Source organism: Struthio camelus, chromosome 11, assembly GCF_040807025.1.
Source record: "Struthio camelus isolate bStrCam1 chromosome 11, bStrCam1.hap1, whole genome shotgun sequence".
NCBI classification, from domain to species: Eukaryota; Metazoa; Chordata; class Aves; order Struthioniformes; family Struthionidae; genus Struthio; species Struthio camelus.
In genome coordinates this window covers 24,461,913-24,588,189 of record NC_090952.1, presented here as the reverse complement: position 1 = coordinate 24,588,189, position 126,277 = coordinate 24,461,913, and the positions used below count along the sequence as shown (strand labels likewise).

Genomic DNA, 126,277 nt, shown 5'->3' with positions numbered 1-126,277 from the left:
AGAATGAAAGCTCAAATTTATTTTGGAACTCAATACGTAGGATGAGAGAGGTGCTTTTACAGTTGCTTAGATGTAGTAAACATCACCTAGTGCAGAGTGCTGCCATCTCCGGGAGAATACCTAATGCCCACGTAGCTACAGTCAAGCCAAAAGCTTAAGCAGGTATGAATCACTGAGGTCTGGTCCCCCTGAGCCAGCTACAAGGTATTAAAAACAGCTCTAGACAGCGTGAGAGCACTCAATGTCCAAAAGAGCCTCTGAATCATAGCATATCATGCCATGAAAATCTAATAACAATAATAATAATAATAAAAATTTTTTTTAAAAAGATTTTCTCTGCTCAGGATTTGAATTTCTCTCTGCAAACTGAACTGCAGCATAGTTGCTTGCTTTGTGTGTTTCCAGTCCCAAACATATTTTCATCGGAGGGTTTTTTCATGTTTTAAACTGACCTTTCCCAAACGCTTCGGAAGCAGAGCCCTGGAGAACAAACTTGTAAAGAATACGCGGATGCTCCGACAGCACGTCATTCAAAAAGAAGCAGCTTAACCTTTTGCTCCCACTACAAATTCAAAGAGATATTACTCATTTTCTGGACAAACAGTGAAAAATCCAAACAGGGGCAATAAACTTAATACTCACAAAGATGAGAAAAAACAGCACCCCAGATTCAAAATAATACACAGAGGCAGCAGCAATCCCCAGTCGAGACCATCCCCTCCGGAGTCTATCTGGGCTTGTGCCTTCTACAAATCATCTGGTCATGAAGTAACGCTGGAGGACTCCCGTGTATCACTGATGCTGTAATTCCTGACAATAACTAGCCCAGTATTGCTAGTTTGTCTTCCTTGGTAAAATAACTAGCTGGTTATGACTATGGGTAAAATACATCATGGAAGACAAAGCCCACAGCATTTTCACCGGAGTAGGTAACTGGCAAGTCTGGAGAGGACACATCAAAGGATGCAACCTATAGCCTGAGAAAAGAAGTTCCCTCCAGAGGGAAGGCATGAAGCCCCCAACACCTAAGGAGGTAACCTGTAGCGCAGGGCACAGTGCTGCAAGGCAGCTGATATTATTCCTAATTCACATGCAAGACCAAGTACAGTAGAAGACTGGCAACAAGCATCTGTGAAGCGCCACCACTCAGCAAAGTCATCCAAATTCCCTGGCTCGTTTCCAAAACTACAATCACCTTTTCTCCGTTGAACCAGTCCTGCAATGCTCTCAGAACCAGAGAAATAACCTCCTTTATCATTAAGTATATATAACTTTGCCTTTTAACAGACATGTTCTGACCGTATTTGGTCTTAAGAACAATTATTTGCATTTTTACTTCAACTAAAATACAGAAGAGAAAAATCTGAGCAGCTATATCTGCTGCACAAGGAAAAATCACTAACACAGAGCTTGGAAAGCATAAAGTGCTACCTATGAGATCTTTACCCAACCTCCAGATCACAGGGTAAGCTATCCCCACGCATGGCCTAAACCGCTGCATAAGGTGCAAGCCAGTAGGAATTAGGACAAGTATTACTCCTGCAACAAGCACGCACTTTTTACTAGGAGAAAATTGCTTACATAACTGTTCTCCAAGTATGCACAAGCTGAATTATGATTACATTAATCAAAAAAAATGTTACATACCAGCAATGCGCTATTTTCTGCCTTGACGTGAGGATCGTGTCACTAGAAAAGTGTCAGCTTTATCAGTTCTGCTTAGGAGCAGAGGAAGTAGCAAATGTGTCAGCTACAAAAAGGGAAGAAGTAAAAAAAATGGCAACCAGAGTAGTCAGATATCATTGCAAAGCCATGGTAATCACTAGCCAGATGGCAAGTTGAGAAGAAACAAGTCTAGTAGATAAAGAGCAAACTTTGCAAAGAGACTGCTCTGTAGACTTTCCAGATCAGATAATTCCCAAATCTTTGACTACCAGCTCCAGAAACATCTCCAGATATTTGTATTGCACTTATTGCTGTGGCGTCATACCACTTTTTAACATCCAACCAGCCCATCCTACAGTAAGGCTGGAAGCCTTGGGAGAGAATGCTATTTGTCTGTATGCGAACTGTCCTAATCCAGGATTTCTGGTATCCTGACAAAGAATCAGGCAACTCTTGGTTCTGCTTCTCTTGATTGTTACTACAATGCTGCTCCTTAGAGACTCCTCCCTCTGAAACAGAACAGGATAATTATTATTAGGGAAAGCCACCACATTTTTGTCATGGGAACAAGCAAAGTTTTATCGTCATTTTATCACCAAAGGAACTCTAGAGTTGCACGCCAGGCAGTTTAGCAGCTGTCATCTGCTGCCAGAGCTCTCACCCCTTCACCGACAGCTCCCTCATCCCAGGAACACCAGGGCTGCAAGCTCCCCAAGACGGGGTGGGTTCCTCCCATGAATTCCTTTTCTTGAGCCAAAATCTCAGACTTTATGCAGCTTTCTAAGGGAAAGGGAATCATGGAAAAATTGGACTTCTGCAGATGATCGGCTCTGTGATGTGAACTGAGTAAAGAAACAATAAATGTCTTTGGTTTTCCCCGATGTTCTTTTCCATTTCAAAACGCAGCACGAGGGAAAAGTCATCCTGGATATACCGAGTAGTTCAGAGCACTGTGTTTCTTTGCCGGGATATCAAACAGGCCTTCCGGCCAGCTTTATATGGAAGAGAACCCTTCTGGCATTTGCTGCTAATTGGGAACCAAAAAAAGGAAAGCCCCGATGAGTTGAGATTGCGGCGTGGGCCTGCCATGATCAATAGATGGCAGACAGCCCCAGCAGCTCTTCCACCTAGCACACTAATGCAGTCTTAATCTCACTCCTGTCAAGCATCAACTAACTGCTTTTTATCCAGGTGTTTTTCTCACTTACGGACAACTGCAAAATGAAAGCATTCAAGATTTATGAGAAGGAAGAGGCTGATTATCTTCATGCTGTTGGCACTAGACACTATGAGGGGCTTTCTTTTCATAAAAGCAGCCTTACTGAAAATGGAGATTGAATATTTGCTACGTCTGTACGTACAACTACAGCTCTGCGTTCAGAGAGAGACGGGGTTTGCTATGCTATGGTCAAAAAAGACATAAGGAGCGTCAAGTCATTTCACACTGCATCACAAAAGAAAACAGCTTGAAGTCTTTGGCAAATCTTTGATGTTTGCTTTTCAGTCCTGGTGAGTAGATATTAACTATTGTCATTATGAACCCTTTAATCCACAGGGAGATAAAAGAAAAAATCTCTAAGATTAATTTTATTGAAATGCTACATTTAATCCACTATGCTGTGTCCAATACCGAAGCCAAAACGTTCAAAAAGAATTCTTCCACTTTAAACAGAATAATATGTCACTGAAATAAAATCTCTAAGTTGTGGCCAGTTCCTGGACTATTCTCAGGGCTCAGATGCCAGACAGACATCCTAACTTGTAACCGTGATGATGGTTAGAACCCACCCTAAGCTTCCTCCGAAAGGAGGACACCAGTGCAGATACCTACTTCTAAACAGCACTTCTTCCTGACCCCCAGCATGTCGGCAGCAGGATGTATTTACAAATATCCAAAAGGAGTTGCAACTACTTCCTACTTTTCAGATTAATTAATAAAATACGAAGGAAACATGGATTTCAGGGGATTTAACCTCAAGCAGTTTCCAAAAGGTTGGTATCTAACCAGGAAAAAAAATAAAAGTCTGTATCATATGACACACTTAAATGGCAGAGCAACCTTTTCCTGTCTCGTGCTCTCCATAACTTTAGAAGAGTATTCTTAAGGTGATGGCTCAGAACACCTCAAGTGGCTACTCTCCAAGAACATCCACGGTGCTACTCTCCCACCAGAGAGATGATGTCTTGCATAGCTACACAGATGTGATGTAAGACTTTTTTTCTTGTTTAAAGGGGAAGAATTGCTTTTGATTTGAACCAAAACAACTACAAAAAACAACTACGAAATGAAAAGCTTTTTTTTATATACACATTTTGGTAGTGATCATAACTGGCAAACTGCATAAAGAATAAATATCAGTATATCAAAAATTGACACCGTAACAATACTGCTGTTTGATGCAGCAAGCAGGGACAAAATACAAATAGCATACTACCAGCAAGTCTATTAAGCTTTACACTGCTATTGGTAACAGGTAGCACGATAAACTAAGCAAACCGATTTAAACTCGGTTTTCCCCAGATGATGCCCCCACAACTGTGTTCATGAGCACAAACACTTGCAATATATGATGGGAAACTCGGAGCAATTGCGATGGCAATAGCCTTATACAAGCACTCAAAGCCACAATTTGTCAGCAGTGCACTGTATTTTGGAGCAAATAAAGATTTCTGTACATTTGCACTGCTGAGCAGTTAAGCAGTAGTTCTCCAAGAAAAGACAATTAGACAGTTTTTGTATTTTCAGTTCTTAACAATAAAAGAGATAAGTCTGGCCAAAATAGTTTCCTAAAAGTAGGTCAAAATACCCATTCAAGATCACTTCTGCATTGGTTTCCTAGCAAATTAATCTACCCACACAGATATACGTAATGCATATCCTGGCGACAGTGAGGCAGAGGAAGAAAACCAAATACATTAATGAGGTAGCTTAGACTGAATAACTGCAGTTAAAAGTTTTATTGAACAAAAGAAGGTAAAACATGGTAGTCCAAGTTCACTGAGCAAAAGCAGCTCTCCTGCTGAAGCTGCGCTTTGTGCTAAATAACCTTATTTACTGAGACTATACAGAGGACACATAATATGCAAGTTATCTCAACAGCAAAGGAGAAAAGGTAGATTAAATTTGATCTGGTGGAACGATTTGGTCAAATTCAGTGGCTTAAGTTAATGTTTCTAGCCCTTATCTACCTATATTCAGTACAGGCATACAGCAGGACATACAACTGCACTGAATTCCCATTTGTTAACAGTGTGTGCTCCCATGCAAGCGGAAGCCAATTCCTGAAAAAACCCAAATTTAAAAAACCCAAACATTTTAAATCTTTTGTTTGAAGCATCACTCAACTGACTCAGGAAAAACACTCAATATGTTATAAAAAACACCCGGCCTTTACAAGGTCCGCTTCCTGTAGTATTAATATTTTAAAATTATTTTTATTTCTCCTATCTGCCTAAGAAACTCCATATGCTCTGAAAGCACCCACAAAGTCAGGTGGGTAAACAGATATGTCAAAAATACTCTGAAAAGAGGGAGGTAGCTCAGGCCCGTTGGCAACCTTTTGTCAAGAGTTCACATTGATGTAGTCTACCTCCCTTTGTAATCTGCAGTCCAAAATTAAAGAAAAAAGGATTCCATTAGGAAATTTAGTGAAAGAACGTGTTCAATACAAACTCTTCCAATTCAACTCATTGGGCTTCCAGATGTAAGTTATAAGATACCTCACACCCAATACACAACATGAAAAACATACCCTAATTCATACATTTTATAGACAATATTTTGTTTCTCATTTGTTAAACATTTGGCTCTGGTGAGTACATCTCTCTTTTTATTACCACTTGATAAACATTCTAGGCCAAACAAACAGCACAAGTAACGTTAAAGTCTTTTTTTTTTTTTTTTCCAGTAATTGTACCAACTGCTGTAGGCTAAGCCTAACAGAAACTACTGAAGAAAAACAATAGACTCCATGATGCAGTGCAAAGGTATTACTACAACATCGTAAGTCAAAGGATGTTTCTAAGGTGCTGAAAGAGGAGATTCTCTAGAAGGTGACCCTGTATTGTCCTCCGGGGGGAAAACAGTAAGAGTGCAGGCTCGAATGCCACCAAGCGATTCGGGAAGGTCAAACACTTTATGCCACTCATCTTTTTCTGGATCGTATTTCTGAACTATTTCCACCATACACCGATTATTCCACGAGTATCCTCCAACAACATAGATTTTATTTTCAAAGACAGCAACCCCAACATCACTTTGCCCACGTAACATGGCGGCAATTGGAGTCCACTGGTCTAGAGTTGGTGAGTAATATTCACAGCTTAGAACATCATCATAATCACTTGTTCCTCTAAAGTGATTTCCACCAATAACATAAAGCTTGTCTCCTACAGTACACATGCAATGCAGACCTCTGACTGTCGTCATCGGAGCTTTCTGAGTCCATTTGTCTGTGTCAGGGTCAAAACACATAAGTTCCTTTTGGAAAGTATCGTGGGTAATTCCCCCTAAAGAAAGAAAACACATGTTAAAGTAGCACTTACTCTAGTAAGCAATAAAGAGCAAAAACATACATGTTAGCGAATTAATTCAGTCTGCCTTAAAACTTCTTCACATGAACTTACAAGAGTCTCACATATATATACAACATTTCAAATTACATTGTTCACGTAACTTTGTTCTTTCAAATCGGAATGTGCAAAGGAGCCATGTCTCAGAGTACTCATATATATAAGAAGATACTGCCAGATTAAAAGCACAGAAATTGCTATCTATGCTTCATTCGGCCAAAATTATTATTTCTTCATTTATATTTGTTCAGTTTGCTTGTTTTGTTTACTCACCGTCATGAAACTAGGAGTAAATTTCCCTTTCAAAATTTAATAGACAAGTATCATGTTCTAGGTAGTCCTACTACACAGCAGAATTTCTTCAGAAACCTTTTCTCATCAACTTGAATGGAAGCGACAGAGAGAGAGGATACAGATTTCAAATATTTTATGTTAACAGATGCTTATGGCTCTAATGGATGCTTATGGTTCTGGCTATCTTTACCTTCTCGAGGGCTCCCTGCAAAAGCAGATGGAGCGGCTTCAGGGGAAATCACAGGGCGATTTCCCATCAGTGGGTGAAACGTCCCTCCTTTCTGCAAGGCCACTAGGCAGGTCAGAAAGCAGCCACACCGATTTCAGACACTGTGGGCTTATTAGCTATGGTTTGCTTCAGCCCATACTGCAACTATACTTGAGGTGCTACAAAACACAGCAAGAACACGCCACCACTGAACAACCTCCCGCTGGCCTAACTGCTCAACGCGAAACTCTCGCACTTGGATTAACTGACTGAGCAGTTGCCTGGTGTCTACAGACGTTACATGAGAAAGTACTTAACTGCTCATCTGGACAGGAAAAACTGAACATAGGAAAAACAGAGGGGACCATGCAGTCCTGACATTTATTGACAGCCATGGTAACGACAGTGCTTGGTAGCCTGCAAACGAGCAGATGCCTTAATGACAAAGAGCCTGTCATCCCACGTTTAGAGGAACAAGTGCTTATACCCATGGGGATATTTACAGGGACAGGAGGAGGAAAAGAAAAATCTGTGGGAAATATACAGCAACTAGATGAGCAGCTACAGCAGACAGCATATACCTGTGTTGCCTGCAGTGAAACAAGAAAAAACAGGCAAAAAATACAAACAGCAGATCAGTGATTGGAAGCTAACTTAGACTTAGATCCAGAAAAATAAATAAGAAGCCGGACCTTATGTTAAATTTTAAAACAAACCTCTATTCTACCTGCACAAGCCCCCAGTTAAAATACCGCGATGATCAATCTGATCCAATGGATCTCCCTGTCGGTTACGCTGACAGCTAAATTTCCCACCACCTTGTCCCCCAGGATTTCAACTTGGTCCTTGGAGGAGTTGCCTGAGAGCTGTGGCAGAAGAACATAAACCAGGCTGTGTTCTCTTTTCCCCTTTGCCGTTATCATGGAAAGCACAACGCCTGTCAGATGCTAAAACCTAGCAGCAGATATTCAGAACCAAACACGATGCAGCAATGTGGGTGCAAAGTCTAATCTTTCCCCTCAGTGGCGAAACTGGAATAGCTCTAGCAGAGATCACTGACAGACTGAGATTGAAGCCTCTTTAAAAACAAAGCAGATACCAGATTTTCAGAAAGCCCAATTAAAAAAAAAAAAAGATATTAAACTATAACCTTGGCGACATATAGGACTAAGCGCATTACCATTAAAGAGTAGTGAAACTAAGGACACGATTTGTCTCCTGTGATTAACATTAAAACTTTTGCCTTCACATTAGCTCAGTAAAGGTTGATGATGTTCTTTACAGCACTAGGATCCTGTGCTTTCCAAAATGCATCAAAATGCATGTGTTTAATACTTACCGTTATATGAGTGTTCAAGTGCTGTTGCCAGAAAAATGTATTCTGACAGTTAAAGCACATAACTCTGCTTTGCAATTCAGAGCTGCTGTTTAAATATGTATGTAAACACACATATTATCTAAAATTGTTGTCTTAGATTCTGCAGGACGTATGTTACTTGGCTGGCTTCATATGAATTGGAGTCATTGCTTATACAATGGCAGACCTCCTGTGACCACAGACTAATTCTTATTGTGTCCCACTGAAATAGGAAAAGTTAGGTGAGTAATTTTTTCAAGTGAAATGATATGCTCATATGAATTATTTACCTGAAATATACATTAATCCCCCATACACGGTTCCAGCATGGCCGTAGTGGGGTTCATTCATTTTTGCGACATAGCTCCACTCATTCATTCTGGGATTGTAACACTCCACAGTAGCTGTTTAAAACAAACAAGCGAGAATATAAAAATGTTGAATCTAGCAGTGATTTGATTTTGAACACAGTAGCAGTGACATTAATATATTCATAAACAGAGGAAGCATCAATGAGAAAACATTGTTTAGTTGAGAAAATGTCAAGGGAAATTATTGAATATTATGTCTAGAGACAATGCAGAAAATCCTCAAGCTTTGTCCCAGAGGAACAAAAAGGAAGAAAAAAAACCTTCTTGCGCTCTTGCCTTGCATTTGTCTCCTTCCCACTCCTACCTGACAACCAACCTGCCCCAGCTCATGTCAGAAACACCTTTGCCAGAGATACGGTGGTAGGATACTAGAAGAAAAAGGTGACAAAGTTGGGTGCATTCAGCTTTTCTACCCCTTTCTCTTCTCCAACCCTCTCCAATGTTTGCTGTAGATAGGTAAGGAATACACCTAAAATCTGTCACAAAAAGCACCAATAAAACTGGCAATGAGAACTTTTTTTTAGGACCCATATCTTCAGCAAGGTCCCACACATGCAGAAAACAGGCTAGGTTTTCTTCTTAGTATTTTGTATTAAAATAGTACAACGTCCTCAAAAGGAGGCAGCAGCTGTTGACTAAGAACTTTCTACCACCTTAGCTCTTGTTAAATACTTGCATGTGCTGTGCTGTATGTTGCTGTACAAGTCATTAATTCAAATAGTTTACAAAAGCCGAGCTTTGAAAAAATACAAGATGAAACATCACTGAATTCAAAACGGAGAGAAAAGGTCCCTGTACTGATATGCCGCTCCATTTGTGCCATTTTCTTTGTAGGGTTAAAACGTTAAAATAATCAAGGGGATTTATCAAAGCAGAAATGGCAGAGATTAGTGCTAAGTGAAAAGGAAGTCCAGATCCTAGCTGGCCTTGCAGAAGGCAGTTCTGGGAAGGATTCCTCTCCTGGACATGGGAAGTGATGCAAAGGCCCAGGAGAAGGGCTATGCAATAAACACAGAAGTAGATTTAAATAACGGTTCAGAGCAAGTTATGGAGATCGGCAATTTGAATAGTACAATATTATCAGAGTCAAAGATCCTAAAACACCCTGTAATATAGAGACCTTGCCATGTACAAGGCAATTATCAATAATTGGGCTACCTTAAAGGCAAATTTAAATGTCATGTTTAATAATGTAAATTAAGAATCAGATTCTAATGCTTATTATACACTGCTTAATCTCTGAAGAGAGATGTTTATGGACTATGCATAGAAAATGTAATTCATCTTTGAACGTAGCATTCTACTTGTGCTAGAACAAGCTTTTATTAAGTCAAGCGTAGAAAACCGGAGCTGAGCTCTAAGGAATCAGTGATAGTGACCTGCAGTCCAGTATTTCATGTCAACGGAATGAGAGAAATGAAGAATACAGAAGGCCAAGGTTCTCTGCTTCCAAAAGGCTGGTTACAGAGTTAGTGCAAGCCAGTGGCATTAGCACTACCTCTGGTCAATGACACTGTACAGTGACTATAAAGTAGCACACCACAACTTCAAATCTGTATTCATTTCAAAAATAATCCTGTGGAGCACTTTAGAAGAGTACGCTATAGCTATGGCTGAATGCTGAAGCTTCAGACAACCTCCAAAAGATCCCCAGTCAAGGAAAATTTAGGATAAAGTGCATTAAACAGCAACTCTCTGAATCATGTTTTAACTGCTACACCACATATAATCTCCTTATTGCTGCTAAACAGGGCGATGTTTCATAATTCCATGCAAGTAGGATCTCGAGTAGATACCTGCTCAAAACAGAAGCTAGTCCCAGTGTCAAGAATACTGTTTGACATCTGGTTCAGCATCACCTAAGGTTTAAAAAAAAAAAAAAGACACTATACAAAAATTGCCAAATTGTTTCAGCACTTTGGATTTCTTTCTCTTCAGCTCTCCTCCACCTAAGGGCTGAAATTTAAATATAAGAAATACAGCAAAATGCTAGTCCAGAAAGTAAAGTTTGTGGTATAAGGCAAAACATTTCTTTTGAAACAAATTGTACACTTTGATTTACAGTTATAAACTGAATAACTGTCTTCTTTAAAGTGACTAGGAAAAAAGGTAATGACAACCAAAATGCTTTTTCTTTTCTAAGAATACCTTGAACACATACTCCCAGATTTAGAAAAGTCTGCCTCAAATGGACAAGTTTCCAAACAAATTTACTCTAGGAGATCAGTAAACACTAAGCACTTCTTACATTCTTTCTTGTTACTGCAATTTCCAAATTCAGTCACTTGAAATGAGCCCTGGGCTGTCTTTAATATTACACACATGTACAGAGAGATAGATAGAAATATGCTACGCAAAAGGTATGAAGAGGCATTCAAGCAAGTTTCATGACATCCACAGAAAGTTTTTTGAATTTGGGTTTGATTTTTTTTTTTTTTTTAAGTCCAAAATCTCTTTTTAAAAAAATTCTGTAGTTTTGCCTTTGTGTCCTGCAGCCTTTGTACACCACCCAACAAGGACTCGCACTGTCATAACTGGCCACTACTGCCAGTGAATGCAGGAGATGGCATTTTGCCCAACTAAAAGATACAGGCAAATCAAAGATTTGACTCCACGAACCACATCTATGCTTAAATGCAACGTGCAGATTGAAGCTTATCGGCATCGTGGGCATCATGCCCAATATCTGCCCAACACCTAAATCAGTGCTTTTTCTTGTATGAACGCTTTTGTCCATTCCCATGTTCTTTTCTAAAAAGGAATCCTCATTTCTGCTCTGCTCTACTTAGCAATCAGAAGAGCAAAGATGTGCAGAAACTTCAAGCACAGAGGAAAAACAGATTTGACGTGCAAGTAATTACAGCTGTCCCAGTTCTACCTTGCCGGTAGACCCTTCTAACCTGCCGTTAACTGCTATAATGCACCAAAAGTCCCATCCTACTTGCTTTCATAACCAAAGGCATCCTCTTTCCCATGGTACTTCCACGTCATACTGAGGTGAGGAACTTCGAAAAATAAAACATCCCATTTCACACTAGGCAACTGTTTATCCCATTCTGCACTAGATTGCATTTGAGAGAGAATCCAGACAACCCATAGCCAAAAGAACATCTCTCTTAAAGATGAGAGGATATAACATGGAGAAACCAGTATGCATTACCCTACTGAAAACTTTCTGTCACCATTTTAGAGAGACATTAGTTACCGGAGAGAGGTCATTATCAAGTCCGAGATCCTTCACTTTCTAATGTGGCCCCAGAATTCCTTCAAACATCACCCGTGAGGCTACAGCACTGTGTGAGAGTACTTCAGACAAACCAACTCAATTCATATCTTGCTTCTACTGTGCTCTAAAACAAAGCTAATGCATTTCCAAGCTGGAAAACCCCCACTGCTCTGTTTGTTCTCTGTGTGTAGTTGTTCTCCCTCTTTCCCTACAAGGTCATTAATTTTCTCTTGTAACAAGATCTCCCTCCACACTGAAAAGGAAAAAACTTTCAAAATTCGAGATGTTATTTTAAAGTATCTGTCCAATCAAAAATTAATTAAAAAAAGCAGGGATATCTTTTATAGCACTTTATAGTGAGCACAGTCCACAAAACACTGAAAAGAACCCCCACCTTATTGTACCAAAGTATATGTTTTAATACATACTTATATACACACACGTAGACTGTAAGACGGATGGATTCATCATCCCACAAGCATGACTGATTCCATCAGCCTGACCTCTGCTTTAACAGTGGAACTTCTCATTTGTTTGTACCAATAATCCAGGGAGGACATGCCTCATTTTAATAAAATTAAGCAATCTCCACAAGACAGAGCTTGGACAGTCCCAGGGGATGCTCAGTCTGCACTCATTTTATAATGCCATCTGTGATGCTATTTAAGAAGCATACAGGTATTTACCATTCCTCTGTCAGGGGCTTCTAGTGTGCCTTGAGGTTTATTACAGCAGCACTTAGCAACTGTACACCAGTTATATCTCAAAACCTGGGATTTTTTTTTTTTTGGTATGATTTCTGTAACACAGCATGCTTTTGTAGCACTCAAAGCTTACTCTGTTCAATTAAATAGAGCTCTGTACAATGACACATCTTTGTCCACAGCACAGCAAGGAGTTACCTCAAAATAAACTTCTATGCAAGGGTCCTCGAGTCCAGACCTTGCTCTGATGTTCACAGTACCAAACAGGCAGCAAGCAGATAGCCCAATTGAGTAATGATGTAATTTTTTCATCTTAATCCAGCAACATTTTATATTTTATATATATATCCACAAGAAGAGCTTTTACATAAAAGAGGAGTTGCTTGAATTGAGTTAAGCATCATGCAGGGCACCTGGAAAAAAAACGCCTTCTCATTTCTTGGTCAAGGGTTCAGCTGAACACAACTGACTTGCCCTGAACTAGAAGAGTCTCTCTTGCTGCCTTCGTTGCAGCATGATGAACAAGGAATCAGTGAATTTGTGGTTTAATCACCACCCAACGTTTCCAGAAGTGTTTAGCAAAATCACACACAAACAAAATCTCAAATTTATACAAGTTTAGCAACAGCAGAGCCTGAAGTATGTGGGAAGTACCTATCTGCAGGTACTAAATTTTGTAATACTTAAAGGCAGAGCTTATGCCATCAAGCACAACTGTGCTCTCTGAAAAACAAAACCAAAAATCTACTTGCCTAAGAGGAGAAGCAGCATCCTGTGCTCTCCCAAACAGCCTAACTGGAAAACCTCTATTACTGCTGATCCATGAGTATCTGTGAATGACTTTTTTTTTTTTTTTTTAAAAAAAAACTTTGTTTCCGTTTCCAAAAAGTCTTGTCTTTTCTTTTGCACACCTGGCTCCTCCAGGCTGACCCCTTCTTCGTCTCACAGCACCGTTCCCCCTGCCTTCTGCTAATGCCTTCGGCAGGGGCCCACTTTCACATTTAAGAACCACCAACCAATCCCTACGTGGGGTTGCACACAGTTTTAGGAGCGGTGTAAATTTTTGCACAGCCCTCTGCTCTCAGGGATAGAAAATCGAGTACTTTCCTAACAGGATAAGTTTCAAAGATGTGTACCGCACTCTGACGTAGGCACCATCTAGCTGCAAATTTACCCTTCCTTACTGAAGAAAGAAATTTTTCTTAAAAAGTGCGATGCATCGCTAATAAAGTAGCTGTTTACGATTGCTAAAGCACATCCTGCTGAGCTAGGAAGTGATACAATGCTCTGAGAAGTCTAAACATTTGGAGAGCGTTTTGGGCAGGCTCAATAAAGAGCCCTACGAAAATGTTTAATTTTTATTCCTGCAGTTTGACAGGAGGACAAACAAAAAACACAAATTCATTTTAGTAACTTTAATCCTTTGGGCCTTTTCCATATAGAGCTGATCTTCTGGAAAGCTGAATTCAGGTTTTTCCCTCTATGACAAACAAGAGATTGAAATTAGTTTGAACCCAAGGGCAAGTTCTTTAATACCTGTCCAACACATCTGACCTTCTCTTGTAGGAAAAGCTTGGAGGTTTTTCTCATCTGAAGAGAAATGGACGTTTAAGCTGAATTTCATTTTTCAGCTGTCAAGGTTTATGAAAGAAGCATGAAAAGGCAAAGTGACTTGCCTCACAATTAGCAGGAAAGGAAACTGAACCCCCAAATCAAAGCACTAGACAGCTAGACTACTTAGCATTTACGGAGCGCTTTTCCCACAGAATGATCCAATGACATTTTTCAGGTCTGTGTGGAAATCACCGCAGCATTTTAATGATAACTTTACAGCAGAGTTTTAGACAAGTGATAAAAAGTTTGTTTTAATTAAAGCTGCAGAAGAGTCGAGGTCAGCAGAATGACATCGGCTGACCCAATTTCAGAAAAAACACTGCATTGAAGGCCTACTTTATACGCACCTTGCACTGGCTTAGTGGAAGTATTATTTCGTACTGATTTTGTTAAACTGTTGCGGCTTCTTCATCCACTTTCTTACCACCCTGTTCTGTTCAACTCACACAGTACACAAAAATAGCAAGTTTTACTAATTCACAGCATTAGAAAATTTCTTGGTGAAGGTCAGGTTTTCTGATACTCTTTAGATAGCTATCAGCGCACATTAACTTGTACATCAGGTCTTTTAAAGGGCATTACACTTACTTTTAGAATGTATTTTCATGTAGATGAAGTGACATGTAAGAAAATGAGCATTTTAACTAGAAACGAACAATCCTCCCCTCTGACTACTAGACATTTAATCTAGAAAATATCTAGATTTAAATTAGAAAATGGCTGGAAGGGGAAAATAAGTTACTACAAAACTGTTTCCAAAGTTTTTTTGGAAGCAGAAGGCATTTTGAAATGTCTCATTTCATCATCCCTCAGATTGATTCTATACTCAAAACTGGGTTATTTTTGCTAAAAATTTAAAATCTGTACGTTTCTTAACGTTTGCAATATGACCATGAAACACAGAGCAGATTGTCTGAATAGCTGAGAAGCATTAAGAAAAAAAATTGCAGATGCTGTAGCCCATGTTAGCTTTTGTTCTCCTCGGTAAACTTAAAAGATACCACAGCGCATTTGCAAAAGCCAAATCTTTTTTTGTAGTGGTATCTCTCGCTGTTAAGACTTGACAACAAGACAAGGCGGAGTAGTGGGAAGAAAGGAGCAAGCCTGTACAAAGTAAGGAAGGAAAAACCTTTCACTCACAGTAGGTATAATATTGTACTAATAGGTGAAGCATAACTACTGCAGCATTTCAATTTTAGAGCACTAAGACAAACCTATAATTGAGTGCATATTCCCAGGTTTGAGTATAAATGCCAAACACTACACCTCTTTTGGAAAAATGCAGCTGCTCAGTAGGGGCCATCCATTATAAACTTTTGTTAAATTAAAAGTTACCATGTATTTATTCTTTGTTTCCAACCATTTCCCTGAAGTTGGATTTTTTGGTCAAGTAAAATGGATCACTGGCAAGGAGGGGAAAAAAGGAGGCAGCAAGATAGAGTCATTCATATAAGTGGTAAGTTAACTATGTAGTCACAAGATATAATTGGATCACATGCCAAATATAAATAACTGCTAACAATATCCACAGCAATTTCTCTACACATTTCCAGTACATCTAGAAAGCAGCAGCGTGACAACCTCAGGTTTTTTTGTTTCCTCTCCATCTGTTCACAGGGCAGCATTGTATTTCAAGGCCTTAGAAGAAAGGCAGGAAGTCGTACTTCAGGAGGAGCACTTACCTAGCTCACCGGCTGCGTTTCGACCACCAACGGCGTACAAATGTCCTTTGAGGGCACTTAGGTGGAAGAAGGTACGCTTCTCGTTTAAAGATGCAACTTGCATCCACTTGTTATAGCGGGGATCAAATCTGAAGACCGTGTCAACCGCGGTTTTTCCTTTTGTGTCGTAATTGCTCTGGCCGCCAACTACGTAGAGAAAGTTTCCAATCACAGCAATGCCATGCTGGTACCTTGGTGCATCCATGGGAGCAAGCGATTTCCACTCGTGGGCCTTCTCGTCATACATCCGTAATTCTTTACTGACAACCAGCTGCTGCCTCAGCACTCCCCCCAATGTCACCAAGTGAGTACTGTCCGACCGGATGGCAGTCCTCTCCGACTGCATGACTGGTTGCATGTACGGCATCATTTGGTAATTGCTAGCTTCCAAAAGCAAGTTTACGCAGGTGTTGTCAGTTCTCATGAAGTCCACTGTCTGAACATAGTTAATAAGATCCTGGGGTGTCATCAGCGGGAATCTGATGTTCTTCATTAGCTTTGCAGCATACTCCATCCGAGGCTCCTCATACCGCAGCCAGCGACAAGCCGCCTTGAAGAGTTCGAGCTCAGTGCAGTGCTTAAGGCTGTTACTTGAAAGCACAAAGGCAAGACGTTCAAAGGGGAGTTTCACAAATTCACCAGTACTTAATAATGCAGGGAAGTTCTTCAGGATGAAGTTATTAACATATTTATCCACTTCTGTGAGATTGTATGTGTTGGCAATTCGCCCAACCTCAACACAGTTTTCTAAAGAAACCTACCAAGTAAATAGAAAGAGGAATTAAAACACTTTCTTAATTTGGTGTCTAAATGATAATGTACACTTTAATGAATACTACAGAAGCAGCAATATCTTCATCATTTTGCAATGCTCAAGGTGATTTACACGTGAGCAAATAAATATTCAATGCGATGTACACATTCATGACTGCAAAGGGAGACCCAATACCTTCCATATTTTGAAGAAAGAAATGAGAAAAGTAGCAAGCGGATGGCATATATTAATTACACGTCAGATGTGTTATACAACGATGATACATAGCAATTATACAGCACTTCATCTTTGAATGCTCTGCAAACATCATTGTAAGTTAGAAATGTGGAAAACAGTCAAAGGAGAGATGATCAGCCCAAGGTCACAGAGAATGATGCAAGAGTAGGGCTTGCCACTGGACTTCTTTAACACATTACGGAACTTGTACTGTCCTAATGCAGCCAAAGAAAATGAAGTAGCTACCTCTCTCTCTCTCCAATGCTGTGTTTCTGACAACTTATTTACAGTGCTCAATCCCACAAATATACTATTTACAAATGAACAGAAGTGCATCTTCAGTAAACCAAGTTGGTGTATGTCCAGAATTAAATACATAGCACAGTCAAAAATAACACATCATCAAAGCTACCAGATTATTTATTATAGTGAACCTAGGAGGACTCACTCTAGAAATATTCAGTAAGTGCAATGCTTCACCAGTGCGGCTCATACCCTAATTTCATTCAATGTAAGGCAATACATTTTGGCTTTTCCTTATTGCTTACTACATTTCTTGTCGTCTGTTTTTCTGGAGATGCAGCAATTTGCTCATGACTGAAGATGGCATTTGTAAGAACAGTTTATCCGGTGACCATGTCTTTTCGGTGCTGCTGCATCTATCTTTCTTACATCACAGGCTCCTTAAATTCTCTAATCTGAGGTCCCTGGAGATTCAGGGCAGGAGGACAGAGGGGCATGGAAGGGATGGGACACAACTTAAAATGGGACTCCGGGGACCTCAGCCACTTCAGCTAGCTCTGTGATACAGACACATGGCAAGTCAATTTTCAGAGGCGTCTTGAATGCAAGAGAGCTCCAATTTTCAACAGTGCTGAGATTTATGCTAACCCAAACTTCGTATATACACGCTTTCCAGTCACCTTGGCCAACAGCATATAAGCAACACAACATCGACAATTTCCATAACTTTCTCATGATTCTCACTGTATTTGTAATGCCAGAAGAATTTAAGCTTCTAAATCTCATGGTTAATTAAAAAAAGATTCTAAAGATTGAGAACAGCTACCTGGCTGTAGCCTCAGCATTCAAAAACCTGAGGGTCATGACAGAGATTACAAGATTTTTCTACTGCATAACCTGTATCTGATCACTGCCCTTTAATATCAGACAATTCTAAAAATACAGTGAGTTTGTGAATAGTAGATATTCTTTTTATTCACTAGAAACAGATCTAACTTGTCCTAGAGTGAATATCCGCAGTCATCAGAAGTCTTTGTTCACATGCCCTGAAACGCCTTCAGAGAGTCATAGGCTCCATAGCTTAGTCTTCATCTCAGTAAACACTAATCCTGTAATCAGGATTAATCTGAGATTAATGTCTGGCAAACTAACAGGATTTCTATTATAATGTATCTGTGCAATACATAAATAACTAGGTTACATCATAAACCTTTGTGATTGAATATATTCCTGCAATGCTTATGCTGGAGAAACCGACTTATTAATTTTACAGTGTTAATGACAGATGAACATCACATCAGCAGCATCCCATCACCCCTACTCCTCTCGGACAATTTACCTCATACTGCCTTAATTAATCTACCGGTCTGGTACTGCACTCGGGTCTTTTTCAGTGTTATGACTACAACTAGTCCCCGTTACGCTCACGACATTGTGCACTTTGTTTGGCTTAGTAACAATTCCATTACTTATCTCAAATTAGGGTACCACATTATTTTCTTAAAAGTTACTTTCCTTGCCAAACGTGTTATTATTACGGATTTTACTGTTCTTTGAGATAATCATCAACGAATCGGGCTAAAATTTTTTGCCAAGAATTATTCCATGGTCATAAAATGTATCTACAGACTCTTAAGTTCTGAGCCAGAAATCTAATCCTTTAACAGAATGAAATGTAATACTCACTTCCACCTAAGTATTTAAAATTGGACAGGGTTAAAGTACAATAACGCTAGTTAAATACTTAACAAGTTACTGAAGTGTTGATTTTCCAAAAAAAAGGCTTGACTTATGCTCTAGTAGTTATGAGAGGTGCGGAAACTGCCTGCTCTCTACAGAAGCCAGTAGATCAGGAGCTCAAAAGGAAGGAAGAAATCGCTAGTTCTGGAAATCCCAAAGTGAACTGCAGGAATGGAAGTGTCAGACAAAAATAAAAGACTGGTTGTACAAAGGATCCAGTGACTAGTAAAGAAGTTGAGATTTTTTGATAAATCCTCTCACTTGGGCTACTGGTACTCCACTTGGACTACAGGACAGAGCTGCTCTTTCACAACGTCTGCTCACTACAAAGCAGAAGCAACACCTCCAGAAAATACTGAAAAGCTTTTTTTTTTAAAAAAAGTGTCAAGCGCACCTTGAAAAATCAAATGCATAAGCAAAAATGCTGTCTAGAGAAAGCAGTTGACTTAATTTTTCGAAATTTTGAAACAAGTGCTTCCCAAGCTCTATTTAAAAAGAAAAACAACCTTAATTGACTATACCATACTGTAAAAGCAGACGCTGAGCAATATAACGGCAAGCAATCCGAGAATCCCTGAATAAATTTCAACTTTCTGTGCAAGTTATTTTTACTAGTTCCTCAAGGCCAATATCACAGAACATTCAGTGTTATATTTCAAAGAACTATTAGACATCGAAGCACTTAACGTGTGGACCCCTTTTCTACGTTTCAAAGAGCTTATATTCCCCGAAATCCCAAATTTTTCATGGGCTCTCATACACAAGAGTCCAGAAATAACAATACAGAAATCCCAGCCAGCTCAGAAACTGGCGTTAACCACATTCACACTCCTCTCCATGCAGGACTGCGAGCTGGCAGGCTTCACTACACACGTAAGAAAAGGTAAATCCCTTGAGCAGCCCAAACGCCCAGTAGTCAGCTTCTTAGATCCCACTTGCTCCCAAAACTGAGACCACCTCGCTCCCAAAACTGAGACCACCTCGCTCCCAAAACTGAGACCACCTCGCTCCCAGTTAGGAATGCTTGTCGCGGACTTCCAACAATTAAGACCACTTTTAACAATTTGCCAGCCGTTATAAAAATGTAAAATGGAATTATAAAAGCAACAAGATCTACCTAAGCAACTATACCAAAGGTAAAGCTGAGATATTTACTTTCAGCCTTTTGAAATATTTTAATTACAGTATAATATTCCATTTCCCGTTACACTGCTGTTTTCCCCTGAATGTTGTAATTTATTTGGATAGGTTTCTAATCTTCCTCCGTTTTATATGTTGCTATTACTCTTACCAAAACAGCACTGTGCATTCCCTAGCACTCTACTCCGAAAACATTTCCCTGCCTTTTTTATTAATTTTCATTACATTATGGCTCCTTTAGGTATGGAACACGGGAGCAATCCTAGCCTGTTGTAGCATTCTGCAAAGCTATAAATATTTAAAACCAATACTAAAAATAAGGCAGACAACAGCTCCGGAGATTTCCAGCGTTGTCGCTGGGAGTCCATTCAGCTGCAGAGCAGGTCTGCAAAGTTTGTCAGAACTACTGAGCTCGGGCTCTTTGTCAGGAAGGGTGTAAACGCACAACAGAAAACCATCTGCAAGCCAGCCACAACATGCATCCTTCTGTGAGGGTCTCCCTGTTTTGACATAAATTAAGCTGCTACTTTGAGCTTATACTTTGCTTTGTAAATATTTCCAATATCCTCTTATAAAGGAACACCGTTACGTTATGCTTTACATAAAGTGGCTCCTATGATTTCTTTAGCAATGAACTCCCCAGACAATTCAAAGACAATTAAGTATTGTGTGGGAATAGTTACCTCAGCTCCCAGATGCTGCTGCTCAATCAGCTAACTTCAGGAGGAATAAATAAATAAATAAATAAACCTCACACCCTAAGACCTGCTCAAAGAACTCATTTAGATTAGAAATGTTAATTCAAGAACGGAGTGAAACTATTATAACGTTACAATCTCTGCAAAACTAAGATACGGTAATTAAAAAAGCAAAACGAAAAAAACCCCACCAAACCTGGAGTTTGCTCACCAACTCTTGTTCCTGTTCGAACAAACTTCTGAGTAAGTTCATTCAAAAATTCAAAAACTATTCTTTATACAAGACTGCAGAGAATATCACTAGGCTAAATGTACAAACTCAGTTTTGTCCTCTTTACGGTTTTACAATGAATGAGATTTCTACATGTTAATCTTTTTGACTGTTTTCCTCCATTCCAAATGTTCTTGTTCTGCTTACAAACATATTTAGGTATCCCTATATGCAAAGAATGATGCACACTGGTGCAAGAAAGGCCAAATATTTTTGACACTTTTAACCTCTAAACACATTCTGTAATGTATATAGACCTCAAAGTTACAGGCACTCTGTACGCAAGTATTCTCAAATCTGGAAGGATGTCAGAAGCCCCACAGTATTGAGGTGTTTCAAAAAAAAAAAAAAAAAAACCCACACTTTAAAATAATAGGCTTTTAAGACATTTTGAAGTAGAGAGTGATATAGATTTACACTGATTTGAAAGAACTCCAGTCCCCTTAAACATCAGTATAAATCAAAATATGCAATAAAAGAGCATCAATCACATTAAGAGAACGAATAAAGTCTTCTGGCCTCTGAGGTTCACCCCTTTCAAAAGGGGATCTCAAATAAGACGTTACTTATTTGAACCAAAACGACAACTGAGTCAACACTGTAGGTGGAAAACCTTCAGAAAATCAGAACATCACAAATGATGGAAAAAAAAAATCCTTCCAAATAACATGATTTAAGATGAAAGAAGCTCTTTCCTTAAGAAAGCACAAAAAAACAAGTCGCTGTTCTACCTAAAAAAGGGAACCGTCACAGAACAAAGGGAACCTGGGGCAGATCAGAGACCAGAGAGCCAGAAACCATCGTCAGGGCGTGCATTGTCCCCCCTGGCCCAACTCCCACCCAAGGGAGCCGCTCCAACTATTCCATCTTGGTGTTTATAACAATGCAAAATAGATGGTGCAGGATTAAGATTAACACAACATTATCTCAACTCTCGCAGAGAGCTGGCCAATAAGAAAATACGCCATAGAAAATAGAGAGCCTAGTTGCATCCAACACTTCCCTTACGGAGCAGATTTCTGTCATTTGCATCTTTTGAGTCCTCTTGTTTGCACAAGTCCTGGTCACGTTTCCGTACCCTGTGAAACTATGAGATCACCTGCTTCTTTATTTGTCATTACTGACATATAGAACATCGAATGCCAAACAATGTTATAATTCAGGTAGAACCCACCCGTTTCCCTCCTAAAGGTTTTGAGCTAGATTTCTAGTAAGGTATAGAAGCAACTAACAGCAGAAAAGCTTAAGGAAATATTAGGAATAACGCCAAAGCACATCCCTCTGAACGCCTTTCAGAGCAGAGCTCTGCAGCTCTCTCGTTCTGCATCCCCACAAAGTAGGTGCCCTTTACTTGCTGGCAGGACAAAGTTACATTTACACAGGACTGCAGAGCATCAGCCAGGCGAGGTACTGAAACATCCTGTACTGGCATTGCTTACATCCTGTGTGCGAGATAAAATACAGACAGCTGCACCTGTATTATGAAATTGCACTGTTTAACTATATATATCTTAAGTAAATATAATTGAAGCATACAAAATTTATGGACTGAGTCCACTGAACAGAATGCTAGAAGGAGCACCATCATACAGCGAGACCCTGAAGCCGCTGATACCTGAGATTTAAAAAGGAAAAGATGTTTGAAACATAAAACCTCTGAAAGACAACCTAAGCTGACAAAATCTGTATGTGAGCTGATGTTTAGACTACAGCAATATTAAACAGTGGAGTACTAAACAGTGCTCTTAACAAGAGGCTGCAGCTCAATGAAAAAAGGAAATATTTCTCATCAGGTTTCTTTCCTCACATGCCTTTTTCTACCCATGAAGACAGAACCCAGGAGAAAGTCTACACAAGTAGAAGCTGAGTTACTTAAGCTAAGTCTTTAAAATCTGTCGTGCTGCTGCAGAAGAAATTATCTCGTTTGTCTTTTAATACAGAGAAGATTGCAAAACTGTTTAGACATTCAGCTTGAAGGGAACGCGGCACTTCTCCAAAGCACCACCTCAGAATAGCACAGGACATTGGCTCTGAAGAAGGAAGAAAAGCGCATTACTAAAGTGTCCCCCATGGAGTGGGTTGATGACCTGAGATTTTAATCTCAATTATAAATAAGAATCAGCAGGCCAACTCTAAACTGTAAATAGACTGCACTGTATTGCAACTACACTCTACTTGTTTGCAAGGCAAGCTTCGCTACTGCATAAAAGCAACCCTGATTCAAGTTGCATATGCGTTCACTTTTTAAATACACAGTACTAACGGAAGAGGAGAAGGTCGCTACTCTGTAAGCAAGTCCCCTGCTTACGAAACTAAGTTTTGTTCATTGTGAAAAAATATTTTCCAGCAGGCATTCGAGGCCATTTTTTGTCCTAGTATACTACAGTAATCAATATAAAATTCTGGTAGCTACTTTTCTCATATAACTGACACTTCTGTAACATCCTATTAGTAATCCCTTTAGAAGGTGTATTATACTAAAGGACCGTGACCAAGTTCACCAATTCACAAAGACGATGTAAAAGTTTCTGTGAAGATCACTACAATCATGCACTTCACTCCTCAAAACAAAAAGGTTTACAAAAAGTATTATTACTTTGACAACAACAATGACAGCTTGCTCTTTTATTTTTTCAGTTGAATACAAGAAGTAGCTTTCTTATGGAAGGATGGAGAACGTGAGAGCATGAAGAAAGAAATCCAGTAAGGCATCTGTGAACTATAATTACTGTTGCTGTTACCATCGCTGAAATGCACTTAGGAACTAAAAGAATTGTAATATGGTATAATATTCACATAAAACACACCCTATACATAATACTCAAAAGACTTTCATAATTTCCTTGAAATTCTCCTTCTAGATCTTACTGCGTGAACATAAATCATGAATAATGGCAAGTTTTAGGCCTTAACTTTGCCTATTGTTTAGCCACTGTTGTTTTAAAAAAAAAAAAAAAAAAAAAAAAAAACGACCTTTATCATTCTGAACACGAAGCATGAGTAGCATTAAATCAACATGTCTTACCCCGGAGATAAGAAACACTTTACAGAAGTCCAAAACAGGTAGAATCTGCAAAAAGCTGGCAGCTTCCAGAGTGTCCTGAAGGTTGTCCATGTTAAGGGAAAGTTTTGCAGTATAAATGAAATCAATGATCTTCTTTAGGCCTATTTTGTTCACACCATGAAGCTTAATGCACATTAAATCCTGCTCCTTCATTCCTCCTGAGAAAGACACGGAGGTAAACTTATATGATCATTTTGATTAGGACTGATTCACACTCAATACTGAGCACGTGTTTGAGTGTCCAAGTGACAGTGATTTAGAGATAGCTACACGACTTTAACAAAAACACCACCTGTGAACATAGCCTTGAAGTAATCACTTGCAGAGGCCATCATTGCTCTGTGAACAGGAAACACTTCATCACCGTCGCCGGGAACTAACGTCACATCACAGAGCAAACCTTCAACTCGCAGCTGGTCAAAACCCTGCAAGAAGACCATAAGGTGAAACATCTGCTCCATCTACGAGGGGAGCAGGAGTCTCTTGCTTCCCTTAAGCGAAAAGTGAAATTTATTGACTTTTATTCACATACACACTGTAGTTCCAAAAAGTCACTGAGGAATAAGCTGTCATCTTACATACCATAGTATCTAATATATGGTAATTATCTAATAAACAGTAACTATTCACTGGAAAACTTACTTTCCATAAATCACTGAAGAATGCAAAGCATATCGTAGCCTTACTCATCCCATACTTTCTTTTCAGTAAGAAGTTAGTTCCAACAGCTTATACTCCAGAAGCTGTTTCAGGTAGGGACACATATCATCACTTTGACACCTACCCATTCGGGAGGCACATTCATTCTAGATATAGTTCTGTTCCACACCATTCAAGAGGCTGCAAAATGCTGGGGCTTGCAAGGAAAGTGGTCATCTGGTTACGTAATTATCAAATTTATACCAAAGTGAACAAGACAAACTCCAAAATCTGCTCTTATGTTGGTGTATCTGCTCTGCTTCCTTTTCTGAAGTACTCATAATGGCCAACTGTAATAAAAGAAATAGTCATCCGCAACAGTAAAGAAAGATCTTCTTCCAAATGTATGCCTGGCTGGGGATACTGCAGATGAGTACAATATTAGCGTCCTTCATGCACTGCAGAACAGAAGCTCAAACATAAAACAGTTTCCTTCGGTCAGGCACATCATATGATTTTTTTCCAGTACTAGCAAACATGCAAATATTGCCTTTATAGATTTAACACTTGAGGAAGTCTTGGCCTCAGCTCCTAGGGTTTACAATTTAAGATACCTTAAAGAAAGGCTGTATTTTTTCAAAACTACAAAGGTAAGTAGAAAAGGGCATTCAAATCTGTCCAACAGAAAAGAACAGAGTACAAATGAAGAGGTGAATTATTAGCTCTAATAAATACCAGAAGCCAACGCAGGATTACGCTTTTCAGCGCCTTTTGTGATATTTATTGCCAAGCTTTCACACCAATGTCAAATCAGCAGCATAACTCATGACAGTGCTGCACTGACGCCAGAACTCTCTCTACAGGTCATAAGTAAATGGACTGTAATTATGGTATCAGGCTTGTAAGACAATGGCAATAAATAGAGGAAGCAGGACTCCTTTATCAGGAGCAGTCTTCAACTGCAAAGAAATATGGAGACTTCCCACATTCCTGGTAGTCCCTTCCTCCTCATCCAGAACAGTTCATTTCTGATGCACAAGAGGATCAAATGTTTTGCAGTTCACACACTCAGGCATTCAGACAAGCAAACCCCTTATTTTCAGCTCTTGCAAAACTGATGCATCTCAAGGACTCGAGTTTTTACAAACACAGCTTTACAACTACCAGCTCTCCATTGGCTTAAATCGTGAAGAAAAGACTAGGAAGACGTGAAGAAAGAATCGTGAAGAAAAGACTAGGAAAAGACGAGGAAGAAACAAGGTCTCAACACTTTGCCTAGGCTTCCCAATATCCTTTTTCGCTGTTACGTCCTTACCCATATTAAAAAGCTAATATCTTTGCTGCTAGAATGCAGAGGATAGAATCTCTTTCTAATAACATACAAATTGAGCACAGCATAACCCTGCAGCTGGTGTTTTATGGTTTTCTCCTCCCCACTTCTCTCCTTCGCTGATGGCAGTTCTCCTAGGAATTATGCCATACATAATGCATACATAAGTCTGCACTCCTGAGAAAGCTTGCGCGGGAGAGTAGCAAGAACTGTCCAAGTTTTTAAGCTTGGTTCTGCATAAAACCTCCATCAGAAATGAGAAGATAAAATGCTTTTATATTTAGAGTCTTACAGTTTGAGAGGATAATGTTTTTATCTGTTAGAAGAAAGCACTACCACATGGTAGTCCTGTCTAATTCCATAGTTTGATTGTGTCTAAGCAGATAAAAGTAGAAGAGGGAATCAGGATACCAGTTTTAAGATGTCAAGATAACGACACAGATAACAACCTTCCAATCAGAATGGTACTTCAGGGAGAAGGGAGCATGGTTTCAGTGATCTGTACAGGTTTCATGTCCAGTGCAAACTTGTAATATCTTCCACATGGAAAGGCTCAGGGCTTTTTCCAAGTGTTGCTGGAGAAGTAGCTATATGGAACCACTGGACTTCCTAAAAGTCAGAGCTACAACCATCTTAACTTCTCTGGGTTCGTTTTTGGCAGCTACAATAGCAGCTAAAGATGGATTTACTCAGTCTTTGCAGGACGAAAGAGAAGAGAACTTCACCATAGTTCTAGCAACTCTTCTAACAGATTTCAGGATACCTCAGCCTTTACTGAAAGTACCCAACCTTAAAAAAAAAATTCATTAGCAAGTTTAACAGTAAGTATGCCAAACATTTTTATGCGATTACACATTTACAGTAAGATGATCTTACCATTTAAAGTTCATTTGTTTTTTTTAGCATAAGTACAGACAAGTAGAATCGCTAATCTACAGAACACAAGTTAGGAAAAATAAAGTTTCATGGAAATTAGCTGATACAGTTTTGAATATATGAATGTATTTTGGTCAGATTTTAGAGCACAGCCAATCACCTTTCATCTCCTTTTCTCCTCTTCTGTAGGCTCTCCAGCACCTTTGTTACATGGTCAAAAATTTTGTTTTTTTATTTTGTTTTGTTTTTTCAATACATAACTTTTGAATATTAAAGAAGAAATACAGACCTGTAAGACTGCTGGATTTATCAACAGGGAAGATTCTGTATTTTGAGAAAGAGGGATACTCATTTGCGACGGACAAAAATTAAAGTCACTTGCTATCTACAATGTAACAGCAATTCTTTTAATGTACACTAACTGCAAGAATTTGAAACTTGTTGATTTAATAGCTATTAATATTTATCTTGTTTGCCTAGCTAATTGCCATACTGCAGGCCATTTCACAGGTAGTTCTGTAGAATATACTTACAGTGACTAAAAAAATAATAATGAAGTAAACGCATATTAATACAATTCAGAAAACAGAGCATCTTTCTATCTGCAGACAAAACAGGCTTCCCAGCAAGGCTCCTTTGCTGCCGCGTAAAATTCACAGGCACTTGCCGTGACAAGGAAAATTCAGGGGATACTGGCAGACCCGTTGCAGGGGCATTGCATCAAACCAGGGCATGGCTTTAGGGACACGGGAAAGGAATAAGGAACTCTCCTCATAGCATTTCTAAGGCAACTCTGAGACACAGAGATGCTACGAGTGCTTGCCTAAAATAATTACATGACTAATGCCAAGTGAGTTGCTCTGATACTGCCGTTATTTGGTATTTTAAACCATATTACCTCTCTGAATCTAACAGCCATATAATTACAGGAAAAAGTCATTTTTTTTTCCTCCAAGCTGTTGCTGAAAGTTGAACCTTTAACTTTCAGGAAAAGAAACGACAAGCCATGCTGCTTTGGGGCACTGTCAGCGCGGCACACGAACACACGCTTCCTAAGGCTTTTCAGGAACAGCTAGTCTGAAAAGCTTGGAGAGTGGAGGCATTGCTTATAGAGCCTTCAGAATTCTCCGTACAGGTCACTACTGACACAAGAGTATTCAATTACCTGTAATACCACAGAACTGTGAGTATTGCTGGTGAAAAATCTCGTGGTTCCTGTCTTCGAAGACTGTAGATGGGCAGAGACGCCCATATCGCTGCTACCCAGAGATACTTTCATATGAGGATCCTCCTCTTCCACCAGAGATCTAAGAAGATTAGAACAAAGAAACTTTGAGACCGAATTCACGTTCAGACAGTGTCCTTGTGTATTAAAACCGCAGTTGTCTCGAGTAAAAAGTTACAGCGTAGAGGCTACGGGTCAAAATCAGCAGGCAACACAACCGGTCCTTATTGGTCTCCATCGTTTAACCTAAGAAAGGAAAATGTTAGAGTACCTAAGCAGTCTAACTTAAAATTGTAATTTTTAGCTTTTTTTTTTTAAATCATTACTTTTTCCCCCAAGATTCAGAAACTTGGGCATCATTTTTTTTCTATTTGCGCTTCTCATCTTTAGCATGTTTTCAAGCGTTCAGTGTCCAAAAATCAAGTGTCTCACCACACCGGATTGCCATGGAAAGCTAAAAGATTAGCACATTAAAGGTATTTTAAAGTTTAGTAATTTCATTTTATGGGCTGTATCATCTTGCTCAAGTATGAAAACCACAAAAAACATATCTAGTGTGGTAATTTTAAGCTACTTTTAGAAATACACAACTAGAAGAACTCTTCTACAATACGAGATTCACTACTTCACTATTGCAGGCAACCGCTTCATACAATTTTCACTTAATATTCATTAGTGTGAAGAGTCAGTAGCATGATTTTGATTCTGAATAATTACTGTCCGATCTAGAGAGGAAGGGCTGTTTTTAGGTAGCACTATTTAAAAAATTACCACACTGCTACTGACCTATCATTTTAATCTGGAGATGCAAAGTAGATTTACATAAAGAAACGTGCATATACAATTCAACCTACCCTAACCTGTAATTATTGCAAAATCTAAATAAATCTAATCTCTAGAAAGTTTAGTAACTAGTTCTCATAATTTCCATGACTGCATATACCACCTATTGGCACGCACACCAACATAATGCATGCTCTCTCTATAGATGTGCATATATACAATATTAATTAGCAAACATATGCTGTTAACTCACAGGTGAGGATATTTTCATTATTAAGAAAGACCCCATATTTCCAGAAATAATCATAGCAGTCTGACATAAATGCTGTGAATCTCAGATACAAAAAGCCCTCCAGAGGTTTACATGCAGGTAAAAACATTGGCCTCCAAACTAGTTTCAGAAATTACTTTAAATAAGTGACAAGAATATGTTTAAATTAGTCTCCGCTCCCCCCTCAAGGTTTGACTGGGATCACTATGTAAGGACAAAATGGGAATTTGCAGATGAAAAATGGTTTACTTTTCCTCCCTTTTTTGGTATGTTAACTACTCAGAGCAGTTTCTGAAACTTAGAAATTCTTCTGACAGCACTGACGTGCCTTGTTCAAACCCATGGTTACTTAAGGTCAGCTATGAAAACATAGTCAAAACAAATTCACCATTCAACAGTTTACATGGGTTTGAAACACTGAGATCTTATGCACACAGACGTAACAGACTGTAGGAACAAGGGTACATCTAAATAGCTTTGACTCCTAATGTAGCAATCCAATATTCATACATCCAAAAAAATGTCATTAAATGTGGATGTACCGTAGGATGCAAGAGTTCAGTCATTTTAAAAACAGAGTGATTTCCAATTTATAACACAAATCCAGAGTATGATTTAAATACAATTTTTTTGACCAGTATATCGCACTGAGAAGAGCGTTCTCCAAGCTACCCTTGCCGTACAATAAATGCATCATTCAACGTAACACAGCAGCAAAGCAGCTGCTAGCTTGCGACCCGAAAGATTTTCTGTTCATTTTGTTCCAGTTCTTCGTTAATCCAAAATATAATCACATCAAGGAGAGAGTCTACTGTGATTTCAAAGGACATTCAGTCTTTAAATTTGTTTACGTGTCTTCCTAAGAGAAGAAACACAAAATAACATTGGGAGGCTTCTGGGTGTGGGCGGGAAAGAGCTGCAGATTCGACTAGCATTAATTTGACAGCATATGCTCTTGAAAGAGCTTCCAGAAATGTCAGATCAGATAGTCATTACACGAAGGGGCTTTTAAAATTTTTTTTTTTTTTCAACTTGGAAAAAAGCAGAAGATGTGCACCTCACTTGGGGGGGGGGGTGGGAACACCCCCCACGCACACAAACAAGCAAACCAACTTGCTTGCCAGTTTGGAGGGGGCTTTTCACCATGGCTGCCACCACACGCTATTTCCACTTCTCAACAGCTAGCATATTTTATAACGTTTGCAAAGGAAGGCAAAGGCCTTGACCATGATGCATTTATTCCAACAACGGCAGTAATAACGAGACCTACTTCTCCGGAGAGGCCGCGAGGAAGGGGCAGCATTTTAGTCACGGTTACACAGCTCCCTTGTAGGAGGTTCAGCAGCCCAGCGGCCACCATCACCACGAGCGCTTCCCCATCCAGACCGGACCAAACACTATACTGTTACCACAAAGTGAGCTGAAATACTGGAAAAAACGAGGAAAAGCAACCTACCCAGAATACATTTCATTGACATGTTTACCGACTTGCCTCTGAAGCCCTACCAGGAGATCAGTCAACTCTGGAAAGAGCACGCACTTTGCCACTTGCATATGTGGGCAAAACGCAGTACACAACCGTCTGCGTGGCACTTCCCTGGTAGCGGATTTGGCACTCTCCCTGCTAGTGTTTGCCAGTACAGAGCGCACAGCATATTTTATACACATCTCTGCACATAAATTACATAAAATTTTCCAAGCTTTGTCCTAAAAGGGCCTCTAACACGCGATACCTTGTTTCTATAGCATACACAATAGAGAGAAAGTATATTTTAAAACGCTTATAATACTTACAAAAGCCACACGTTTAACAGAGCCGAGGTGTGGCTACAAGCAGTTATTTCCCTTATCTGATTTTCGAAACGTAATAGGCAGTTGCCCAATATCTAGACCACGCACGTAAGCTCGGCAGCTCACAAGCCCCTCTGCACAGAATTGCCTTGTTCTACAGAAGACGCTTTCATTATTCCTCTTCTGCAATTGCTGTCAGGTATGTACAGGAATACAGTGTAGCTTGTGTTCGCTAATTAGACATTAAAAATGCAAACCTGAATGCTATAAAAATCCACCAGGCATATAAATGTTACAGTTCTAATCTCAAATGCTAACTTGGCTGCATTTGACTCAGAATAATTTTAAAGATAACCAGACAAAATTGGTCTTATAGTACTAGTCTTTGGTGTATATTTAAGATAGCCATTATGAGGCCTTTGACGTGTGTAATACACAAACGCTCCTAACAGCCTGCTGCCACCACCGAGACCTAGTCCGTATTAAAGAGACGAAATCGAGTCACTGTAAAGGTGCTTTGTACTAATCAAACAAATCAACTGTTCCGCCTCAACTGCTTCCCATTCAAGACGGTGGGATTTTCGTCTCTTTGAAATCAAGACCCTGTTTTCCTTTCTGGAAGGTTACCGTACGTTTCAATAAAATCCACAAACACAATTTTTTAATCCCCTCTCATTCCCATCCAAAGAAAGGTGGTTTTATATGCACAGCATCTTTCACCTGCAGCTTGCTCAACGGTTCAGGAAGGACCGGCACACACTGCCATTCTGCGGCAAGTGACATTGCGGAGTTTCTTTTGGCAAAGTTACAGCGCGAGCCAGCACTGGGACCAGGGACCGGCACGCTGGTCTGCTGAACCCCCGTGCTGTGACACACGGACACACGGAAACAGCCCTCCCAACGTGACCAGATGTTCCGAATTTGCCACCGGCATCGTACCAGTTCTGACATTTACCTTCACATAACAGCCGAAAGTACTCATCTCTGCAAGACAGTGGGAATGCAACAGCGCTGACATATTGCACTGATACCAGTAGACAAGGAAATGAAAAAAAAAAAACCACAAGTACTATATCATGTACAACAAAATTCATCTAAAAACAGCCCTCTAAGGAGATTTCAAATTATTACAACGCACAACTTCCATTTTGGGGGCTGTAAAACGAATATTCGAAAATAGCTCTGCCACGTACAGCCAGGCCACAAGGGTTCACGCGAGTTCACAGCCAGCTGAATTCCCAGGGAACGCACAGTCGGTGCATCTGCCTTGTTTAGGCACTGTCACCAACTGCATTATTTATATTCATTAACATAGGTTTGCCAAGCACTATAACTAATTAGATAGTAATGAATGTAAATATATTGATTTGTACTGTATTGTAAGTACAGTATATCACGATTAAGCAAACTACTGAAGAAGAAAGCTAATTCATTTTCTAATTAATTCTATTGTTCTGATCAATAGAAGTCATTAAACAAGAGGTGCAGCAGTAGCATTTTTAATTGGAGTAAAAAAAAAAGTTGGTGGAGACGACTACAATAGCATGCAGTGATAATTCACAAGAAGTTGCTATAAACGTGGCTATTAACACCACTTTCAACATACACGCTTGGTCTGCACAGTTTTCCATAACAATTATAGGAACAACTAGATTCTCTTCATTTATCTTCTGTTTACACGTATCCTTTTTAATCTCGCTTATCTACTACAAGTTACCTGAACCCCCCTCTTGGACAGTTTGTGCGATTATCTTTAGAAACAGAAAGAAGATAAGTCAAATGTTGAGATATAAAAAAAAAATTAAAACCGTTTAAGAGTCTTACCAAGGTAACGTCAAATCACACTGACTCGTTTTGTTTTTGTAGCTCAGGCAGAGGAAAACCATACTGCAGTTGCCATGGCTAAGTACCACCTTCGTGGAGAAGATGAAGTTTAAACTGGAACAATTCAGTAATATCCAGGGACAGGAAGGAAATAAAACAATAATTCTCTGATGTTTTCTTAAGAAGAAATTGAAGTTACTCTGATGTGACAAACACGGCAACTATGGAAATTATTATCGTGAATCTGTTCATTTAGGTCAGCAGATTATTGATCTGGTTGAAATGGTCAAAGTACAGCACAGTCTTGGCACGCAAAAGAAGGGCATCGGCCTACATCTACAGATACTTCAGAGCACATGATCCCTGCTTTATCCTAAAAACCCCTACTCTCTGCATAACTCAGTAAAAGCCTACCAAAGCAATATTGCCCAGTCAGAGCGTTCTTAATTCAGTGAAGCTCAATAGCTTGCTTCTGAAAGGATTATAACCTTATTTTCTTTGTCAAATTACTATCCAATGAACCATGACTGCAAGTGTTCTGGTCACTGGTAAATGGCATCTTCAGAAATCACTCTTGGCATGAGCCAGTACTCTGGTATTTATCAGCAAACAAAGAACCGCATTTCAATTTCATATTATGATGTTCTTATCCCAGGCCAAATCGTTACTATTTTATGATCTATCAAAAAATCTGGTATATTATGGGGCTATAGTGCATGCAGCTGAGTATATTTTTTGCTGACAAAACTAGTAATGAAAAGGCCAACTGAAATACAATGAAACTTTCAACTATTACTAGAATATATAGTAATTCCTTCCTTTGCATGCTTAGTCTGCCAAAATATATCCTCAGTATGCTTAGTCTGCCAAAACATAATTTAAGTATTGACTATCTTACTGTCTTCTCATTATGAACAGATGCTCCAGCTCCCTGAGTGATGAATTTAGGAATTCCCCAATAAATTACGTGATCATCTAAGAGTATCTCAGTAAGTGTAACTAATATGGCAGTGTTGTATAAAAGAACATCTCATCATGCTGATATTAAGACAGAAAATATTATTACAATGCAGATGAACAAGTTACATAATCCTGGCATTTCACATTGCTTCCATTCTGTATCTTCTACCTACACGTTTTTGGGAAATTTTTTATTCCAGCAGAGTTGCTCTTACTCTTGTCCTCCCCTAAAATAACTTCTCATCACTTTTCAACAGGAGTTTCTTTAAACTCCATTCTTCTGCGGCATCTGTAAATTAATCACTTCTATCATTTGTTCACAAATACTTATTATAAAAATACAGTAGAAGTTTACACAGGAAACGTAAGTTTACACTTTCCAAATACATGCATGACTTCAGCCAGAAGAGAAAACAAAGGAAAAAAGGTAATTTTTGTTCTCACAGGTTGATCTCTCTACCAGATCAACCAAAACGTTTAGGAAACAGGCTCCTGAAGGTCCGTTGTCGTTCTGAGGGCGTACAGGTACTGGCACAGTGCACTCGGGGTCACGCTCTGCGTCTGTTGCTGCTGAAGATCTGAAATTAGGATGGACAAAACAGCAGCACTGGGAGGCACTACTGAATGACCTGCTGTACTTAACACACACTCCGGTTCCCACTCATAAGGCTTCTACGATGAGCACTGGTCGCGTACGTTCTGCTTCGGATGTCACTGTTTTTACTGAACAACTTAAAGGATGCTTTTAACAGATGAACTACAGAGACGTGACAATTTACCTAGATTTGCATCGCTCAGGTTACCGATATGCATTTCTTACCTTTTCTCTCTCTCACCTAGAAGAGCAAGTAACCTGCGTTTTCATGCTGTTTACGTGAAAGGGGTCACCACCACCCGAAGTTAACAAATCGTTACCTCCAACAGATTAACGCTGCCATTAACTACTGCGGCTGGGATTTAAGAGTCCCTCCAGCAGCCAGCGCAGGGCTCTCCTGGCCTTGGGGAACATGCTCATGCTTGTATTTGAATATCTCACTTTTTACATCTGAACTTGTTCATATATCAGAATACAATAGCAGGATATTTAAACTTTTGTTCTGTAACCCGATACCGAGCCCCTCTAAATCTGAATTCAAGGAGAAACCCTGTAACCACAATCGCTGAAGGTATCAAAGCCACCACGGGAACAAGGACATGCTCAGACACGGGCTTCAACGACTCGGACACAGAGTCAGGGTCAGGCTCAAGGCAAGTTATTCTAGAGACCGAGTTTGGGAGACTAGTGCAGAAACGTCTGGCTATTCTGAATTTATATTTTTTTCCTTCAGGTTATAGTGAAGTTTCTTTGAACTGCCACACAAAACCACGAGTCTTGGCATAAAGTCGCTACCCAAGCGCGCCAGCCCAGGAGACACGCAGAAATGAGAAAAGCTAGTAGAAACACTCAGGTGCCTAAATAGGCGATGGCTGTTTGAAACGCCCGTGGGTCCGGGTGGAAGGGGGGAGCTAGAGAGAAATGAGAATATTCTCCACATCACTTAGCCCTTTTTAAGGCTACGATGCTCCCACAGCCACCGCAAAATTAGGTCCTACCAAGGCAGCAGAGGAGGACTGAGCAATACTACTGCCACCACCACCACCCTCCCACACGCACAGCACAGCCAGGCTGTTCAGGTACGATTTCCGAGGACATACGCACAGAAAAGATCCTCCTCAAAACTCCCTCTTATAAAACAATCCAACTATCAGAGCTTTCAAACTGTTTGCTGCATAATTATAGCCCCCTGGTTAAAGCAAATTTGTTTTCCACCAAAACAAAGCAATAGCTGGCTCAGTCACTGCCATAAAGCTTTTGTTCCGAACAGCATTTAGTCTCTCCAGGAGTCTTAGCACAACATCCACATTTATCTATTTGACAAAGGGTTTACATGCATTTAGCCATTTCTAGCACAAATTTGCAGACTCAAATTGTTTAATGACTCTAAATTAGAAATAGTTCTCTAATGACATTTTGCCAAAGTTGTCGTTAGGCTATTGATTGCTGTCGTTAAGGACAGGAAGAGCAGCGCAAGCACGCATGCTTTGCAGCTTTTCCACAGAAGCAGAACCACTTTATTTCCTTGAAGTTCAGAACAGTAAAATACAGCCATCACTGTATGGCTCCGCTTTCAGGATGTACTTCGCCAGCGCAGCCTAATCTTCTGCCCTTTATATATAGTCTTAAGTGTTCAAAACGCAAGTCACATTCGGAGCTAGGCAGCTGAGCGCTTCCCAGGCGTTACAAGACGCTTAAAAACATTTTGCGCTCACAGGGAGATTACAGATCTGACGTGTCTTTAAATTTAGTTTATATATCCACACAGAAACTGTTAGACTGGCAGAACGATTCCTTAGAATGAAAGCAAAATTAATGGACTAAACCCCACATTTGTCTACCTAAGGTGGTATCTGTGCGTTCAAGCTTTGGTCATACAACACGCGTTCCCTTGCATTGCTGTATCGGACCTAGGAGCTCCTTTCCACATCCTCTCCTTCTGTCCATGTGCTATCCAGGATAGTCGTGACAGCTTAAAGGGCAACAAAAAAGATAAAAACATTCTGACATTACAGTTTGTTATTTAACCCTTGCTCCTTCTGCTACTGAGGTCTGCTCTATCATTCCTTTTGCTTTATCATTTATCACGGTTGTTTTATCATGTAAAATATTTCTCCCTCAGATCATAAAGAGTTTAAATCTAAACATGTCAGATAACAGGCGTGGGCTATTTGTCACGCCATGAAAAACACATTTTTGCAACTTATATATTGCAAGGCTTTTTTTCCTGTTATTGCTAGACAAAACAGTACAGCGCCAACATGAACGTGCACCTCCACTTTAACGTCGTGTCTCCATAGTCTTACACTGCTGTTCTCGCTTTCGCCGTTTAGAACAAGGGACTTGCTTTCAAACCCCAATATTCACCAACTATTTTCTACAAAAATCCATGGGTACCCCCAAACTTCAGTGGGAACTACTGTACCACAAGACAAAGGCTGGCGAGCAGAAAGTGGGCAGCAGTCACTGCGCAACACTGGTTTTCCTCACTAACAAGGAAATAATGGCAAAAATGACAAACTGGCAGACCTGACGTTCTGGCAGAATGAGCTGAGCAACATATTCAACATAGTCCAATAAAGACACTTTAGCACGTCACAACATACTGTCAATACTGCGACATGATACTGCGTAAGGAGCAGAAAGCGATTTTGAGAACCTGTAAACTGTAGCATCACCCTCAAAGTCTGCCCAGAAAAAGCACTGGAACTGGGAACCATCATTACAACCAGCTTCTCTTTTGGTTTTGCCAATTTAATGCTACAACAAAGTTTCACATCTCCAACTTCCAATATTCTATTGAAATATCTGATATTTTAGAACAGCAGCGAAAGTAAGACTAACGAGCACAAATGAGAAGTCTATGAAGAAAATGGCTGGGATTAAAAGCTGCCTTCTATTTTCAGAAAATAACCCTCTTGTATTTCCCCCCCACCCCCAAATTCAGCTGTCTGCACGCATTTTCGGATTATTTTTAGAAACATTTTGGGAAAACTGCACGTTGACTTCCAGTGTGTCGAAATCTGAAATATCTAGGAAGCAACTGCTTAGAACGGAAACCCTGTCAAAGACAGGCGAGCCTTCGCTTCGGTGTGAATAAGGGGTAGTCTGTCAAACGCTCAGAAGTCCAGCAAAACGGTTTATTTACCGAACATGACCAACGAAAACGGTAGAGACATGTAGGGTGGTCTCAAGAAAGAAAACTGCCTGATACAGATGGTCTCTGATGGATTATTCGTTACTGCAGATACATCTTTTCCCTTTTAAGTACACAACATTATATAGCATAAATTTAAGTTCATTGTAGAGCAAATTGGAGATTTGGGAGAAGACACAAAAGCTTTAATCTACATAAGCAGCTAAAACTAACACTGGTTACTCCTGAGTATTACACATTTCTTCAACTTTTCTGCATAGTAACTGATTTCCATTACTGTACAGCATTTCCTATCAGACAAGTTTAAAAACACACAACTCAGGATAGACACACTTTGTTGCAAACGACTGATAGGTGATAATGCACGTGTATCATCATATTCGTTTATTCCACCTAACTTTAGTCAGTTATTTGTGAAAACACATTCAAAGTGTAGCTTCTATTTGAAGTATCAAAACATTGTTCAACATCAAAAGCTAGAAGGCACTACGTTTACAAGCCAGTTATTCTGCATCAAGGATTTTTTAAATTTTACTTATTTGTTCAAATATTGCCTTCTGAAGACTGAAAACATTTAACATCTAACTTTTCAGAAAACAGCTAGCAATAGTATTTTTGCATTAATGAATTCTTTTTTGGTGTGCATTGTAGGACTGATCTCGAGAGTTTTCACATACAGCTCTTCAATCATGTTGATGGGAAACCCACACAACTTTGGAAAACAGTATTAAGGACATACTGCTACTGTGAAGGAGAGAATTCTCCTTTAAGTTTGCAATGTATTAGATGACGTGACCTGTGATCATTCAATAATTTGGATGCCTGCTCTGAGACACTTTAAACTGTGTCTATATAATGCAAGTCTGTATTATTCCCTACCCTCTCTAAAGCAGCGTTTCAATTCTTAACTTCTAATTATGCCAGCCAGGGTGTTTTGCTTCTTTTTAACCTGTAGCCATCAACGCATGCCTACAGGTCCAAGGAATGCCACATTTCCAAGCCACTGCTACCCACTTTGTCCTTTCCTGCGATTCACTTGCTGAAACTGCTCACCTGACAACACTCAGTCACCCAGGTCTGCCCCAAAGAGTCCACGCGACAGCAGATATGAATATAAAATTTCACTGGCGGGGCATACACTTGCTTAATAGCTGTTGCACTCATTTCTACAAAAGGAACCTATATCCTCAACTTCAGCGACGTAAGTGTCACGAAAGACAACGTAAAACAACTTGATAAAGCCATGCATGTGCATACAGGCTTGCAAATCTATAGTTCAAGTGCTACAGTCAGGCTGCGTTATACCTGTGGCTGTTGTTCAAAGCCAACGCTCCCATTGCGATATCGCCTGCTCTTCCCCAGAAACCACCCCGGCACCTCTCACCCAGCCGGTGGAAAAGCTCAAGCTGTCTGGGGTCAGCTCCACCAGAAGTCAGGGGACGTCTGCATTTCCCTGCAGAGGGACACTTTGCCCTCTGTGTAACCTGAAGAGCTACTGCTTGCAGCAGTTACAGATATCCTGAAAATATCCGTGAATTGTAACTGTAACTGGCGGGGAACAACAGCACCAACCGAGAAGCAGCGAGTCACTGCTTCTCCTTTCCATTGCCAGGAAAGTCGTAGCAGAACCAGTGAAAACAGCAGACTTCTCACTAACAGAGTATGTGTTCGTCTACAAACTCCCCAGCTCAGCTTAAACAGGCGCTTTCTTTCATGTGCTACCTGGGTCCGAACCTCGTCCAGCAGAAGACCCTCCTCAGTGAGCCCTTTGTCTTCCCGCTGCACCTCTGGAACTCACCACCAACCTTAAAATCAGACGTTGCAGGCAGACTGGTCCAGCTACACGATTCACAGGACAATTAACCATTTTACGGGGGTACTTTGTACGTAGATGCCTGCTTCATCCAAGTCACCGAACGGGCTCATAACCGCAAGTCTCAGCTTCCCAACACAGCGAAACTATGGCAGAGTTCAGGTATCGCGTACGCCAAGCAAATAAACCACTAATAAAATCTAGGGTACCTGACATTCAGCTTAACCCCTACATAAGTTGCTTATAAATAATAAGCAGGATGAAGCATTTAAAGTTGAGGTGAATTTTACTAGAAAAATTTGAAGAGTTTCCGATTTCACTTCACGTAGAAAATTAATAAAAAAAAAAACTTTAAAACCATCCTACTATTACCAATATACTTTACATTCCAAATTACACTAAAAACTTACTTTGTAATGACATTTAGATGCCAAGTATTACAGGGATAAGGGTTCAACTATACATTTATATTTTCTAAATCCAAAATGTAAAGTATAAAAATGTTGATCTGTAAATGCAAGTGTCTTATGGTCATATATTTTACATCACTAGATGTTCCTTTTCACGTTTCGTTTACTCTTGAGTCTTACTTGAAACGTCAAGTCTTTTCCCAACACGCAGAGTACTACTCATGAAAGAAACCGATGTGAAAAACCCCTGCAGATCATGTGAAACATTTAGCAAATGTAGTGTAATCTTTGCAGTGAAAATAAAGTGAATTCCATCGCCTGTTTTACTGGTCAACCTAAATCACAGGCTGTTTTTAGCAGTCGACGTATACTATCTAATCAAATAGGTGCCATTTTGCAATGTTTCTCATTCCGTATTATATGATGGATGAATAATTTTAATGTTACATTTAAAAGCTCTGCTAATGTCAGGACTCTGCATCAGTGAAGAAATACATCTCTGAGCATTGGGATACGTTGTATTATTATAAAATGATGATTAAGACTGCTGATCACATAGTTCTCATGCTCCAGATAAGGGCAGCATCATATAGTTATGCGTGATTACTAAACATGCCCACATACTTTGAACACATTGAGATAATCAGTCATATGATCCTTATAATAACTGCTGGAGCATATACAGAAGAGATTAGCAATTTAAAGGCAACCCATGAAAGAAACGTTCAGTTTCAGCAGTAGGTATATCAGACTAGCCTATTCCTTATTTTTCTTGCATTTTATAAATCCTACAGTTTTAAAAATATCAGATAACACTCAACTTCATTATTTCCCTGAAAGAGGTTTGGAGTCCTCACAACTCTTTTTGCCATGATACTTTTTTTGCATTTACTCATATTTTAATAAACTCATCGCAAATAGCAATTTATTGGAAATAGCTGGATTTTCCAATAGCCTTAAGCATGTTTGATGTACCCAAAGAAAAGGCTGAAGAACTTTCATGAAAATTAATATTAAAAATCAGAGCACACACAGCATAGGTTATATATTGGCAGGTTAGCTCCTCAAACACTAGCCTTTCTCATCGAGAACAATAGTGACCACGCTTTTGTGCCTCTTGCATTGTTTCAGCCTTTCCGATTAACAACACAATTCTCAAAACACACACACACACAAATATATTTACACAACCTGTAAATATGTTTGACACATATTTCTTACAGCATATACCTACAGCAGAGGAAGTAAAAGCCTATCTCCAAAAGGACAATATAAGCTTAAAAGTACAATTATAGTAGCTATTATGCTGGAATACTACTGGAAAGCAGGAGCTTTATAATAATTTTCCAGATATCACAAGTCACCTGCAATATTACACATGCGTATTTTTTAAAGCAACTCTTCCTCATGTTGAAAGAGCTGCTTCCTTAAACAAAGACAAAAGCCAGTAGAGGAGCCTACTTTTAGTTTTATTTCAGAAAGAAAAAGCCACCTGTATACGATAGCACAAAGCTCACAGTAATAAAAGGTGAATATAAGCTTTACCAAGATTTGGCAAGATGAACAAAGGCATACTGTTTTCATGTGTATTGAAACATTTATTTGTATTAAGTTTCTTGACATGGGCAAGCTGCATAAGCGCGCGCGCTCTCTCTCTCTCTATATATATTTTTTTATATCTATATATAATATAGATATATTCAGATATTAATGATTTACATTTATGTTTGAAGCTTTTACTGTAACTTTTTAAAATATAAGACATTGCATTTGTATTAAGGCTAGGACTTTAAAGAATAGATCAAGATCAAAGCAAGGGTTTTTCTTTTTTCTTTTTTTTGGTAAATACAAGAACTCACAGAAACAAAAGTGCACTACAATACAGCAGGTGATTCCACGCTCAGTTGCGGGAGGAGGGAATGGCAGCATATACACTACAAATAAAGCCTGCCTCAAAGCTTCAACTTGTCAATTCAAGATCAGCTCTACAAATTCACATCAACATGAAGTTTTCAAATGAACATTTAAGATATTTTTACGAGTATAGCTCAATCTGCACAGTTTCTCTACGTTCCAACAAAGAGGGAAAGACTCGACACAACATCCATCATGAAACATCCAGGATAAAATCTGAGGGTCCACATAGAAAAAACAAGGTAAAATACTGAGTGCCAATGTCATTTAATATACAACAGGGTATTTTGCCACAGGGTAGTCTCACGAAAGAAATCCCACCTTATTATCCTCATTTCTCTCACTTACATGTATGCTGGAGAAAGTGGCGATGACCTGGATGTTTTAAGCACAGGAACTGGGAATTTCCAGATAGCAGGAGAGCTCGTTTTCCATTTCAATGGCATGTTGTCACCACGGTACTACAATAACAGTAAACAGCGTTTCCATAACAGACTACCAACTAGGACTTCCATTCCACACGCTACCGACACAGCAGTGGCTGCTGCTAAGAACAAGGAAATGATTCTGCCAATGCCCTTAAACCGATGCTTCCAATCTGTACAACGGGGCTGCAAGGCATCTCCTTTTAAATCCTGCTGTCCCCTAAAGCAATAGGATGATTCTATCGTTCTAACTCAACAATAGTGCCACCTCGTTAGGGAAGCGCTGACTGCAGTATATGTTTTAAAAAAAAAAAAAAAAAAAAAAAAAAAAGACTGCACTGTGCACACCAGCACAATGCAGCTTTATTAAATAAAAGCAGCTAATTTTTAAAGAACTATTTCTGATGCTATTGTTCTACCTTAGCAGGGACACTGCAGCACTGTACTATATTCTCTTCCTAGTAACCTGATTTCTGACCAATGGAAGCAGGAAAAAAAAAAAAAGGGTTTCATATGAAAACGAAGCAACATACCTACTCAGAATACACTTGTCATCCTCTGAACATTCTTCTTTTGAGCTGCAACAATACAAATGGGATATAAATCTCAGCATAGCCTTAGGCCACAGCTAATCGAGATCAGTGACTAAATTCAGCAGCTTGCTTTCCTCCTGTGCAAGCTCTGACCAAACAATACAAGAATGCCATTATGGAAAAAGCCCATTGCAAAAAATCAGTCCTTCTAATCCATAGCTAGGAAGACAAAATAAAGCATAAATTGCTGCAGGTTTCTGCATGCTCTTCTAACAGCTTCTGCTTCAGGATGCTCTCATTTTCCTATCCTCATTTCCAGGGAGGATGAGCAAAAACCTCATGCATTTTACAACATGCTATGGGAACACAAATATCACTCTGGCTTCTGCAGCAGAGAAGCGGAGAGCAGCATGCTGTTAATAGCAGTCCTCGTAGGGACGCTATCAACAATCTCATTCCGAGCAGCCCCCCCTCCGGCAGCTCCCAAATTGCCTGAAGAAGCGAGGAAGCAGACGGTCACGCAGGTGTCCATCAGGGACCACGCTGCCACTCTGTGCCACTCGGTGACCTCCCGGGGCTCACGACAGAGGGGAGTTTAGAAGATGTGCTATTAAAAACAAGAGAATTTACCAAGGTATCGTGCGTAAGCCGTTAGGTTTCTAGGAAAAAGAGGTAGAGCTGCAGCTATATCGACGAAGCCCCTCACTGAAAAGCACGCTGTTAATGTTTTGCGCTACTAGAACAAAACACCACTATTTAAGGCACTTATTTGACAGATTTCAGAATAGTCTTTGTACAGTATGACAATTTTTCTTTTCATCAGGTTAGTTTAACCCTATCGCAACAAAGCCAACACCCCGTCACACGCTGCTGAGCAGTACAGAATAGAACCAGGAGCCGAAGGTCCATAAACATTTTCTAAGCATTTTAACAACATTTAGTAGCACTCCGATCCCTTTATCAAAACAGAGGTGAAACCTACATTTATCAAGTTTATTTTGGGGATGAAATCGCTGGGCAACAATTGCTGCTTCTGCAGCCTATGATTATTATTGAAAGTGCTTCCCCAAAAGTAGTTTTGGGGTTTTAAAGCTGTTTCCATAACCATAGGTAATGGCCTAAAACAATCCAGGAGGATCATGCCTCAGGACTAATTTAAAACCAGATGCACCTATCTGACAAGTGGCTGAAGAGCTCAGTCCCCAGATTTTGAATAAGTTTACACTGCTTACTAGCTGTTTTAATACTGGCAATAAATGTCATAGAAATTAGTACTCCAAGAGCGTAACACATACCTGCTGCGTAGGGCGACAAAACCTTTATATGCTACAAACACGAAAAAATGCTGAGAAAACCCAAGTCTGCATTTTTAGCATAAACAAGGATTCTTACTTTTGGTACAAGCACGTATGTATTTACATGCTAACAGGAAAGCTTACTGTCTGCACATACGGTAAAGAGTGCACAGAGTCTCACACTCATAGGTAATACCAGACTATTAGCTCATGCCCTCCTCTGCATTGGAGGCCTAAACGTTAAAAGACTTAAAAGCTGAAAGAGAAGCTAGATGGTAAGTACTAAAACTACAAAGAAAAAAAAATTTTTTTTGAATTAGTATACCCAATTTGGCTTTTACATTTACCATTATACAGAAAGCATCTTAAAATAAAACGAGTAAGTGCCGCTACTCCCTGGCGTGAAGCACCCAGCCAGTGAAACCAACTAATAAGCATTTAAAAGTCTGTCTCTGCCTGCTGTGCCAAGCCCAAGGAGCTGATTTTATTAACAGCAGCAACACTAATACAAAAAGGAAGACGACAAGGACAATCAACACGCTGCTTGCTGGAAAGTAACTCTTGCAATATCCTCTCTGTCTGTCTTTTGAACAGTGATTTAAGTTGAGCAATCCAGGCATTCCCAGCCACTGCCCAGCATTCAGGTCAACCATGGTCCACCCAGGGACATGAGCTGTCACTTCGGACCCCAAAGAGATCCTTCTGCACCGAGGGCAACGTTAGCGCTCCAACACCTACTCTCCTCTGGGTGCTGCTGTTCTCGCTTGTTTTTCCACTTAATTTACAAGCAACTTGATCAAAACCTTTACAGTAAAACTAAAAAGTAACACAACAGTACGCCTATTAGGCCAGAGTTTAATGACAAAAGCTTTACAACAGCCAATTCAACGCTTCTAAAGCGGATGAGTTCCGAGCTCTGCCCATCTTCGCCGTCTCCTGCTGCCGAGCACGCTACTGGAGCGAGCAACCCATCCCAGCTACGGCACTGGGGGAAGCAGCAGCAGCAGCAGCAGGGCCGGCACTCGAAAAATAAGCACATGATTTTGACTTGCAAAAGAGCGAACCATGTGAGGAATGAATCACCTATCTGCACGGAGGTAGGAAACCAAATCAAGTACAACTGTTTCTTCTTGACAGGCACAAATTGGACGCATGTTCCCAGAGGACAGATTGCCAAAAATAGTATGTGCTTTACATAAAGTGTTCTTGAGATTAAAAAAAAAAAAAAAAAACCACACAGTATATTATTCTGTTCTTTTAATGAAGACTAAGATAACGGTTTAGTCATACGTTTTAAAACACGGGGAAAATAACCTATCTGATCTGTGGGAGTGGATTACGCCCACTCAGTACTCTGCATTTTCTTACCTGGCATTTCAGCGCTTTGCCCTTAGTCCCCAGATTAACTGGTACCGAAGGCCAACAGCAGCATCACAGCTCTGTGCAGCGTCCGCCTTGCAGAGGAAACGGTTATTTTTAGGCAAGTGCTATAAACACTTGCATTTCAAGCACCAAATCGGAGATCTGCTTTTCTTCAGCACGTGGGAGTTTAAGGACCCACGGTAACTGCAGAGATCGCAGGAGACAAGCTCTCGGGACCACTGCGCTGTTGAAGGTGGCTCTCTGATATTTCTCTTGTACACCAGTTCATTTTCAAGATTACAAGCATCTGGCGTGTGTAACTTGCAACTGTACTTAACTCACAACCTGAATCTCTCCCATGGCTCTTGCTCCGTCTACAGAAGACGCGGAAGGGCAAGTCTCTCGTTTTGGGCGCTCGCTCCCGCGCTAGCGTTTCCACAGCTGTACCGAGCAGACTGACACCGAGGCAGACAACGGACATCGCACCATCCACTTCTGCGGAAAACTCCTCCGTAAAGTCACAGAACAGGGAGCGAAAGAGCGAGGGAAAGAACGAAGGAACGAACGGCAAGGTCCCCCGCCGCCGTTGGGGAGACCCGAGCGAGCTACGACGAGGCCGCGCAGCAGCGCCGGTCCGGTCCCCCAGACAAAGTGCTCACAGCCGAGCGCTTAACGGAGCGAGACGTTTCTTACCCCCCTCCCTTCACCCTCAAAGTCCTCCTTCGTTACGACCAACAAGCAAGAGTCGGCCCCAAACGAGGGTGCCGCAGCCGGCGCCCCCAGGAACGAACCGCACGCCGGAGGCGGCGGCCTGCTCGCAGACCACCCCAACCCTCTCCTCTGCAGCTTTCCCCGATCCTCAGGGAAGGAATGCAGCTAAAACCGTTCCCCTTCTCATTCTTCCCTTTTTCTTGCAACATCCTCTTTTTATCCCTGTGTGCAAATTGGCACTTGAAGCCGCTACGGCGTTGCTTTGGGCATGCCGATCGCCGACCCGCGCGCCTTCGCCGCCTTTTTTTTTTTTTTTTTTTTTTTTTTTTTTTTTTTTACAACAAAGCGCTGCCTTACAAAACTCACGCTCTTCTCTTACAAAGACGCAAGCATGGTGGGCCGCGTCACGTGTGCTTCCAGCAAATAACTTCTGAACCGTCTCTCAAGTTCCCATAAGATTTCTCTTCATGGGCTTTCAAAAAAGACGCTAGTCGGAAAATATTATTCTCAGCCTTGGAACGCCGCCTGAATTTTAGAGCGAATTAAGCAAGGTAGAAGTTCACTTCTAGGCATGCCACTGCATTCTCAGTCTTCAAACTGTTAAAAGGCAAAAATGTTTGCTCAAGTCCACTGATCAGCTGCGGCTACAAAATCTACTGCTCTGCTCTAACAGGCTTTTTAACTCCCCACTTTAATTCATGTTCTAGGTAACTGCAGAAGTGAAAGCACTAGGTAGAAATAGCGTTAAGCGATAGGGAAACTTTCTCAGAGCCCTGCAAACCCTTCCGAGAGCGACCTGAACGCTAGCTGCACTTTCACAACGCCGGGCGTCTTCCAGCCTCGCATAAAGAAGAACGCCAAAAGTTGCAGCGACTGCGATGGACGCCTCTCAACTTCACCCAGACACGTACACAACAGAAAGGTCCAAAGATTTATCGAGTCGTGAAAGTGATATTTTCTAATTAAGCTACTTTCTACTGAATGCGTTTCTTCATATGAGAAAAAGCATCAAACTCCATGACGGGAAAAAATAGGCCAAAATGCTGCTGCTGACGAGTATCTGTAAACGCTTTTGGACTTTCTTCTCAACACCTATGTGCTAAAAAGTGGTGGATTTAGAGCCATTTTTCCATTTTAAAAATCTGTTACATATCAGCTCTAACAATATACCTGCTCCAAACTGAAGGCAGAAACCCAGTTAAACATTGGAAGGAATTGTTCTGGTATTTTGTGCAACTTATCACTATCAACATGCTGAACAGCTGCATGCTATTGCACATTGTAATATAGAAGAAAATGAAACTGAACCCCAAAAACCTGATAAAACGTTCCTGAAGACTGGGAGCTCAAATGCAACAGTCATTTGGAAATCAGCATTTTAAATGCGGTTATCAAGGCAGAGGCCTAAAAACGGAATAAAAGCAAATAAGGATGCATAACACTTCCCTTCAGGCTTCCTAAAAACGTACGGCGTGTTTGTTTAATTGGCTTCCTTATTCAACTCTCTGTTCCCCTTCACACTGATGCTCCTCACGCCTTTACCTCCGGCTTTTCAATCTATTAAGCTGCGGCTGTCCTGATTATTGGAAGAGAACAATCAAAAATGGAGTTGACTGTACTGCCCTGTACGCGAGTCAGCTAATTCATACAATTTCTTTGACACATACCCTGAAAATATTAATAGCAAAATTCCTAATGAAGGTAAAGCAAATCTCTGCCTGAAAAGAAGAGCGCGGATGAAACCAGTGCAGTTACGCCTGCAGTCTCCTTACAGTGACGCTATAACATCCCCCAAATATTAAAACATTACAGAAGAAGCGGCAACCTGCATAAAGCAATGCTTTTCCTGAAACTATAACTTTTCTAGACACCTCAGAGATCTGTCTTACAAAGAAGTAGTCTTTCCATTATTTCTTTGTTTAAAAAAATCTAAACACTGAAATAGCTGAAGACGCAATTGCAGATGTGCTTTGATTTACTATGTTGTTGTAAAGAATTTTTACAAGTGGAGGAACAAGCCCTCAGACCCCAGATATATATTGCAGCATCTTTTTGAAGCAGTGGCACAGCAGACATCAAGATCCACAGGGTTTCATAGATGGAACAGAGATGCTTAAAAAACAGTTATTTTCAAACATAATTCCTTTAAATTGGGCTGACTGCTCATGAAAGAATGAGAAATAGACAGAAAAGCACAAAAAAGGAGTTAAACTAGGTTTGTCGCCAACCCCTCCCCGCTGTCAACATGCTATAAACAGTACAAGTTCCTGTCTCTGTGTAATATATGTAGGGTTATTTCTAAAACAGAAAAAAAAAACCCACCAAGTCTTTAAATATTAAGTGAAGCAGTCAAGTTTTTGTTCAGGGCATGTACCACATGCTTTAAAAAAAAAAAAAAAAAAGGCAGTTTGCTATCCACCCACTCAGCGTTTTTTCCTACATAAAATAGGAACTTGCTGCAGTAACGTTTTAGGACGCATCACTTTGGAGAAAAAAATATTGTTTTATATATAAATACATTTGCATGCTATATACCTATATACACATAATATACACTCACACTATATATAAATATATACCCAAAGGTATATAACCCTGTATCTGACAAAGCCATTTCCCCCTTCCCTCCTTAACACACCTCACTTGGAGATCGAGATTTGCGTTCTCGCATGATTTTCAGACTACCAAAACGTATAGTCCTCAATAAACTAACCAGGTAGCAGCAGCTGCCTGACTGAAAAGTCATCAGGTTGAGTAAGGAGTTTCGCCGTTACAAGCAAGGACGAGCTCAGCTGCGCACACACGTTGCTCAGAAATCTGCCACCCCGCTCCTTGCGATTATCATCCATCAGCAAGAAAAATATCTTGAAAGCCTGTGAAGTTCCTGGAACTAATCAGCAATACTAAGAGGCAAACAAATTTATTTCCTATTAGAGAAATAGAGATAATATTTTCAAATATTTAGAGACAATATTTTCAAATAACTAAAAAAGAAGTTAAGTCTAAAGTCAGTTTCCCGGAAACTCAGATGAAACGGGACGCTTGCAAGAAATGAGAACCGCAACTAATCCGCAGACTGTTCGCACTCTTCATTCTGGGAATACTGTTCACTACAAGTTGTAACACCGGCAAAACCAACACCTCAGCTTTGCTCGGGCGAACTACTTCCCACAGAAAAGGCAGTCGGTAAAACAAGTTCTTAAAACAGTTTTAGTAGGATGTAAAACCAAAATGAGTTAATGAACATTTCCAGCTTTTGATCTAAGCCTGTGTACTCTGCTGACAACATACAGCTGAGAAGAAATGCTTCTGAATTAATGCTAATTTATTCAAAGTACTGTGCTCATCTTCCCCAGGTCATTACATACCCATATTTAATAAAATCCCATCGAAATCTGAATGCAGAGTCACAGCAGCCAGGCTGACCCTACGGAAAACGATTGGTCTGAAGCAACAGTTACTTTTATTTGTAGTTCAGGGACTGACCTAAATCTACAAACATCTTCTCCAGAGTTATCATCATCATCTGTTGTCTGCGCAATTCAGGTTAGTAAAACATGCCTAAGCGCACTTACACATCAGACCCCCGCGATGCAAATCTATTAAGCAGTTCAGTAACTAAAAGGAAGAGTGGACCAAGCTCCCGTCACTCACAGCTAAAGTATTTCCTGCGCCATAGACTGCAAATGGCATTCCTAATGCGTACATTAAAATATTTTCAAAATATTCTCAAAATGGCAGTTTCTAGGCTTTTTTGCACTATTTACACAAAATCTGTTAGTTATTTTGCGTTCCCTAAGCCTTACTGTTGTCTTCACCCATTGGAGCAGGTTTTTGCTGTCGCCTGTGTCCGCAACGCGTTCCCTACTCAAAAGGGCAGGCAGGGGGAGGTGAGAATGCAGGACATTAAGCCACCAGACACATACAGTAAGAAGAGTAATTTGTTTATTTAAAAGACAAAGATGAACTTTTGGTGAACGCTGCAATTCCCACCGCGTCATCACCGATGGATCCTGTCTGCTAACCCACAGCCTGCAACACTTCCAAGGAGGGCAGGCTGAGGTCATTATCCGAAGGTCAGAGCCCCTCAGGCAAGACTGAGGGCCACAGAGATTGACAAGGGGTCGAGGAAGATGCTGATGCTCAAGCCCAGCTTGTGAGAAATCCTGATGTGCAATTTGTGGGCCAACAAGAAGTCAGGACGCTTCTAGGAGACTCAAAGCTACCGGAGCATACCGCATACAGTCGTTTCGCTGCTGCTTCCTGCATCGCTTTAAGGAGTCACAAAAGAAACAATATTTAAAGACATTCCATCAATTTAATTATTTGCCGTCAGCTAGCATTAAGGACAAATTAGGTGTAGATTCTACTGAAATGGTAACTCATTGTTAAAGTTCAGCTTGTCTTCGTACACAAGGGGGTAGGAAAGGCTTACACGGCAAAAAATTAGGTTTCAAATTTATCACCGATACTAGCACTTCCCACATTCACCAGTACAAAAAAAAAGAAACGACATAAAACACCCCTCAGCTTCTATACACTAGAAAAGAGATTAGGCCTTCAGATCATTCCAACTAAATGCAGTAAGTAACAGGTAAAAGTAGTACTGAACTGAAACGGTTCTATCAGCCACAGAAGAGAAAGGGATATTGCACTAAAACCGCAGACTTCAGTTCTCTGCCTATAAGCCAGGGGCCATCACAGATCTCAGCTCCTCCTGTTTGACAAAGGTAGGCGCAGCCCAAAGACTCCAACCGGAAAACCAGCACGGGCCGGGTGGGGGGCCCTCCCTCATTTATTTGCTCAGGATCCTCCCTTCCTCAGCAAATGACACCAGTGATAACCTCTCCATTACCTGTTCCCATATGGAAAGCAAAAGGGAGCAAGCTAGTTCGCACCTGTGTTGCTGCTTTTCTATTCCCAACTGCAGCAGTGAAAAACTGAAAGAGCGGTTAGTTTGCACAGGTTTTTGCTCCTGGCTCTCCCCAAGTGAAAAGTCACAGGAAAAAGCGTCTTTGCAGCTCAGTCATACCTGGAACAATCTGCAGTCTTAAACGCATGGAACAGCTTTAATAGCAAAGCTTGGCTTCTGCAGAATTGGACACTACCTATTCAAAAGATATCTGCTCATCATCCACAGCAGAATGAGGATTTCTGCAAATCCCTCTGCTAAGCGTGGTTATACTCAAAAGATACAGCCTTTAACATTCACCCCTATGCGGGGGGGTCGAGTCCAGTATGTTCACGCCACAGAATGAGGACAATCTTAGTAGTTTATTATGAACATTTTTTAAAAGATATATGAAAAAGATTTTCAAAATGTATACCTTGCATACAATTAGATTTTACCAGGAAATTTTTTAAAAAAGTAAGAATGATCACTAAAGTGACTGCTTCAAATTAAATAGTTCAATCTGTTTGAAGTACACTATTCTATTCCTAATTCGTCAAATGTCAACAGGCCTGCCTAACAATTAAATTATAAAAAGACAATTATAAACTGCATTCTCCCCTAGTACCTATGTGGACATAAACGTAAAGAAATCTACATGTTTCCTGGGCAAAGTTCCTAAAAATGAAGGTTATTTAAGTATTTTATTCAAGTTTGCTACAGGAGACAAACGTACAAGCCATGAATTCACTGCCAAAGGCAGATTTAAAGTGACAGTTTTAGGATACTCACTTAGCAGAGCTGGAACAAGTTTGCAGTTATACATCCCTGTCCAGTGACAACAGTTTAGCATCAACTTAGGGCATGTTGTTTTGCATGAAGAAAACTGTATGCACCAAGAAAAGTCTGAGTACAAAGCTGTTTTTAGAAAGACTCACAGCAGAATGATAATCTGACATTTGGAGTCACAAAACCATCAAGTGTTCAAACCAAATAGCTTAGAATCTCCTGACTATGGGGCGCTATGGAATAAAAGTTTCAGGAATATTTTAAATCACCAGGTCCATTAAGGACTGCCACAATGAACTTCAGTGTTTTTAAACATGAAAAATTGAAGTTTGGTGCTTTCAGAAACGTCCATGTAGCAGTTTATACGGTTGCCACTGATGAGCCATTTTACCAGCACTACTGTAGTGTCAAGGCAAAGTTGCCTACAGCTTCATAGACGGTGTTGCACGTACAACCATCGCGCTCCCCCCTGATCAACTGTCCTGCCGGAGCACACACCTGGAAGCCTCAGCCACGGCTCGAGGAGGAGAGCGCCGTGCCGCGGTGGGTCGAGGGACGCAGAAGCCGATGACAGGTACTAACAACGGTCCTGTAACACCACTTCCCTTCCACCCACTGTCACAGGACATAAGTCAGCAAAAGAAACGGGCCAGCAATTCTGCAAACATCATTAGACTTTTATGCAAAACAGTCACATCTCTCACATCTGTGCTGCTCTAGTGAAGCTGAGCAGGCTCAGGAAAGACTCCCCCACTAGAAGGGAGGGGAAAGGAAAAAAAAAAAATAAAAGAAATCAATTGACAAACATGGTGCAGAGGTTCTTGGGGTGACATGGCATTACACAGCTGTGATGTGCAAAAGGACTCCCCAGAAGTCAACAAAAAATATTTGCATTTCCTTCACGTTCTGCAGCTGCAGTCACCCACATTTCTACAGCCGAAATTCTCCTTTGATTTGGACATACAGTACACCAAACTATCATAACCGAGTTGGGCAGGCCTTTCCTTGATATACAGTTTAAAGTAACTCAAATTCAAAACAGTTGTAATTCAGGTGCTTGTCTGCCAGAGGGAGCCGAAGGAAAGAGGAAAAAAAAATCCCATATCTTTAAATACTTCAAGATTCACACCAATTCATTTAACTATTCAGCAAAATTATGTTTTACTGCAAAATCAACATGTACAAACCTTCCCCCCGACAAACTGCTGTGTTTCACCCATGTACAAGGATCTCAACCAACAGCTCTCGAGTTGACTCCAATCCCACCACTCTGAAACTGAACACTTGTCTTTTAAACAGATCTTTAAAGGTGTAGTTGATTGGGAAAGAAACATTAGGAAAATCTTCCTACAGTTTGTTCCCCTTCAAACTAAACAAACCTAATTGTTTTCCTTTTCTGTCATAAAAAGGTTTTAGCTCTCCAATTACTTTCATTGCTTGCTTCTACGCTACTGACAACTGGTTCCAGATATCTTGAAAGGCAGCGCTCAGAAAGACATCACGCCACTCAAGACCTTCCAAAATTAAGCACAACAAATGAACTATATCCAGCTGATAGCGGATGGATTTGTTGCTAGCTATGCAGTTGCTGAAAATCTCAAGTGTGGTATCTGCCTCCCAGATCATGACCCAGTCCATCTCTCAGGCTTCTCCTGAAGAACTGCTGTTCAACCTCTCCTCCCTCACTCTAACAACACGCCCTCCCTGTCTTAAAACGGAAACAATACTTCCTTTTTCCGGTACACTTAACTACACCTTTTGATCCACCCTATAGCCACTCCAGCAATAGGCTTCCCTAATTTCTTATGAAAACGTTGGTGAGATGGTATCTAATGCCTTATGGCAGTTATGACATCAACTTCTTTTCTTTTGATGAATGGCAAAACTCTGCAAAGACTAAGTTTCCAGTTTGCTGCACCAGTATCACACTGAAAACTGATTTTCATTTCAGTGCTTATTGGTCTTTTTTGCACACACTTTCTAATTACTGCTTCCAAAAATTGATATGAATACACCTATAAATCTGCATGTAGGTTGTAGCATGCAGGAGTTGCTTCAGCATAATGCTTTGATTTATACTATATTAATGGTTCATTCTTGCATAGCACCAGCTAACATGAAGAGCTTTAAGCATGCTGAAGTTGGTCTCATTTTGCAGACTGGTAAAGGCAAAATGTCTAAACAACTTGGTCATGGAAAAACAAAGATTCTGTAAAGTGGAATTCTTTCCTGAGCTATTTTACATGTGAGGGACAGCCCTTTCTTTCCGTTTGGTTCAGTTAAACTATTTCCAGCTTCAAAAATTTCAGCCATAAAAGCCAACGTGAATCTCACCACAGATTTTACATTTTGAAAAACAGCAGAATGTGTGCGTCTTTAATTGCTTTAAATTTAAAGCACTAAACTGACCAGACTTCCCTCGGATCAAAATCTGACCTTTTAAAAACAAGCTTAGTGGTATCCTGTGCATTTCTTGCACTCACAATAGTTTCAGAAAATCAGTTATGCCACCTTCTGGTATACATAAGAACTGCTCTACCAGAAAAATACTCATTTTCCACAAATTGCCATTTTAAATGGGAAAAATCACCATACACAGAAAGCTCACTTCAGGCAGGACACAGATGCAAAACATGACTGAGGGTTTGTTTGTTTGTTTTGTTGTTCCTCAATTTGGTAGATTTGTACAACATTAGCTTGTGCAAGCTTGCACCCAGCCTCAAGGTGCCTGGGCCTGCACCACCTCCGGTCACACGGAGCACCGTTCCCACCACTACCTGGTTTGAGGTACAAGCTGCTCTGCTCTTTGCCCCATCCCAACAGCCGTACGAGTGACTTGGAGAGGGTAGAGAAGGGTGAAAAGGATGAGCAAGCACATTTCTGTGCAAGGAACAGCTTGCTGACTGGACCTAACAGCGAAGAAGAGAAATAACCAAGAATAAATACATTAATAGTCCATAATGTCACAAAAAGCATGGCATAGGTGAACAAGGAGTAAATTACTCACCACGTCTCCAACACAATCAATACGAAGCACAAAATGAAACTAGCTGGAGCCTGCGGGGAGGAAGGGGGCCGGAGGGGAGATGTTTCTTCACAGAGCAGGTGCTTCGGCTATCAAGCTATCAGCTTTCCAATAACAATTTCCTACTACAACACACACGGATTCAAAGAAGCAGCTGTACAAAGTAATAAAAAAATAATCCATCCAGAGGTATAAAACAGGGCAACATCCACCACTGCTCTGGAAGGTCCCTGAGCATAAGCAGACACAGGCTGGGAGATGATCCTGGGCAAGTCTCATTACGTACTTGTTCTGTTCTCGCGCTCTTCCGTAAACGCTCATTACTGGCCATGGTCGGAGACTCCATATGGGACTAGCAGACCTCATTCGAACCAGGACAGAATCCCGGTGAGATCTGCAGATAAAACATGCAACTGTTTTGGACTAACAGCTACGTCCAGCAGAGTCACCATACAAGGCCAGCAATCAAACTTCTTCACCTTATCTCCCGAAGCATTGTTAATGCTACAGCAGGACAAATACACTGAGCTGCAACACATCTGGAACTATGCAAAACGATCTGTGCTGCTACACACACGATAAAGGATGAAGATAACCCAGGACTCCATTTCAAGAACTTTGATTGTTTCCAAATTTCTGCAGAAATTAAGTTTTCAATGCAAAAATTGTTTCTAGATTTCACAGTCCAACATGCAATTTTTCAGAGAGAAAAAGCAGAGCATCTTTAGAAAAGGAAAAAGATATGAAAATAGATATGAAATTATGTTGATAAGAGTATGTGGGTAATTGACTCCAACGCTTTTTCTGCTGCTGCTCACAAAACGTATCTAGAAATTCTCCAACCTCAGCTCCTCTTTGCCCCACAAATAGCTACTTCTGGCCATAGTCATCCATCCTAAGTTTAAACTAGAGAAGTTTAATTATGTGAGTTTAAAATGTAATCAGAAAGTCGGTGTTGGTATAGACAAGCCTAAAACCATGCTCAGATACTTGCGGGCAGCTAACAGAATCAACATCAGACACAGCTGAATTATGAGAATGTCTATAAGCATCCGTTTGCTCATCACACTTTCCAGTAAGCCTTTGTATATTCTGTCAGTTACATATTCAGCTTTTGGTAGTAACATGCTTTATTATATAATCATTTTCTGCGTCTCTAAACAAAGCAAAGTTTATATTAAGTACAATTTTGCTCTAACATGTTCTTATAATTATGATTTTTCACTAATTCTTAAGTTCATTTCTGGAGATAGTGTAATTACTATTTTGTGCACACGAGGCAGAATGATCATAATACACAGAAGGGTATACACACATGATGAGAACCACAAAACCCTGCTTTAATCACAACCACCACCAGAAGTCATGCTGGAATGACAGCTTTTTATTTGCCTGCATCTTTTTCAAGAACCATCGCAGAAATAACTAATATAACACCAAGCTGCACAACGAACCCTCAGAAGAACCAGGCTAATAACTCGGGCCAAGCATAATGTGACTGCAGCCACCTGAACAAAATATCGCCTGAAAAAAACGTTATGCTATCACCCTGGACAACAAAGTGTTAAAATAATCAAACCAAAAAATATTTAAAAAATAGAAATGAAAAACAATCAAGGTCTGACAGTCATTCCTGGATTGTTCCTGCCTGTCCATGTATTTCTGGGTATTTATAACTACTATTGAAAAGAAGTATTTTTGTATTTTAGCAAAGCACTTCACTCTCTTGGACCTCTGCATCCACATTTCAAACCTCACGCTGAAAGCACTGCTGGTGCCTGCCGAGTCAAGGGAAATCTCAAATGAACTCAGTACTTTCATGACACTAAAGCCCATGAAAGCTGGAGCCTTGGAGGCCTTTGAATAGAATACACAGGAAACGTGAAAAGAAGGTAAGATTAATTTGGGGGCTCCTGGGAAATCTCGGAGCCACTACTCCAAATCCAGCAGCACAGGATACAGCAGTCAGATTAGGAAGGGCAATAAGCCAGATATTTATTCAATAGGGTCATTAGTGAACATAAAGCAAAATCCAGTTGTTAGGTCAGAGATAAAACACACATTTGCCACAAGAGTCTTTGTGAACACCAAATTAAAAACTGGCCCGCAAACAACAACATTATACAGGGAAACCCACAGTTACAGCAATTACTGGACCACAGGAGTTTTACATAAACGCTAGCTATTACAGAAGTCTATCCTTTCTTCAGAGCTTCTGAAACCTTGTGTTCTGGCTCATATCCTGAATCAAGACACAACATGCATAAACATACCTTTTTTTGTCAGATTCTTTAACCGAAGAAGAAACACAAGTGAACTACCAATACCTTGCCGCACAAAAAGCGGCTGCTGAAGAGAAATGCGCGCGTGTGTGAGTGTGAGTGTGAGTTAAAGTTCTGCTGGATCCTGGAATGAGCTTTCTAGGATTTCTGAGTAGTACCCAATTCAAGCACAAAATACCGATGAACTAAAATGAAAAGACCTCTTTCAAGACTAATGGAGATGTTAAATAATTATGTTCAATAAACAGTTAAAAAGTTATTCAGGTTTCTCAGCCATCATATCAAGCACTTCTACGTAAAATACCTAAATTCCAGTATTTGCAGATAAGCACTCTATTTATGATTTTCTCTCACCAACACGACAGAGTAAATGCACAAGCCACAGCATGACTAGGCTTTTGTTTCACTGATGTAATCTGATGAAAGAATACAGAATCCAAAGGACACTTATCCCGTTCGGAAAAAGCAGGACAATCACCAAGTCTGGATTTGCCTTTCAGATAATAATAAATTCTTTATAACAGCAAACTTCAGTAATGTGATTCAGTTCATTCACCCTCCTTCATTTACCCTTTGCCCTCAAGTTTAGCATTGTAAATGGTCTCATAACCCAGTGCTCTAACTGCCTGAATACAAGGACATCCCTGTTCTTAAGTGGCACTCTTCATTACTCCTAAACCCTGCATAGCAGAGAGAGGGCTAGCCTCACTCCAGATCAGGCCAGGGTGCCTCCTATAATTATTTCTCATCAGCCAAAGTCTTTGTCACACCCCTCTAGCCAGCAGCAACGAGAAGGATTTCCGGTTCACAATGACAGGCCAGTGAAGTCCTGCTAACGTGCCACGGTAACGCCTGTGAGCAAAATCCAAGTAAGATTACTATGTAAGATTACTACATTGTACTGTGGAGGCCCAGCTCTAATTGCTATCTGAAAATAGAACTGAACACAATCACATTGGCTTTCTAAACACTGGGGAGAGGGAGGAAGAGGGGAGAAAGCCTCGCTGCACGAGCAAAGAGGAACCCAGGCAGCACCCCAGATGCTGCTGTAGCCAGGCAAGAACAGCTTTACAAAGCCTGCAAACTCCTCTGCTTCAGTTCTCATATGTTCTGCTTTACTCCCACATTGCTCTGACTCACCCAAGTCACGTTGAGCTACGTTTTCAGTAACCGCAAATACGGCTTTGCTATCCTTGTCCAGCTGGGGTACTGAGAAACTTGCTGACTTGTTGATACATGACCTTCACGCTCTCTGAGAGAACAGAAGTAAATTGAGAGCCCACGGAAATTTACTTCAAACGAAGTTTCCTTCCAGATGTTCTGCACACCAATCTCAATCTACCTGGCTGTCAGCCACATTTCAGGTGAGCGGAGGCGGAAAAACTGCACTAGAAGTCCAGATTCTGGAACAGCACAGTTGCGTGTTGAAAACTTTTGATATCCAAAGCGATAGATTTGGAAGCGATAACGTAGCTTGGGAAGATGGAAGGAGATTAGCAAAACGCTCAGATTTCAGGAATGTCACGGGGAGGTCAGGCATAAATACATACCTAAGTTGAGGCAGAACAGTAAGGGGTAGAAGTACCATCTGAAAGGTTCTGCTGGCAACATACTTTTGCATTTTAATAGTGCATTGTTATTTTCAGCTGCTAAATCTACTATTACCTGCAGAAAAAAAATACCATCCTGATATCTGGATTTCAGGGCACATCTCGCTTTCAAAAATATTTGTGGACTCAGTAGTCACCAGGCTACAGCAGAACAAACTGTCTGAAAAACCAGCTGCAGTTGATTTCCCTCAATAGCCTTCACTGACCTTGCAGGATGCTTCTATAACACCTCTGAAGATCATGAAAAAACAATAGTTACTTTGATTTTCTGTCCAGCGCACGATACTAATGCAAATAACCTAACACTTCTCATATTTTCACCAGGTATGCTTGAGCTGCACTTCAAGTTTACCAGCAGTTATTAAAACAAATCAGTTACTTTAAGATGCAAAACCTACCCGTATCCCCATACGGCGAACACCCAAATAAGACTGGGCGTCTTGTTTTTCCAGCATAGACTCCACCACTGTGTAATTATTCTCTAAGATACGTCTAGTTTTGCACCCAAGTGAACTACAACCTGAATCACAGACACTTCCCGAATGTCCAAAGACAACTGAACCATCAGAAAAATATTACCAGGGTGCATGTGTGAACATGCACATGTAGATGAATTTTAGCAATAAAAGAATTGATTATGGTAGTGTACTTTTCACAATATAAGGTCGGGTTTTTTGGTGTTCAGTTTGAGTTTTGGTTGTTTCTCTTCAAGTGAGGTGCAAACTTCAAGAAGTCCTTGAGTTTGGTGGGTTTTTTTTTTTTAATATAGCAAATACCAGTAAAGTATTTAGCACCCACAAAGAAATATATTTGCCTTTTTAAAATTAGGTCACTTCTTTTAACCAGCAAAAAGAAACAAAACACATCAGATGCATCAATAGAAAAGTTCCGTTTCTTCTCCCCTCTTTCTTTATGATTCAGTAACAATTTAACTCTTTTATGCTTGACTAATGTCTCAGGACATTAATTATAGTTGAAAGCAGCAATAAGTATTTTCTGGGAGTAAGGAACAGGAAAAAACATGTTTATTCATCAACAGACAGCATTCCTAAACAGACTACAAGAAGAATTTAAGGATAGCATTTTGCTTTTCAAGACAATAACTTTTATTTTGAAACAGCAGCAGCTATTTAAGCATTCCAGCTTTCCGTGCATCATTAATTTTCAAAAATTATGCTAGTCCATACTCAAAAGGGATATGTACAGTTTAAATACGGAGTGGTAATGGATAAGTTGATTATGTGCAGAAAAACAGGTCTAAGGGAGAATGTTATACATCCTTTTTAAGTAGATTATTCTAGGTTTAGGACTATAAAACACTTTCGTATCACATGGCATTAAGTTGCTTTGGATAAAACTTCTCTTTTTAGCCTCACGCATTCAAACAAACACGGAAGTGAGCCGGGAAACAGTTACGCCTGTTCTCCATCCACCTCCCATCCCTTGCCGTCAAGGGAGTAATTATAACAAACACACGTCCACCCAAGTGGCAGAAGACAATCAGAAATTAAAAAAACAAAAGGGAAAGTGACAATCAGCAGGATGTTACATGTTACATTAAACTGCTAATAAATAACATGCCACGAGTTGGAGAACTTTCCAGGCCTGCCTTTTTTTTTTTTTTTTTAAAGCAAAAACTGCTCACGCAGTATTGAGCATTGCGCAAAATAAGATTTTTCAAACAGCCAAACCTAGTTTGAAATTCTACCTACCCTATTAAAAAGCAATGTACTTTTTTCATCAGTAAAAAACTATTTTAAATCCTACTTGCTGTCCACATCACTATCAAGTTACAAACGTTTCATGTGTCAAAGGCACCACAGCACACGGTGCTGTATACATGCAGTATACTAACATTACTTTCAGACAGACATTAACAGTCAGAAGGCACGTGCAGAGGAAGTTCAACCCAGAAATGTATTTGAACTAAAAACAGCTTTCAAATACGGAGGAGGGTGTTTCTAATTTGGACCACTGCTCCTTTCTTCGTGCAAAAAAATTTAAACAAAGTGCGCCCTACGCCATGCTCCCAACTTAGTCACCAAGCCCGTACGCAAACTGCTAGTTATACACTAGCACATGATCCAAAAAGTTGATGCTTTTAATGAAATGTTCTAATCAACAAAAGAAAATTATTTCTAGCTAGACATTTAAGAATAAGGTTTTTCTAATTCAAGTCAACACAGAAGCTGTCAGCTTCCGCTTTATTAAATCTGAAGTTACAGAGGGTTTGGTTTGGAAAGGTCAGAGCGTTCATTGGAGAAACACAAAATTTTGACTGAAGAGGTTAATTCTTCAACTGACGTTAAATGATTTCCTCCTAAACAAGCACACCAAACATATACTGTACTGAAACCGGATATGAACACCACAAGTGTCCAATAAACAAGAAAAGAAACTTCATCACCTCAAAAAAATCCACTGGATTTTTTCCAGTTCTTATTTTCTAAATTTAGTTCTTACATGAATATATTTGAAAAGCTTCATATAGAAACGCAAACACTCCCCATTTCAAATGAAATCGAACTTGCTCTAAAATATTAGAGTATACATGCTAAGAACGAAGAACATAAGCGCACAGAAAAGAAAATACAGGTAACGTCACTGCTGTGGGCAGAAAGAGAGGCACGACTCGTAAATAAAATCAAGTGTCATAGCATAACTAGAAGGAAATAGGATAGAGCAAAGTATATTCAGTTTACTAGAACCTGCAAATTTTGAAGATGGACAGAACTTAATCATAGTAACTCTCCTCTAAGGAAAGCTTGTATAGTTTATTCTTCAGTTTTCACAACACTATTCATTGAACAGTCATTATCTATTTTAAGCAGAAACGTGGCTGACCAAATAGTGCTAAAAGGCTATAGACACTCACCGATTTGTAGCAGTACATGAGAATTTCACTCATAAGGATGGAAAACGAAACTTGAGACTGAAGATGCTCAAGTAATCAAGTCACCAGAAATGTATCCGGTAAGACAAAAGGCGTTTGTGTGCCTTTTTCATTGAAGAAAAAAAAAAAAAGTAGAAAATCTCTTGCTTCTAATCCCAGCTTAAGCACGCTAGTGAGAACAACCACTGAAGCCGAGAGCAGAATACTGATGAGACTGATCGCTCTTCAAGACAGATTTAGCTACTGCCAAAACATAACTTCAATAATTTACACTGCTGTCCCATGAATTATCTGTTTGGACCAAGACAAAAATACACAAGATCAGTCAATGAAACTACAACCCTATTAACAGATCTGCCCAGTCAGGAGACTAAAGCTCACTAAGAAGTATAAGGTTGCTTGATGTCAATACAGGCTTCAGAATAGAAATAATTGAGCATTTATTCTTCAGAAATATGCTCAAAGTAGTCTTTTCAATGTATTAACCTAGGTAAATAAAAGCTCTGAATTCCCTTAATAAATAATCCAAATAAAGAATAAGGAAGTCCTAAACAACATTAACAGAAGACCATTAGTCACAATGCCATTTGATCTAGTAATAGTTTCAACTACTTACAAAGGAAAACAGATTCCTAGCAACGCTACTGAACACTCATGTTCAGGCTGCAGGTTTTTTTTTTTTTTTTTATATAGTGATGCCGAGAAACAGGGATCTGTCACTTCCTTGGACCAAAAAAACCCATCAAGACAATTGTTCTTGGTGCAACAAAGCTCTTTTACAAAGGAATGCGCCATCAGCATCCAGGCTACAGTATGCAGATATATTAACATCTCACTAATCTGAAGGACATTTGTAAGAATGCTTCATGCAAGCAACTATTTCATGAGAAATTTAGCAAAGACATCTAAACTTGTGTTTTCCTTTGCATTTTATTAAACCTGAAAGTCCTACTTAAACTACAAAAAGCACCAAAAAAAAAATCACTATATCAAATACATCTCATTTTTTCCTAGAAACAAATACTGATTTTTCTGGTTTCTTTGAAAGAATGAAACCAATAGTCCTAACATCTTAAGTTAAACAGATCAGACCAGATGACCATTAATAGAAAAGGAATAGAAAGTACTTGCAAAAGATAAAAATGTAATCTGATTTCAGGAAGGCATAAAACTGTTTCAGATGCTTAAATATAATTGATCCTTTATTAGGAACTTCATTTCAAGATAGGAAGATATTGAAATAAGGTTGCTGGAACTCCTTCCAAGATAAGGTAAACATCTCGACCCTTGCCCTGACTTTGTTTTAAAAAATAAACAAACAGCAGAAATGGCAGAGAAAGTGTAATCAAGAAAGAAATAGCTGCATTCTGCATATTTTAAGACAGCAATCCCTTTCCAGTCATATCTGAAATCAATGTTTTTAGCATACTCTGAAAGATTTGATAGTTAAATGCGTTCCTGCCTACTTGTTGTAAAATTGGCCTTTGATATCTAAAAGCAGATGCAATGGCAGCTAGATCAACTAGATCAGAAAAAGCCACAAAAATCTTGGATTAGAGAACTGTAAGAGGAAGACTCTTGGGTCTTTCTGCTTCGACTGAAAGTTACGTACTCCACTGTCTGAGAAACAAATTACTTCACAGATGGAATCATATACTAGGTCCTTTCATTTCTCAAGTCCCTTGCTACTTTGCTTTTCCAGACTTCTTCTGCTTTGCAGATGGGAAAAGAGGTTTCAGGCTGCAATCCTGGAGAAAAGATAAGACAAAAACAAAAAACCACCACCCAAGTACGGACACTCCTCCATAAACGTAGCCCCTTGCAACATACCTGTCACGAAGCACTGCTGCCACCTCCCCTCGGAGCACAGAATGATCCATGCCGTTGAGGTTAGTAACTCCCCTGTTGACCAAAGGAGATAAAATGTAATATGTAATTTTAGACAAGAGTAGCCATCCTACAGCATGCTTAGCATGGCAGAATGCACAAAGTTGCAGCCAGCACTGCCAAAGATTTGTGAAGTCCATCTGTTTTTCTGATAGGAAAATGAGTCCTTTTGTTTAAAGCAAAGGAAAAGGAATCACAGAAAGCCACAAAGCAGACAAGAGATGCACTCTAAAGTTTATTCAAGCACAACAGTATCTGCACGCTGTTCATTTCAGCACCACCTTTTGAGTGTTTTTGAAGAAAAAACGTCAAGACTATCAAGAGCAACAGCATAAAGAAAATTGACTCAGGAAGAAACTCCATCAACTGAAAAGTCTTGAGTTAAAAAAAAAGGACAAAAAAAGCAGTGATCAAGTGACAATCTCGATGAAAAGCTTTTATCCCATGATAAATTACATTTCTAGGATTTTTTTTTTTTTTTTTTTTAAGTCTTCCACAAACTTACTGCTTACAAACCAGCTGTGATGCCTGTATTTCTGCTGTTCTGTTGACTACCATAAACTTCAATTAGTCCTCTTTTGCTTGCAAAGATGGGCTCTAATCTAGGATGCTAATTTCTGATTAGCGTTGTGTGTCCTGCATTTATGTGTACATTAGGAACTCAAGAACATTTAGGAGATAAAATAATCATAGCGTTCAGCTTCAGTGCCAGGACCAAAGCTTTGCTGCTCCTCAGCTTTGTAAGCATGAACTGAAACGTAAGGCCTAATCTGTAGAACAAACAGTAAGATAAATGAGAGAATTGAATTGTTCTCTTTTTTCTCCTCTTGGTTCAACCGGGAGGAGAGAAGGCTCAGGTAGATATAACCACAGGTTTCCGATATCTGAAATGTCATTATAGAGAAGACGGACATACTCCTTTCACAGCGTTGCACAGTGACAAGACAAGAGGCAACGTGCTCAAGTCGCTTCAGGGAAAATTCCATCTGGATATAAGGGAAAAAAAACACAGAAAAGAAAAAACCTCTGCATGATGAGAAGAATTAAACATTGGAAGAATGGAACAGGTTGAATTAAACATTGGAATAGTTTGTTCAGAGAAGCAGTAGAGTCACCCTCACTGGAAACATTCAACGTTTGGCCTGACAGAGCCCTGAATGGCTTAATCTAAAACCCTGCTTTCATCTCCAGAAGGCCTTTCTGACCTAGACTTTTTTGTGATACTACAATCTTGCACTAAGGAGCAGGGCAGGGGGAGGGAATCAAAAAAACAGCTTTAGTACAGATGATCTTCAAACGATATTTTTAAAATGTGGGTTCTGTTTTTTTGGTTTTCTGGGGTTTTTTTTGACTAAACCAGGAAAAGAACTTTGTGGACGACCAAAGCGATATCAAGTACAGATCTTGATATAGAAAGTTAGATTTCTGCACCTTTTAAATCCCTGAGATTTAAAGCAGTTGCTTAAAAATGAACCTTTTGCATATAAACTTCTGTACTGCAATAAAAAAGCCAACTGAGTTGTTTTTAAATCTCCCACTAGCTGTTGAAGAATAGTAGGCTTAAATTCTGTATGCAATAAAGATCAGAGGACTAGAATTCAGAGTATCAAATGGCAGGAAAACAAGGCCAAAAATAATTGCTTGTGAACTAACAATTAAAATAGCTTATCTGACTCAAGCCAAAACATGCCACGTGCCCTGGATTGCAGCTCAGAAGCACTTATCCTTCCTCAGAAGTTCAAAATTAGAACTAGGCATTCAGAGTGTCTTAAAATAAGGGTAGCTAATGAAGTGATATGACTTTCAGTCCAGGTATACTTACTCAGAATACACTTACTCTCACAGTAAAGAGAGCACTTCCCTGCCTGTGAAGGGCTTTGAACGTATTAGATGCACACAGCACAGCAGCTGCTACTTTCAACATTTAATGAAGAATCAAGAGGAGGAAGAAGTAAGAGTCTTGCTTGAAAAAATTCTATATTACGCCCTGAAGAAATTACTTTCCGATCAAAATCAACATTAGAAATCACTTTTGTCACCGTGTCAAGAATATGCTCTGTAACATCACTGAATTTTAGTAGCGGTTCTCTTCGTCAAAGCTTCTAGAAAATGAAATTCAGACTTGAACTAGGTTCTCAGACACATTAATAATGTAAAGCCTTAGATGAAGGCAACAATATTTATATGCAAAACGGTCTTTCCATTTGTTCTTTTAGACCCATGTATTACCTTGGGTCCTCGGACAGATCTGCATTCAAGCTCTTCGTTACAGCACCACAGATGTGCAATTCTGTCTGACGGGTAATCTGCTGGGGCCGAGGGGAAGAAGGGGAGAAGAGCGTTTTGTTTGCATAACCTTTTTCCCTTGGGAAGGGAGTGGAGGTATAGGAAACACAAAGTGTGCCGTTTCTTTAAAAACATTTACACTAGCAAAAGCCTTCAACTAATACAGTTACACCAGCAAACAATATTTACCAGTTTGTTTCCATCAAACCAACTGGGATAGTGTGCTGTCTGTATATAAAGAGCTGCTTTCAAATATGCCACATTTTTCTTTTCCATAACTATTTCTACAGCTTTTTTCCCCCTTGTTGTCTACTCAGGTAAAATCCACCTGGCACAGAAATAAATTATTCTGGTTTCAGACAAATTCTGCATTTCTTAATCCTTTGAAACTCTGCTGAATGCCTTCCTGGCTTGTCACGTCAGCCACGTTAATGTATTTCAGTGCCTCCCTCCAGCACCCGGCTTCTCTCGCCGCATCAAGCACAAAAGGCTGCTTTTTCTAAGGTCCTTCAGGGCTCAGCTTTGCTGCAGTGACTACGTTTATTCCCCTTAATTAGATCAACCTTTGGCAAACTGTCCAATAAGCACCTCTACAGTTTCTTTCATGTGAGCCCTTATGCATGAAGGTGCTTTAAGAAAAAAAAAAAAAAGCCATGACCATGTTTCTCCATCAAAACAATCACCACCAAGCCAGCAACGATGCATGGCACTCGACATTCGTCAGCGGGCTATGTTGCACCTATTTCTTCCTTATAGATGCCCATCTGTCCCTGCTCTCTCATTTTGCACTCCTTGGCTTACAAGGAATTTGAATGACAGATGTTTTGGTTTACATTTGTACACTGGCAAGCGTTTCACATTTGCACACTGGCAATGCTGGCCAGGTAAGTATTCAAGCAACGTATTACCTAAACAGAGTTTGTGCAAAATAGATCTTGAGCAGTACCCTTCCATTAGCATTTTTGCAAAACAAGAAGCAGGAACACAGAGGCTTCGAACCATTAAATGCAAAAGAATAAAAGGTTTGTGCTTGCCAAAGAATCAATCATACGGATGAAGTGGGAAAAAAGAATTAGAAAATTACTTCTTAAAAACACTCATAAGTCTCTCCAACAATCCTTTTAAAATTTTATTTCCAAATTTAAAACCCAAGATGACTTCCTCCAGCAAGACAGACTACGTGTGAGCCTCTGCCGCCAGAGGCAGGAGTTCCAGGCTGACAAACCACAGGTAAGCAGCAGCACAAGTGCAAGTACCAACTATTAAGGTAGCACTTTGTATCTCTGAATCTGTGCAAACAACTGAAACATTAACTTCTGCTCGACAGCCACCAAAGCTGAGCACGACAAGAGGTGCAAGCTGATTGCTGAGCACTCTGCTAGCACGAGAGCAGCGCGGAGGCTCACGCCTTTCCGCTACAGGTTAGTCCGATCCAGCAGCAAGCACGCAACTGCGGCATATGTTGCGCCAGGGTTGCTTATGAGCAAGTGTTAAATAAGGTATGAAACAAACAAAAACAACAACAACAAAAACATATTTCTCATGGATTTCTCTTTAACTGAAAAGACTAAAACAAGCGTTCCTTGCTACATTTAAAAATCAACGTACTTTTTCCAAAGCTATTGAGTTTTGACTCCTTGTATCAAAACCAAGAGATCGTCATTAAAAACATAGATGTGAAACTGCCCAAAGCCTAAAATTCAAGGAAGCTTCTGTTCCTGAAAAACCAACACACTTCATATTGGCACAAAGGAGTCCATTAAAATTCAGCATTAAGCATGGGCTGGATCAGTTCAGACTTCCTGAAATATCATTTACAAACAGTATAATTTCAAGCAAGCCACATATACTAAAAAGGAAGTGAGACTGTTTAATAGAACAGGATCTACTACGCTGAACTCCACAATACAAAAACCATATTTAAAATCAGCACAAGTAATTCTTGTTATATGTAAACCATCCTCCTGCAAAACTAGCGCGTACAGCAGACAGAGCACTGTTAAAGCAACACGAACGTCTGGCTTGTGACAAATACAGCCTAACGCAAAGGACGCAAGCTGACACAGAAACATTACCAATGCGCGTATTGTAAAGCTCCAGTCATCTTATGGAGCCTTACTGCCATCATCTTATAACGTGCCTTGAAATCATCCAGAAGGATGCCTGCATCAAATCCAAACACAAGCTATTTCACTGCTGTGCTACAGCAACCTTAAGATGTTGTGCAGGCAGCAAATTAAACCTCCACAGTTGTTATATGGGAAAACAAACAACTTTTTGATTGCGTTACAAACTGTATACTTCTCATCTCGGAACAACTCAGCAACTTCAACCTCTGGTTTGCATTTGCTCCAGCACCATCATGCAACCATGCTAAAATTGGATTGTCCCCTTGTCTAAGTACACCGGCCTCTGTGCCATAACGGTTCCTGACTCTCAAGTCAATCTGTGTCTGACAGCCATGGGCTTCATAATTTGAACTCTCTAAGAGCAACAAGTCTGACAACACCAAAGTCATTGTTAAATTTCAAGATAAGCAGGCAGTGGCATTTTATAGAAAGTCTAAAATTAGAACTGAATGCTTATATACTCTAAGTGACATGCAGGATAATAGCTGGACTTATAACAAAAACCTTATTGTACTTTATTTCTGAAGTTGATCTGCAACAAATCAGCCAATCTTCCCACGCTGATGACACTGAAGACATCACCACCTCTGACCCGTACCCCTGTGTTCAGGCTTTGTAGCCGACAGCCTCATCGAGATCAGAGTCGCGGCTCTTCCCCACTGCCCCAGCAGACACCACGGACACGTCTGTAGTGGAAACGGCACCTCTTTCCACATCCATCTTTTCAGGCTGTATTTAAAGTTTTGGATAGTAAGCTGTGAACAAGAAGGCTGGCAACTGGCTAGCCTGCATTCACCTAACAAGCCTTGCAGGTGGCGGGCTGCCATCTTCCCTCCCATTCTTCAAATATCCTTATTTTATCACCAGCAACCATAGCTTTTACCTGAAAACTGCCATGGATGAAAAAGGCCCTTGAGACACGGCATCACACTTTTACAGGAACGAGGCAGAGACCAGAAACCAACCCGTTACTACAAGCTGCTGCATAGGATACCAGGTCAGGAGACCGTACAAGGAGGGTCTCAACTCACAGAACAGAAATTACAGTAGCAGATAGCAGAATTTTTGCAATGTTGAGAGGTATGTATCAAAGTATTGTTTTAAAGTAAATAATGTTATGAACTGTAAGTCAGCTGATTAAATATTTCATGCCTCGATTTGCACACTGAACTGAGTTTTAACTCACATATTTACAGAACGATGAATGCAAGTATTACCAAGCTTTTTGGCTGGCCCCAAAACATCTAATCAGTTTGATGTAAAGTATTCTTCAAACATTTAAGTCCTTACAGAATGACCACATCTTCGGTGCTCTGTGAAAGACTAACACCTCACCTGCACTTTTCTTGCTTCATATAGCCTTTGGCCAATATGAGTAACCTATGGTTATGAATTCAGTACATTAAAGCTCATTCATCGTCACCTATATTTAATGCATTCATGCTGGTGAAATGGATCCCTTGACAAACATTGCCTTAAAAAAAAAAAAACATGCAGACGCAATCCAACAAATATAATAAAAGTATAAAAGTCAAAGATAAAAGCCTCTATTATCTCCACCAAGAGAACAGAACTAATGACATTTGGATATCACTTTCTCCTCACTAGCGGAGTTAAAAAAAAAAAAAAAAAAATCTGGTAATAAACCAACTGCTGACTGCCAGTTATTTTAGGAGTGTAAAGCTTTACGTTGCTACTAATACCGAGGAAGGCCAGCGGAACATATTAGTCCATTCACTAGGAAACAGCATGTCCCTCCAGCGTCCAACTTGTCACATACACCCCTAATCTACTGATTACTGAGGGCACTGCTCAAGTACCTATTACTGTTGTACAAATTAGACTTACTCAGACAAGGGCAGATGTCAAGTAGAACAAGGCACCCTCATTCAGCCTGTCAGGCTCGCAGAGCACAATCAGAAGAGGGAAGAGGCATGCAGCTTTGCATTCTGGTCAAAAGTATTTTATTTCTACAATTTACATATTATCAAGTATACTTATGAATTAATATTGTTTAAATTTGTCAACGTAGGAATTAATACTATTAATACTATAATATTAAATGAAAAACTTCTATTGTATGCTTGCACTTTATTATCAAAGAAGCTTAATGCAATGAAGTTGCAGTATATATTTTAAGCCCTTGAAAGCTTCCTGCTTGAGTATTAAAAGGAAAAACATTTTTCCACTTTTAACCAGAAATTCTGTACCTTCAAAACTGCACAGTAATATTCACAATAATGCTAAACAGATCAATAGCAATTCCATTTATACATCCCACAAACTTTAAAAAAAACAGAGACGTATCACTCCCAGAAAGAGATACTGCAGCACGGAGGTTAAAGCCAAGGTTATGACCACGCAGAACTGGAAAAAGAACCTCCACCCTGCAATAAGGACTAAAGTCTATTCAGTTCACCAGATATCCCATTTTATCTTATCCGTATTCACCCTTACTATAATCCTGTAAGAATTAATCAAACTAGCCAGATAGATATTACCTGTTCTTGCAGCTACTAATGCTGACACAGAGGAGTCTTAATGTAGGCAAACACCGAAACACTGTTCATGGTGGGTGTCATTGGCTGTAAGCTTTATCCGCTCTCTCTCAAATATCAGAGCACAACCTGACCCAACCATATGTTAAAGACTGAAAAGCTGACCGCTCTGGAGCTAAAAGTCCTTAACAGCAACGATCTGCACGCATTAAACGCTACCTCCCTCTCAAAACAATTGTTGTGTATATTTTTCATAGAGTCAGTTCTGAAAATTACCACAGTAAAAATACATCCAACATCTGCAAATATATTCAAAGAAAATTTTACGCATCAGTGCATGTGATACCACGACAAAAACACATCATTTAATGCATGTAGACTGATACCTGGACTACTTATACCTAAATTATATTTCTGGTAAACAAAACAAATCAAGTTATAATTTTACTAACCTGGTACTGAAGATACTTTATTAAGAGCAATAGTCAATTCATTCTTCACCTGCAAAGTTTCCCAAGCTCTATATAGTGATACCCAGTTGGCAATTAAACAAAACTGTGCATGTCTAAAACACTTCAAACATTTTATTCAGGCCTGTTCAGACCAGACTGCTACACAAGTTCTGTTTCCTTCATTCACCTTTAAAGCTTCCATAAAGCTACATCAAAAATTAGGTAAAGAACTTTTTTTCTTTTTTCTTTTTTCTTTTTTTTTAAATAAAGGGAAAAGATTTCAAGTTATGGGGGGGGGGGGGGGGGGGGGGAAAAGTCTCCTTCATCTAAGGAAGGACACAAGTAGCCTAGCAAGTCGAAACAAAAGAATCTGTTACAAGTCAAGCCTTTGGCCATATCTCTTCACTTACTACTGTAACAGCAGAAATACCTGTTGGTAAGTTTGTGGAATTTAAATACAGATGATTTTTAAAATAGCATCATTCACTGAATGATTATTCAGTCTTAAAGAATATGTAGACCACCAAACAACAACTACTCGATTTGCTGGGTGAGAAGTGGGTCTGCTGAAAAATCACTGTCTTGAGGCACAAGGAGCATCTGAAGAGCTGCGTGAAGAAACGTTCCCTAGTATGCCTGATCCAGCGATTTTGCTTGGCAGTGCTGCCTAGAACCCACAAACACCAAGAACAATGCAAGTTGGGACTAATGGACCAGACAACTCACCACCGCGGTTACCTGCAAAAGGCTTCACAGATAGGAATTCTAGGATACAAGAAGCTATCTCACTGGGACAGAATTTCCCCACTGCGTAGAAAGCTTTGTATAAACATCTCATCTTGCCTGGAAGGAGCCATAAGAAAGCCCTGAATACTGAAGAGTATACTCTTCAATAACTTTTCAAATAACTGCGGGGGAGTGAGGTCTATTGAGATTGTCCCTCTGCTTGAAACACCAGAGAGAAACAAAGAGACAGAAGAGATGCTCTCTACCAAAAGCTACAGAAGCTGCTCTGTAGGCATAAAGGAGACTCCAGGCGCTCCTCACTGACAAAAACTCCCCACTGCAGTCCACATTAACAACCGTTGGAACGGAGGTGTTCCTGCTCATTCTGTAAACGCAACTGGGTAAGAAGAAGGAAACTCCATCTACTGTGTTTTCCATATTATTACTACCGTCAGCCAACTGTGGCAAAGCCTTCACGGGCTTTGACCAGAGAGAATGGTCTCAAGTTCACAGAGTAAATCAAATCAACGCTGCATCTCCTGGATAAGTTAGCTGGATCAGCAAAAGAATTTCTCCTGCTGCTTCGTGAAGAATCCAGCACCTAGCCAGGACACTGGAACAAAGAAAACCTTGGGCAGCCTTCCTGAGCTGGCAAGCAGAGTCTGGAAGAAGCCAAGGGAAAGACAGCTGGAAGCCAATGCTGTCTCGAGGCACACTTGATTGAAGGCAAGACAGACTGGCACCCTCTATTTGCATATGCTGAATTTAATGCCAGAATGAGGAACCTAACTATTAATCACTAAAGTGGTTACTAAACTACAAGTCACAAAACCATACCTATGAAAGTATGCAAAAGGCTCCAGAATAAGGGAAGTGCAAAAAATAGTTTTAAAACCTTTACCTTAGATACAGGTAACAAAAAGAAAGGCAAATCCAGAGCAAGAATCCAAATGAGTTCCAACCTAAGAGTTTAAGCTATTATTAGCTTGTTATAATAAACAAGAGATTTTTCAATTAAAAAAATCTCATCGTCTAACATTAATACTCCTGTAACTACAAAAAAAAAAGAACTAAATGGAGGTGCCCCAGGTAACAGTAGCTTTTCTAACGTGGACTCCAACTCTTCAGTGCCAAGAAAAGCTCTGAAGCGGTCCACAAAGGCACCATTCTGCTGGATAACTATCATTAGGACAAAGCAGCACCCCAGAGTATCAGATCTTAAGGTTTCAATGAAAGCACTCAAGACCTTATTACTCATATTATACTTAAAGCAAACAAAAATAAAAACTAAGCACAAAGTCTATCATGGAAAATCCTAAAATAATTTTAAGGATGCTCTTTAATTCTCTACTGTTACAAGAAATCTAGCAATATTATTGCTAAGGATCCACAGAGGAAACCCTGGCACCTAACCGCTGCAAAGGAAAGAGCTGTTGGATAAGTCTACAGCACTCCTAAAGCAGCACGCTTATGCAGTCCCTTGGACAATAAGGCATCACAGCAACTCACTGCAATCATAAAAAATGACTTTGTTTCTGCAAAAGTAAATGCTTTAGGTACTTTGGTACAGTTGTATGCTGTCTTCGAGGCTCTTCACTTCCTGTCATATTTTTGGAAGCATAGTTGAGCCACATAATATCAGAATATCGTTGCGTTTCAGCACACAGACGCAAACTGAAAACTTCCAGGAAACTTTTCACTTTCTATGGACCACCATTCTTCCCCACTTTGCAAGTCTGATGTTTCCCACAATCAAAATTAGGCAAGGAGAATAAAAGATTAACAAGAACTCAATTACACCAGCAGAAAATCTATCACGAAGAATAGGTAGTGCCTCTCAGGCTCGACAGAAGTAGTCCTGTAAGTACCTCGTTAATCGTACTGCAGCTGGGTGACCCACGGACCCAGCATGAGGGTTTCCACTGATGTCTGCAACAGTGTTTACAGTCAAGAGCTAAAGCCGTTGGTAGACTGATCACAGTGGAAAAGTTAGACGGCATGGTTAATCGTTCATCAAACCACACAGACTCCATTGTTCAGTCCTCCAGCTCTCCATTTCAAAGTTCAGCTTTTGTCTATTCTTTCCCTGCAGGGCTCTGTATTCACAGCTTTCCAGAACCCAATAAAAATTTTAGGCAAATGACACAGTTACCATAAATTAGAAAGAAAAGAATAAATTCTCACTTTCTCACTCAATTCTCACAAAGCATGTCAAGCTTCTAAAAAAAGTAAAAGAAAATAAAAGAACACATTTCAGTTACTCACAAAGTGTCTCTCCACATCATCTCTGATAAGCAGAAATATCTCCTCTCTTCTTCATGCACCTGCAGTCAAACAAGAGAAAAAGAACTGAAGCAGAGCCACAGGCAGACATCCGGAAGTAGCATTCTGCCTCTCAAATCCCATGTATTTCAGGAAAACAAGATTTCTCTAAATATTCACGCACAATATGGCTTTTTCCCTGTTTCACTAACTTTCTACAGTAAAAATACAGGGTTAAAGGAACAAAAGAGAAAAAAATGTTTCTTATTTATGTGTATTACATGACTACTCCTCATTCCTGCTGTGCAAACAAGGATGAATTATGAAAACTAATCAAGTGAACAGAGAGAACACATGCCCTAGATTTTTCAAATAATCTCTTGTTTAACCCAGTTGTTCCTGAGCCTGCCTATCCTATGAACAATTGACTAAAATGGAAGCTATGACTCATTATTTAAAAAGCTACCTTTTATTTTAAGCGTGAGGGAGAAAAACAGCTCGCATTATGTACGTGCCATAAGTAATGACACTAATTTGTACAGAGGAAAAAGGGCCTAAATTTTAATGAGCTCCATTTTTAAGATCTAGTAACAGCTGATCAGAAAGCTATAGACATGTTTGATTTTTTCAGTCTCTAAGAGTGTATCTTACAGTCCTTCATCACAATCAAACACTGCAGTCTGCCTTCAAGTTTGTGAACTCACACCTCCATCTCCACTTGAAGGCACAACGGTAAGTTGTAATATTTCAGTTTGCTGCCATCATTCTGCAGCAAGCATTGTAAAATAAAAGCCATGCAACGCACTTGAAGAAAGTCACACTTAAATCACTGGCCTTGTGTATACTTTGCGTTTTTAAACATAAATGAATGATACACAACAGTAAATGAGTATTGCTACATACATTCACAAAGCAATATACAGCATTCAAAATGTTCGGTCAGTTTAAATATTAAAAAAGCACAAAAACTTCTGCACATCACTAGCCACTGTTTCCCCTGTCATCCCCTGATACAAAGCTCGGTACCAATTGCAAATAAAATTCTGACTTCAGAGCATAAGCCACAAGCAATGCTAATTTAGGATTCCGTCTAAAATCTGATTTTGTTAAAGCAGACGAGACACGCTTAGTAGAAAGAATTCACATAGCGTATTTGTAAGCTTGAATTATAAATTCACTGTGTTCTTTGCACCGCTTTAAAAGTGCCATAACCAAGATAGCATCAAACAGAATCCTTCAACTAAACTTTCCTGCTCCCTTCCTGGTGATGTCTGAGCTGCTGGTAGGATTAAGCGGTTTCTTAACTCCTAGTGTTGTGGCACCTCAGGACAGTCTCTTGTTTCAAATATACTTCAAGTTTTCCTCTACTAAAGGAGTCTGCTGAGTAAAAGGGATATGCTTTATCCATCCTCCATCATAAAACTGGCACTTTCATAAAGCGCCATGTTCACCTGCACTGCAATTTCCTATAAACATACTCAGAAGAGGTCACTTGCCAAATCCTCTATCGTGTGCCGTAGGGTTAATATAATCAGGAAGGATCTCAGTAGTTGTTTTACAGTCCTATGGGTATTCCACAGTTGTATCTCACGAGGCAAATACACTACACAACTGAACGAGGCAATCAAACGACAAGTCCTCTTGACTTTGCGAAAATCTACTGTTTCCACGAAATTAAGTGCATTTCAAAAATAAATGAAGTTGGCCTGGTCTTGGGCCAGCGCACACTAGAGAGTTACGCATATGTAGTTACGCCTCTTCTGTCCATATACCCCTTGCCAAGGTCAAAAACATGTTATTTTGATAGGGTCTTTAATAGGTTTGCTTCTCTGTACATATCAACTAGATTACTCACTCCAGCTTGCTCGAAGATTGCGAAGAAAATCAAATCTATCAATTATTCTCAGCAAACAAATGTGACTTTTTTTTTTTTTTAATCCATCCATTTTACATAACCTCCCTAATCAGGTTAATCCAGGTCCGCTTAGTTACAAATTTGTTAAATTTATTTTGGGAGAACCAGGTAAATGTGCTACTGCACAGCACTGTAAACTTCACCCAACAGAACTCGAACCAAATCCTTCACAGATCAGCTTCACTCTCCTCCAGAGGTAGCTTAACGCTGTAGACAGGCCAAGCTATCTACACATGGTCACCACTGCCCTACTTCTAATAACTTCCCTAAGCCTGCTTCACCAGTTTCATACAACAACAACAACAAAGAGTGAGTTTAGAAACGAAATACCCGATACCTGCACATCTCCTCCCCTCACCTGAATGTTTCCTTGGGAAATGAGAGCTCAGCTAAAAGGCTTACAAACTGTCTACTCGCGTTATTCTGCTTGCGAAAGACTGCTGAGCCAATTACAGTGGCAGGTGAAAGTTGAGTTTTTATTTTTAAATTTAGGGGCTTTTTTTTTTTTTTTTTACCCACTGGTAAGGGGACAAAAGATACACAGCCTCTTTTCAACTGTATGCAGTGTGGCTGGCTTGCAGGAGAAAATCATAAGAAATGTTACATGAATTGTTTTACTGCACACGGAAGAAAATTAAAGATTGCAGAAAACGACACTGCACAATAGATAGCAACATATCTGCGTTCTACAAGTGGCAACTGAAGAATTTTCTTCCATTAAAATACAAAATTCAGTAAGTGCGTGGGAAATATTTACAGTCTCATTACTATAGAAATTCAGAAGGGTCAAATGCTATTTTTAAAAAAAAAACCTGAGCGTGAACAAATACTTTTAATTTTCACTTTAATGACAGCGCTGTTATCAACTTTTCCATTCTCATCATTAATTCTGTTTGCCCAACACACAAACATGAAAATTTCACACCTCTGCTTACAACTACCCACTGTGTCCTCAGAAAGCCGATAGCTGGTCGCCAGCACTGACTTGGCTCCCCCCTGCCACAACCCGGGGGCCAAATTCTTCACTGCTATGCAAGTTTTTAAGTCTCTTTGGTTTGGGTTGTTTGCTACAGCTGCTGTTCTTTTTGCTGTTGTTACAGGATTTTTAAGTGTTCCTTGCAGACCTGAGCAAGAATTATGCATTTTGCCATCATACTTTCAGACACACTAGAACAAATACATATGCTTATGAGTAATGATTCATTTCCCATATAACCGTTATATCTGTTGCAATGACCTCCAGCATGAATTCAGGAACACAGTTTAAAAGTGGTGTGGTTAAGAGCTGTGGGATTAGCATTTCACAAGCAAGGTAAACTACCTGTAATATTGACTTCATAAAATAAAAGCACTGCTTGTGCTGGCAATATGCTAGGGCACACAAATAATTTTTGTGCAGAAATTAGAATTTAGGGCGCAAAGCCTGAAGAGACTGTGATTTAGCCTGAGCTACAGCGTTAAGGCAGGCGGCCACTACCATTCGCCTTCCTTGTGCTGAATCCGAGAAACCAACCAGCAGCACAGGTCAACAGGAAACCACTGGCCAAGGGAAAACGAACCCACTCACCACAAATGAGATTTCCACTAGATGAGCAAGCTGAGCCAGCTCACCTGGTGTCAGCCACATGTTGCCACGCACGCACTTGGCAACTGCGCACAGAGCAGGGCAAGAAAGCCGGATTGTCCCTCTCAGCAGCAGCTGATTAAATTTGTCATTGAACTACACCTTTAAACAGAGTATGGCTTTAATCTCTAAACAGAGAAAGATAAAAGTGCTTTTTTAGGCATAGCGTAGTATGTAGAATAGCCTAATGTAGGCAGTTTCCAGGGAGAACTTGCTACAAGTTTTTGGGTCGTCCTGTTTTTCATAACGTGTATCGGAGCTGTGCTACAGGGAAGCTGTATTAACAGGTATCAAATATCACCTCATAATCACTAACGAACAAGTAGAATCATTACCAGGTTCCATCTACAAACTAGGAGCATAGGAATACTCGAGCATTTTCAATAAAAACTACATCCACGCGCAAAAGAAGCTCCACATCTCGGACTATAGAACATATAAAAACTGATGCTATCAACTTATTTCAGCCAACCAAGTTACTGCACTTTGAAAAACCCAGTGTCACAAAGGAAGCCACTAACAAGCTGTTGAAATACAACTCCAGGTAACAGAACAAACATTAACCCAACAAAAACGTGTAATGGTGTTAAGGGAAGAAGCTGGATCCATCCAGAGGGATGCTATCATGCCAGTTAACTGTCATATATGGCAATTAACTAGTGTCCTTTGTCAAGGCACTTGAAAAATAAGTTCAATTAAAAAATTCAAAGTATTTCATGAACTCAGAACAAATCGAGCTCCAGCATGTTTTGACAAGCTTAGAAATCTTCAATATTTTACTTACAAAAAACAAGCAACTTCTCATTAGTATAGTTTTTCACTCCTGTAATAACAAGAGAAAACAGTTCTCTGAAGAACATAGAATATATATTTCTCCCGTTAGGCTAAGCCATACTGAGCCCAGCTCCACCAGCGGTCACTCCAGCAGCAGTCCCAGGTTGGGACCACAGGAGAGGGACACCGAGGCGGATGCAGGTGACATCCCACCGCAACAAGAAGCTTCAGGCACCAGCCTTGAGATGGGGTAAGGAGGTGGCTGGCAATGTGGGCTTCTGCCTCTATGATTATAACCAAAAGAAGGTTTCTAATAATCACCCCTCAAGAGTCCTGAAAGTATGATGTTGCTAACTCTTACGCTGCACGGATTGCTTCCGTTTGTCAAGAGCTCTGTTCCTGAGAGCGCGTGCCACAAATTTACAGATATCAACTAAATTCTGCGCTGGAAGATTAGTCAAAAGGACAGTTCCACAACAGACCAGAAACAAATGATATTAAGAAGGGTTTAAAACTTGTGAAACTTCTTAGTGAAAGAATGCACACTCCAGCAGCCTGAGATCTTCCAGTCTTCAAAAGTGATTTTTAGTATGCAGTATACGTTATCTGACAGTAAAAGCAAAAAAAGCTCAGAACATTAAAAACCACTTTCCCATTTTCTGCTATAAAACTTTTTGGCACTCCTCTGCTGTATTATACGCTAGTGTACCAGAGGCACCTCCTCCACAGAGAAATTAAATCCTTCATATTTCCTTGAGCTACCATCCAAGTAGCCACGCAACAAGACCCCCTGGAATCAAGGTCTACTAAACTCTGAGCCTTTCCACCCATTGTTACTTTATTTAGCCACGTCCTTTACCTGCAGGCTCCATCTAAACCACATCCTTGGAAAAAAATATCTACATATGCTAATAAAGGCCTGGGAAAAATGCTTTTAGACAAAGTTAGTCAGCATGATTTCAAACACCAGCCACTGTCAGGAAGCTTACTAATCTGGGAGCGCTGTTCACAGGCAAAGTTTTAACCTAAGGGAAGACCAGGCTACAGATCAGCTTAAAGGTATTAGTTTTCTTTTGTTTTTTTAACAGCTATTTTGAGCATACCTTAAAACAAAAAAAGAAAGAAACAACGTACTGAAGTCATTTGGAAAACATTAAGTCGCAAGGCAAGGCAGAGCACAACACCACAACCCAGCACACACCATTCACTGGCTTATCGTAAGCCAAACAAACACCACAAGAGGCGAATAAGAGGTACTTGCTTCACATGCTGGCAACTTTGCTAATTACTTAATGTCATACTGACTTTTTTCTAACACTACAGGTTTAAAACTGGAGATGAGATTTGGATTTCTAATGCTACTTGCCCTAGAAATGAACATTAAGCCTCCTGAACACAAGGACATTGGAACATAAGTACGAGAGCAGCCCAGCTCTTCTGTCCCCAACACCCCCCTCATACCCAATACCAACTGGTACATTACAAAAAAAACAAAAAATAAAAAAATTCTAGATGGCCTAACTCTACCGAGAACCATTTTTATCCTTAAAATTCCTCTTCGCTGCACTACGCATGAAGCATTATTCACTGTCCTTACGTGCATTTGTTCACAACTCCACAAAAAACGACAGGGTTCTGGACAAAGAGCAAGCATTTGAACAATAAAGTTCACAGGTTCATCTGGTAAAGTTTGCTAAAAAGAACAATTTAAACTGAACAAACTCTCTACTGCAGAGCAGAACTCCTCGAGCTTAAGGCAGTCTACCCATGATCAAAGACTAAACTGAAGCTTTAGCCACACTCTAGAAAGACTTCTAAATTAGCTATTTATAGTATGCAATATATACGTTTGTCTTTTTCAGCTGTTGAACAAACTTACCAAAAAAGGTGAGAATAATAGATTTAACAGTATTTGTTGCATAATTTTGTGCACGTACAAAACTAAACAGCCTGCTGTGTCTTTACTCAGCTGTTCTGACAAATGACCTAAGGCTACATAGCTTTGTGTCACAATTACCATGTGAACAATTAGAGTGTGCATTGAAAGATTTCTGAGATCTTCAAGCCATTCAACATTTTGTCTAATGCTTCAAACATATTAACCAGCTTTTGAAAGTCCCACGTAAAACAGTCCTCCCGTGAAAGATTTAAACAAGACACGGGCAGAGAGTTCTACAAAAGAAAATGAAATATTTGTCATCAACATTTGCATGTTAAGCCTTCAAACTGCTGTGAAGCATGTGGATGCAGGAGTTTCCAAGTGTTGTTCATTTCCAATTGATTATATCCAATTTGTGATATTATTGCAATACAAAAGCCCTCTAGCTTTGTCTCAGAGACAGCTGACAAATAGTGTCAACAGCACCAAGCTGAGCTGAAATTTACACTTTTACTAACAGGCTACTCACCCACACACAGTCTCTCATAAGTCATCCACTTTGCACTGGTAAAATCAGGCAGAATAATTTTCAGTTAATCCATTTAAGGATTCCTATTGCAATATCCAGAAAAGACTACATAAAGCTTACATAGCATGCACACAGGTAACTATTTATTCACGTATCCTCAAAAACAGAGAGCTGCAGACTACTGATAACACAAAAACACCTGAGTTAAAGGATGAACGCTCAAAAACATCTTTAAAAGGTGCCTGCTTTCATGAATACATAAACCATTTAATCAACACCTATTCAATGCTAAGTTTCACATAAGGAAAACACTACATAGAAGTCGGATATAAAAGGTCAGACTAAAGACCAATTTAGCCAAGTCACCTGCCCAGTAGCAGTTGCCTCAGTTAAAGTAGCGTGACTAACAGGGAATGCTATAGTCTGACAGCACTAATTATAATTACTAATTATCATAACGCACCCCACATAGTAGGCTGTCCACCTCCAGCGTCATACCGGCTGCAGAGGTCCCCAGTATCGTTTCCCACGCCAAAGAGTCCTCCGCTGCCGAGCCGGCCCTCTGAACACGAGCGCCTGACGCTCGCTGAACTGAACATCTGAACAGCTATCTGAACAGCTATTTCTCATTTCCTCTTCTAAAAATGCCCGTGAGCACCTTCATGCAAAACTCCTGTGAGAACTGTGTAGAATTCCTAAGACTGCTAATAGATGGCAAAGCAACCCTCAAATCAAAATTTTTCATTATTCCTAATTTACATAAACTCAAAAGTTTGCAATGTTTCAGTATAACAGATTTACTGCACTGCCTCGTTACTATGTGAAAAGCTGGAAGTGCATCCACACTAAACTAAAGACTGTGTTGCCTAGTTATGTTAATTGAATAGAAACAGTTTCACTAGGCCTTAGCCTTTTTTTTTTCCCCCCTCTCTTAATTAGTTGCATACACAAAGCATCTCAACTTTCTTACTGTTCATGGCAGGATCCCAGGGCTATGTTTCGCCATTCCCAAGTAGTCCAGGTTAATTTTGACATCTAGAACAAGGTTCAGGAAGAGAAAAAAAATTATCACACACGCTTGCACACCATTATTCACTATATATTTTATTTAAAAGAACTACAAAGTAGAGCATCTCCAGAAGAGTTAGCTATTGCTTTCTGCAGCTCTTTGAGCTCTATATCTCCACTGTGAATGGAAAATTGGATACTCCCCCCTTTTTGCCTGAAGAGAAAGTTCATTTAGCTCACTACAGATCTGTCCTGCCCTGCTCTCTTCTGTGTATACTGAGTATTTATAACAAATTTCTGCAAGACCAGGGCTGCAAATAAACATCAATTTCAATTCAACTGTAATGTGAGAGAAAAAAAAAAAGTCAAGAGCTAACTTGCTTTTAAACCCAGTCTCTCTTCATATCACGCAAGTAGACACAGCATTTCCTTAGAGGCACTGTTTTACATAAATCACTGAATGCATACGAATCACAGTGCTTTTCAACAGAAGTAATACCTTGCATCATTACACTAAACCAAGCACGCTTTTCCGAAATTCACCCCCCAGTTACTACCACAGCAGGAAGCTCCCTGGATGGGCTTGCAAAAAGAATACAGGACACAACTGGCTTGAAGCAGGCCAAAGCTACAGTGCAAGTCTTCACAGCCCACTCTAAGTTATCTTACTGTGGAGAATGAACGATTGGGGAGCAGAAGTGTATATTGAGTAGATTGTTATTTTTTTTTCAGTTGGACACAAAATAAGGACAGTCACCCCAAACCACAAAGAATAATTAGCAGGCTGTTTTCTCCCCGGTCCCTTCTTTTTCATTCATTCGAACCCAAAGCAGTGAGGAAACACTGGTAACAAAGCTGCCTGCTTTCACTTCCTCTGTGTTTTCTCTCAGAAAAGACAAAAAAACTGCAACGTAACTCGTACATAACTCGGCAACTTGTATTCACGTACCCAAATAGAACCCGTAAGTTAGGGTCACTTCTATAGTCAAATGAAAGAGAGCTTAAGAACAACAGCTTTCCAAGTACAAGCACTTGCCAACTTGAAGTATAATCTTTCTTCCAGCAAAAACCATGTAACAACCCTATCGACAACAAAATCCTGTAGGAAACTCCATGTTAACTAATAAAAATTGGTAAGAAATGAAACACTAGATGCTACGGAACATTCAAACTTAACCAAAACGATGGAGTTACCTGAAGACTAGAGAGGCTACCGCGGTCTTAGTTCATGAAACTTGCTTCCTCTTGATATTCCTCCTTAAGCTGCATCAAATTATTTTTCTTTTATATATGCACATGTACATATGTACGGGCAGCCAAGGACCCACCCTCCAGAATTAAAGGAGTATTAACATGGCAGGGACGACACAGACAGTTCTTCAGGAGGACTCTCACAAGGGCCATTTTGGGGAAGAGAACCACAGAGTTTTAAAACTGGCGAATAGTATCTGCTGGCAAGGAGCGCTCTAAAACTAGGCATAAGACGCAGGCTTCCCATCACCCCCTATCTGAACATTTCGTATAACCTGCATCTATGCAGAGCAGTCTCAGGCTACTCCAGTGACACACACAACACTACAGCGGAGGTCCTTATGAAAGGCCGTCAGTAATGAAAAACAGGAACAATGTCCGGCTTGTTAGACACATCTGGGATGGCACTGAAACAATAAAGTCAACACAAAGATAGCGTTTTTCCCTCCAACCCACTCATTTTTTTCCTCCTCCCATTTCTTTTTCCATCATTCTTTATTGAGTCCACGTTCTGGAGCATAAAGTGTTGCCATGCAACCTCCTCTCTCGCACTTTCTCATTTTCCAGGCCAACTCCCTCCTACCATTACTTTTACTAATGAATAAACAATCTAAGTTCCTGACTGGGGCTGTTTATAGCCATCGCGTGGCCTGTTCTGCATGCACGCAGGGAGCACGGGACGCTTGGCTGCTCAGCGCTCGCCGGCCTGGCGGCGCCGCTTTATACTACAGCCATCATCGCCCCTCCACCCCAATAAGCTATGCCTGAACTTCTCCTTTCACCCCACACCAGCATACAAGTCACTACAACGTCCCCAAAAAAATACTTCCATTCTCGACAGGGAATATGAACCAGGATTCGCTTACTTCACCTGTAATTGCAGGGTGATTTATAGCGGAGAGGCCACGTTTCTGTCCATTAAGCACACTTTCAGCTCACACCCCGCGTCTGGTTCTCCTGCTCTAGGTGCAGCTGCGCCAGGGGAAGAGTTCATCGCCGCTCTCGGCAAGAGGTTACCAGCTCAGCAGCTCCTAAGTACTTTCTAGCCTACTTACTCAGGATCAACTGATAGAAAGACGGATTATTTAGCCTGTTTAAACCACCCCTGCTTATTTCGGTTGTCATTCTGTAGAAGAGCGCACATAATTGTCTCAGCTGCCAGAGATAAGTGTTATAGCCCCATTACTGAAATATTTACTCCTTCCACAAACCAGGAAAGATAGCCTACATCAGCAACGGTCAAGACAGCCCTGCTGGCACCACAAGAGAAACCAGGGCTCTTTGCACGCTTGTCCTCTTCCAAGGAATGAATTTTAAGAAGAAGGCACGTCCCACTTATAGGGTTTGTTCAGCCCTGTCCAATTTCACCACACTTCCAGAGAAGAGACAACACAACACGGCATGCAAGCCCTTGCCTTTGAAGGAAGACAAGAGATGCCTGCAAAACCCATCAAGTGGCCTCAGGGATATATGTTTTGAAGGAGAAAAATGATATCGCAAGAGGCTTAAGTTAGTCTACAGGTTTACTAAGGTACTATCTACCGTGTTAGCTGTTTATTATTCCCCTGTACCTCCAACTCGCCCCACCACACACGGTATAACAACAGGTGGAAGAATGACTACAGCAAGCATAAAATAAGATTGAGGAACAGAAACCGCCTTTTGCGCTGCACATACGAAGCACTATCACATTGACGTCTGGGTCCATCACTGCAACTCTTGAGCAGCACCATCGGTTTTACAGGAAAAAAAAACCGAGAGGGTAACAATAGCATGAGCTCGATGTATGTATTATGAAAAGCTATATGGTATAGTTTTTCCATGAGTGATTACCATTTTCTTTAAAAAGAGTAAAAGTTAGTGAGCATGACACCCTAAAACTTAATACCAACCAAAAACAGTAAACTTTTTAGAAGTCCATGCCATCAGCTATCCAGATTAACAACAGCATTCTATTAATAAAGAAGAAAGTTAAAATTAAGGTAAAAAACTCAGGGCCTCTATCTCCTTGCAAAAAGGAGATGTTAGGAGAGTTGGATCATGATCCGTTTACAACCTCACTGCAAATTCTTCCAATTATTCCATCTTACAGTAAGAAAAGCTACTAAACTGTTCCTGGAAAAGAATAGCCTGCTTGCAAAGATGTGGGCCAAATTCTCTCATAGTTCGTGATATCACCAGCCGCCCTAAGATAATTGGATAAGTTGATAACACTTTTCCGCTAACTCCAAGGTAGCTGATATTATTATAATCTCATGACTCCTCTCCCTTTCATAATAAAAACTGCCGGCCTAGAAATTAAGGACACAAGTTTCATACTCAGGAGGAAGTCCCACCTGGAGTACTGACCTGTCCACAACGGCTCTTCCATCCTTCATTGGTATGTTCTGCTGCCCTTTATCGTCAGTGTTTGACACTGCTCAAACCCAGTCGAGAACAGAGCATCAGAGAGTGAATGCTCAAGCACTTAGCATTAGTCCTCCGTGAGAAGCGCTACCAGCCACAAGAGACCGGTGTGATTTGCATACCCACCGCGGGCGCTAGCGACATACGGCGATTCCCGCGTTCTAGTAAAATCAGATTCGATCTCGTTGAACTGCCTAGATTGAGCTTTCCATTCTTTTGCAGCTCAAGTGTTCGAGCCATAATTTACAGTTTGAGGGCTGATGCTTGCCAAGTCTTTAGTTTACATAAAATATACTTCATGGAGCATATTTTACATATAAGAAAGATATGAGAAATGCCTTTTTCATTCCACCGTATAAGAATAAGTTTAAGAACAACAGGACAGAAGAGTCCAGCTTCCTTTTCTAAGTATAACATCACTGCTCAGCTGACTCCTCAGCTGAACTCTGTTCTTGTTAAAAACCTTTCAATATCAACAGGCAATAAACAAAAGTCATTACTAAGTGACAATGACTCTACAACCACATGCATATTTTGTAATTTTTAGTTGCTACCACTTAAAAAAATTGTTCACTAGTAGTGAGTGGAAAAATCACAGAATGGTTTAGGCTGGAAGGGACCTCTGGAGATCATCTAGTCCAACCTCCCTGCTTAAGCAGGGTCCTCTAGAGCATATTGCCCAGGATCACATCCAGACGGGTTTTGAATATCTCCAGCGAAGGAGACTCCACTACCTCTCTGGGCAACCTGTCCCAGTGCTCTGTCACCCTCACAGTCAAGAAGTTTTTCCTCAGGTTCAGGTGGAACTGCCTGTGGTTCAGTTTGTGCCCACTGCCTCTTGTCCTGTCCCCGGGCACCACGGAGAAGAGACTGGTCTCATCCTCTCGACACCCTCCCTTCAGATACTTGTACACATTGATGAGATCCCCTCTCAGTCTTCTCTTCCCCAGGCTAAACAGGCCCAGCTCTCTCGGCCTTTCTGACTGGGAGGGGAAAAACGCATGAACTACTAATATATAGTACAAGTACTTATACTATATGTTGTACTTGTAATACATAGCACTAGCACTTGTACAGCTCTGGCCCTCCTAGTAGATAATCAGCTTTCCCCCCCCCCCCCAAATAAATAAACAAACAAACAGAATACAAGCCAAAACACAGCCGCCCTGCTAAGCCTGCAGGACTCCAGTGTCACTCATAGCTTTCTTTAAATAACGGACATGCTACTTGCTTCCTCTGTTCTATGCAAAACCTGTGGGCAGCAATAAACTTGCCCAGAATCATGCCTGTTTCATAATACTGCAGCTCCTTGAAAGAGTCGGGGCACTGCAAAGCCAGAAGTCGCCCAAGCAGAAGAACAACTCATTTCTTCCTCTCAGCTTCCTTCAGGAGCCCAAGAGCATCTACGAGCCGGATGCAGGTGGCGCTTCAACTCCTCCCAGAGCTAAGAGGCAAAGCTTTCCCGCCACCTTAATTTCACACGGAATTTCAAATTCACACTTTCAGTAAAATATTTAGGTGGATCACCCAGCTTCTTTGCAGCTGCAAACCTTGACAGTAGTTGTCCCAGGGACACCTCTTTAAAGGCAACTGCAGAGATCAGTAGTGCAAAGCGTGAGCCCTGCAAGGTGGAGTTTGACGCTCCATCACTCCAGCCCCAGCTCGTGCAGGAGGAGCAGTCCTGCTTCCCCTCCACTCACCTCCGGCCACTCAATTCCCACCTCTACTCACCAGAGTGGTAGCAAAGCGTAGCCACAGGGGGAGTTAAACTGATAAAAACGTTACTGAGGGAGTTTGTTTCCCATGAAATAAGCAGCTTGAAAGAAATCACCCTGCAATCACACAAGTGTCAGCGCCGCAAAGGAAGCTACAGGGGTCTGCAGCGGCCTCAAGGCAGGACCATCCCTTTTGGCAGCAGCCTTAAGATCTATCAGACTAGCCGCAGCACCAAACTGTGCCCAAAGCTTCTAGCATCAGCTTTAACTGTATGAGTCCCACTTGGAGGGCTAATTTTCAATCCTTAATAGGTTTATGAATATACTTAAAGTGTAAAAGAAATGAAAACTTTGTGTTTATTTCTCTTATAAAACTATTTAAATATATAGAAAAGATACTACGTCAATGTACAATGTAGAAATAGAGCTTCAATTTTAAAGGTCCAATTTTTGTGCCAGTACAGCAAAAAAAAAAAAAATTACTGGATATTTTAGAATATCTTAACATGCTGCTGGGTATTTCACATTAGCATTATCAGATAAGGTCAGTTATTCAGAAGAATCCCACAATGCTAAATGAAACGCAAGCGGAGCACATTCAACCTGAAACTAGAAAAAGAGACTACTTGCACAGAGATCCTAGAAAACAACCAGGAAAAAGGAATCGGATTGATTTTCACCTGTATATCCTCGCTTCATTGGATCTACATGATTACTGCCTACCATTTAATGATTAACTCTTGTATAACTCAAAACCGGCATTTTATTTTTCTCATAACATGGAACCCAATCTTCCTTGTTACAGTCTGCAGCTGACCAGATGGAGGTGTAATCAAGCTGGCTTACAACGTACCATGGTTCTCATTTGTTGCGTCACTAAATCCTGGTCTGCAATCCCTGAATGATACGGAAGGATAAAAACGGCCTTCTCAGTTTATTTTTCTCACCAGGAACAAGGGGACAAAATTCTTCCTTCACTCCTGCACAAAGATGGGAACGTACATTCACAGAGGAACTGACACACGAAGATGCACCAAGCACGGCACTACCTATTAAAAATACTTCTAAGTCCTCAGAGCTGGGACAGGTATTCACCTTCTCATCCCCAGCTGTAACCATTGCACCAGCGCAACACGAATTCTCACATGCTTTGACCCAACAATGTTGCAACAAAGTGGAACAGCTTAGACAGGGAGAAGGCCTCTATCATAAAGCAGCTTCTAACCTCCACTTTCGGGCAAATTAAGAGATTTTCAAGAGGCAGGACAAACAGGCACATACACCAGGAGGCAGAAGGAGCCACATGAAGGTGTCTGACATCAGCGATGGATAGTCCTGCCACTTTGACTGTTCACAGTGGGTTCTACCTCTGGTCCTATCCACACCTATATAAAAAGATGCAAGCAGTTTTGGCCTCTCGATATCCTTCCACGTGCATCACTGTGTGCTTAGGCACCCTCCAAAACGGTGTCCCTCAGAAAGGAACAGCAGAATATATAATTGGACAATTCAGATAGGCACAGGGCACCTGGTGAGACCGACACTCTTTACTACGGAAGCAGAAGACGACTGTAAGCTTCTCCAAGATTTAAGCAACTTCAGGACGAGGCAAGAGATTTAGGAACTCCTCCGACAACAAAATTTCTGATCACGGTCGACTCTCACCTGTACACAAGCATTCTCACATTTTAAGTACCTCCTATTAAAAGAATGAAACAGAACAGCTTTAAAAATGGAGAATGTATTGGCATTGCCAAACAAATCTCACAGACTATGCCAACAGCAGCTGCATCAATCACAAAGAGCTTAAAACAAAAGCCCCAAAAAAATCACATGACCGGTATCATTAGTATTGACAAAAGTACTGTTTCCACAAAAGGAAAAAAACCGACATATTTCCCACAGTGAGCTTAAAGCAAAAACACCAATTAACACCACAAATCAGCAGTTGCTGCATTCTCCAGAAGCTTAACATACACTTAATATTCACTTTAAAACAGCTTCTCAAAATAGACAGGGAAGACATCAAATTCATTACAGAACAAGCTACTTCTACACTGACCATGGGAAAGCTTTTGAATTTTCTTCTGATTAGTCTTCTGAAACATATAAGTCAGTTAAAGGAATCGGACTGAATTTTGTCCCAGCTTGCAAGCTCCTCATGTATTCAAACAGATCCTACCTCATAATCCAGGTAGTTACCTTCAGTAAATTCACTTCGGAAATGTTTCCGTCACCAATATCAAGTCTCACATTGCAATGCCCTGTATCTCACATCAAGGCACCTACAGCTCCAGTCGACTTGTCAATGCTTTCCTAAACAGGATACCCCCTAGCCTCACTACACAGCATGCTTTCGCCCTGAAACACCCACCATAGTGTAAGGAGACAACGCATAAATAAGTTTTCTTTTATGTAAATAAATTCAGATGAAAACAGCTAATGTATCAAAGATCTCTGACAGCGCATCTGTACTGAAAGCATGCCTCTTCTCCCCGAGATTATCATCTAACACTGCTTACCTGTTTCCTAGTTTTTCAAAGACACTTTGCTTAGAGAGAGCAAATATACTAAGAAATGTTTCTTCCAAACTAGCTTTTTATTAAGTTCTAGTCTCCCAATTTTAAGAAACCTGTTGCACAACAAATAGTTAAAGGAAAATGGTAAAAATGTTTCCATCCAGTATTTCAACAATACAATAGAGCGGTGAGAATTCCAAACAAAACAAAAAGTCTCCAAAACTCTTAAAGTAGACATGCTTGGAATGAAAGCAGAACATAGGTTGTCCCATCCATTTAAGCTTTCACCTCCCACTGATACCCGTACACACTATGCCAGATTTGTGATAAAGGCACCTAGCCATGAGAACCTAGCCTAAGGCCACTGAAGTCAACTTTCGTGAGCTATTAAGAGCCCTTACGGAAAGTTCGGTGCTACTGGTATAGCAAAATGCCCAAACACCAAATACCCTCCCTGAGACAGCTAGCTCTTAAAATAAACACACTTCCAATTGTTCAATTTTATCTTGATGCAATTTCTTGGAAAGTTTTGGCAACACAGATATCACCTAAAAGAGTGAGGGGGAAGAAAAAAACCCATGTACTAAGCACCGCAGCTATTTCAGCTGTATAACAACTATGGGAAAGAAGAGCAGTTTTGACAGCTTTGATTGTGGTGTTTGTGGAGGTGACATAGCAGAAACACTTCTAGCAGAACACGTTGCTGATTTATTTGGAATCCCTACCAACACATTTCTTTGCAGCACAGACTAGCTACCCCTTGGCAATAGCTGGGCCACACTAAGAACATACAGCCCTGGAGGTAACATCAGGCAGCAGAGGTTATGCCTGTAGATCTAGACCTCCCGGGCTTGATCTCACTGTCAAAGAACCGTATACAAGGATCATATTACATGGGGAAACACTAACTAGCCTGAGATTTTTTTTAAAGGAACTCCAAGAATTAAATGCTTTATACATTTTTCTCAGCTTGCTGTAAAACAAAAAAAGTTAAGAGTTACTAGCATTCAGGGAGAAATAGCAAGTTTTCAGTCTGCATGCCCAATCCCCCTGTGTTTCTGGCCAGGTTACACACCAGCACAAGGGCCCCTTCTGCAGCAGCTACATTTTGCTTGCCCTCTGAGCCCCCTCAGAGCTTATCGAAGGGTTCACCATCAATCTCCATGTCTTCCGCAGTGACACCAGCTGAAAGTGCTCCCTCTTTGCTCCACCCCACTCAGCCCTGTAGCGCAGCAAACCAGCTCCTCACAAGACGGTTTAGATGACCCCAGCGCTCATCATCTCCCCACAGTCACCATGTCCTATCGTTTGTGGGGCCGCATTGCAAAACGGATCAGGAAGCCTGTGCACACTCCTTTTTTTCTAGCCAGATGAGTTTGCTGACCTACCACGGGATCACCAGAAGTTGTGTCCGTGAGACCTCAAGCGACAGAAATCCTCTGGTCACCATTACTGCTATAAACTAGGTAATAGTGGAAACTAAAAGTCATCTGAGGCAATGGTAAGTGAATTATAGAGCAGCAGAAGCTATTTAAAGTTTAAAAAAAAAATTGGCTGGGGCAAAGCCACTGAAATTCATTTTCGATACCTGGTGTCAAGCCAAGGCTTACTAGAAACAGTCTTGCTTCTTTGAAGCAGAGCGGCACGTTAATTTGTGCTGGCAGCTCACTGCGATTTTTTGAACTTCGTTAAGTGAGGGAAAATGTTTAGAAGTACAATTTTGAAAATCACAGAATCAAAGAGATCATAAGAAGAGCGTTCAAGGTGTCATTTAGTTCTAGTTACTACCCAAACTTTTTACTATCAACGCTCGGCAATGTATTCTAGCATTAGATAGGATTGCATTGCAGAACAGGCTCTACCATGAAATCAGAGAAGTGGGGAGAGAGCCCTCAAGGTTCTTCATTAGCATTATCGCTGTGCATAGCTCACTAGGGAAAGAATAAGGAAGACTACTCTGTGGAGTCTATTCAAATGCATGAGCCATATTTAAATAAGGGAGATACTTCTGGGGCAGACTTCACAGCAGGTCCAAGTCAGCATTTGTTTCATTAACACTCAGAACAGTCAAGCTGAAGAGGCCAGTGCCATTCCAAACTGGAAAACGATGTGCACCTCGCAGCTCCTGAATTATACAGGAGCCGAGTCAAGAGTCGGAGAGCTCTCAAGTTAACACCAGGCTTTTCCTTAGGAGATGAAAAGTCCTGAGCAGCACCCAGGAAAACCAGAGCTTGGCCTACATTTTATGTGAGTAGGGTAAAGGGTCTAGCAAGTTAATCACAACCTACAGTAACACCCATTTCTAAAGGCTGCATCACGGACTAATCCCTCAGATCCCTTCCTGCATCCCAAACTCCACTGGCCTACTCAAAGACCATGAAACGATAAACTCCGATGAGCAGAAAGGGTTAGGGGAAAGAAAGAAAATGATTACAATGACTACCAAACAGTGCCTGGAAAAGGAGAGCTGAAGCGCTAAGTCACTTTTTCGGAGAGAGACACAAAATACACCAGTCCCTTCCCTGCAGCAAGCCACCAGCAGTGCTGCTTGAAGGACTCGCTCCCGGGGCACCTGTCCCCAGAGGCAACGCCGCTTTGTTCCCTGCCACCACTCACTGCTGCCCAGGACCCTCTCCTGCAGACCCCTGCTACTAACTCCAGCCCTCAGCCCAGTACCCCAAGCACACGTCTCACACACGCACAAGCCCACAACCACCCCTCCAGCACGCTCTCTCCCTCCCCCTTGCACACAGGGCAGCCCCCTTGCACAGAGGATACACCTCCCATTGCAAACAGCATACCCCTCGCACAGAGTAGCCCCCCCCATTGCAAACAGGGTACACCCCCCCCAAACTGCAAACAGGGTACCCTTGCCATGTCCCCCTCCCCACTTGCAAACAGGGTACCTTTCCCCTTGCAAACAGCACACCCCTCACTGCAAACAGGGCACTCTTCCCTTGTCCCCACCTTGCACATAGGGCACCCCCCAGTGCAAGCAGGGCACTCTTCCCTTGCCCCCTCCTCCCCCCCGCCGCAAACAGGGGGCTCTTCCCTTGCACACAGGGCACTCCTCCCTTGTCCCCCCCCGCACCCTTGCACACAGGGCACTCCTCCCTTGTCCCCCCCCCCCCGCACCCTTGCACACAGGGCACTCCTCCCTTGTCCCCCCCCCCCCCCCCCGCACCCTTGCGCACAGGGCACTCTTCCCTCGTCCCCCCCCGCACCCTTGCGCACAGGGCACTCTTCCCTCGTCCCCCCCCGCACCCTTGCGCACAGGGCACTCTTCCCTCGTCCCCCCCCTCCCCTTGCACACAGAGCACTCTTCCCTTGTCCCCCCCCGCACCCTTGCACACAGGGCACTCTTCCCTCGTCCCCCCCCTCCCCTTGCACACAGGGCACTCTTCCCTTGTCCCCCCCCCGCACCCTTGCACACAGGGCACTCTTCCCTTGTCCCCCCCCCCTTGCACTAAGGGCATCCCCCAATGCTCCCCTGTGCCCCCAAGGGAGCAGCGCCCCCTCCCCCCGTCCCGCGAGCAGGCTGCCTCCCGGCCAGCAGCGCTCCGACGCCCCCAGGGCAGCCCCTTCCCCCCCCCGCCCGGCCCCGCTGCCCCAGCCGGCCGCCCCGGGCACACAGGCCCCACAGGACACAGGCCCCCGGGTCCCTGCGGGACGCCGGCGGGGGCAGAGCCGGCAGAGTCCCGCCGCGTCCCCCCCTCACCTGCGGGCCGCGGCTGCTCGCCCGGCCCCGGCCCCGGCCCCGGCCGCGGGCCCCGCTCCGCAGCCTCCCGCGAAGCGCCGCGCGCGGACCGGGAGCGCGGCCCCGCTCCCCGCGCCCGCCCGCCCGCCGCCGCCGCCGCCTGGCCCCGCCTCCAGCCGCCGCGCGTCACCGCCCGCGCCAACATGGCGGGCCGCCCGCCCCGCGCGCAGGCGCCGCCAGGGCCGCGGCGGGCGGGGCTGGGGGAGGGGCGGGGCTAAGGGGAGGGGCGTGGTCTTGCGGGCGGGGCGGGGCGCCGCCCCTGCAAGCCCCGCCCCCTGCTGCCCGGCGGGTGCTCGGAGGCGCTGGGGGCCGCCGGCGGGCGGCGGTGGCGCCCGGTGGGAGCCGCCCCCCAAGTAAGGCGTTTTGCTCCGCGCGAGCAAACGCGTCACCAAATTTGCTCCAGGAGTCTATCTAAACTATTTGCAAAAGGAGAATCGTTGGCTTCTACAAACTAAGTTGGGAAACTTGACCAGTGCGAGTGGCACGTGTACGCATAAAACCCAGCAGCGTTGTAAGTAGGCTTAGACTTGAGGCCAGCGTTATTTCCCGGTGAAAAGACAATCCCGTCGCGCTTTGCTTCCGAGCTGTTGCTGTCTTGACTCTACCGTCCGCTACGGAAACGCTCAGAACTGCATCACCTGCTCCCGTAACGCCGCGGTACAGTAGCAGAACAGTTTCTTCGTGTTCCTCTTCCTTCTTTCACGTGGCTGCTGCTCTTATTTGGGAACTGTCGTTCTGCTGCTGCGCTGCTGGCATGGCTTCCCGGAAACACGTCTCAATTACTAAACCCTCACACTCAGCAAATTTTTGACTGCAGGTAATCTCAGATCAAATAACACCTTCGTTAAACCTCTTCAGCCCTAACGAAGGAGGAGGAATTTCAGCAGTGCAATTCTGGGCAGGACTTGGGGCAAAACTAGTTAGGAAGGCCAGGGGAGCCTTCCAGCCACGACGGCAGCCACCTCGCCTAGCGGCTCCGTGACTTCGGCTTGCTAAACGTCCGGTCCTGAAAGATGCCAGATTTTACCCTAAAGGAAAGGTGAAGCAAAAACGTGAAACCATATCAGAGCATTTGATACGTTTGAATACTTGATACTATCGCACATTTGATACCCTCTGCATATCCCTACAGTTCCTTACTTGTAAACTTGCCTTTTATCTCGAGATTTTCACAGGTGGCTCGTCAAAGGCAGTGCATCATCTGCCTGGGAGAGAAAGAGATGCTAGCTCAGTAATTCCAGCAGCTTTTGCTTGGGACAGTTGCAGGTTCACTTCTGTTCCCTTCACATCATTTACATCAGCTGAAGCAGAATCAAGCCCAGGGAGCCAACTCGTCACTACGCTCAGGCTGACGAGAAAGTCGGTGTCTCATTTGCAGAGTAAAGCGGTTTTTGTATGTGTTTTCCTACTTCCGTCCTTGAAAATGGCCTCTTGTGCCAGCCAATGGCAAACTCTACTCACCCGCCCGAGCTTTGGGTTTGTCTCCGTTGAGAAGAGACGTGCACATAGGGACGTGCTGGATATTTCCTAAATGTTTCCAGATAGGATGATTGCAATCCTGGAACGTGCTCACTCGGACCGTTTGACACACGGCTGGTTGTAACAGTTAGTTCTTCACCTTTTTACTTACTTATTTTCATTCGGAAGGAAAGCAAATCTGCTGTGTATTTAAACTGTAGCTATGAAACACATGCCCCTATAGATACAATGCTCTTTCAGCTCTTTTTACTCACAAAGCAGGGTAATGTCTCCACAGCACATTTACCGTGGGATTTTGCCAAGTTTCAAACCGATCCCACGCTTCCAACCACACCGAAATTTTCTGACCCTCATTGCTTGCTTACATGGCAGAGGGGGGGTTTTACAGCCCGGCTTCCACCTCATTTCCCATTTCAATACACCCACTTGTTTCCTACGGACTTGGCAAACTAGCCAGGTGCTACTAGCGCTCCAGCGGTCTTCCAACACTTCCACCCCGAAAACTGGGCAGGTTTTCCCAGGCGTGCCTGGGGCCTCGCGGCACCAAAAACCCCAGAGCTGCCCCCGAAGCCCTGAGGAGGTTAGAGGTGAGCGGGGCAAAGCTCTGCTTGGCTGGCTATGCGTCGCCACCACGGACTAACCCTTCTTGTGCACGGCAGTCTTAGAGAAAATCTGTGCGCTAGGATTGCTCTAATGTCATGCTGTGGTTAATACGATTTGTCCGAAAATAGTTAATACATTTCTCTGCAAAGCTTTGAGATCTCTGTTGCATATTTTACTGCGAGAAAACCGCCTTGACTTTGCTGTAGGTTCTCTATCAGGCATCGCAGAATATAAACATATCACAAGACAAATACACAAAATTACTACTGTAAAGCCATTTAGGAGGTAAGGGTTTTTTACATAACTTTGCCACAAACCTGTAACTACATGCATTTCCTGTTAAAGTCTACATAAAGCGTAGCTCCTTTCAGAAAAGTATTCTAAGTATTTATGCCACCGAATGTGACGTTTGATAACTACACTGAACAGAATTTGCTCTAGCCGTGTATATTTTTCAGCACCTAACGGCAGTATAAAGAATAAACAGAACTGCTGGTTCGGAAAGAGTATGTTCATACGGGAGTACCCATACCGTTGAAGTTAAGAATATTGTATGTATAGCAGCATTTCTCCAGCTATTTTGACTTGCGTTCGCTGCCAACGTGAACACTACAACCTGCAGCCCCTTCTGTAAGTGCTCCGGGTGCGCTGCCGGAGATGCGGATGCGTCGACCCGCTTCCAGCGCCGGCAGCTAGCTCACGCGCTCCACGGACGCTGTGTCTGCCTCGCCTTTCTGCTCACAGCATTTGCTGGCTACAGTCTGGGAAATAGTTACTTCCAGGATCAGGTCCTTAATGCTCCCTCTGTACCGGAGATGTTTTGTGCCAAATAGATCTGCAAGTTCATGCCAGAGTAGCAGCTGGACAGAACTAACATCACTCTGAAATGAGAGAGGAGATGCATATTGACCAACGGGTAAGCCCTGAAAGCGTTTTATCTGGTAAGTCCTTCATTTTAAACCTTTGGCTTTGGCCCTTCACCCGCTGCTACAGGCAGCTTGGCTCCATCCACGCACGCGCCTGTCACTGTCTTTGCAAAGTTCACCTACACGTCTGCTCCCTGCTAACGCGCAGCAGACCCTACGGAGCAGGTTTTTCCGAGTTGTTTTATTAACCTGAAGTAAACGTTAACATCTGCTCAGCGAACCCAGCTCGTTCCCGCAGGCCGACATCCGCCCCGGAGGGCAGCGCCGGCAGCCAGACGGCGCCCGCGGAAGCTGCTCCGCAGCAGACCATCTGCTGCCGCTCTGCGGATATTACGGCAGCCTCCGAGAGGGGAAAGGGATTTGAGCAGCAGTAAATCACGTTTGCCGAGGCTGGCAGAGCCTCACATAAAATCTTTTGCAGAGCAGCGTATATCCGAGTCCTACTCTTGCTCTTTCTCACAGTGTGAACTGGACATTTCCCGAAGGAAGTTACTGCACCAAAGAATCCCTAGAGGTAAGTTCAATTTTTCCAAAAGAGCTGGAAGAACGCTGCTCTCCCATTGCTCTCCTGCTTTGTCCTACTCTTTGTATTGGTTCCCAGCAGCATCCAGGAGGTCCCAGTGGCTTCCCAGGAATTCCAGTAAGGAAAGTCACTCCAGTGATTAGACTCCAGGCTAATGCTGTTGGGCAGAGAAGTAGGTCTTACCTTCTTAGCCACTGGCGCCCTGGTAGCAGAGCCAGCTGGACCTCGGAGCCTTGGACGTGCCTACGGAGCCAGCCACAGGCAGTTTGGTCCAGACTCGCTGGACGCTGCGGGAGAGCTTTCGTACGGGTCTGTGCCCACACCGAAATCCTGCTGAGGCCGGGGCACGGGCATGGGCACGAGCACGGGCCCAGGCAGCGTGTCCAAGTGACTCCAAACCCAGAACCGTTCTGCATCCACCAGAAATGGCCGCGTCGGTTTGTGACTTAGCCGTGATCTTATAGCCATGCCCTCTGGGACCCACAGAAAACAACATGCTAACGACAAATGTATTAAAGTTTAGTGAAGAAGGTGCCTGAATTGCCTCTCCTTGTAGCACCAGTGCCTTTACCACCCAAAAGGGCTCAAGCTATCAGAGTTGCTCTGTGCTTAGAAGAGGAAATAGCTGACCAGTGCGTGTTTGCACACGTTAGTGGTTTAAATGAATAGCCCAATATAGATAAACTCTGTGTGTACAAGCCTTGAATTTCAGCTCGTTTTCACCCTCCACAGCCATTTCCACAAATGCAAAATGAGTGCAAAACCCCAACTTAACGAGTGATTTTTGTTCATACCACTTTTTAACAATTCATCTCTCTTTGCCGTCTGTGCAGGCTCCCACCGTGGAAAGGGCGTTTGTTGGGGCAACAGAGAATCACTGTAGCGGGACGGGGAACGACGCAGCCTGAACATCACTGCTATTCTCCGAGAAACACTTCCAATGTAAGTGAAGCATTTCGCTAGAGAGACGCAGTCAAAATATTCAAATATGTAGGAAGGGGGAATTGTTGTGGCCGCTGAGCATTAAAATTCATCATGTGTGAAAAAAGCAGAAACACTGAGAGCACAATTGATCAAAACCTTCCGAGTCTGGAAAGATAAATGAAATGTGAGCAAAGTGGAAGGAAAGCCGGGAAAATCGGAGAAGACTACCGCAGGGAGTAGAGTCAGGGAATACCATTCAGCCAGAAGGGAGGACATCAGCGCAGTCTGAGGTGTAAGTGCCTCAGGAACTTGGAATCGTTGCAAAATTTAACATAGCAGCTACAAAGACAGTATCTGACCTAAATACGCCACTTACCATTTTCATACTGTTCAGTGCTACAGTAACTCTAGTTCGAGAGCATGAAGGACTCAAGTAAGGGCTAACGCTGACATTTTAATGATTTTTTTTTTGACTCACAAGTGGTAAGGATTGCTAAATGAGTTACAATTTTTAAGAAGCACCAGTAAATCTTGTCTGTTGTATCATCCAGGCCTGCATCAGTTAGTGAAGTTAGGATCAGACGGCCAATCATTCCTTTCCCTGTCCAGAATATAAGTTATCACAGAGGGGGCACAAAATGTTTTGCTTACTGAGTCTTCCCAATTCTTGCATGATTTCAATATTTACACTTCTAATGAGGACCTCGTCCTCTTACATTGACCGGAGGTGTTTGGAAAGCCTTCCTCAGGCACATAAGCACTAACAAATAGCAAACCTTTACTGACAGCAGCCTACCAGTCGCAGCCAGTACTCTTCCCTTACCTTTGCAAATTTTGTTCAAGGCAAATACATGATCCTGAAATTTGCTCGTATGCTCCAAAAGTCATTTTACAGTTAATCTTTTTTTTTTTCCCTCCAGCTAATCTCAATGAAGCAGAATTTTGGATTGGGAGTAGCAGCTATTTTTAAAATAGATTTATTTGTGCTATCAAAACATTAACATCTCTCAAATGACCCCGGAGTGGTTTGCCCTAGTGAGGGCAACAGGTTGCCCAGAGAGGTAGTGGAGTCTCCTTCCCTACAGATATTCAAAACCCGCCTGGATGCGAACCCGGGAAATATGCTCTAGAGGACCCTGCTGGAGCAGGGCAGTTGGACTAGATGATCTCCAGAGGTCCCTTCCAACCTCAGCCATGCTGTGATTCTGTGATCCTGTGATCCTGTGACAGCAGCGAGCTCTTCCCGCAGCCGTGGAGCCTCGCAGGTCGTGTTGAAGAACGCAGCACCAGGACTCAGCGGAGCCGTTTGTCCCATAATCCAGGTGCTCTTCCATAATTGCCTTCATCTGTAAGTTGTACAGGAATTTCTCCTGTAAAATCTTCCTTGCTCGCTCTCTTTGAAGTATATTTTTATGAAGAGTAGTAGGGTTATATAATTTTTGAGTTGTACTATTTATCTACGTTACTCTATTTCTTAATTTTGTATGCATGTTTTGAGGCAGTTAGGAGAGGGGAGGCAATTCATAGTTTGAGTCAGATTTTCAGGAAGTCTGACTATCTGATTCTTTTTAAGCCAAATTTTTATCTTCATCTTCCTTTTCCAGCATTTTGCTTTTTGTCTTGCTTTTACCATCTTGGAGAAAAAATAGCCAAATATATTTCTTTTTCATTGTTACGCAGTAAGTGAGGTAAGTGTGAGTAAGGCAATGATTCCAGGAAATGTCAAAGGAAAGAGCAAAATACAGCACTTGGCCTCCACTATACATATTTCTACAACGGACTACAATATGGCTTTTAATATCACTCCCATCAACAGCTCTTTTTATTTTTATTTTTTGAAATGTTTTGGCAGTAAAGCTTACAAGGCATTGAGCTTTGAGGTGCTAGCATGGGGATGCTTTATGATTCATTAAATAATTGCATTCTCATTTACCATACACAAGTTCAAACAGTTAACAAAAACGTGAGGATAATCAATGTCTTCTACAAAGCCTCATTGTTCTTCTAGTTTGAGCAATAAGTACAACATTTTTTTGCAGAAAAATTACTAATCACTGCACAAAACTGTTTCCATCTCTGTAGAATGCGTATTCTCCAGGCTAGATAATGTATCATCGTTGCAGGCTTATATGCTTTTGTTCCCCTCTGGCAAAGGGTATCAATGCCTCACATACGACTGCAGGTCAGCTTTGAGAACGTAAGAGGAATTTAAAAAAATGTTTTTAAGCCTTTTTTCTCAAACTTCTGTAAAATCTTGCTTTCGAACCGTATAACTGGTGGCAGAGGTCTAACTTATCGTAAGGAGGAAACGTGGAGCACAGCATTCCTCCTCTTGCCTGCAATGAGGCCGGCTAAAGCAGCGCACCGTTATCGTCCGTCCTGCTCCCACACGTGGGGATGGACGAGGAACGTGCACTGGCAGAAGGCGTTCTGCTCCAGCCAACGCATAATAAGTTATAATTTATCACTACAATATGAAAACAACAGGCTTATATCATGTATGATTGTAATACTACAGCTATTAAGAACCAGGTTTGCTCGTCTTCTGCAAGCACTCGTGCCGATTTCTGCAGCACTGCTTGTGTGGAAGGTGTAAGATCTGACCGAAGTTGGATGTGACACGGTCTAGCTAGGCTCTAGTAGAAGAGCTGACCGCCACGTCTCTTAACGTCACAAAAGCTGCACAAACAAGTGACAGTATATTCCTGTTCTCCAGGATGTAAGTTGGTAAGTGTGCTTTCTGGGGCAATCGATGGTTCTTACAGCCAAGCAATCTGTCTTTAGGTTCACTTCCAGTTGAAGATCACAATGAATATTAAACAAATTGTTGATTACTGTCAGGAAACACATTACCAAATCTATCTCCGAACAAGTAACAGTTCAACGGCTCCAAGTGGAGCAAATTTAGTAACTGTCAGTGATTTGGAAGTTTTCCTTTAATCAGCTGAGCTGACCCAGTAGTAAAGCTTAGTACATACTACACTTCTCCTAAACCTAGCCATGGGAACTATCATCCCCTACAGAACTATCCACTGTGTATTTCCAGGACCAGTGCTTCAAAACGAGGTTTGAAGTTGCCACAGGATGCAATGTAGTGCCTCATCGTAATCTTCCCAAAAGCAATAGAGCACAAATTAAATTCACATGCTCTCCTCCTTCGAGGCAGAAAAAAATGACAGATTTAGGCACATCTAGTACAGCTGAACAAGACCGCAGGAGCAATAAGTGTTTATTTGCTAAGTTATTTCTTCAGAGACAAACAAATCGTCATAAAATGTGCTTGTACCGTTGAGAGGCTGCAGCGTGCACATGGTATCGGTACAATCTAATGAAACTGGCCTATCTCATAACGGGGTACTTTACTGCAGAAGCTGTGCAGATATAAATCCTCAATTACGAGTTGTGACTGCACCAAAAGTCCATGCCCTCGTCTTTCTGGCCAGCAAAAGAATATTGACTTAGGAGGGCAAGCAAAAAATGTATTCAGTCTAGCTTAGCAATAGTGGAATATTTCACCTGTTTGCACACAAAATTTGGAAGACTTAAATTCGTAAGATCAACGTGGGCGGTGGGGAATTTTGGAGACACCCATTCGGCCTGGGTAAATGGCGCGAGGAAGGTACAATTCACAAACAAAAATACAACATAGCGCACATCAGAGAAGAAATAACCTGGCTCCTTGTACGTTTGCAGACCAGAGGCCGAAGAGATCCATGGCTGAGCAGGGTTTCCCCTGGATTTCTGTTCTGAGCAGAGAGATTGACCCTCTTTATGAGCTTTCTAGCATGATTTTCATTGAGTGAGGCATGTTTGGCAATGAAAACAGCAATCAGGTCGTGATATTGTGGTGGCACTATTTCTGGTCAATCTCCCATAAAACGTGTTGCCACGTGGAGAGTGCATGAGCAAAAGCCCCTAGTTATGCCAGCTCTGTATCTGGCGTTTGCTCCCCCTTGAAGAACGAAGATAAAGCACAGCAGAAAATCCCTGAAAAGCTGCTTGGCAGAGGCAGCGTACGGCCTTTGCCTCCGCCAGGCTGCAGCGGCTACCCACCGACCTGAACGTTTCCTGTTGTTTGCGCACGTTTTCGGCTCCTGCTCGCCTGGGATGTAAAAGCCAGATGTTGTCTATGAGAAGAGCGTTGCACAAAAGCAGCGCAAGCTGCGTGGATAGTTTTGAAAGGAGACTTGTGAGAGCTATCCCATCTGCCTTTAGCAGAACTCAGCTTACTTCGTACCCCTCTCTTGCTGAGTCAGGTAAAGTTATGGAAATGAGTCTTTTCACAGGGCCGAGTGCCTTTCGTCCCACAGCACGCTACAGGCTTTGCTTGTCATGTTTCTTATAGCTGTAAAAGCATCAACACAAGCCTCTTGCAGAGGCTAGCCAAGGAGCACATCATTTCCTTCTCCTCGTTTACCCACTAATATCTTACACAGATGGGGCAGCTGAATTAATTGCAATAAAACATCTTCAAAATTACATCAGCCGCTGCTCTGCAGAGGTTGCGACGTATCTAACTCCAGGCCGTTTCCTCCGCGCCCTCTGCCCCTGCCTCCCCGACCGAGACCATCGAGCTGCTCCGCGCTGCTCCCGGGGCCGCGCAGCTGAATGAGCCCCGCCGCCCGGTGCTGGGCACCATTAACTTCAGACAACACAGGAGAAACTGGGTCTGTCCTTTCGCTTCTGAATGACATAAACGCTCTGAGCGCATTTATTTTTTTAGCATATCATTATATAAATATATTATTATATTAAAAGATATTTATTATTATGGCGTGCACCATCCTTGCACAGCGGAGAGGAGGAAGTGCTTCTAGGGAAATCCGGGAATCCAGCTGAGCGCTGCCCAGGGCTGGAGGCTGAAATTCCTCCTTCCGCCGTTTCCGGTAGCTCTGCGGTAGGTGCGGGCCACAACCCCCGTCTCTGCAACACCCCTATGAGTCAAAAAAGGTGCTGCTTAGTTATGATACCTAAGGCAAATATGAAACAAATAGGAGTGGGGTTCATTAGGAATATAATGCTCAGGTGTCTCTGGAGCAGGTGGTGCAACCTCTAGACGCGTGCGGGAGCCCTTGCCCTGCAGACGCTTCCCATGGAGCCGGGAGAAACCAAACCTGCTGAGATTTAGGGCTCCACGGTCTGTACGTGCACGTGCAGAGGAACGGTAACCCAATTTGGGGTGGCTGGAGCAGGACATGCCCGAACGGAGGAGAGCAGTCTTGGCTCGATGTGGGGAGGAGAGAGGGCAGAGACTGCACAGGAGGGAATTTTGCTGCACGTGGCATCGCTGTGAGGGCTGAGAACGGCCCCAAGCTCGTCACGCTGTTGCCTCGTGGCACCCGGCGCGTCCATACGCGCTGCCCATCCCCGCTGCGCCCCAGGGGCCCGTAAAGCCCCAGGTGCTTTGCTGCCAGGGGGAATATCCTTTTAATATTAAAACACGCTCGCTGGAGCAGGGCTCTGGCTGCAAAACCAGCTGCTGCTTCCCGCCGGCTCCGGCAGCCCCGCCGGAGAGGCCGTCACTGCCTCCGCCGCGGACGCGCGCCCCGTGGCGCTGCGTTTCCAGGCTGTGGGATGCCCAGAGCCATGCTGCGCCACGCAGGGCCCGCTGCAAATACTGATGATTTTATCCTTCCCCCCCCCCCCCAAAGGGAAGAATTTCCATCATCCTTTTTCATTTTCGTTTGTTTTTTGCCCAATGCTGTTTCCTGGCCAGCCTGCGCATCCTGGTCGGGCGAGCTGACTCCCAAAAGAGTCGGTTTATTTGAAAATGAAGTGAGGATGCTCATTAAATGGGAATAATCACTTCCAGCCTTGGAGCTGTTCTGCCTCAAGGCATCACTGCGGAGCTGCTTAACCCCCTCTCGGCTCCTTGCGCAAGCAGTTTGGGTGCAGCGCTCCGGAGGCAGCTCCCCAGGGCCAAATCCAGCACGGCGCTGTGAATCGACCGCCCTTGCAGGAGGAAAGAAAGGCATCGAGGCGCTCCCAGTGATTTCTTCCCTCGCCCGTGGGGCTGCTGATGCTGCCGCTTTCTTTTTGTCACGCAGCTCCCGAGGGGTGCTGAGGGGCTGCCCTTTAATGCGGGGCATCTGCATTTTAACTGAGGGGCAGCCCGCGGCTGAGCGGAAAGGCATTGAAATCAAACTTCGGCGTTTCTCCGTGCAGCGCGTGCGCCGTCGGGCCCCGGGAACAACTGGCTGCCTCTGTACCCAGCGGGCTGCTCTGTCCCTTCGCTTGCGTCTCCTTGCATCTTAGCGGAAGCGTATCCATATCTGATCGGTTTATCCCCTCCTCCATGTGGTTACAATTGTTCTTCATTTTAATAAAGCCACCCGTGAGCGGAGACGCTCGGGGAGACGCTTCCGCGCTCGGGCGCTGCCGTCACGCCGACCCGCCGCGTTTGTGCGCCCGAGGCCCCGCGAGCCCCTTGCAGCAGCTCCGCCGGCCGGCGGCAGAGACGCGCGCCGCGTCCCGGGGGCGCCGAAAGTGCTGCGCTGCCTGGCTTTTCCTACGAAAGCCTTTCATTCGGTTCAACTCATTTCACTGAATTGACGTAGTTTAATAAGAACTACCGCAAGGAGCCGGCTTTCCTGACAGTGCCTGGGTGCCGCGGCGGACGGGAGGCAGCCGGCAGCCCCGGGGCAGCCGAGCGCCCTGGGCGGCGGACGGGCACGCGTGGCGCCGCGCGGTGTGCAGCTCCCCGGATCAACGGCTGTTTGAGCGGGGCGCCCGCGGCGGCCGCGCGTTTGTTTGGTCTAGGCCTACCTCGGCCCGCCGAACTCATCGCGGCTGCTTTCTGCGACGCGTTTGCAGGTGTCAGAGAGGAGGAAAAGCGCTAGACACGCGAGAAGCGCTAGAAAGATGCCCGTCCGTGGCGGTTTTGGGCGCCCCGGGGACGGAGCGGGCGCTGAGCCGGGGGAACCTCTCCAGCCTCCTTCACGAGGCCATTTCCCAAGTCATTTTGTATATTTAATGACTCGTGTGACGCGCAGGAAATACATGAACAAATAAGGGTTCGCATGCACAATTCCCTGAAACGTCTGGGATTTAGAACAGAAATCTCTGCTATTTATGCAAAAGGAAAAAGCTTCGCCCCGGAGCTTCAAACCGCTGCGAGGCCAGCTGGTTAACGGCTGGCGCCGCGCGTCGGCGGAGGCGAGGAGGGATTTAAGCCTGTCTCAGTTCTTCATGTAAGCCTCCTGCAGCCGGTGGCACCAGAACCGAAATCGCTGCTGGGCCCGGCGGCGGGCCGAGGCTTCGGGCTTCGGGCGGCGCGGGCTTGCGCTGGGCACGCAGCTGCGCTCAGCAGCTTGCAGCTCACTGGAAACACGAAAGCTGGGTTTCTTTTAACGCAGAGATGATTTTTTGCACATGTTGGACCCTGAAGGAAAAAAGATAAAACAGGCAGAACTTTATATATCTTTAATAAGAGCAGAGCGGCAACGAATACTGAACGTAGCGAGCGCCCGAGCTGGCCGGAGCGGCATTCGAGCCTAAAATTTTGGGCAGCGAGCCGTGGCGCTGGAGGGCTCCTCCACCGCCTGCCGGACCGCCGTCCCCATGCAAGCAGGGCCAGGAGGAGGTATCCTACCGGCCGGGAAGACACCCACCCGAAAGAGGTGTCACTGCCTTCCCGAAAGCACGCCTGTGCCGCGCGAGGAGGACGGGACCCCGAGCGGGGAGCTGGAGCTGTGGGGCATCCAGCGAAGCTACCACGTGGCTGTGGTCAGAAGTCACCCCGCCAGCCATCTCCAGCCGGCCAGCAGACCCCATCCTGTTCAGCAGACCGTGAGCTAGGCTCAGTTAAGACCTGTTCATCCCCGAGCTGGTGGGATGGAGAGCACACGGCGCTTCTCACCGTGAAGGTGCCGCGTGTCGTGCAGCTCGAGCACTCCTCAGAAACAGAGCCGCATCCACGTTGCTGAACGGTGTCCCCTCTGCAAACCATTTGCCCCTACTGAATCAAACACTAAGTCCTGATGTTCACTTACATAGGCCCGAAATATTGCCTGCGACTGTTTAGAGACCCAAGGTGAAAACCCCCCTCGCACGGTGAGGCTCTCTGCAGCAAGGGCAGGAGGCACGGACCTCCCGGAGGACCCATCTCAGGCTCCGAGGCTAACTTCCTCCGGGAAGGGTGAGCCATCGCAAACGCCGTCTTCTTCCTCCTCAAGTGCAGGTGCCTTTCATCAACCTGGTCACTCTAACATAAATGTGATTTATATTTTAAAACTATCAACACTAGATAGTACCGCGCTTGCTTGTGCCCTTGGGAAAGGCAGGAAGAACAGCTAGTGAGAGATGCCGGCCACAGAGCATACGTGGCTTAGACCGGGATGCAGCCGAGCTTACTCAGCTCAAACACAGTGTAAATGAAAGCTGCACATTTTCGTGGGGAGTAATTGTCTGTTCTGTGGTGGAAGAAACCACCTTCTTTGCAGGACTAACTTTTTCAAACCTGGCAGTCCAAAGTTGCCTCTTTCTCTCCGGTTCCTTTGCTTTTCCATCTCTTGGAAACACCATCCCAACAAGCAGTTAATGCAGGGAACGTTGCCGGCGCGGGGAGGCCTCCCTGTTCCGGCTGCGCAGAGCCAAAGCACAGAGGTCCTGCTTCCACCCACTGTGCGTTGCAAGCTGGTCAGCACATTGACTTTATGAGCAGAAAATGCCACTTCTTGATTTAAATAAATTGTATGGAAACACAGATATTCAAAATCATGGTTTTATTGGGTGCCAGTTCTGCAAACAACTTCAGTTTGTGCGTAGATAAGAAAATATGCTTAAACCACCACTGGGCCTTACCGAGTTAGACATTTCCGAGCCTCCAGGTCGGTGTGAAACCACTAACTGGGGGGAGATTCCCAAAGGATCAAAGGGAAAATTGAAACCCATTGAAATCCAGCAACATCTGAGCACTTGACAGGTACTTTTTATGCCTTTAAAAATATCCCTTCTGACTCTAAGATCACAGCTTGTCTTTTCAGGAGGTCGCTAAGATACTGTTTTTCTCGCCCCAGGATGTTTTGCCTTAGCGATTCCCTAAGGAGAAACTGGCTGACAAAAATAAGTACTCAGTAGTTTTCAGAATTCAGTTGTGGATGCTGTTCCCTTTCAGATGGAATTAAATCTGTGCTTCCCATTTGACTGCACAGATATAATTCCTTGTGCCTCCTTATATTTAGGAGATTTTGCTAGTCGTTTCCCAAGCTACTTAGCCCATGCGCTAAAGTTTCACAAATGTAACATTAGAGGTCCCACTCCTTTAAAAAAAATTCTGCCTGTGGTTAAAAGTGACTCACGTAGCCAGATGTGCCCTGGTGTGTTACATGCACTCAGTACTATTTTTAAATCTCTGTTCTCTTCTTTGATTAAAGCTTTTATCGTATAAGCTGGCACTCTGAAACCACTGCTCGAGCTCAGCACCAAAATACGGTGCTGTGTTACGTTTCAGGCTAGGTAAAACAAACCGATGCACGTGCACGTCCTGGAGCGTTGCCCCGCGCCCGCGGGGAGCACGTCAGGGGCTTCAACGGGGCAGACACGCCGAGCGCGGCGATTCCGTTTCTCCCATCAACCCAGAGCCGCTGCGCAAGCACACAGCCGCCGGGAAAGCGCCCGCGGCATCCAGATGACAAATACGACTTGTTCAACAAACATTTGACTCAAAATGCGGGCAGCATAACTGAGATACCCATCTGCTGCAGAAAAGCCTTCTAAGGAGTTAAGTTACACCCTTGAGACGTCACAAATCCCATTACGATTCGGCTACCCCTCCTGGGAAATTAGCACAGGAGCTAATTTCCCATGAGTGGGAAATTGCCTCTTATCAGAACCGGAGTTACCCTTGGGAATGGGAGGGCTCTGGCACCAGTGTCCAAGGGCCTCCTAGAGGCCCTGCAGCGATGCCTCCGGCTGCTCCTGGATGTTTTGGGGCTTGGGGAAGGCAGCAGCTTGCGAGTAGCTTGGCCCAATGTTTTCCCTTCATCGGGACCCATGGGGGCGGCCACGGCAATGAGGGAGCCCTCGGTCGTTCAGGCTGGAGCGTTTGCAATCCACGGGGCGAGCAGCAGAGCAAGCTGCTGCTCTGAAGATAAAGATGAGTCATTCCCCCTCCGGAGCAGCAGCTTCCAAGTTACCATGCGGGCAGGACTTTCTTTTTTCAATACTGTTGAATTTTTTGCTTCATCTTCAAAGGCGCAAGGCAGAGAGAGCAAAACAGCTCCAAATTCACGCGGGTGCGAGAAGATGGAGTGATTTCACTCTGAGCGAGCCCCGGGAAGCCACTGCGTCTGCGCGTTGCCGACAGGACCCAGCTCGGTATTTTCCGGTTAAACTTTCTCAAGAGATAACGTGCTATCTGCTAGATCAACGGTTTCCACTGGAACATTTCTGTTGTGCTGACATCCTTATTTCCCACCCAGAAATGAAATATTTCATTCTGAGCCATCTCCCCCAGGCCTAATGCCCGTCATTCTGCAGTCTCGAGTCAAAACATTTCCCATTTGTCCTCTGGCTGAGCCGCCACCATGTCAAACGGAGGATGGTCCCAAAACCGGCCAGGGACTGTGTCCCAAGAGGAGGATGCAGGCGTGAGGCCCCGAATCGCCTCTGCGGAGGCATGAGTGGGTAGGCAATGCCCTGAGAAAAGCACACAGCTCTTCATGGGAGCTCAGATGCACTTTTAGCAGGGCGGATGACTGAGGAATTGCCTGGCACCCTGGGACAGGTTGGGAGTTGAGTCCTTATACGACACCTCCCTGGGCATGGTGGCAGTGCAGGCACAGCACTGCACCGGCCCAACACGACAAGTTTTGGCATTTCCCTGTTTGCTCCTTCTTTTTAACTTTCCTTTTAATGGAAACAGGATGCACACACACAGTGTCCCGATTTGGGGCACAATATCATATCAAACTGCTGGTGTCACCCCACAGGTCTCTCCTGGCAGTGAGAACCGGCACCGGTGAAGGACACTTGCACGACGATACTGGTCCGGGGCTCATTAGTCCACAGTTATGTTACAGAAAGTCTGTGGGTTTTGTCCCTTCTGTTTCCGTCCTTCCTGATTTCTGAAGGGCTGCGGTCACTCTGCAAAACCTCCCTGTCTTTACTACAGCCTGGTACCATTTGTGGTTTCGTAGTGCTTGTGCTGGCCCACAGCAAATAGGCAGCAAAAGTCCCATTAGCATTTTTCCACAATAGGCTCCTTGCAAGCCCGGAGCAGGGTCTTATCTGCATCCATGCAGCAGTAAGTCCCCGAGCTAGAGGCCTGACGTCTCCCTGGATTAGGTACTTTGTGCAGTAACTGGATCATCTTCGCTTAGCGCATGGCAGTGAGGCTTTCGCTGCACTGGGAAGTCCCCAGGGACGGGAATTCAGGCACTTTTTGGTCTCAGGATGATTCAGCTTAGTGAGCCCCAAAGCAGATTTTCCCATAGTTTCACATCCCTGATTGGCTTCATGGCAGCATAAATCAACATTAAAAATTGGAGGAGTCCTTGGGTTGAACCAATAAGGTTACTCTTGAGATCTAATGAACGGCAATACGCAGAAATAAAGAAATCTTGACTGGCTGAAGAGCAAATCAAATGCAAGTGTTTGGGATGGCAGCGGGTTTCAGACTTCAACATGCTGAGGGCCAGATGCATCCGACAAAAGCACAAACTTCATGTTTCCTAACAAGCTCCTCTTCCCAGCACCTGCCTGAGTTAAACGCGTAGAAACACAGACCGAGCAACTCTTTCTGCTGCGTCCCCGAGACCGTTGGTCTGTAACGTGCACGCTGCGCTGCCATCCCCTACGTACAGGCCCGCCAGATCATTAACTGAGCTCATATTAGAGCAGTTTAATTCAAATAAGCCCTGAAGTCAGTGCCAAAGGCCTTGGCAAGGGGCTGCTGCCATGGACAGGACTGAATCCGGCCCAGCCCTCATCAGCAGGATGCAAGGCACACTGCCAAGTGCTTCCGTCCTGGATAAATAATAAATGCAATAACAAGCCAGAGTTGAATTTTCCCCTTAAAGACTTGATGAAGCTCAGTTACGACCGGGGCAGAGCATGGGGACGTTGGCACCTCCGTCCCAAGCTCGCGGCCTCTTTCTTGCCCTGGCTCAGCTCCAGCACCGGCACGGACAGACCACGCTGGCTGAAGGGGATCGGGCAACCCCGCTGCTGCTGCACGTCCGGCACATCGGTGCGCGCTGGTGTCACCTGCCAGCGACGGCACTGACTGCTTCCCTGAAATCCCATATGACTGTTATGGTGAAGTTGAGAGATTAGGGGGTTTGATGAATTTTTGGTAGGCTTCCACCCAGCTCCACGTATTTATTACCGATACCGCCCTGGACTGGGGCTCGGGGACGGAGGGATGCTCCAGGCCAGACCCTGAGGGGAAAGCAGGCGCCCACCTTGCATCCCGGAGCAGGGCACCAGGGGAGCATTGCCCCCCTCAGCAGTGGGGTGCTGGCACGCGAGCCCCAGAAAAATGCCCTGGGCAAACACCGCACTTCTGCCTTAAAATGGCTCATGGAAAATCCCATCGGTGCAGCCAGTCTGTGCCGTGCAGCAGCAAGATGGCCAACGTTGCAGTGCCCTGGAGGAAGAAGAAAAATCGTCTTCCTGGGGTTTGAGGTCTTCCTGCTCCGGAGAAGCGGCCTCTGTTCCCCCGAGTGCTTTGAGCGCTGCTGCTGATTTCAGCTTTACTTATTGTAATGTGTCCTTTCCTGGGGTCATTTGTCTTGTTCTTTAAAGGGTGCGGGCTGACATTTGGTCCTTGGCAGATTTAGCATCGCTTGCGAGCGTAAAGGTTCTGCCTGCTTAAAGTTTTATCTCAGCTGCTGTTTACGAGTTTCTGTCTCCTCCTCAGCAAAACATCGATATTTGCCTTTACGCCCATCAGGCGCTCCGGTTTCTGAGCAGCGCGGCAGCTTGCACGCGTTCAGCCCCGGCTCCGTGCTTGGGAGCCCCAGGAAGAGGCTTTCTGAGCCCGCGGGTGCTGGGGAGGCACCGAGCTGCCATCTGCGCATCTCTCTGCGGCTCTGAAGCTTCAAGGTGCACCCAAATAGATACCCATCGGGCTTTTTGTGCACTGGGAGCATCATTTAAAGTGTTTTCTTCTGTTCCTCGACACCTTTCTTTGTGTCCTTGTGCTGTACGCATGGAGCATGTCTGCCCCAGAAAGGACAAGCCTTCCTTGTGGGCTCGGTAGAATTAGATGCTCATTTTGCTGTTGTAAAAACAAGTAAGAGGTTAAAACGTGCGAGGCAAGATGATCCTGTCCTGCGTTTCTGAGCTGCGCTGCGCAGAGCCAGGGCCGAAGGAGCAGGACCGTGCTGGGGGCAGCGGCCCCGGCGGCCGGAGGGAGCCGGTCCCTGCCAGCAGCGGCCGCCGGGGCTGGCCGGCGCGGACAGCGGTGGGAGCCTGGAGGCTTCGGCATCCTGCAGCCCAGGTGGCCTAAGTCAGCCCCTTCCAACCCTCCTTGCCCAAGTAGAGGCGGTGGCTTCGATCCCGCTCCTGCCGCAAGGTTTTGCATGGAGGAGCCGGGGCGGCTCTGCTAGCCGAGATGCGATAGGGAAACACGGACTCACAGAGAAGCGTTTGGCAGAGACGGGCAGAAACCAGAGTGACTGTGATGGTCTGCACGACGTGGACTCCACGGGCTCCTTGCGTGCCCCGGTCTCGGCCACCCCGTACGGGGACGCTTTCGTTACACTGCATTGCCTCAAATCCGTCCTGCTGCAGAGCTGCTCCATCCGAACGGGATCCCCCCGCGTCCCTGAGCGGCGCCGGCTCGCCGGAGCCAGCGTCGCTCGGAGCACGGGGCCGGGCGGGAGCGGGCGCACGTGCCTGGCTTTGCAGGCTGCCCTCCTGAAAGAGGCCAGAGCAGCGATTCAGAGCAAAAGGGCAGCCTGTGCCCCAAAGGGAGCGTGCTCGGGGGCCGCTGCCACGGGCAGATGCGCGCCGGCACCAGCGCGCTCGGCCAGCTCTTCCCGGCAGACGTCGCTGCGCCCCGGGCGCCACGCAACGCATCGGCGTCCTGAGAGATCGCCCAAGAAGAGGGTGGCCTTTGTCCCGCGGCGCTCAGGATAGGGGGCAGAACTCACAGCGGTTAATCCCTTGAGGTTTCTCTGTGATACGCAGTCAAGAAAACACGGTTAAACTCGTAAGAGTGAATCCGTTTGAAACTGATTTTGCGTTTCAGCCTTTCTGAGACATCGGTGCAGGCGAGCCCGGGGGGCTCCGGGCGTTTCTGCGCGAGAAAACAGAGCAGCCGAGCCAAACCCGCGCTGGCCTCGCCGCAGAGTCGCCCTCCCTTGCTCCAACCGCTCCCCGAGAGCCAAACTGCTGGAAGCCACCCGGCCAAGGCCACCAGGGTCCTACTGCTCGCAATAAGGGGCAGAGGAGCAGCCCACCGCCCTCCCTGTCCCCCCCCACCCCGGGGCAGCCGGGGGCTTGCAGACTGGGGTGGCAGCGCCGGCGGGGGGGGGGGACAGGGAAACGCGGTGCCGGGCCGGGCGCGCGTACCCCAGGTTTGACACACGCTGTTCAAACCGGTGGGTTTTTTTTTACCAAGAGCCCCAAGTCCTCGGCCCTTCCAGGTGAGAAAACTGAACTCTTCTTGAGTTTTCTTCTAAAAAGCTGGAAAATGTCTCCGTGGTGGGTTTTTTCCTCTTTTTTTTTTTTTTTTTGGATCCTCTTTGCGCGTCGGATGGTTTGGCGTCTCCAGAGCTGCTCCAGGCAGCGGGAGCGACCTGCGGGAGGGAAGGCCGCTCGCGCGGAGGAAACCTGGCGGGAAGTTCAGACCTCTCAAAAACCTTTCTCACTCCAGCAAATATTCCGAGAACGATTTGTCGGATAACTTTAGCAACATGCCGCGGATGTGAGGACTTCATATCCGCTTATAAAAGACTCCCCTCGTTATTTATTGTCCCTTTCAGGCTTAGGTGAGGAAGGAAATGGGAGATTTTACTCTCCACCGACGTGGCTAAGATGCTAAGGAGGTGAGGCAAGGGCAGCCCCGGCCCGCGGGAGCGGTGCCTCCCCTCCGAGCGCCCCGCAGGCTCTCGCTTTGCGCCGCGGCGCAGAGAAGGCCCCGGGCACGCGCAGGGTAGCCGGGACGGGACGCGGGGCGCGAGCCGGAGCTCCGCCGCCGCCCGCGCCGCGCCGACCACGGTGGCCCCAAACGCCAGCCCTGACCCGTCCCTCACCCCTGCCGACGCGCAGCCGAGAGGGCATTCCCCTCCGGGATTAACTACGGGCGCCGCCGTAAGCAGCTCTCACGGCGCCGCGGGGCTCTCCGCGGTGTCAGCCGGGGGACGGGGAGGTTTGCAGGAGGCTCTTCCTCGGCCTCCGCTGCCCTCCCGGGGGCTGCGTGATGGAGGGCTGGCGTTTCGCGCCGGCGGCTTCAGGAGCTGGCGCCCGGCCCCGGACGCTGCCCTGGTAGCGCAGGGGGCTCGGCGCAGCCCGCGGGATCGCTCTTCCCGCGTGCGATGAGCATTGGCCGGGGTTGGGACCCTGCAATGCAGCACAGCAGCTGGCTGCGTGGTGACCGCTATGGCCGCGAGCTCCTAAATCACTTCAAGCAAGAGCTGGAAGGGTAATTGCATAGCTTTCGCGGAGGCCAGGCTTTGCTGCGAGCGGTAGCGAGGCCGTTCCCACCAAATCGAGCAGCGCGGGACGTCCGGGGCGAGCCCAGGCCGTCGGGTCCGCGCGAGCCCGGGCGCCCTCCCCGGGCTGCACGCACACGGCCCCGCGCGCTAGCAGGAGCTGCGCCTTCCCGGCAGACGGCTGGAGCTTAATTAGGTTACGTGTCCCTCGCTGTGCCTTGGCTTCAGCCTTTCAAAGTCCAAACTGTTTGTGTTTTCCCTGGTGTTAGTCATGCACACAAATTGGGAGCCTAACCTGTAATTCTGGCTTTGCTGCTGTTATAAAACAGCCGCGCTGCGCTCTTCTAAACCAGGCTGGGAGCAGAAACCTTCTAATTTCATTCCGCTAGAGGAGTTTAATCTACGACTCTGACATTTCAATTACTTAGTAATGCGTATTTAACATTTAGCTGTACACAGCTAAAACTAAACCAAGGGGAGGAAAAATATTGTGTATAAGCAACTGTAAGGATTTTATTTAAAGCCAGTAAAAGCTGCAAATTTAGAACAAAGATCTAAACAAAGACCTTAACGTAACCTCTTTTGCCTGTTAGGCTGCATGATTTATGGAGCTCTGTTCAAATTGAAATGACTGAGATTCCCATTTCTCCCCGTTTTTGAATTCTTATCTGATGAAGGAGAAAAAAGTCTGAAATCTTGACTGTTTCCCCAGGATGGGAAAACCATTCCTACGTGACGCCGGTCACAGTCGGGAACACACAGATGTTCTCCTTCTCCAGGGGTTCGCTCCAGCGGTGCAGGAAACCACGCCGGCATGTTCTCATTGCTGCGGGGAGCCAGGTGTACTGCTTTTCAATCCAGCAGTCCGTAAAATAATGGTATAAGCAACACACCAGCACTTCTGCCTCTCCCCGGAGTATATAGGCTCCTTGTTGCCTTCTTCAGCCTTGTTGCCTGGAGTCTCTTGCTTTGCAGTCGGGCTGAGTTCCCCGGGGCAGGATATTTCTCCCCGTGCCGTGCCTGTGCGCACGCAAGCCCGGCGCCGAGGCTCATCGATAGCTTGACATTGACTTGCCGCAGCGCGTGAAGTGCTTGACCGTTCGGCTTTCTCAAGTAACTGCACCGTTAAGGAATATCTTCAATTTTATATTCTTTAGCATTGCTGCTTTCCACATCCCCATACATCGTTCTTTATCGCCCACTGCCAAAAGGGTTTTTACTGCCCTATAAAGTAAGCACACTAAATCTGTTTCTTTTCAGCGCAATCCCAGGGTTTCGCAGAGCAGCTTCAGCTCCCGGAGGTGCGTAGCGTGGCTCCGAGTGGCGCGTGGATAACCAGCCTTTCCGAGTCTACCTTTGCCTCTATGCGAAAGCTGTTGCCGGGTACTACTTGGGCTGGTTTCCGTGGTGGTCAACACCAGGGATCTCCAGGCTCAGCCCCCGCTGAGCAGAGCATCGCTGGGGCAAGGCAAGAGGCAGTCCCGGCCCCGCAGAGCCCGCGGGCTGGGACGGTGGGCGAGCACGATGGACGGGACGGGCGACCGGGCAAGAAAGGGAGAAAACCTGCTGGGCTGCAACTGCCCTGCGGAGACGACGGCCCTGGGCGAGAGGAGCTGCCCTCTCCGGGCTCACGCCGGCTCGCACCAGCTCACCACGTGTAGCACACAGCTGGGCTTCTGCACTTCCTAAGTATATCCTGGATTATTATTATTTTTAATTGAAATGAAGCTGCAGGAAATGACAGGAGGTGAGACTGGACGTGCAGGTGTCAGCGAAGCAGCTGCTGCTCCGTCCTCGCCCGGGGCGCCGCGGGACCCGGCCCTGCCGGAGAAGCGGCAGCAGTGTGAGCGCTGGATTCCTGGAGCTGCTTTTGCAGGCGGCCGCTGGTGCCTCCGTTGGCTTCCACAGCAGATAGCAACACCCGTAGAAGAAAAGAGATTTATTCCCATTAATAATGCGTTTGCTGCTAGCAGTGAAGAATAAGTCAAATATTGTTGGCCTTGCCTAAGAAAAAAATACACAGGCAGCATAGTGCCCTTTTAAAGCTCAGCTGTGACGACGGTGCTAAACTCGCTGCTGGTGAGACAGGCGGGCTGGTCTCGTGGCTGTCTGAGCACGCGGCGAGGCAAAATGCAGTCCCCTCAGGGACGGGGACCTTTCTTTCTAGGAAAAATAAATACTGATTCTCTTTAAAAACAGTACCACGTAACAACCTGCTATTCCTTTACCCAGTGCTTGTGCCATCAACAGTCAATGTTGACCCAGACATGGGAATGGCCTTTTCCAATGTTCTACCATTAATTCTCGTCAGCCTTGTGGTCATGTTCAGAGATCTCCCTCGGCTATGTTTCCTGGACGCTATTAAGTGAGCGAATTGCTTCTGCTAGCTTCAATTAAAGAAATATATCCAGCCGAAGGGGACACAAATGGAACTGCAGCCCAGGACTTTACCGCACCATGTGTGATCCTTCAAATAAAGTGCAATGGTAAAAAAAAAATTTACATTCCCTGCTGGAAAGGAAAAAGAAGAAAAGATAACATGAGAGCAAATACAGACGAGGTGTATCAGATGGGGAGCTAACAGGTTATGATATTTGTTTTTATTAATGTACCCTTAAAAATACAGTCCATCTCTATCATGTAGTCCTATACTGTGTCCATAACCGCACCAGGAGCTCAGACACTATGTTGGATAAAATCTCTTTTACGGCACAGCAACGCGGTTGTAGACTCTCACGTCTGGTTTTTGATGATCGCCCATCACGGACAGTCCTGGTCCACAGATTTTTAGGGCTGCAGCTTGCTTTGCTTTCACTGCTCGGCCCTTATCGCGGAGGCAAGACGAAAGGGGCGAGCCTGGCACGCGGCGCAGAAGGCGGTGACAGCGCTGGGGACAACCCGGTGACTCTGCTTCTGCAGCCAAGGCAGAGCTGTGGCACCCAGGAAAGTACGTGGCAGGACCAAGACCCATGAGGCAGCTCCGTTGTTTCCAACGGGCTACAAAGAAAAGAAAAATCTGCCCTTCGAGGCGCTCGCTGAAGGCTGGCAGTCCATGCCTTGGCCAGGATTTGGGCAGTTTGCCCTTAATTTTCCTCTGGCTCATTTGTCCCGAGCGGCTCTGCTTTCCTCTGCTGCTACCGCAGCAGGACTTGCTCCTTGTTCTGCTGCCCTTCGTGGAGGCGTCTTGGCTACCGCGTGGCTTTCTCCGCCTTTCGCTCCTCTTTGCCCTCGCGGCCGGAGGGAGCAGCTCACCGCCTGCAGCAGGGCAGGGGATCCCGTGAGCGGTTTCTCGGCCCAGGAGCTCCGGAGGGCCCTCTCAGCGGGATTGCTCCCCGCAGCTGGCCGGGCAGGCTTGCAATGTTTGCCGAGCGCTGGCTTGGGGCGCCGGAGAGAGCAGCGAGAGGCGGTTTAATTTCCTTCGGGACCCAGAATCTGTCAAGATAAAAAGAGGCTGAACAAGGCCCACGGAGTAAACAGTAATTATCATCGAAAGCACAGATAGATATGTAAACTGAGGTTAAACTAATGCTAAGGGTGAGGCAGAAAACCGTGAAACCGGGAGGATGCAAGCGAGGGCTGCTGCGGCCACGCCGACGCACGGCGCTTCTCCGCGACCTCCCGGCCAACGCCGACGTTTTCTCTGGCTTGCTCCGGAGGTTTCACAGAGAGGTCGCGGAGCGGCTGGAGCGAGCCGCTGGTGCCTCTGCGGAAGAGGATGCACATTTTGAGCAAAGCGCCGGAAAACCAGGCTCAGGGGGCGCGAAGGCGCGCCCCGCGCGAAGCCCGGGCTCATCAGCGGGGGAGCACATGAACTCCTGCGCCCACAACCGCACGGGACGTCCGGGACCGGCGCAGGCTGCGCAGCTGCAGGGCCTCTCTCGGCCTGGTGGAGATCTGCGACAGAACCTGCTGTATTTTTCCTCTAGTAAAAATTCTATATTCTTCTCCTTGCATGACTTTGAGTCACTTTCGCAATCGTCCTGTGGAGGACTGGGGGCCAAAACACAGTCTTACAGTCAGTGAAAGTCTCAGTAAAAGGCAGCGTTCGAGCGGCGAGCTGTAACCCAAGGAAACCCGGGTCCTTCCCTCGGAGAGGCACTGCCAGGCAAGCGGCTGCCGGCTGCCTCAGCCGGGTGTGAGGAGCAGCAGCCCGAAGACCGCGTCCTGGTGCCAGCCGCCTGCATGCTGGCGGCGTATGTAAAGCTATAGCTTTTGGAGACTCTAATACTTTGTGCTCCTATTATATCTAACTGATTTTTGTGAGCTTTTTTAGAGTACGGCCATTTTGGCTTGAATCTGGAGCCAGCGCAGAAAACTTATGCAAAGGATTCAGTCCTCTATAACGCCGTTGGCTTTTCTGTAGCTCTTCTTCCATTCCAGCACGAGGGCGCTCTGTAAAGCCGGGTACTAACCAAGCCGCTTGGTTTGGTTTTGATTCATTCGACGCTAATCTTCGCAAGTAGCTAATTATCTTTTCTTCGAAAAGAAAGCCGTAAGGATTGTGCGTGAGCACACGCGCCTCCGCTATGCGTCTTCAGGCAGAAAGAAAGCACGGGCGCTCAGCAGACGGAGCGCTGGCGTTGGCCAAGGCTCGGGCGCACCTCATCTGCACGTGCAGAAACTGCCGGTATGCCAGAAAGAAGGCATAAAGCGCAAGTCTGGGTAATTAAATCGGTGTATTTGGGAGAGCAGATGACGCAGTGCAAGTCAGAGCAGCAGGAAAAGTCTTTGCACGCAAACCCGCGAGCAGCCTGAGCCTTGGGAGGCCCCCAGAGAGGCAGACCGGGCTGTCGCAACCCTCTCCTATTCCAGTCGGCCGACCCTGCGTTTGCACCTCACCTTCAATTTAGTAGCTGCGCTACCTCCTATTTCAATGTTTTTGATAGCTCCTCATAAAAATAATACAAATTAATAATAACTCTTGCACCAAGACAGCCAGATGCTCCAGTTCTGGAAGCAGCGAACCCTCCCCAGATATCTCGAGCTTTGCTCAGCAGGTCTTGGACTCTCTGCAGGAGGGACGAGCGGGCGGTCACCGCTTCCCAGCCCCGGTGCGAGAGGAGGCAGGTCTGGGCCGGGCTCCCCCGCTCGCGAGGGCATCGCCCTGCACAGGGGGCCGACCCACCCGCCAGCCGCCTTGTCCCAGGGCTGGGCCAGCTTTGGCGATGCAAAGCCAGGCCAACGACTTCGTAAGAAATGCCCCGTGGAGTAGGTGCGAGGGCAGGAGGCGCTGCCCCGTCGGGAGGGGACGGCGGGGCTCGCAGCGCGCTCCGGCCACCCGCTCCTGTCCACGGGGCTGGAGGGTGGCAGGACCACGAGCCGCGTCCCAGGAAAGGCCGCCCGTTCCTCCGTGCGCATCTCTGAGCTGTGTGGGTGATTTTCTCTCCTTTAATGTGAGCAGTGCGGAGCCCTTTCCACGTCGCCAGCAAGGGACGATGCTCCTTACGGCATCTCCGCCAGCTTCCTGACCTGCACAAATGCAAACCTGTCTCATCACCACCGGGGCGGACGGTCCAGGCGTGACGGCCTTGCAGCGCGACAGAGCAGCTTTTCCTCTCCGCCGTCGCCGGAGGCGGGCGTTCAACCACATTCCTTCGGCCGTCCCCGTGTTTGCATTTCTCAGCGTGTTACTGCATCCCCTTGCATGACGGTTGGACTCCCCCCATTAGCGTTTGGGCTGCCTGCTCAGTGGGGTCCTCCTCCCCGCTCCAGTTTCCTCTCTGTCCTTCCATTACCAATACTCTCCCAAAAATGCCCCCAAAAATACCTCCCGCAGCCCCTGCTGCCTCCCCTCCACCATTTAGGGAGGTGGGAATTTCAGAAGGCAGCACCTGGAGACGTGCGCCGAGACAATACCGGTGAGCAGCAAATCTTCTAGCAAACCCAGGCAGGGGGGGAAAGAAAACGCAGGAAGGCAGGAGGAGAGTCAATTGATGGAAATCAGACCAGAACACGCAAGCCGGATGCAGGCTCTGGCTGACTGCCCGAGCTGCGCGGCAGCGCTTGGGCGGTCGTGCCTGGGCCGTGGTCCCCCATGGTCCGCTCAGCCCCTGCAGCAGGCTCCCGGGATGCTTCCTAGCAGGCAGCACGCGTGCGCATGCACACGCCGGGCCAGGAGGCGTTTTGCTGTGACAAAAGGCACATCTCGGGCACGGGGTCAGGCTGGCGTTAGCTCCGTGCCTGCCGAAACCTCACGCTGTGCGATCAGCTGCCCGCCTGCATGAATCAGCCCCGGCCCCAGCCCCGGGGGACCCCTCTCCGCTGCCGCGGCGGTGCAGGGACCCACCGTCGGCCGCGCGACGGCTGCAGCCGCGGGTGCCGCGGGGAGCTGCCCGAGCCGGCGGCGGCGAGTCAGCCGCCGTTCGCAGCGCCGGGAAGGAGAGCTGCTCGCACAGTGAGAACCCGAACTCCTGATTCGCATCGATGGGCTGTCAAGCGAGTTGGCAAAGACAGAGCCGGCTGCGTGCATGTGTGCGGGCGGTATGCAGCTTTTCCTGTTTTCCTGCTCCTCTTAGACCCGGGCAGGCTTGGTGCTCAGGACTTTAAATCAGAGGGAATCACCTGCTTTTATCTGATCCCTGACATCGTTTCCAAGCCACATCACAGCCCCACATAGTCCTCGCCTCTGGTCATCTCGTCCCTCCTGCTCTCACTTAACTCCATGTCCCAAGGGAGCACGGTCACGCAGATAAGCACCTCCAAGCCCCAGGAGGAGACGCAGGAAACCTTGGGGCAACTCTTGCTTCAGCCACAGGTTTTGCGTTTGATCTGGACCTCCTCTCCCCAGGGGAAAAGCTGGACCAGCAGTTCATCAGGCATGCATCTCCCTGCTCAGGCTGCAGGCGCCTGGTGCAGGAGCACGCAGGAGAACCACCACCAGCTGTGCCACAGGAGGGAGCCAGGTCCAAGTTCTCTCTAGATATACTTCTCACCCTTATTTTTTTAGTGCATGAATAAAAAAAATTTTTGCTTTAAAAGCTTATCCTCCTAGGTGACCAGATGGATGAGTAGACTGGTAACATTTTGCAGAGGTCATAAATCCACTCTGCATCTGTCCACAGTGGGTATTTTCAGATGCTGGTGTGGCCTCGCAGTGGTAGCAAGGCGTATCTGCCGACATCAGCACCACAGGCAAATGAGCTGGGAGACAAGTGAGCAGGACTGCCGCGCTTCCTGGGCCTCGCCACTAGAAAAGCAGCAGCGTGCTCGCTTAAGCGGATGCAACCATTTATGCTAGAGGTCAGCCCCTGGTGATTTCGACAGGATGGTCCTGCTGACACCGCGGCGTGCTCGGGGCGAGTGACGCGTGAGCTCAGATTCACGGGAGCCCTTGGGGGAAGTTTGCGTCTAAGCCAAAGAGGATGAAAATCATCATCATCTGGCCAAGAGCAGAGCACGTACGGCGGGGCTTCAGCGCCCAGGCACGCAGCTCGGCCAGGGAGCGCCGAAGGCGCGTTGGGAACAGCTTGTGCTCAGTCGGCTGTGACGTTCATGGGCTATCCGTTGGGCAGCTCCGTAGGAACCAAAAAGCAACTCAAGGCCTGAAACTGGGCTGCATTTGTGAATTATTTTGTATTAAAAAACTACTAGCAAACTTACGGTCCGCTAAGTCTGCCGCTTCTAAGGATTTTTAGCTATTACCTCGTCTTCTTGGTGGAGGGCTCTTCTCGGCCCGAGAGCGCTCGACCCCGCCTGCAACCTGGGAAAGGTCTGCGGCAACCCCGGGGAGAAAACGCCTGGGTCATTTGTAATTATTAATTATATCCCTTATCTTATATCTCTGGAAACTTTGTCCCTGTCACACCCACTTGTCCTGCTCCTGATCTCCGCCAAGAGCGCAGATAACAAGATTGGGCCCTCGCAGCGCACGGCAAAGACCTGGCAGCACGCTGCAGAGTGACGAACGAGGGTAGCACGGCGGTACCGGTCAGCCTGTCATCACCCCTTGCTCCGTCTGGGCGAGCGGGTTTCCTGATGCTTTGTGGCACAGGACTATTCCTTCACAGCCAGTAGGATGCTCGTCTCCGCAGCCAAGGGCAGGCTGTGGCGGTGCCGGGTTGTAGCCCTCCTGGTCTAAGGGTCTGACAGCTGCTCTGATGCAAAAAGCAAGTGTTTCCAGACTGCAAAGCTCAGGACCACAGTGGTTAAGCTCAACGTTGATCGTCATGTAGACCGGACTAAATCCTAGAATTGCACTTTCATTTTAATCTTCCTTAACTCTGCAACTACAGAATTTCCTCTGTGCAACAAAACATGAAGTCAGGCAGCTGCCGTCAGTCGCTGACAAACTACTAAACAGTTCACAAAGCTCACAAGAGCTTCTTTCCCCCGCGGCTTTTGGAGCTGCCTGCCTGCCCAGCAAAGGTTACATCATTGTTGTCTTTATTAGAGACCATCCTACTTACGCTAATGCAATCAGCGTGTTTGGCTGTCAATTAGAGCAGGAGCACTGAACAATGAATCACAAGTCAGTAATTTTCTGTACTGGTTATTTGCCCAAATCCTTCACCATAAAAGCTCAAGGTGTAAGCTAGGTCTGGGCCTCTGCTTTTAAGAGGAATCAGGAGAACTGCTCGTGCATTTCCGGTTTGTCTCCTTTTTGTCTCCCCAGTCCTTCTGCCAGCTTGGTGGATGAGCTTGGTGATTTTGTAAGGAAATCAAGGGATGCAGCCGCACGCTGCCTGCGCGTGGATGGGCGGAGGGGGGCGTGCGTGCTTGCACGTGTGCGCACGCCTGCACACATATGTCGGTGTCCGTGTGCGTCTCCCTCAGGGGTAACTGATTTGACGTGGTGGGCACCTATCTCAACCATGTAAAGCTCTTACCAGCTTTATGAAAATAAGTGCATGAAGAGAGGCAAGAACTTTGGTTTATGCCCCCACTTTGGAAAACTTGAATTAATTAGAAACCCGAGAAGCCACGTGAAATGAGCCCTTATATATACCCAAGCTAAGGGTGCTAACTCACGCCTTGCTAGACCCCAGAGAGTCCACACGGGAGAGAGCCTCTCCCGTTGCCCAAACGGCATGAAAAGCCCCCATGGCTTGAAACACATCCGCAGTAGCCCTGTAAAGGCATTGCACGGTCCAACTGAGCTCAGACCCCTGCAAGCCATAGACCCGACATCTGATTTTTCCCCCAGTTTCTGACAACAGATATATCACAGAGTAACCTTCCAGCGAGCAGTGCTCAGGCCTGGTGCCATGGCCGAGAGGCAAAACCGAGTTCGCGTCCGACGGGAGGCTCTCTGGAGGAAGATGCCTCCCACCAGGGAACATCATTCAGTTGCCACCTGGGACCAGTCTCCCAGAAGCTGTTTGCAAACCCTTTCCAGAACCTACCTCTGCAAAGAGTCAGGCCGGCGTTTTCCTGCTGCATCAGTGATTGCTCTGAAACGTGCGGGAACGCTCAACGTGCACCAAATCAGATTTGTTAATATTTGCAGTGCTGGAGGCTAGGTAATAACGGAGAGAAGGTCAAAGCTCCAGTTGCCTTGGGGCTTCTCAGCATGGAGAAGTTCCCCTGCATCAGCTGTTTCCTCTGCAGCGCTGGCTCGCTCCTGGCAGCTCTCTAGCCCCGGCTGAGCGGCCAGACCCCGCACCGAGGAGCGCGCTGGTGCAGCGAGTGTCTGCCAGCCTGGCCGGCTGCACTCGCAGAGCGAGAGGTCAGTGCGGAGAGGAAGCCCCAGGAAGCACAAAATAACAATGCGGGAAGTATCGTCAACTGTCATCTCCGCATATATCGATGAAGGGATCCTGCTTCGGCTTGGAAACATGTGCTTATCGCTAGGCAGACGTTAAGTGGAAAAGCATTCCAGGTTTCAAAGGGAAGCGTCTTTCCTCTGCGAATTAGCGTCGCCTGATCGCTGGTAATTTGATGGCCAAAGGAAAAGGAGCAGAAGATCAGACGAAAATGTATTGGAAGGAAAACACGGGGAAAAGCAAAGAAGGAGCTATATAATTTAATTCCTGATTCTGATTTCAAATGTTCTTTACAAAAGTTAATTGGAAAAAATCCTTTTGAAATTTCTTAGCAATTCAACCAACAGGATATCTTAATTCCCTGTCATCTAATTCTCGCTATTATCTTCATTTTCCCCTATGGCCAAACTCATAGGAAAAACCCCCAAACTTTCTGAAATCATAGCTAGTTTGGGCTGGGGGTGTTAAGAAACAGATTGCAGCTACAGGTCATTTTATGCAGGGCTGTGGCCATCCGGGGCAGCGTTTTGCACATCTCCCGTTTTTGGGGGGCACCCGTGGGAAGCTGTGCAGGGCGGGAGGGAGGCTGCCGCCTCCGCAGCCCCCTGCGCCTCGCCACGCTGCTGATGAGGCCGTCGCAGGCCCTGGGTAACGAGGCTGCGGGTGCCTGGACGGAGCCTCCGCGCTTGTGGCCACGAGGGAGGAAGAGGAGGGAGCCGCAGGGGTGGGAAGGGGACAAGGATGGGGCGCGGGAGGGGCGAGTGGTGGCATGGTGACAGTGCTCCTTCCTCATGTCTTTGCTACGCTGCACTTCTCCGGAGCCGGAGAATAGGCTGGAGCCGTGCCAGCAGCTGGAAGCACAAGGACAACGTGGTGCCTGGTGCAAACCGAGGTGCCAGGGACGCAGCCTGGACACCTCCTGGCCCCTCTGCCTCAGGCTTGCGGCAGGACTGTCACCCAGTGTGCTCAGGGCTGCGCAGCTCTGGGATGCAGCCCTGTCTCCCAGAGCGTGTGAAGGGTGCTGGGGTGCAATGGGGTACACAGCACAGTCTTGGGGTGCATATTATGGCACTGTGTGGCAAAGGGTAAACTGGGGTGCACAGTGCCACTGCAAGGGGTGCACAGCACTGCCTGGGGCACATGGTGCTGCATAGGGTAAAATGGGGCACACGATGCTGCAGAGGGTGTACAGTGTTGCACAGGGTGAACTGGGGTTCACAGTGCTGCACTGTGGTGCGCGGCAATGCATGAGGTGAACCGGGGATGTGCAGCACTGCTGCAGGGGCTGCATTGGGATGCACAGCACTGCTTGGAGTGCATGGTGCTGCTGCAGGGGGTGCACTGGGATGCGTGGTGCTGTGCAGCGGTGTATGGTGATGCAGAGGTTGCACTGGGATGCACGGCACTACACGGGGGTGCACAGCAGTGCAGGGGGTACACTGGGATATATGGAGCTGCACAGTGCTGCTGGGGGTGCAATAGGATGCCCAGGGTTGCACAGAGCCGCACAGGGGTGTACGGTGTTGCACAGGGTTGTCCGGTGCTGCAGGGGGTGCACAGCACTACAGGGGGTGCAGGATGCTGAAAGGGGTGCAGGGTGCTGCAGGGAGTGCAGGATGCTGCAGGGAGTGCAGGATGCTGCAGAGGGTGCAGGGTATTGCCCTGGGGTGCAGGATGCTGCAGGGGGAGCGAGGCGTTGCCCTGGGGTGCAGGATGCTGCAGGGGGAGCAGGGTGCTGCACTGGGGTGCACGGCGCTGCAGGGGGTGCGCGGCGCTGCAGGGCGCAGGCGCGCTGCGCAGCCCGCCGCAGCCAACCGCGCCGCTAGGGGGCGCCGCAGTGTATATAGAGGAGGAGGAGGAGGCGGTGCTCCGCCTTCTCTCCCCGCCCCCCTGAGTGACGTCACGGCGCGCAGGTCCACTCTGGCCGGCGCGGCCGCTTGCCCCCACTTCCTTTCTCCCGCGTGCCCTTCCGCCCGGTAGGGGGCGGTGTTGGTGCCGCTCTCGCGAGAGCCGCGCGGCCCCCGCTCGCTCGCCCTGCCCTGAGGTGGCCGCGGCCCCGCTGCGCTGCGCTGCCGGCGGCCCGGCCCGGCCCGGCCCGGTGCGGCTCGGCCCGGCCCAGCCCAGCCCGGCGCCGCGCCGCCATGGCCTCCGACAGCGACACCGAGGAGTTCTACGACGCGCCCGAGGACGTGCACCTGGCGGGCGCCTCCCCCGCGCCGTGAGTCCGCCGCGGCCGCCGCCCTCCCCTGCCCTCCCTCAGCGCGGCCCTGAGGGGAGGCGGCGGCTCCCGACCGTTACGGCCGTTAGGGAGCGGCGGGGGGGAGGGGGGAGGGCTGCGCGCTCGGCAAGGAGGGGGCTTGGCTCGTCGGTCCCGGCCGCGGGCGGGGGGGGGGGGGGGGGGCTTTGCTTGGCCGTACGGTGGCTGAGCGAGTGGCAAGCCCGAAAAGTCGAGAGGATGCGGAGAAATCAAGCTGCTGGCGGTGTAGCTTCCGAGGCTTGTGGGGCTGGCAGTAGCCATTATCTTGATGAGATCATATCTGCCTTCCTCGGGCAGACAGTATGTAGTTCTTAGAAACGATGTGCGGTGGTAAATTTAGGACCCAGCAGAGCGAATCTCTGGAGTTTGGTAAGAGTAGCAGATTTTTCTGAAAAGACAGACTAAGATTCTTCTGAGGCTAACTGTTGCTGTAGGTAAAACAACTTCAGCTGTGCTGTATCGTTTGTTTTTTTTTAATGGTTATGCTTTTGTGCACTGTGCATTTGTATTTAGTCACTGCATGGTTGTGTGTAGCGCATTCTTAACAGCGTTTTATAGTGGTAATTCTTAGTACTGTTACCTCAAAGCTAACTGAACCACTATGTTGTAGTGTAGCCAAATACACTCCCACTTTTCAGAATGTAAATATCTCTCTTTCCAGTCGTATGTTGAATAGGCTGAGTTGTATCAGTTCTGTTTTTCATATAGTCTGGACCAGATCTCTCCATCACTTGACCTTGTAGGGTGGGGTTTCATGTAGTTATTTGAAGAGCAATAAGGTAGATTGTGGGATCATCCATTTGAAGCTTTAATAATTAACTAAGCGCTTGTTTTAATCTGTGTATCTGTGGCCACTGGACGCCTAGAACAAAGGAAAAGCTAGATCTGCTCTGCTCACCCACGTATCTTGTGATAAACCTTTTCTGAACTTAGCTTTTTAAGTACCTCGTGAAAGGCATATCTTGGCATACCGTTCCACGAGATGTGCTGAGCCAAATCAACAGCCTGCTATTCCTGGAATGAGGTCTTGCTCCAGCTGCTTACCTTGCACTAGCACTGGTGACTATTGAACCCTTCTATGTGTTGCTATAGCTCAAAGTAATGGAAAACAGTTTTTGCTATTTCTAGTTTTCAGCTATTTAATGTGTTCAAATAGCTGACAGAAGGGTCTGGGAGCTGGGGGGAGGTGTGAAGGAGTTGGGTTTGTGCAGCTAAAAGTAGGAGAGGCAGAAAGGGGAAAAGAGATCTTCTGGTAGAAGTGAGCCATTAAATCTGGCTCGGGTACAAATGGAGCCATAGCTTAGTGTCACTGGGGTACGTGCAAGGGTTAGTAGACTCTTGTGTATAATGCGTAATAACTGT

The 126,277-nt window shown here is 44.2% G+C and overlaps 2 protein-coding genes and 1 long non-coding RNA gene across 17 annotated transcripts in view; 2 read left to right on the top strand and 1 right to left on the bottom strand.

Moving 5' to 3' along the window:
• Positions 1–4,608: 4,608 nt before the first annotated feature.
• On the bottom strand, positions 4,609–92,960 carry KLHL13 (kelch like family member 13). Of its 11 annotated transcripts, none has more exons than XM_068956766.1 (11): positions 92,862–92,956; positions 81,215–81,279; positions 73,527–73,585; positions 63,114–63,185; positions 42,426–42,470; positions 27,890–28,031; positions 24,172–24,304; positions 23,841–24,037; positions 15,694–16,489; positions 8,387–8,500; positions 4,609–6,174 (listed from the first exon to the last, which is right to left on the bottom strand). In XM_068956766.1, exons 3-11 carry the CDS (start codon positions 73,544–73,546, stop codon positions 5,687–5,689), a joined length of 2,007 nt encoding a protein of 668 aa, XP_068812867.1. In that variant the 5' UTR covers positions 73,547–73,585; positions 81,215–81,279; positions 92,862–92,956; the 3' UTR covers positions 4,609–5,686. The 11 variants fall into 11 exon arrangements, with proteins under 11 accessions (XP_068812867.1, XP_068812874.1, XP_068812875.1 ...); XM_068956773.1 differs by lacking the exon at positions 42,426–42,470 and adding an exon at positions 27,014–27,048; XM_068956774.1 differs by lacking the exons at positions 42,426–42,470; positions 63,114–63,185 and adding an exon at positions 27,014–27,048.
• Positions 92,961–93,197: 237 nt separating this feature from the next.
• LOC138068709 (uncharacterized) lies at positions 93,198–102,069 on the top strand. Of its 4 annotated transcripts, none has more exons than XR_011143416.1 (4): positions 93,198–95,923; positions 96,371–96,422; positions 97,265–97,373; positions 98,276–102,069. It is a non-coding gene; the product is annotated as an uncharacterized lncRNA (long non-coding RNA). The 4 variants fall into 4 exon arrangements; XR_011143415.1 differs by having other exon boundaries at positions 93,198–96,422; positions 98,276–98,703; positions 99,874–102,069; XR_011143414.1 differs by having other exon boundaries at positions 93,198–96,422; positions 98,441–102,069.
• Positions 102,070–124,695: 22,626 nt separating this feature from the next.
• Positions 124,696–126,277, top strand: part of WDR44 (WD repeat domain 44) — a 26,520-nt gene continuing 24,938 nt past the window's right edge. The window contains exon 1 of one of the 2 annotated variants that reach the window (XM_068957604.1): positions 124,696–124,876. In XM_068957604.1, the coding sequence (XP_068813705.1) occupies positions 124,800–124,876 (77 nt within the window). In that variant the 5' untranslated portion in view covers positions 124,696–124,799. Of the gene's footprint in view, positions 124,877–124,988; positions 125,285–126,277 lie in introns of those variants that run through there. The other variant, XM_068957605.1, reaches the window with a different exon arrangement.

Coding starts and splice junctions, on each gene's coding strand:
- KLHL13 (XM_068956766.1), bottom strand. CDS start 73,546: ATGATGTGGAGAGACACTTT. Junction 63,186..73,526: donor ATGATGTGGAGAGACACTTT/GTGAGTAACTGA, acceptor TTTGGTCAACAG/GGGAGTTACTAACCTCAACG. Junction 42,471..63,113: donor GCAGCAGTGCTTCGTGACAG/GTATGTTGCAAG, acceptor GTATTGTTGCAG/CTCAAAAGAAGAATGTTCAG.